A 144,179-nucleotide genomic window follows, 5' to 3' on the forward strand; every position below is an offset into this window, starting at 1 on the left:
GTCCCTAGGGTTCAACTAGACCACTAGGTACCTCCAGTAAGCTCCACAGAGCTGCGTTGCAGAGAGGTGTAAAAAGTGGCATGGCCTGGACCACCTCTTTGCAACGCAGCTCAGTGGCGCTTACTGGAAGCACCTGGTTGGCTAGTTAGCCCCCAGGGGCCCTCAGGATTGAAGGGGAATTATTTCCCCAACTTAAAACGCGCCATAGGGCGTGTTTGCACACGTTACCTCAGGTCCCGTCCCCTCCCTTCCCCACTGTGTAAACACGCCTGTGGAAAAGCAGCCAGTTACTGTCGAACGCCCAGGCTGTTGGCGCAAGGACGCCTCTAATTTCCCATAGCAAATAGTTACCAAATAAAGAGACAGGTGCTGGAAGCTGGAACGCAAGAACAGGGTTTATTTCTCATGAGGAGAGCCTGTCATTTCGGACACGCACACAGAATGTCTTCAGGAGGTGCTCTAACCACATCTCTGAGGCCTGGCCTCTTATACACAGGTTTATTGCTTTATTACACGTGACACATTCTTGTTGAGACTTTGATGTACGGAAAGACATCCTTGGAATCCCCACTTCAAGCTCGTTCCCACACATATCTACAGTAAGTGATGGCTATTCCACAGCAGGATACTCTGTCGATTCCCGGAACGGGGTATCTGATCAGATCGCATGGGGTGGGAGGCCTTTGATTAGTCGGAGATCCTTTGAATCGGGGCAACTGCTTACAGGAAGGGGGCCAATAAATGGCAGCTTCAGGACCAGGTGGTGGCTTGGGAGCGGGGCAGGGCAGAGGAAGGGGGTTCATCAAAGGACGGGGAGGTGCTGGCCCCGGGGGGGGTTTTTCGCTTCCGCGGTAGGGTCGCGCTGGGGAGGGGTGTATGGTCAATGCCCGAGAGAGCGGGGGGGGGGTGTTCGCAGCGCCAAGGGAACGCGCTGGTGATCGGCGAGGGGCAGAGGGGCCATGGCGCTTTCAAAATGGCTACTGCTTAAGTGAGCGTACGGGCCTGAGAGGGGACAAGGTGGCGCCGATTATGTTGACATCGCAAACCAGATTTTAACAGTCCTCCCTTTTCAACATATCTAGCCAGCTTGTCTAGCCGACATCCACCTTCGTTAAATTCTTAGCCACGACATCGTAAATGCTTTCATGCGTTCCTGTTTTCAAAGTACAGAGTCTTAGGACAGACAGGAATAATCTGACACAATTGTACATAATTACATGTAGTTGATGTGATAGGCGAGGAGGTAGCGCATACAAAATTACATCAGCTGCGTCATATGTCAGACCCGGAGATAGGAGGAGGGAAGCTCGTTTGAACACAAACATGATACCGTAAAAAATGTTCTGGCAAAACAAGGAATATTACGTACATTACTTAAGGCCTAGACTTCGTGTGGATCAAACTAGACAGCATAGTCATGTGCACGGCTGATGTTATACAATTGTCATTATACAAAGTTAATGTTTCTTAACTATCAGTGTACAGTTGGAAGTGACCGATGTAATATCTTGAAAACTCGATTGGAAGATAGTCAATACGAAAGTGGTTGGGAGAGGAATTCAACTCAACATGAGTTACAGTCAGAGGAGGGGGGGGGCAATGTCCAAAAGGGAGTTCTTCTTTCCAGTCTCCTATTACAGCGAGCCATCACTGGTAAGCTCTCATTGTTCTTCTTCTTTCGTTGGCACTGTTGAGCACCGGCGGTGGAGCTAAGGTCCAGCTCAAATCCAGGTTTTCACGTTGCAGGGTGTGACCATTCTTTGCTCTCGGATCACAGTCCTGTTTTGTCCTGTTCCCTAACTGATCTTATCATAGGTACCTTGAGACGGGGTACCCGCATTTCGTTCTTCTTTTGTCAAGTCAAGTTCAAAATCCCATATGAAAAAAGGGGGGGGGAATAGGGGCGTGCTTTGGGAGGCCGAGGGAAGAGGGGGTGGAGTGGGATCGGATCAAAAAGCGGACCAAGGAGAGCAGAATCTTTTAGCACTGAGCCCATCAATCGGGCTCGACGGGCTGGGACTTCAGGCACGAGCTGATCAGTGAGCAGGGGGGCTTCGGGATAGCCCTTCTTTCTATCGCTTTCCATGCTGAGAATGGTGCCTCGTCCCGTATCTTTTTGCTCCGTGGCTCCCCCTTGGTCGAGGCCATAGATGTTCCATGATCCGCAGCCAGGCTGTGCGTCACGTCCGACCCCTCTCCTCCGATGACCGCATGTTATCTTTGAATGAGTACAAGAAACAAACTCTTAGAGAACTGGTAGGGAAGACGTTTACACACTTCATTCTCTCTCCCAACCCCAAGTAGTCGGGGAAACGTTTATCGGTCACTCTATGGTGGATGTCTATTAACTCTTATGTCGGTGTATGCTACTAATTCATTAATCATTGCTGTGGTGCAGGTTTGCGAGTGTTCCTGCAAATTTCCATCATCAGGTCTGCTAGGTGTTGATTCCTGTACCTTATAAACGTGGCAAGAAGTCTGACCTCTATCAACTTCCTAGTCTATCAAAATTCGAACCGGCTTCTCCGGTAGAGACTCGTCTTTCTAACACAAGCCCTGTTGATTCATATTTTTCTCCAGGGACTGCTAAGTTTATGAAAAAGTGCGAGGTGCTACTGTCATGGGCTCACAAATATCTGTTTCGGGGAGGAACACAAGCTAAACATTTTTCTTGCTGGAGACAATAGTTAACCTTTATCAGTTTTAGGCGATGTATCTTTAAAAACAAGGTCATCAGCTGTATTGCTTAAAATATCCAGGGACGGCTAGTACAGAACTGGGACTATTCTGGAAGGACGGGGTGCTTAGACGCTCTATTTCTGTGCAATGGGCGGGGGGATTCTGAGCGATGGAGGTGGAGTCGTTAGAGCCCTAAAACAACAAAAACCACTGACATATAGTTCCTGTTATAAGGGCCAGATTGGGAGACATCAGTCGTCTTACCTGTCCTTTCTTTCTCAGCCAATTAAGTTCCATCATTTTACAGAAAGGAGAGGTAGTAGTGTGGCAAAATACGGTTGTTTTGCTTCTGTCAATTTGTTCGAACACTGTCGTGTTTAGGCCAATTATACATATACTGAGGAGGTACAGTGTCGTCATCTATTCAAAAAGAGGGCAAGGGAGCCTTCAGCGAGAGAGAGAGAGAGAGAGAGAGAGAGAGTGAGAGAGAGAGAGAGAGAGAGAGAGAGGGAGAGAGAGAGAGAGACGTGCGCATCAAGTAGGCTATTTGGTACAAGTACGACATAAAACGAGAGAGAGAGAGAGAGACAAACGTGTACGATAATAGGCTACTTGGTGTACACACAACATAGAGCAGCACGGGTCAGTTTTACGTACAAAAACACAAGCTGGGGGAAAACATAAATTCAACGTTCACTACACACAAATACCGGATAGGGTGTAACAGTACATACATCAAGCACAGAAACCTAAGACGAAGACACAGAGCTATTTTGGGTCAGGGGACCTTTCCTTTCCTGTCCTTTTTCTATGCGTGCTGCGTATTTTCAGTATTTTCCGTAATTCATTTTTGGGGGGGGGGGGGGGGGGTCGGACTTTTTACTCCCCTCCCTTTCTGGGCAATTTTGTTGGAGGCCTCATTTTTTGAAAAATACTTACTCCTCTTTTTCCGGTCGGACATTAGTCCAGTCGTGTTTATACTCACGGTGGAGCCTTCCAACCCCTGGGCAGGCGGTGATCCAAACTGAGGCAGAGGAGGGGTATCGGTCGGACGTTCAATGGCACAACTCTTATTTTCTAAGTGGATGGAAGAAGAAGTGGTGAATCTAAAACATGCCAGTATCCCTAACTTCTGGGCTGAGGGGGGGTTTTGGATGAACCCCGACCCGACCTGGGGTATTCTTAACTTCTCTTATTTAGTCAGCACACGAATCGACTCACTGGTGGTACATTTGGGTTATCAGTTGGAGTCGGGTTCGTCGTACTGAAATGACCCTTCAAGTTTCTGGTGTAAGTCACCCTCCAATTTACTAGCTTCTGGGAGAGGGAGAGTCGTTTCTTCAAACGAGGAGTTACCATATTCGGGCTTATTTTCCCATCCCCTTGATCGATAGACAAGCATTTCAGTCATACAAAGACGTTCTCTCCAGCGACCCAGGCATATGCAATACATACACATTCATACCGTACAATCAAGGCACGTACGCACAGTCATACCATACAGTTTTTCACGTTCCCAGTGATGGTCTGCACTCCACGCACCATCTCACAGCGCTTGTCTATGTCTTTCCCTACATGGAGCACGGTGCGGTCCATGTCCACTCCATTCTTCAGTCGGAACTCCGATGTAACCTACAGAGAAGAAAAGAAGGGGGGGGCAGCATTCAAAGCCCATCAGCGCGCATAAACACGAAAAAGTTCTACTTACCATGTACCAGACTAGCTGCAGGAACGTATAATACCACAGATCTTGACTATCCTTTTCGCATTTTTTTTTTTTTTGTACTATATCCTTCCTTTCTACTATACCAAAAATGCTTCATTTTATTTGTCCCTAAATTCGAGTTTCCTCTTCGTGCATTTGTTTCTCAATTAGTCGTATATTATGGGACAAAATACCATACCTTACATTCGGCAGATACCTTAAGCTACAGTCAACCATTTTCTAACAACTCTGGAAAAAGACAGGTGTGATGGATACAAATTTTCATCAATCCAAAATTCAGGCAAAAGGGTCTGCATTATCTGTCTTCTATTGTTTGGGAATGACAGCCATTATTCAAAACCTTACCAACCTAGGCGATTGTTATGACGCTGATTCCATAATTCCTTCGAAAACCCTTTATTGTGAAAATGTCAGTATACAAATACGGGCCTACAACCGTATAGGCCGGCCACGGTGCAAGAGGCGTCGAGTATCATGAGCAACACTACCTTAACGCGAAAATAGAAATAATCAATAATGAGAAGACCAGCATCAATAAGGTTGTTCGCATGCCCAGTCAGTACCCTCCCCGTCCCCCGCCCGCCATGTGCAAAAAGACCGTATACATATCCCTTAACATCAATGCCAAGTAACCGGAACGCCATAAGGAGTTGTAGGTCCCTCCTACATCGGCGCCATTTTGGGGCGAGGTCGGGTGGGTCCAGGGTACAGTCTAAATGTTTCTACTAACTAGCGGCCGGACTAGAATCCCTTTCGGCAGTTCAAAAAAAATTTCATTAACGCCAACAGAAAGAACAGACAGCATGAACCGTGACTCGAAGGTGGGGAAAGCAAAGTTTTTTTTTTCTACCGGGTCATGCTGAGGTTCCACCGGAACTGATTCCAGTTGGTAGTCTACAGTGTCTCCTGGTAATTCAAACAGAAGCTGGCGTCAGCATGAGGGCACCACCATCTCGCAGCAACGCCGTGGTCCTTTCGGAGAGCGGGACAGCAGGCGTGTCTCTCTGCCAACGCCCTGAATCAGTCTCTCTCACGGCACCAAATGGGGACAAGGTGGCTGCCGCCCGGGGCAAAGACAAGTTAATGTGGAATGATCGAGCAATAGTGGCGGTTGCCCCCACCGGAAGTCCGCGGGAGTCGAGGGCCAATGACTCCCGTAGAATCTGCAAAGCTGAGAGGACGTCGTCAAGGGTGGGGCCCATGCCCGAGCAGGCAAGCTTCTGAGTTCCAAGGTAGCCCAGAGCCATCTTAGTGGACCAGGCCCGAATCCGAAGAGCCGGCCGCCATTTTGAGAGTCCTGTGGCAGCAGCAGTTCTCCACCACAGCCACCGGAGTGGGTCCCCCGACCAACCAACTGCGGGGGCCCACTTCTTGGGTGGAACGCTAATGGAAACTTGGTGCAGAAAGGAACCTCCGCCTGGGTGGTCGTCCGGCAGGTGAAACGTTAATGGCTGTCCTGCTGCAGCTGGCCGGCGAGGGAAACGATAAGGGGGCGCTCTCTCAGCTGGTCGGCGAGTGAAACGCTAAGGGGTGCTCTCTCAGCTGGTCGCCGAGTGAAACGCTAAGGGGTGCTCTACTGCAACTGAGGAGCCTCCACCTGGGGAGGCGGGGGAGGCCTGTTCGAGTCGCCTCCCCCCAGGGCACCCCACGCCGTCTTTCGGCGCAGCATTGTAGGATGGCCAGACCAGCGCAACAACTTGCTGGACACCACCTCGGTGCGCCGTGTTGCCTCCGGCCTATTCGCACAACAGTCCGCCACTGATGCCGCCTCACAGGCCGATGGATTTTGTAGGCTTTTTTATAGCCCAAAGCCGACTAAAAGACAGACCAAAGCAGCCCAATGTTGCTACAATGTTGCTACTCCGAGGAAGGAGGGGCAGGGACTGTGTCAAGCGGACGGTGAATGCTTTGGGATGGATGTTGCAGCAGGCTGCCATGTAAATAGTTGTTTAAAAAGAGTGTTTTAACGTGTTTACCCTGTTGGAGTGTTGCATATACCTACAAGTTTTTAAAGCGTTTTAATCATACTACTTTGTTGGAGTGTTGTATATATTTGTAATCTGGCAACGAGCACAAAGATGTTACTGCATAACCAGAAAAAGACATAGCCCAATTGTGCGCGATCTAGCCCAGTTCGGCGACGCCGATGGTGGGTATCAGCAGACTTCCATTTGTGTAGGGTTTTGTCGTTTTATTGGGCGGGGTGGGTGGTAGGGCAGACATGCTTAGGCAGCGAGAGCGACGGAGCCGAGCTACCTCGTGGCCATCTCGACCGTGAGCTTGGCTCCTTCCCCTAGTTTCATATTTTTCGCGAAGGGCTATTTCCTAGTGTTTCATATTTTTGCAGGGTCAAAAGGATCCCATCAGTGGCCAACTGGTTTTGCTCGATTCCTTTTGTTTTTCTATAGCTATTTTTATGCCATAGTTTGCTAGAAAGGTACAGCGGCTAATCCATATTTTATATGTATGTCCTCTTTATTAGGGGTGCCCTCCGGTGGGGCCGGACGAGCTACCTCTAATAAATGGTCCGGGTAGAACCAAAGAACCAATTACCAATCAGTGGGGAGAAGATAGGCATGACGGGTTACAACGGGAACAAAAGTCTGCACTACCTATCTTTTCACTGCTTGCAAAGACTAGACAGAATATCTCTATTCCACGTTATTTGTAAGCAGAGAATACCTCCAAAGAACCAATATCGAACAACCAGTGTTCGGACAATCAAACAATCAAATGGTGAGAAAGAGATAGGCACGACGGGTTACAACGGGGGACAAAAGTCCGCGTTACCTACCCCTCACTACCTGCAAAGGAAGAGAGAATCTTCGTATTCTTCTCCGTTTGCAGACAGAGAATCTCCAAAGAGAACCAATGTATCAAGTAGCAACCAAAGCTAAATGGACCAATCAATGAAAAATACTAGTATTTCCAAACAATTCCAATACAAACAATCAATCAAATAGTCAAATCAGTTGGATAAAACCATTCTGCCAATCAGACGTATAAAACGTCCTACTTAACCTTACCCGGACCACGTGGACAGTTCTTCGCCTTCCCCTTCCAGCGCCCGATCGTCCTCTTACTCCAGTTTTACCACAGCACTCCTGTGGGGTCCCAGTCAGGACAGCGGGTCACTCGAGAGAGGTCCGTTCAGAATTGGTGAAGTTCACTCGATCGGCAGCCAGACGAGGGTCCTCTCCAGGCAGGTATACTCCAATCGTTTAGACGTTCACCCCATCGTCAGGACCTCTCTTACTGAACCCACATGTCGCTGATGGGCCCCGCTTTGGGCGCCAATTGTGGAAAAGCAGCCAGTTACTGTCGAACGCCCAGGCTGTTGGCGCAAGGACGCCTCTAATTTCCCATAGCAAATAGTTACCAAATAAAGAGACAGGCGCTGGAAGCTGGAACGCAAGAACAGGGTTCATTTCTCATGAGGAGAGCCTGTTATTTCGGACACGCACACAGAATGTCTTCGGGAGGTGCTCTAACCACATCTCTGAGGCCTGGCCTCTTATACACAGGTTTATTGCTTTATTACACGTGACACATTCTTGTTGAGACTTTGATGTACGGAAAGACATCCTTGGAATCCCCACTTCAAGCTCGTTCCCACACATATCTACAATAAGTGATGGCTATTCCACAGCAGGATACTCTGTCGATTCCCGGAACGGGGTATCTGATCGGATCGCACAGGGTGGGAGGCCTTTGATTAGTCGGAGATCCTTTGAATCGGGGCAACTGCTTACAGGAAGGGGGCCAATAAATGGCAGCTGCAGGACCAGGTGGTGGCTTGGGAGCGGGGCAGGGCAGAGGAAGGGGGTTCATCAAAGGACGGGGAGGTGCTGGCCCCGGGGGGGGGTTTTCGCTTCCGAGGTAGGGTCGTGCTGGGGAGGGGTGTATGGTCAATGCACGAGAGAGCGGGGGGGGTGTTCGCAGCGCCAAGGGAATGCGCTGGTGATCGGCGAGGGGCAGAGGGGCCATGGCGCTGTCAAAATGGCTACTGCTTAAGTGAGCGTACGGGCCTGAGAGGGGACAAGGTGGCGCCGATTATGTTGACATCGCAAACCAGATTTTAACACGCCCTGTGGCCGTTTTTTAAGTTGGGAGATTAAGTCCCCTTGAATCCTGAGGCTCCCTAGGGGCAAAATAGCCCACTAGGTACGTCAAGTAAGCGCCATTGCAGAGAGGTGTAAAAAGGGGCACGGCCTGTACCACCTCTCTGCAACGCAGAGCAGTGGCGCTTACTGGAAGCACCTGGTGGGCTAGTTGGCCCCCAGGGTCACTCAGGATTGAAAGGGAATTATTTCCCCAACTTACAACGCGCCACAGGGCGTGTTTGCACACGTCACCTCATGCCCCGTCCCCTCCCTTCACCACTGTGTAAACGCACCCTGTAGCCGTTCTAAGTTGAGAGATTAAGTCCCCTTGAATCCTAAGGGTCCCTAGGGTCAAACTAGCCCACTAGGTACCTCCAGTAAGCGCCACAGAGCTACGTTGCATAGAGGTGTAAAAAGGGGCGTGGCCTCATAACACCTGTCTGCAAAGCAGCTCCCTGGCGCATACTGGAGATACCTGTTGGGCTAGTTGGCCCTCAAGGACCCTCAGTATTGAAGGGGAATTAATTCCCCAACTTACAACTGGCCAGGGGGCGCGTTTGCAGAGTGCTGCACGGAGGGGGCATGGCCTCCGGCACGATGCCGGTCTTGTATTTATTTTATTTTTTTAAGAAGGAGGGTTGTGTGGCCCCCCTTCTTTTTCTAATTTACTGGCCCTGGGACCCCATCCCCAGGGCCTGCACCCTAATTTATTTTGTTGAAAAAAATAAATTTGGCCCTCCCAAGGCCTTAATCGGCCCCGGGGACCCCAACCCCCGGGTCATGGCCTTTTTTTTTTATTCTTTAGGAGGGGGCTGCGTTTCCCCCCTCCTCAGGCCACTTATGTCCCCGGGGATCCCATCCCCCGGGGCCGGCCTTTGTTTTTTATTATTTTTTTTATAAATATATTTATAGAAAAACCTAGGACATGCTGGACAAACCGTGTGTACCTATCACCATGACGATTTGCGTGATATTCATTAAAAGGCGACTATGCATAGAATGAATCCACATGGAATGTATTTACACCGCTAGTGAAGCTCTGACGTGTCTGACGCCCTACCGTGCCTAATCCTGGCACCCCCGCCGGTGGGTACTCTCCAAGTAGACACCCTTGTCGTTTATTTATACAAACATGGTTAGCTATTGACGGACACATTTAATATACACGCACACCAAGCCATTCAAAGCGGATTCGACAAAACTTCGACCAAACTATGCAAGAAACCCCCCTCACGGTTAATAAAACACACATCCACCGCCGGATGTGTAATACTTTTTATTTTACTCTCTGGAAAGGAGACGAACCTCACTTGAGAGTCACAGCGTGCTCCTGGCTGAGCCCAATGCTGTGTTACACCCACCAGTGCCCACCGAGTGCCTCACACCTCTGTGTTGTATTCCACCAGCTAGTGCATATGATATGACACTCTCTAGCCCATGTGCACTGTAACATCACCCCGTGAATATGTCATGCCACACTTGCCTTCGCACGGGTTATATTGCCCCATCTAACTTGCCTTCCTCGATGCCTATGTTATAACGCACAGCGCTATGCCATACATATTACAATCTGGGATCCATATCTTTGTCACAGTGCATATGCAACGTTACACTCCCCAGCACATATTTTATATTACAACTTTAGAGACTAGTTAGGTTACACAACACTACCCTGTGCATATTACACTCCAAGGCACATATCGCATAGCACGCGCAAGTGCCTGTGCTATCTCGCGCTCTCCAATGAATCTGTCATTGCGCACAATGTATTGCATATTATATTTCACGCCCGGTTCATCTTATATCACACTTTTTGGTGCATAGTTTATACCATATACTATATCTAGTTTTCATTTTCAATCGTGCTCTCAGGACTATGTTCTATATAACACTGCGTCCACCTACCCTTTTCACGGGCATTACATTTTGCGATGGGGGGTGGAGGGTCAGGGGGTGTTTCTGCCAAGTGAATCCGGAGTCACAGTCACAAACGTCCTCTTCTTCCTGAATAAAAGTGAGATTATGCTGCATACTTGTTTATATTTTAAGTAGTTCGCACAGACACACATTTTAAAAACAATAAAGTTCCTAATACCCACCTTCTCTGAACAGTTAGCCTGCTGCCCCATCCACCTCCTCCCTATCCTCTGTTGTCTGAATCCATGGACTAGCCTCCTCCCTCCTGCCATGCATGGTCTGATGTGCTGCCACTGCCCTCCATTTAGCATGATGTACCAGTCCACTCCTCCTGCCCTCCATTGCCCAATTCTATGGCCCATCATTGACCTCCTGCTTAGCCTCTGTGCTTAGCTTGCTGCCCCTATTCTCCTTCCCCCTGCCCTCCAATGTCTTTGTGCATGCCCCTGCTCCATCCTTTTTGCCCACCATGTTCCATGGACCTGCCACTCCTATCTACTCTGAGTGTTCTGTTGAGCTGCCACTCCCCTCCCACCTGCCTAGCATTGTCAGATGACTGTAACCTGTCCCTGCCACCTCCACACTGCCTGTCCACATGCCATGCCCCTATCCCCTTCCTCCTGTCCTCCATGGTCCATTTTACTGCCACACCCTTCTGCCCTCCCTGGTCTATGTGCTGCAACTGCTCCTCCTGCCTGCCCCGCGCGGTCTGTTGTGAGGCCCCTTCCCCTGAACTCTCTTGTCTGTGCCCAGGTCCTGACCCTCCCTTCTATCCTCCATGGTCCTTTGTGCATGCCCCTGCACCCTCCTTCTTGCCCATCATAGCCATTGTGCTGCCACTAACCCTCCCGCTTGCCATGCATGGTCTTCTGTGCTGCCATGGCCCCTCCCACCTTCCCTGTGTGGTCAGCTAGCTGCCCCTGACCCCCTCCCACCTTTCCTCCATGGTCTGTGTGTATGCCACCATAGTCTCATTGTTGCTCTCCATGGTGTGTCTTGTTTCTAGTGCCCATCCTGCCTGACCTCCATGGTCATCTTGCTGCTCCTGCCCTGCCCCCTTGCCCCCAGCCCTCTTCTTCCATGTGCAGACCCCTATTCCCTCCCTCCTGGCTTGTCTGTTCCATTGTAATGCCCCTGATCCGTCCCTCCTGCCCTTTATGGTCTGTTATGCTGCAGCTTTCACTCCTGTCTGTCCATTATGGTCAGCTAGCTACCATTGCCTCTTTCCCCTCTGTTCTCTGTTGTCCATGTGCATGGTCCTGTCCCCTCCCTTTTGCTTCCTATGGATTGTTGTGCTGCACTCCCGTCCTGCATGCGCTGTGTGGTGTATTGTGCTGCTGCAAACCCTGATGCCTGCCCTGTAGGGTCAGTTTGGTGCACCTCTCCATGTCCCTCCTGTCCTCTGTTATCCGAGTCCATGTCCCTACCCCAATTCCCTCTGCCTACCATGATCCAATGTACCATGTTTGCAAACATTTTGAACTTGGTAAGAGGGAGATTTTGAAAAAAAACTGGGGTATTGATTTTCCCCTTTGAGTTACATTGAAAAAGAGGAGATTGTAGATAGGAGACAGATCAAATAAAGCCCATTTGAGCTTAAAAACATCGGACGTTTCCTGGCTGAACCTCTATGGGTTTTCCGGGGGCTCCATCGTACGCTAACATCTTCATGGCGATGTTCGAACAGGAACACATTATGGACATTTCCCAGTGGTGGTCAAACATCTACACATACTGTCGGTACATTGACGACATCTTCTTGGTTTGGACCAACTCACAACAACTCCTCGAACAAATGATAACCACTCTTAACTCACACAATCCCAGGATCCAATTCACTTACAAAATTGACATACAGTCTATTCAATATCTCGACGTCACCATCAACAAAAATCCAGATGGACATGGGTTGACCACAACAGTCTACACTAAACCCACGGACCGCAACAATGCATTACAATACTACAGCTTCCACCCTAGCAACCTTATCAATAATCTACCTTACTCCCAGTTCATTAGGATCAAACGCATCTGCTCAGAAACACTGGACAGTACAGCAAAAATCAGTGAATACAAGGAAAAATATCAGGAGCGTGGGTACCCCCTCACAATCATTGATTCATGTGCACAAAGAGCGATGACAAAATCCAGTGGAGAACTTCTTACACCTGTCAAGAAACCAAACAAATCAAACACAGTGTTCATTTCCAAATACTCGACCAGTTCTATTGCTATCAAAAGAATCATCAATAAACGTTGGGAACTACTAGCCAATGAAACTGACTTCAACAACATTTTTCGGGAATTGCCTCTGCATGCCTACACCAGGGGTCTAAATCTCCGAGAACTAATATCTTCCACGAAGAAATCACACACCACAATCATAAAAAAAGGAACTCTGAAATGTCAAAACTGCTCGCATTGCAATAACATCATTCCAGGGAACATTTTAAAACACCCCACTACGGGCAAGGACGTTCTGCTCAGACATACCAGTGACTGCAACACCACGAATGTAATATACGGGATTAAATGCCCATGTGGCAAACTGTATATTGGTAAAACCGAACGGAAAATGAAAATACGCCTCACAGAGCACAAAAGTCGGATTAGAACTCAAAACAAAAATTCACCTCTGGCGACCCATTGGCATGAAGCAAGCCATTCAATATCACAACTCAGATTCCAAATAATCGAACACGTTGAGCAACATCATGGAGTCAATACCCACCTTAGACTCCTACAAAGGGAGGTCTATTGGATCAAATTTCTGGACACCATGACACCGATTGGTCTCAATGATAGGCTAGATATGTCATGTTTTATTTAATTATCAGCTGAGCTACTCCGTAGATGAGCCTCATGTGGCCACTCATGACACAGACAACTTACACGCACTTTAGCACCACTGGAGCAACACACTGTGTTACATATACACAACCCACCAGCACGCCATTGTTTAACCCAGAGATCTCCTCTACGATTCTTATTAGTGTACAGACTGTCCTTATGTCCTCATATGATCTATCTGATCTTCATATATTTTTCCGTTTTACACCTACATTCCCACATGTCCACTAGGACTTTAACCTTCCTAAGAAGAGGTTCATTTTTTCTCTTCGTACAGTCTGCTACTCAAGCCTTTCTCTTGGTCTATCTCCTCTTTCCTTAGCTGAGATCATATTATCTGTTTTAAGCCTCCTTGGCACGCATTACAGCCTTCGGGCATTTTGTTTATTTCGCTTACAGCGTTCTTTCCTCTCGATACGCTCGTCTTTTCGTTGATATTGTCTTTCTCTTTTTTTGTTTGGCTTTCCATTACTCTTACGATAGCATTGAGTGAACTTTGCGCATTCACAGATCTATCTGTAAGTCAATATGACTCCATTTCAAGATGGCGCTTTTGTGAGTTTGCTAGTTACGAGACACCTAGCTGGTTGCATTTGGTTTCCATTAGTCCGTTGTCTCTGTCGAGCACCTCCGGTTTGTTTCCGGGTTTCACTCTTGAAATAGCACCCTCGGCTCGTTTTCTCTTACCCGCTTATCTTGTGTGGAGCTTCGTCGGTTACTCTCTCCCCTAGTTACTTTCCAGGTAAGGGTCCTGTCACGAGTTTTCGCTGTTGGCCGATGCGTTTGTTTATTTCGGTCACGCCTCTCATTAATACCTCGTTCTGCTTACTTCTTTCCTCAGCTTCCAAAGCACCTCCTTTTAGAGGTAAGATCTCTATCCTTTTTGAAATGCATTATACTCTATTCTTGCAAGTTTCATCAGTCTCAGGTCTTGCTAGTCCCATTTACTCAACACAGCCCGGTATTTTATTTTTTCAGAGTCACGAGTTCCCATTCAAACAGGTAAGCGTGAGTCTGTTAGGCACCCACCGCTATCACTTACGTATACTTCTTTGCTCTAGTTGTTGCTGACACTGCCACATTATTGTCTCTTTCAGAGCATATCAAATTGAACACACTAACAGGTAACTCCTAGAGTGACGTTTGCTCATCATCAGATTACTAGAGATTGAGCCAAAAACACATTTTACTCACTAGCAAATGGTTTACCTTATATTTTTCAGATTGGCCCCTGACGAAGGAACCGGCTGGTTCCGAAATGCATTGGGCATTTACATTTCTGTTGTGATGTAATTCTGATGCATTATTATATGCTTGTAACATGTAATTGACATAATGTTACACATGATTTCTGTATGACACCGCGTTCTTCATGTAAACATTTAATGAACTGTTTTTTGAAACAAATCGCAAATACTTATTTGTTGTCTCGCACCTAAAAAACGCGAAATGCTCCAGATAATGTGATGTTTCTTTTTTGTAAATTAAAAGTACAATATGATTTCAAAGATTGTATAGTGTCAGACTAGACACTTTGTGAACAGTGCACAGTTACATACAGGCTCTCACCCTGTCAGTATTTGGTGAAACGATTCTGTTGGCATGTATGGTTGTACTACCACTGCCTCTTCCTTCTGCCCACACTGGTCTTTTATATTGCCACAGCCTCTCTTGCCAGTCCTGTATTGTTGGTTTGTTGCCCCTGCCCCCCTTTCCACTGCCCTCCATAGTCTGTTGTGCTGCCACTGCCCTTCCTGCCTGCCCAGTGTGGTCAAATTGTTGCATCTGCACTCTCCTACCTGCCTTCAATTTTCAGAGTCCGTGCCCCTGGCCTCTGCCTCTCAACAGTATCCCAATGAACAACTAGATTGCTAACATTCTATATTTATTACAAATGTGTGGAACGCCTGACATCATCTTGATGTAATCAAAACTGTAATACCTAGAGTATTTCCTTTAGAAATTACATACATGAGAGGGTCTTATTTGCATCAAAATTATGGATAGTGCTCTAAAAAACTAAAATGAGGACATATTTTCTGAGTTTTCAAATAGCGACAAAGAACTTTTAAATTATTTGTAATCTTTATGTTTTTTTATCCAGTTGACCACTTGATTAAATGTTGCATCTAGGGGAGAGGATGTGCTGTTACTTCCAGAGCTGCAGACTTTGCAACTGGGGAACCAGGTTGGAGTTTCTGCTTCAGCTCAACATTCTTTGATTCTGGTCAAATGACTTAATCTCCCCATGTCTACAACCAAAATGAATTTGATCTTGTGTGATGTAATCAATGCTCATGTAAAGCACTCCAATACCTGACAAGTCTCCACTATATAAAACTGCAAATACACAACAAATAAGTGTTTTGCACACTTCTGTCATTGGGCTATACTTGGGCTACATCTGGGTGATATTTGAGCTACATTTGGGCTCTTTTGTCTCTGGTGGCCATCTTGGGAGATTTATTGTTATGAAGTTTCCTAATTTCCTCATTTACTGCAGTCTCCTCAGTGGGAATACTTTCAGTTTTTTTATTTTGGTTCCATCAAGAAGGCATTCAGATGTGTCACACATTTGCCATAAATTCTTGAATGTTAGCACTCTAGTTGCTCATTAGATCACTGTAGTAAAACTACTGCTCACCAGGGAAGTCTGCTGCTGGTATTCAAAGTGCATGTTTCAGTCTGCATGTCAGAATTTTTTTATGAAATAGAAGAAGATTTGAGAAGTCAAAATGTGCCCTAATTTTTCTTTCTGCAGAATTAATCATAATTTCTATGGCAAAATGAACCCCCTCATTTTGTTCCTCTGTAAATTAAATGTTTTAAGTGTTACCACTTTATTCCAATCAAGATGGCTTCAGGTGTGCCATACTTTTGTCATAAGTAAGACTGTTAGCGCTCTAGTTGTTCGTTAGAACACTCTGGGACATTCTGTCATTGGGCTATACTTGGGCTACATCTGGGTGATATTTGGGCTACATTTGGGCTCTTTTGTCTCTGGTGGCCATTTTGGGAGACTTATTTGTTATGATGTTTCCTAATTTCCTCATTTACTACAGTCTCCTCAGTAGGAAATACTTTCAGTTTTTTACTTTGATTCCATCAAGAAGGCATTCAGATGTGTCACACATTTGCCATAAATTCGGAATGTTAGCACTCTAGTTGCTCATTAGATCACTGTAGTAAAGCTACTGCTCACCAGGGAAGTCTGCTGCTGGTATTCAAAGTGCATGTTTCAGTCTGCATGTCAGAATTTTTTTATGAAATAGAAGAGGATTTGAGAAGTCAAAATGTGCCCTAATTTTCTTTCTGCAGCACTAATCATAATTTATATGGCAAAATGAACTCCCTCATTTTGTTCCATTGTAAATTAAATGTTTTAAGTGTTACCACTTTATTCCAATCAAGATGGCTTCAGGTGTGCCATACTTTTGTCATAAGTAAGACTGTTAGCGCTCTAGTTGTTCGTTAGAACACTCTGGGACATTCTGTCATTGGGCTATACTTGGGCTACATCTGGGTGATATTTGGGCTACATTTGGGCTCTTTTGTCTCTGGTGGCCATTTTGGGAGACTTATTTGTTATGATGTTTCCTAATTTCCTCATTTACTACAGTCTCCTCAGTAGGAAATACTTTCAGTTTTTTACTTTGATTCCATCAAGAAGGCATTCAGATGTGTCACACATTTGCCATAAATTCAGAATGTTAGCACTCTAGTTGCTTATTAGATCACTGTAGTAAAGCTACTGCTCACAAGGGAAGTCTGCTGCTGGTATTGAAAGTGCATGTTTCAGTCTGCATGTCAGAATGTTTTAATGAAATAGAAGAGGATTTGAGAAGTCACTCAAAATGTTCCCTAAATTTTCTTTCTGCAGCACTAATCCTACTTTCTATGGCAAAATGAACCCCCTCATTTCGTTCCTTTTTAAATTAAATGTTTTAAGAGTTACCACTTTATTCCAACCAAGATGGCTTCAGGTGTGCCATACGTTTGTCATAAGTAGGACTGTTAAAGCTCTAGTTGTTCTTTAGAACACTCTGGGAAGCTGCAGTAGAACACAAAGGAATCAACTGACAGTCTCTGCCCTTGTTGGATGTACATGTTTTACTGAGAATGTCAGACTTCATTCTCACATGACTGAGAAAGATAATGTGAATTTACAGAAAATATGCTCTCAGTTTAGCTTATAGATCACCTTCCAAACCTCTGTGGGAAAAGCATGAGAAAATAGTTTTCTCGCAAACATGATTCATGATATCACAGCAGAAGGCTTTTTCACATGGTAAAATCACTTAGAACACACCACAATTCCTAAAATGGGTATGGTACCATCAACAAATGATTTATAATGTAACTAAAGTCTTAAAGCCTTCTATTAACCGCAATGCTTTTTAATGAGGTGCTATCATGTATATTGGTCCCAAGATGGCTGCCAACACTTTTTTCGCTGCCGGGAAAAAAAAACGAAGCGTGGGCTCCCGCACTTCGTTTTTATTTAGCCCCCGGGGGGGCCAAGTCCTGGGGGCAATATGTATATTATAATGGGTGGGCCCAGAGGGGCCCCCCAGCACCGGGGACCGCCACCCCCGGGGCTTATCTGAATTATGGGGGCTCTCAGCCCCCCCAGCCCCAGGGACCGCCACCCCTGGGGCTTTATTATACATGGGTGGGGGGGCTCAAAGGCTCAATGCCCCCCCAAGCCCCGGGGACCGCAACCCCCTGGGCTTGTTTCTTTTTTAAACTAAAAACCCTGTGTGGGGGGGCTCGACCCCACCCCACACTCCCCGGGGACCGCCACCTCCCCGGGGCACTTATTATTTAACATAGGGGGTCCGTTATGGACCCCCAAGCCCCGGGGACCACCACCCCCCGGGGCTTTAAATTAAGTGGGAGGGAAACCTGCTCTCGCTTCAATGAAGCAAAGCAGATTGCTTTTCCACATAGGGAGCTGCTCCCCATGTGGAAAAGCAATGCCGGCTCCCGCATGAGGCTGGGACCGTTGGGGGATTGGGGACCCCCCATGGTCCCCAACAAGGTGGCCAGGCCCCGGGGGATGGGCTCCCCGGGGCCAGTAGTGGCCCGGGAGGGGGGCCACGCGGCCTCCCTCCTAAAAGTTATTTTTTTTTTAAAACCGCCCCGGGGCCAAAAGGGGCCACAGGAGGGGGGCATGGCAGCCCCCCTCCAAAATAATTTTTTTTTTTTTAAAAAGGGCCATGCCCCGGGGGATGGGATCCCAGGGGCAAATTATGGCCTCGGGAGGGGGTCACACTTCCCCCTTCCCGATTTTTGTTTTTTTTAATAAAAAAAAAATTGAGGGCAGACCCTGGGGGATGGGGTCCCCAGGCCAATAAATTAGAAAAAGAAGGGGGGCTACACAGCCCCCTTCTAAAAAAAGAAAGAAAAAAAAAAGACGTGATCGGGCCAGAGGCCACGCCCCTCCTTGCGCCACTCTGCAAACACGCCCCCTGGCGCGTTTGCAGAGGGGGATCTAATTCCCCTTGAATACTGGGGTCCCTGGGGGCCAACAAGCCCACCAGGAACCTCCAGTATGCACCAGGGGGCTGCGTTGCAGAGAGGTGTAATGAGGCCACGCCCCTTTTTACACCTCTCTGCAACGCAGCTCCGTGGCACTTACTGCAGGTACCTGGTGGGCTAGTTGGCCACCAGGGGACCTCAGGATTCAAGGGGACTTAATCTCCCAACTTAAAACACGCCACGGGGCGTGTTTGCACAGTGGTGAAGGTAGGGGGCGGGGCCTGAGGTGATATGTGTGCAAACCCGCCCTGTGGCGCGTTTTAAGTTGGGGAATTCATTCCTCTTCAATCCAGAGGTCTCCTAGGGGCCAACTAGCCCACCAGGTACCTCCACTAAGTGCCACGGAGCTGCATTGCAGAGTGTTGTAAAAAGGGGCGTGGCCTCTGAACACCTCTCTGCAACGCAGCTCCCTGGCGCATACTGGAGGTACCTGGTGGGCTAGTTGGCCGCCAGGGGACCTCAGGATTCAAGGGGACCTAATCCCCCAACTTAAAACACCCCACGGGGCGCGTTTGCACAGTGGTGAAGGGAGGGGGCAGGGCCTGAGGTGAAAGGTGGGCAAACCCGTCCTGTGGCACGTTTATAGTTGGGGAGTTAATTCCTCTTCAATCCAGAGGTCCCCTAGGGGCCAACTAGCCGACCAGGTACTTCCAGTAAGTGCCACGGAGCTGCGTTGCAGAGAGGTGTAAAAAGGGGCGTGGCCTCTGAACACCTCTCTGCAACGCAGCTCCCTGGTGCATACTGGAGGTACCTGGTGGGCTAGTTGGCCCCCAGGGGACCGCAGGATTAAAGAGGAATTCATTCCCCAACTTAAAACGTGCCACAGGGCGTGTTTGCACACGTCACCTCAGGCCCCGCCCCCTTCCTTCACCATTGTACAAATATTCCTCTAAAATCAGCCTAACTACGAATTCCGATTTACTCACCTGTTATCAGGAGAGAACCCAGTGCTGCATCTTTTAGCCCAGCACTGACCCTGGAAAGCAGTTCTAAGCGTACTTACCAGTAACTTGTATTTCCTTCCACAGGAATCCATTGTGTGGTTTTCACCAGAAAAGTTTCTAAGTGTCAATTTTTGAAACGTACAAATATTCCTCTAAAATCAGACGAACTACGAATTCCAATTTACTCACCTGTGATCAGGAGAGAACCCAGTGCTTCATCTTTTAGCCCAGCACTGACCCTAGAAAGTAATTCTAAGGGTACTTACCAGTAACCTGTATTTCCTTCCATAGGAATCCATTGTGTGGTTTTCACCAGAAAAGTTTCTAAGTGTCCAATTTTTAAACGTACAAATATTCCTCTAAAATCAGACGAACTACGAATTCAGATTTACTCATCTGTTATCAGGAGAGAACCCAGTGCTGCATCTTTTAGCCCAGCACTGACCCTAGAAAATAATTCTAAGCGTACTTACCAGTAACTTGTATTTCCTCCCATAGGAATCCATTGTGTGGTTTTCACCAGAAAAGTTCCCATAGGAATCCATTGTGTGGTTTTCACCAGAAAAGTTTGTAAGTGTCCATTTTTGAAACTTACAAATATTCCTCTAAAATCAGCCAAACTACGAATTCCGATTTACTCACCTCTTATCAGGAGAGAAACCAGGGTTTATTTTCACAAACTAAAAATATTCCTAAAAAATCGTGTGTATGACTTAAACACATTCTTTCAACTGTTTACAGGAGATTCACCTGTGCTGGATCCAGGATCCACCAGTGAGTAAGAAAAAGTAATGATAACACTACTTACCTGCTAAGTGAATTTTCTGCCATAGGATAACATTAGTGATTCTATATGAAAAAATGTCTGTGTCAACTTTTAAAATACAATAATAATCCTTAAAAATCACTACTGTAACCAAAACGCTTTTACTCAACTGTTTACAGGAGGTGTCAAAGGACTGAATCTAGGATCCAGTCCTGTGGTTAAAAAAGTAATCCATAAAGTAACTCATTGCATTTGACTAGAAATTCACATTGAGCTCAATGTTGCTTTGTGTTTGAAATTGTGTTGCCCATTGCAACAACTGTAACTACTGTACTTAAAAGTCAATTGCCTATTTGCAAAGTATTTAAACTAAAGTAATTCATTCTGAGAAAGTATATTTTATATTGTTATGTATAATGTAATTAAAAAAAATAAACTATCTAAAAATAAACAGTTTAAAAAATGTAGTAAATCAGTATAAAAAAAATCAGTATAACAATTAATACATTAAAAATTGTCATTTACAAAACCTATGAAATTCACTGAAAAAACCATAGGTTTCAGGCCTGATATAGTTAGGAATTAGCATTTAAAAAAACCTTTGAAATTCACTGAAAAAAAACATAGGTTTCAGGCCTGCTATAGTTAGGAATTAGCATTTAAAAAACCTTAGAAATTCACTTAAAAAACCATAGGTTTCAGGCCTGAAATAGTTAGGAATTAGCATTTAAAAAACCTTAGAAATTTACGGAAAAAACAATAGGTTTTAGGGGTGTTATAGTTAGCTGGACATTTCACTCGAACAAAACCATTGAAATTCCTCCGATATAGTTAGCTGTACTAACTACATCTCACGCGCCCGCAATCCACTGCTGATGATGTCACATATTACATCATTCATGACATGGTCAGTGACATCACTGATGGCATCTCAAATGACATCACTGATGACATCACTGATAACATTATCCACGTTACAATCAGATACACCTCATCATACACTAGTATAACCTTTCATCACTCACTGTAAAATACAGAGTGCCAGATTTAAAACCATTGACACATCAGTACAAGTTTCTAAACACCCACTCAGTGATTCCTAGATCTATACACACATCTAATCACTTACCTATAGATTCACTCATACATGCTGTCAATGATCAATAGAACACTATCAAATATACTTATACACCTATATCGACATTACACACCAGCACACATCCTACTCACTTATGCAAACAATGGATCATACTTACTTTTACTTAGCTATACACTTATAAAAACACCACTTAATCTATTCATATAGATAAAAGCTCATACTTAGTGTGTTATAAAATCACTATTACAACTTTACAGTTATCCATACAGTCACTCATACAATCACTGAGTCTTATGTATACTTATTTATATACAACAACTAACACATACACTGGCTTTTATTTTTCTAGTTTGTTGGACATGTACCATTGAGACATATATTTGCTCATCGCCACACCCATAAAGATATTCACTCACCCAAACGACTGTTATAACATGTAGTTTTAACTTCATATATCTACTGAATCAACTATTCACACATCTTTGGGCAGTCACACACCCCCCACCGAACCACACACACATTCACTCTCCCATACAAATACTCAGTTAACTAATCAATAAATAATATAGACTTTCACGTAGCTAGTAACCAACTAGTGCAGCAGTTTACACAACAACTGACAAAGTGATACAGATATTCACACAGTTTAGTCACTATCCAATATATTTAGTGAGACACTATAAATTAGTCAAGTAAACAGTCAATCACACTGCTACTAAATCCTCCATCCAGATATGTATATTTATATAGCCACTCATTCTTCAATGTAAGAATGGGCAGATTTACAATTTTTTTCATGCAACGCAGGGAAGCAAGCAATGTTGCTGTGCTGTGTTGCGTGAAAGGGAGACAGCAAAAATGCACCATTTTTACTAAGATATGATGTATGATGTATTTCTCCTGTCTCCTAAGGCTGGAATGCTGAGTACAGCCTAACAAGGTGCAAGGGTGCCTGTGTTACAGCCAGTATTGTTTTTTTGCAGGAAGACACACCTTCCTACACAAAAACAGTCCTTAAAGGCATTTTCCTCTTTCTATTCATGCTAAAGAATGCAGCACACTTAGAAAGAAGAAGTTAAGAAGAGAGATATAGATATTTCTCCTCGTTACATCTGCTTTATAAACGTACAGGTTTTTGATGCATGGTCAGATTTACAAGTCTTTATAAATCTGGAAATTGGGACAAATACATGGGTGGATGCATGGGAACACCCATATTCCACCCATTTAACGCCTTCCTAATGCAAGGCAGCGACATGCGATGCCTTGCGTTACTTTATATTTACTAAACCATGCAAAGCCACGCATGGTGGCTTTGCGTGGCTTAGTAAATGCCAAAAGGTTTGGCGTCCGAGTTGAACCATAAAAGTGACGCAACCCCAACACAAATCTTTAGTAATTATGCAAAAGCTTAGATATTCTTTCATTAAGGTGCAGTTACGCAAGTTTTTACTAGGTGTCCTTCTCAAGTTAAATGCAAAATCATTGATATTCTTTTGTGCAAGTGCAGTTCCACAAGTCCTTACTAGGTGACCCTCATAAGTAAAATGCAAAAGTATTAAAATTCTTACATGTAGCTGCAGTTCCACTACTCATTACTAGGTGTAATCATTTTTTAATCAGATGCAAAAGCAATGACATTCTTACATGAGTCTGCAGTTCCACTGGTGGTTAATAGGTGTCCCCCACAAGTTGAATGCAAAAGCACTGAAATTTTTACATAAATCTGCAGATTCCACTAGTTCTTATTCAATCCAGCAAACAGTATTTATAATGTGCTGCTAATCACCCCAGGGATATTCAGGCGCGAGGTCTCAGAAGTCTCTAATCGAAGAGCCAGGTCTTGAGTCCCTTTCTGGAGTTCGCCAGCGAGGGTGATGTTTGTAAGTGGAGTGGGAGGTGGTTCCAGGACGTGGCAGAGAGATAGGAGAAGGAGCAATCTCTGCTGTGGCTTTGGCAGATGTGGGAAATGTGAGCGAGGGCAAGGGAGGCAGAGCGCAGTTCTCTGGTAGGCTGGTGGAAGTTCAGGCGGTGGTTGATGTAGGCTGGGCCCTGGTCATGGAGTGCTTTGTAGGCATGGATCAGCATCTTGAACTGTCATCTCTTCTGGACAGGGTGCCAGGGGAAGTTCCTGAGGGGAGGGGTGGGTTGATGTGAGTCCATTTGGGAAGCTGAGGATGAGTCTGGCAGCTGCATTCTGTATGGTCCGAAGTCTTTTGAGGAGTTGGGTGGTGGTACCGTCGTAGAGTGCATTTACGTAGTCCATCCTGCTGGTGACAAGGGATTGTGTGACTGTTTGTCGGGTGTTGATGGGGATCCATTGAACGATCTTTCAAAGCATGCAGAGGGTGAGGAAGCAGGCAGAGGAGATTGCATCAACCTGGTGTTCTATGGAACGTTTGCTGACCAGGATGATGCTGAGGTTGTGGGTGTGGTCCGTGGGTGTGGGTGCAAGTTTGGGGGGCCACCAGGTGTTGTTCCACAGTGAGGAGTTCTTCCCCAAAATCAGCACTTCCGTCTTGTCTGTGTTGAGCTTTAGGCAGTTGGTCGTTATCCAGTTGGCGACGCTTGTCATGGCATTTCTGAAGTTTGTTCAGGTGGTGGTGGGGTCTTTCATGAGTGAGAGGATGAGTTGGGTGTTGTCATCATAGGAAATGATGTTGAGCACATGTAATCGGACGATGTCAGCCAGTGGTGTCATGGAGTTGTTAAACAAGGTGGGGCTGAGAGATGATCCTTGGGGGACACAGCAGTTGATGCTCTTGGGTTTGGTGTTGAAGGGCGATCGGTGGATTCTCAGAGTGCATCCTGTGAGGAAGGATGCAATCTATTTGAGGGTGTCTCCCTGGATGACGATGGTGTGGATTCTTCTGATGAGGGTGTGGTGGGATTCTTTGTAAGCTGGTGGCTGATGGCTTACTCAAGGACTTTGACAAGAAATGGGAGAAGCGAGATGGGTTGGCAATTTTTTACTTTGCTGTGGTCGACTGAGGGTTTTTTCAGCAGGGGTCTGATCTCTGCGTGCTACCTTATGTCGGGGAAGGAGGCTGTGATGATGGATGCGTTGAGGAGGTGGCTGAAGGCATAAATGGGACAGGGGTCCAGTAGTGCTCTGGAGTGAATGGAGGTCATAATGGTTGTGATCTTCTGCGTTGTGAGTGGCATCCAAGTGATTAGTGGGTGGTTGTAGGTGACATCTGTTGGTGGCAGGAGGTTGCCAATGTCAGTGGGTTGTGGATCACAGTTGCAGTAGATGACAGATATCTTGTTTTGGGAGTAATGTGCCAGAGTGTCGCAGAATACTTGGAAAGGACGGCCTATGTTTTCAGTGGCTGATGGGCAGGAGAACTCTCTGAAGAGGCTGAAGAGGGCGTTGTGGCGCTTGCCTTGATGCGGTTTGTCAGGGTGTCTCTCTTAGCTTCTTTGAGGCATTGGTGGTATTTGCTGGGGGCTGATTGGAATGCAACAAGGTATTTGGTTTCCTGTTGGAGCGCCATCGTCTTTTTAGTTGCTTGCATTCATGTTTGATGGTCTGGAGTTCTGCTGTGTACCAGCTGGCATGTAGGTGGATCTGTTGGTATTGTCTGTCTTCTTGGGAGCGACTATGTCGGCGCAGTTGGAGATTCAGGCGGAGAACTTCTGGATATCCTCCTCCAGGTTGCTAGAGGTGTTGGGCCGGGTGGTGCTGAGGGTGGCCATCCACTGGGTCTCTGTAACTTTGTTCCAGCTGTGGTGGGGGAGCACAAGGGCTAGGTGGTGGTACCCAGTGAGTCTGCGATGGTGAAGTGCACAAAGTTATTAGGTGTCCCTCAAAAGTCAAATGCAAATCCATTGATATTCTTTCGTAAAAAGCATTGAAATTCTTTCATCATGTCCCAGCTCTACTAGTCGTTACTAGGTACCCCTATCAAGTCAGATGGAAAAGCATTGAAAGTCTTATATAAAGCTGCAGTTCCATTAGCTGTTTTCGTGGTGTCCCTGACAAATCAACTGCAAAAGCAGTGAAATAATTCCATGAAGCTGCAGGTAGTGGCACTTGTTGTTAATGGAGGTCCAGCTCAAGTCAAAGGCTCCTGCTTCAAATAACCTGTACCAAGCTGTAGGGGTGTGGACTTAGTATATACATTTTCTTACACACCCTTGCTATTTCAATCATTTGTACTTGTTTTCCGTAGGATTATTATTTGCCAAAGCTGGTTCATGCTGCAATCGCATTGTATTATTTATAGGAAGTTTAGTTCACTGGTAAGTATAAGTACAATTAGATAGCATATTTTGACTGTTTATGTTTTGATGGGTGTAAGCTTTGTATTTGACTTCAGAGGGGTGATTTCTACATACTGGCAGTGCTTGTACATCACTCCAACAGGGGAGATGCAGTTCCACAAGTAGTTACAAGAGGGCTCTCTCAAGTCAGATACACATGGGATAGCCGGGGGTTGTAGCTTTAACCTAAAAGTCTGCATATACATTTTAGCTACTCTAATGGCTTGTGCTCATTTTAAGTAGGATAAATACATATACCAAAGATGGTTTAGTGTGAGGAATGAACATTGTAATTTACAATAAATGTTTTGAGAGTTATGAAAATATTTGATGTAAATCTACGGTATGGAGGGACAATCAGTCATTGGGAAGAGCAGGGGTCCAGTTCACAAAGTACCTCCGCACTGGTGGCTGAGACCCCGCACTAGTGGAGGGAGGCACACCCATGGTGGGACCTCCGCAAAGAGAAACTGCAATGCATAGATCCTGCCACGAGTGCAGGATACCCACCATGACTGCAGGGCCTCCTCCACGAGTGCAGAGGCCTATTTTTAATTGGGCCCCAAGTGTGTCAAACAATTTTTATTTTTGTGAAGCTAATTTTTAGGTGTATGTGTACGGGCAAAATGCACTCTTTCAAAGTGAAGGAATCCAATGGATGGAGTGGGCTGGTTTGTTGAAGTATACCTTTTGCTATAGCGGGAGTTAATTAATTTGAGTGACGTGCCAACAGAGTAATGGTGAAAGAGTGTTGATTGGGAGCTCCTAGTTCTGTATGTATTTTTTGTGTGATAGTTTTTGGAAAATATGAGGCTGGTAAGACAGCTAAAGCGGTTTTAGGCTAGACCTCAAAAGGTGTGGATTTGGGAGTTTCCACCCAATAAAGGAAATAAAATAAATGTATAGTTATTTTTTTTTTAAACAGGTGGAGGTTAGGCGTTCTCCCCCCAAAAAAATACATATGTGTGTATTTGTAGGGGTTTAACTTACCTTAACTCTACTTATTTTGGCTGGTAAAGGCATACTTGGTAAAGTCATATGTGTGTTAAAGGCACAAGCATGGTAAACGCATGTGTGGTAAAGGATGCATGGTAAAGGAATGTGAGGCAAGTGCATGTGTTGTAAAGTCATACATTCAGTTGCACAAAATTGTGAGAGCAGGCAGCACCATATGTACAAAGATACGGTGCCCTTGCTCTCTTCCTGCTTGGTTCCAATCCAGGGAGGACCTGGCTTGGCAGTTCGGGCTGGACTGTTCCCATGAGGCACAGGGTCAAGACTGATTTGCATATGGCTGGGTTCAAACTGGAATGACATGGTGAGCAAAAAAACGATGGATTTAGGCCCAGATCTCTGTACTGGGGTGAATGTATGACATTGTTCTGCATTCGGTCCATCAACTGTTGCTTTTGCACTTGCTCTCTTCCTGGGCACTGGTGCACATACTGGCTGCCTAGCGCCATTAAAACAAATCTTTGCATCATAGTGCAAACTAGGATGTGTGCTATCTAATATAGGTTATTCTTTCAGTACAAAATGCTATGTTGGGACATACTTTAAAACTTTTCTCTGATTATATGGGTGCTGTCCAGTGCCGCTCACACATAATTTCAGTGCAGCACACATGCAATGTGGTTAAAGGTTGGAGAAAGAAAACTACTCCGCCTTTTTAATACCTGCCTCATAATGGTGATTGCATTGGAACTCCCCTATACCACCCAAGGGGCGCCACCTTCACGCGAAGCAGCACAAGAACTACTCTGCATAAATTATGACTACTGCTCAGTGTGTTACTTTACATCCCTCATGTACTTGCCAATGTAGCTGCTGCATGCCCCTGTACCTGAAAGTTTTTGGATCCCACAACAGTGAAGTATTTAACAGAAGATGCGCTCTATAACCATATATCTGGGAGTTTTCAGGGTGGGTATCACTGATTGGCATACATGCCCCTCTACCAGGGTATTTTTTTTAGGTTGGGTATGCCTTAATGATACACATGTTGTATGTACCTGTGTCTGGGTGTTTTTCAGGTTGTGTATCACGAGTAGTACACATACCGTGTTTTCACGTACCCTGTTTTTTTGTAAGTAACCCCTTGCACCATTTTCAGTGTATATACTGTATACCCTTATACCTTGACGATTTTGTAAATAGTACCCCTGCACTATTTACCGGTTGGAACACTGTATATCCTGTACAAGTGCATTTTTGTAATTAGTATCCCTCCATTATTTACCAGTGCACACGCTATGTATAACCTGTATATGAGTGTTCTGGAATTCACACTCCTGCTCCCTTTATCAGTGCATATACTGTATACCCTTGTACTGAGGTCATTTTTTTAATTGTTTTGTAATTATTTTTGTAATTGTTTTGTATTGTAATAATTATTAACCGGTACGAACATTATATATATATATATATATATATATATATATATATATTCACTGAAAAAACCATAGGTTTCACACACGTTATAGTTAGGAATTAGTATTTAAAAAACCTTGCAAATTCACTGAAAAAACCATAGGTTTCACACGTTATAGTTAGCTGGATATTTTACTGATAAAAAACCAATGAAATTCCCCCGTTATAGTTACTGTAGGCAACTATAACTCACGCGACCGTAATCCTCTGTTGATGCTAATACTGTATTTAGACACTTATTTGCCCATGTCTTCTTCCATTAAATTTTAGCTATACATATATTACAAATATTTTTTTTTCATAAAGACACATATGTCATCAGCAGAGGATTACGGTCGCGTGAGTTATAGTTGCCTACAGTAACTATAACGGGGGAATTTCATTGGTTTTTTATCAGTAAAATATCCAGCTAACTATAACGTGTGAAACCTATGGTTTTTTCAGTGAATTTGCAAGGTTTTTTAAATACTAATTCCTAACTATAACGTGTGTGAAACCTATGGTTTTTTCAGTGAATTTGTACGATTTTTTAAATGCTAAGTTACTTTACGCCATTTGTGGCGTGCGCGCCCACTTAACGCAGTTCGTTCCGTGCGCGCACGGTGAGCACGCGGTGCGCTTCGCGCACCGCTTGCCCACGTTACGCTAGATGGGCCATGAACGCACGATGCGCTTCGCGCACCGTGCGCACATGGAGGTCATATGATGAGCATCGTTGTGACAGCTAAAATATAGGTTTTGTTTATCTCGAATAAGCCATGCACAAAAGGTGCTCTTCGGGCACCTTTTGCACACGGGGTGGGGAGAATGTGGATATTTTTTTTTTTTTTATTATTTCTTACCGTACGCGTACGGTAAGCGTAGTCTGCGAAATTTTCGAAAACATTAAAATTGCCTTTTTTCACTTGGGGGATCGTTAGGGACCCCCTCGACATGGCTAGGTGCTTGGGAGCTGTGTAAACAGCCCCTTTACATGATTTGCACTTTGTTTTTCAACCCCCTGTCAGAGTGCGAGAGAGAAAATGGCGGCCGCCGCTTCCTGGTTTCGACCGATTCGAATGTTTACTAAGATCTAAGGGCCAATCAGAATCGCGCTCGCGCACGCCACCGTACGCGTACGGTAAGCGCACCGTAAGCGCACCGTACGCTGGCTCAGATATATATATTGATTTAAAGGCTATTTTCTCAGAATCTACTGAACAGATTTACACCAAACCTACAAAAGGCACTTCCTTGACCTGAGGACTACCTCTCTGCCAAATTTCAAGTAATTCTGTTCAGCCGTTCGGGCTGTAGCTGTGTCTAAAGGTCCTATGGAAAAATGCATGGGAAAAACGCGTTTTGGGACCCCCCTTTTATCTCAGCCCCCGCTTGACGAATCCCCCCGAGACTTTCAGGGTAGGAGCGGAGCGTAGCGCCCCACCTATTTTGAAAAATTCGCGGGGATTCGTCAACCGGCGCCAAAGTTATTCAAAATAGAATGTTGCGGATTTCCTATGGAAACGTGGTCCTAACTATAACTACCTACTGGCGACCGCCAGTAGGTAATATATATATATATATATATATATATATATCTCACACTTGTAGTCTCCAAAGAATCCGTATCCACGAAATAAGGAAACCACGCAGATCCAAGTAAGGCACAGTTGTTATTGCTTTATTTAAAGCCGAGTTTCACCAATCTGACGCGTTTCGGGCATCCGCCCTTGCTCACAGACAGTCAGTTTGATAAATTAAGTCCATTAAATACCTTAAGGTTTTCAATTGGTTACATTTTTTTCACCATTTTTTTTACACCATGTGACATTCAGAAAGTGAAGACACACTACCCAGAATTACATAGTCTGTTTTCCAAACATTTTCATTACAAACCGCAATGTATACCCTTGTACTTAGGTCATTTTTTAAATTGTTTTGTAATTATTTTTGTAATTGTTTTGTATTGTAATAATTATTAACCGGTACGAACATTATATATATATATATATATATATATATATATATATATATATATATATATATATATATATATATACACACACGCATACACACATACACACATACGACGAGGCTGGGGACTTCGGTGTTTTTGTATTCTACACCCGTGCACCCGTACTGTGTCCCCGTGCTTCTGATTTTCCTTTTTGAGAATTGCCGATATGTATGCAAAGCGTTACTTACCCTAAAAAGTTTGAGTGGGGGATTAACCCTTCAGGTTGGTCCCTGCTCTACCTTGACTGCAATGCCCAGCTAAAATGGCAGCCTAATTAATCAGTCTAAACATTTTCAGTTGACAGCGGACACCCGCTGTATATCAATGTATGTTAATGTTATTTTAATGCAGATTAATATAGCGCTGGCTTGGCCCCTGGGGTGTCTTCAGGGAGCTTGCGCTGTCAGCTTTCGCAAGGATCCATTGCTCCGCTCCATATCTGCTGTTTACCGTCTCTATATTTTGTTTAATGCGATTTGTCCGCGCTTTAATTCGTATTTATATTTATGGATTTCGTTTTTTAAACTGCAACACCTTTCCCCCTGCTCTGAGCTGTGAAGGCGGTCGATGGCTTCTCGCGCTGAGGTCCTAATGAGTTTTATGCAAAACGTCTGCGCGCGCTTTGTAGGACGCGATTGGTGTCGGTGGCTCGCGCCAAGAGGACCCGCTTCCCGGATTAGTAATTGGTGTGAAGACAATGTGATGTCTGTTTTCAAAGCACGCTGGCTTTTTGATGTGCGGCCGCTCAGCTGTCTATTTAAGGGAAGGAAGGAGTGGAAGAGTGACAGGCGCACTCACCGAGAGAGAGAGAGAGAGAGAGAGAGGAGAGGCAGAGGCGGCAGGTTCTCTCTCCAAGCAACCAGGAGGAAAAGGATGGGTGACGGGTGCTGTCCTCTATCTTTGTAAGGGGGGTGGGTGGGTTCAAGTTCACTCTGAAAAAGAGTGGGAAGAATGTGATAGGTGACGAGAACTCTCTGGAAAAAAAAGAGGGGGGAGGAGGATGGGGTCCATACGACCTTATATGGAAGAGGAAGCATGGTGGGTGACAGAGCCTCTCTGTCCAAAAGAGAGTGAGAGAAAGGTTTGGGCACAGGTCTCGTCTATGAAAAAGAAGCACGCGGAAGAGAATAATGATACATTGTATGTATGTGAGACGACAAAGGATGGTGGGTGACAGGTTACGTCTGTCCAGAAGCCAGAAGAGGGCGAGGAGAGGGGGACAGATATACTTTCCATTTAATAGCATGAGGAAATACTGGTGAGCAGTCCACTTTGTTGGCAAGAGGGAGGCGAAAAGGAATGTTGAAAGTTCACTCTCTGTGACAGGTCTGCTCTCTAAAAATGAGAGGGATGAAGAGATTGGGTGACAGGTCTGCGTTCTAAAAATGAGAGTGAGGAAGAGAATGGAGACAGGTCCGCTCTAAAAGTGAAAGAGAGAAAGAGATTGGATGATAGGTCTACTCTAAAATTAGAAGGAGGAAGAGAATGAAGACAGGTTCGTTCCAAAAGTGAGAGGGAGGAAGAGATTGGGTGATAGTTCTGCTCTCTAAAAGTGAGACGGAGGAAGATAATGGGGACAAGTCTGTTGTAAAAGTGAGAGGGAGGAAGAGAGTGGGTGATAGGTTTACTCTCCATGTAATAGGGGGTGAGAAGATGATGGGTGGAAGATCAACGTTTGATGCAAGAAAGGATGAGAAGAGATGAGTGACAGCTTCTATTTCTCTGAAAGAAAGACAGAGGATGGGTGACAGACCCTCCCTGGTAAGGCTGGGGAGGAAGAGGATGGATAGGTGAAATCTCCACCTAATGGGAACTAGCTAAGAGGTAGAAGGTCCATGTTTATGTCTTGGGGGAAAAAAAACATTTGTTTTTTAGGAAGACCCTCACCCACCAACCTAGTTGGTGGCATGCTTCATCATCGGGTCCCACCCAAGGCCCGAGTGTGCCTTGGGTGTGCTTCAACGCCTGATTACAGCGGAGCTGGTTGTGTGCAGTGAGTGTGCAGTGACAGTGGAAACGACTCGGTCGGTGAATCTCACGGAGCTGGCATCGTACTTGCTCGCTCGTACAGCTGTACGAGTCGGCCGGAAAACACGCGTACGGCTCTTAGTTTTTCGGAAGCTAACCATGGCGTGCAATGGATGTGATTTACAACCGAGCCAGTACGATGCACATGTCGAACAGCCTGTGCGAGCCGTAATGTCCGGCTCGCAAAAGCTCCCGGAGTCGGACTTCGGGGGTCTGCGCCGGACCCCCTAACACCTGCAGCCCTACGACTCGGACACAGGGGGAGACCTATGGGTCTCCCCAACACACGCATGTACGGTGTGGATGGCACCGACGCGTACCCACTGTAGGGGGCGCAATTGTTAGAGACGTACCCATTCAGTCAATGGGAGCGCATGTACGACTGGCTCCCATTGAGTTGTATGGGAGTCCGACCGGACCGAGTCCGACAGCATATGTGCGCATCGTACTCGCTCGGTCGGACTGTAGAGGTCCGGCTCGGTTGGAAAACACTCCGGATCCGACACGGTCGGAGTGCTTTCCGACCCGGATCGGAATCGGCCCCTAAGTGTCAAATAATGGCTTCCCACTTATTTTTACTAGTCCGAAATATATTACTTTCACCTCTCCCTTCACATTCAAGGTCCACAAAGCCTCTCACCAGTGTGGTACCAGAATATTGTGACCTTAACTACTCATAATGGAGCAATATTTTGTAAACAATATTTAGGACACAATATGTATGGGAGACAATATTTCTGTGAACAACCTTCTGACATACTACTACTTCAAGATTTGGTTCCAAGTATTGGATAAGATAATACCACAGGGACCCTTTGCTTATTGTCTACATTAAGTCAACCATGTATTAATCTGACCTATTTCCAGCCTGTTGTTTCACTGTACAGTTATTTTTCAACACAGAATAGATTTGGGGAAAATTTCATTTTTGACAGTATCAAGGACAAATGAATGAATATTAGATGCGAGAGCACAATTACATTGTATTACATTTACAAGGGGATACGTCATAATAATATTCCAAACCAGACAAATACATTTGTTCATGCTTGAACCAACATCACATTCATACCCATTCAGAAACAGCCCCATGATCAGAAAGTTTAACTCAGAGACATACGTATAAGTTATAGCGCCTGTGTTCCATTACAAGTCATACACACCCCATAGCGGCAAATGCTAGTCTATGGGGCATCTGACAGCTACTCTACTCAAAGGCTGGCAACTATTGGGTTTTCCTCATCCATAACATTCATATGGAAAATTCTTGTTCCGCAAACTTTCAGATCCAACTCAACATAGCTTCTCTCTACAATACCTTATTGTATAAACTGTGCACCCTCAAATGTGACATTTGCGTAGGTGTTTTGTGAATGCCAAATCAGAAAATGACAATTCATAACACATATATAACATTATATCAGGACAATAATTCTGGGAAAAGCTAGAAAATTCTAACCTTAGAGAAAGGCAAGTCTCCTGTTACGGGTACTTGCCACGCCACACATCGAAATGAGGATAGTTATAGATAGTCTGGAAAGGATCTGAACTGTAAAAACTTGTACGCAGCAGTCGCCTCAGTATGGGCAATTCACCAGCCTGCACACATTCCCTTTAATGCCTGTTGTCTAATTGCTTTCATAGACAATACCTCTGAATAGCAACATTTCTCTAGGGTTTTCTGAACATAAATAAATCCTGTTATCCTAAAATTATGAAGATCCTGATGTTTGGAGGTGAAGTCTGTACTCCCAGACTTGTGCCCCACCTTCTCCTGCCCATGTGCACCAGGCAGCTGTTTAGCAGTGTCAGACCCTGTTCGAGGGGCAGCAGGACAGATGGGCTCCTGGGCCCCAAACATGTTACCAAGGCTACAAACTCAGCAAAGTAGCTATTTCTATGCTTGACTCTCAGGGTAGCAAAGGCGAGTAGTCAAAGGATGCCCAGGGAGTTAGAGGCAAGAGCTCAGAACTCAACAAAAAACAACAGACACAATAAATGTTTTGCCCTGCCCAGTGCTTTGTAAAAAGAAGTACTCTCTTAGTAAAAAGAAAGTACTCTTTTGTCACAGCAAAATGCAATACAACACAATTTAATGGGGCTCAGTTGCCAGGTCATAAATACTACTAAAAGACTTAGGGGGCTGATCAGGATGTCGGGCGTGTGAGAAGTTTGCCTGGCATATGCTGGTCACTAGTTATAATGGCCACCTTGCACCAGTCCAATTCAACTCTTATGGTAGATAGGTTTAAGACAACCTTTTAAAGAAAGCTATCCTAGTGGTAGCTGTGGAGAGCAGCCTTCAGGCTAAGTCTCTGAGGAATGTAAAGCAGCTTGTTTTACCTCTTGAATTACTAAATGAAAGGACACTACACAGGTATATATCTAAAATATATGTATTTATTTCTAGACACACTCTACTAATCTCTTTATGAGATTAGAAGTCAGGAACACATTCAAATATCAACGTTTCACAATAAGTTAAGCACAAACATGGCTGGGGCCCTAGGGGCGTACCAGACCATATACTAAAAAAGAGGTTTAGGAAAGTTGACTTGCAGAATGACAAGGCCTAGAACCTGTAGAATCGCTGGAGCTTCCCTAATGCAGTAAAAGCAGGTAAGTAAAAGACCCACGGGAGACGCATGCAGTGTGAGAACACAGCCGCGGGTTCCCTATTGATTACAATGGAGCAAGTCGCGGTTTGATTTTTAAAGTTTTAGGGTACTTCGAGGAAGTCTACAAGCAAGCCACTTACAAGGTAAGTAATTCGAGGGCCAATACACAATAGGGCACCGGAGTGCACGAGTTACCTCACCCAGGGAAGCCGGGTGCATAGGTGTCTTTTGGTGTCGGGTCGCTTCGTTGTTTTCTATGGAGACCAAAGAAGATTTGCTGCTTGCGAAGACTGAAGAAGTGTCCGGTGGAATCCAAGGCTGGATTCAAGATGTAGATGACCTGAAAATTGAAGGGATAGTGTTCACAGTCACTTGCCAGTGACCCGGGGCCTGGAAGATGGATGCCGATGGAAGTCGGGTGATTTCAGATGATCAAGGGTGTTTTGACTCTTTGCTCACGAGGACCAGGAGGCATCGACGATGACCAGCAGCTGGATTCGAAAACCAGATTGGAGCCAACAAGCCGTGGCAACAGCAAGTCTTGTGGAAAGTGAATAAAGTCAGTGGTGCAGACCAGCAAGGTCTGAGGCACTCACCCAGCAAGGGTGAGTGAAGGCAGGCCTGGAGCAACCAGGGGAGCCCTTTGGTTTAAAGAAAACGTCTTCGGGGACCCACAAGCCAACGGGCAATGGATCGCAAAGACACCTCATGAGGAAATGCTTCACAGGAGCCCATGGTCACTCGGGATGGGGTAGGCCTCTGATTTTTGCTGCAAAACTTGCTGGAGACTTGGGCCACAAATGGTCTAAAGCACAAGTTCATAGAACGTGGTGAAGGGGTTGCACTTGACAATAGTGCACGGTACCCAGGTATTGCAGTTCCTCGTCACTCGTGGGGTTCACTCACCTCAGCTCTGCTGGGGACTCACAATGGCCGTCAAGAAGTCAGGAAATCTACTTCCAGGGCTGCAGGGACTTTGGACTCTGGCGGGAGCGGGAAAGTTTGCGACCATTGATTAGAGTTTTTGGTGCCTGCCAAGCAGGGGAGTCACTCCTTGACTCCAAGGGAGAGTCTTCTGTCTTCCAAAGGTAGTGGAACGTCGAAGGGCCAGGATTCTTCTTGTAAAGCGTCACCCAGGGTTATCTAACTTGACAAGGTATCCCTATCTTATACTCTTATACTGAAGGTAGGGGAGGGACTAGCTCTATGACCACTCCTCTGGGAGGGTCAGGGTAGGGGGTGGTTACACGCCTACTGCTCCCCCAGTGCAGGACTTCAAAGGAGTCCACCCACCCAGCCCCAATACACTAAATCCTGTCTGGAAGGTGGTGACACCTCCCTGTGACAGGATGCTTATTGTTGGGCCTCCTCCACTGCGAGTTTCAGTCAGCAACAGGAGGGCAGCCTAGTGTCTGTGCTGGTGGCATCCATTTTGTGATGCCAGGGCTCTTTCAGATTTGTACCGTGTTACTAAAGTAGGTACATGTCGTCCCCTCTAGAAGGGTGGGATCACACTCCCACATCATGGACGGATATGGGGGTATGATTCCAAGTTGTTTGACACCAAACACAAAATGTTTTGATGCAGTCATTCCAAAGTTAGCATTTTAATGCACTTAAGAGTATATGGTTTAACCACATCCACAAAGAATAGACTCTGCCAGCTGCAGAGGGGCCCTGCTCATGCAGAGGTACCCCCTCACATTATAAACCAAGCACCCTGCCCTCAGGATTGATAGGGCCTGCTATAGGGGTGGCTGATAGGTTTATGTGTGTGTGTATGGTGAGATATATAATAATATAATCCACATTTGTAAAGCGCGAACAATCACCCGTAAGGGTCTCTAGGCGCTGGGGGCCGTCGGGAAGATTAAGCAAGCTATTGCCCAGAGTCACATGGTGCTGGGCTAATCTGCCACCGGTGCCGGGGATCGGACCGTGATCCCCAGATTCCAGAGGCAGTCGCCCTGGCCGCGGCGCCACACCTCTTCCATGGTCCATTTTATGGTGAGATATAGGAACCTATACCTCAGTGAGGAGTGCTAACACTACCTCACCCAGGCTGCAGTAGCAGGCCTGTGGTGTCAGATTGAGTCTGCTTCCCAGGGGTGGCATAATACATGCTTCAGCCCCTGGTAGGCCTGTGACGTGCCTATGCCCTAGGTACCTAAGGTACCATATACTAGGGGCTCATAAGGTACTACATTATCCATTCACTAGTGCATCTAATATGCACACCAAGTCGTTTAGAGAGAACAGAGAGACTGGGGCCCTGATTAGCAGGGACCCAGCCAGACTATAGCCAGAAACCAGTGTATTCATCAGAAAAAAAGTGGGGGCAACATAAGTGCAGATCCTACTCTCCTACAGGGCAGATCGCCACCGCCCACATGGCGGTGTTGATCCGCCTGATATTTCCTTCCGCCCGCCACCCATTTCCACCCCGCCATATTAGTATGGCGTGGGAGGACCCCGGCGGATGGAAAGACCGTCCGCTGGTTTTCCGCCGGTCGACCAGTCGACCGGGCGGAATTGGGGCTGGATATGGTGGCAGGTGTCTGCTAGACACCGCCATCCATATTAGCATGGGCAGCGGTGCAGGGCTTTCCATGGGGGAGACCCCTTCATGGAAAACCAGGCGGATTTTGCTTTCAGTGGCCCGTTGCGGGCCCCCAGGGTATTGGGGGGGTTGGGGGTGCACATGGGGTGTTTTTGTCATGGACAAGGTGGCAGGCACCGCATGGTGCCTGTCACCTTGTGCATGACAATGCACAACGTGCATTCCCTGCATTGTGGCGAGCAGTGCTGTGAGCACCGCCTGCCACAATGCTGGGAATAGAGATTACCACCGCCACGGTGGGGGTGGCATCCTAATTGCCGGTGCAGGACCGCCGCACCACTGGTGGCCGGTCCCAGCCCCGCTAGGGTGGCGGGCGCACGAAAGTCCGCCCGCCATCCTAATCGGCCCCTTAGTTAAGCAACCCATCAGCTGCAGTGCCCTTACGCTTCATTGTGGCCATAAGCTTAGAACAGGCACATGTGCAGTCCAGTAGGACTTTACTCACTTGGAGTACTTTGCAGTGCACGTCAATAGTTACAACCCAAATTAAAGGGATCACCTAGGCAGCAGTTCCTGCAGAAGAACTCAATTAGTGAATATATGTCAGTGTTCTGTGCGCGGCCTTATTCCCTGCTGATGCTGTTGCTCTTGACTGGCAGGCGTTCCTCTAGCTGGCGCTCTCAGCTGTGTCTCTGCTGATATTTGACCCCAGCAATGGTTTTACTTGGGACCAGGGGCTTAGTGGGGTAACAGCTTGGCAGGCCTGCCAGGTGAGCACCGATTGTGGCAGATGCAGCCTCCAAGCTGAGCTTCAACGGGTGTCTACTGCAAGCAGTTGCAGCCTTCAGGCTAGATTTGCATGTGGTGTCTGGTGGACGTAGCGGTACATCTTTGAACAGTTGTGGTCACTGGGTTCTGATCAGCTCTTACTTTGGTGGCAACTGCAGCTCCTCCTCTGGATTCTCTGGGTGGTTGGCAGCAGAAGCAACAATCATTTGGGCATTGTAGGGGTGCCAGACAGCACATGATGGTTTTTTGGCTTGGTGTCTGGCTTGATCCGCTGCAGGGCCATGATGGGAGACCCTTCACAACATGGATTGTGTCTGTCTTTCCTCTCAAGGGAAGGCAGCACAGTCTGGGTGCTCCTCACAGCAAGAAGGCTGCTGGCCTCTCCTCCTGGACAGTTTTCCTGCTGTAGAGCCAGGAACTCTCCTTCCCTCTCTTAGCAGGCAGGTTTTCTGGTTCAGGCAGACCTTCATCTTCTCCAATGAGCTGTGTGGACTTTTGGCAATGTTCACTTACCTGTGGGAGGCTGCTTTCTTGTAGACATCGGCCCTGGTTACTCAGCAGCTCTTTGAGTACTTTGTGGGTTGCTCCATTCCTTGGTCAAGAAGAAGTTCGAACTTAGACAAAGGGTGGTTTGAATCTCACTTTTGCACTCATTTTCCAGACAGGAGTTGTGGATCCAGTGTTTAAGTTATCAGGACTGGTTTCAGTTGATTCATTTTCAAATGTAATTTTCTGGCAGCTCCTAAAACAAAGCATTTGAGTGAGTGAGGTGATGGCTCTCACAGCAGGTAGCAATTGTGCTACAAACTAAAGGCACAATGAAGTGTGACATATCTGCACTTGGCTGTCAACAACATTCCTGAAGTAGTAACCAGAGAAAGACAAAAGGGTAGACCCTTCCTAGAACTCCCTATGAACAATAGAAACTGGAGTCCCACCTTTTACCCCTATAATCTACCAAATTACAGTGCTCAGGAAGAACTAATCAGCAGACATTTGCTATCAAGGTCCTCATTGAATTTCTCATGGCAACTCTGTTGTCTATTCCATTACTTCAGTGTCTGGAACTTCACCCTCTAGCCACTGGAATGTAAACAATACAGCTCTGCTGTCTGGGGACGGGGTCCCCATCCTCCATCTTGTGCCATGCTAACCCAGGGATATCCAAAGTGCATCCCACTGGGCATAGTACTCATACTTATACCACACACACGGTGCAGAGACAAAATATCGAGGTAAAAATATTGTAGGTCAAAAATAACGACTGAAAAAAATTCGTGGTCTAGAAAGTCGATTTTAGGTAAGTAATAACGATTTAAAAAATATCGAAGTGTTAAATATAATTTGCAAAAACTATAGGGGTCGATTCCGATCCGTTAAAAAAATTCCCCGTACGAATCGTATCCGGATTTTTTTACGTACGAATCGTACAAGTCCCGTACAAACTGGCAAGGACGATTCGTATGTGAAAAAATCCATACGAATCGCATTGGGAAAATTCCCCGACACATCCTCGGGTCAGAAAAAGTGTCTGACACGTCCCCGGACATTTTTACGTACGAATCGGGAAACTGAAGTCCGAGCACGCAAGTACGATCCGTCCCGTCCGTCCGAATGCACAACCGTATGGAAAAAACACCATCCGGAGCGAACTCCCATGGCAAGCATGGAGACGTCCAAACATGTGCCCGCATACGTGCCGAACACCCCCGAGCCCACCCCCCCCAAGTACGCGCCATACCCCCAGCCCCCCCAAGTACGCGCCGTACCACCAGTCCCCCCCATGTACGCGCCGTACCCCCACCCCCCGTAGGGTAGGTACGGGGCGTACCACCACACCCCATATGTACGAGGCATACCCCCCATATGTACGGGGCATACCACCACCTCCCGTATGTACGGGGCGTACCACCACCCCCCCGTATGTACGGGGCGTACCCCCAGCACCGTACATACGGGGGTGGTGGTACGCCCGTACATACGGGGGTGGTGGTACGCCCCGTACAGATGGGGGTACGCCCCGTACATACGGTGGGTACGCCCGGTACATACGGGGGGTGGTGGTACGCCCCGTACATACGGGGGGTTGGAGGTACGCCCCGTTCATACGGGGGGTATGCCCCGTACATACGGGGGGTGGTGGTACGCCCCGTACATACGGGTGGTGGTGGTACGCCCCGTACATACGGGGGTACGCTCCATACCTACACTACGGGGGCTGGGGGTACGACGCGTACATGGGAGGGGGCTGGGGGACGGTGCGGACATGGGGGGATGCTGGGGTACGATGCAGACGTGTAGGGATGGGGGTACGGTGCGTACCGGGCCCCCTTTTCGTCGTGCATCGCGGCGTACTTAGCTTTTCCGGCACTTTTTGGGTCCCGTAAAAATGTTGCCATCCGAAGTGCTGTGGGTACGAATCGTACTTGCTGATCCGTAAAACGCTGCCTAACTCCGTCCGGACGTCACGTCCGCGGTGTCCCGGATCCGATTTGTATGTGTTTTTTTGCCGGTCGGTGTTTTTTACGATTCGTACGGAAATGGTGTTTCTGTACGAATCGTACCTGCGGGTTTGTAATGTGTTTTTCTCGGGTACGAGTCGGACGGAGAAAACGCGACTTCAGACGGTTCGTACCCGGTTTTTCCAGGATCGGAATCGGTACCATAGTTGTTAAAAATATCTATTTTCTATTAATGTTATGTATTTTAGAATATATTTTATATGTGTGTCATGCTTGTTTTTTTGTAAAAGAATTGTTTGTATTTTTATTATATGTGTTAAAATTTTAGTAGTTACTAAATTTTTTTAAATTGAATTTTGCATTTTTAGTTCCGTCGCGGGTTGTAGGTTTATTGGGGAATAGGGTGGGAAGTAATTTAATTATATACATTTTATTGATTAGTTATGGTAGTTATTTACTTTTTTTAAATTGAATTTTGCGTTTTTAGTTCTGTAGTGGGTTGAGGGTTTATAGGGAAATAGGGTGGGAAGTAATTCGATTATATAAAATGTATTGAATAATTTGTATTTATTAATATTTGTATGATTGTGATGTTATAGTGTTAAATGTGTATATTAATTTATTAATATTTGTTTGATAATTAGTTAATTAATTTAAATTAATTATTAGTAATTAATTATAGTAATTGTGTAATTATTTTTAGGCATGTGTTGTGGTGTTTATAGGTGTAAATGGTGGGAAGGGTGGGATGTAATATCATTTTTATTGATGACTTATTAAATAGTTGTTAATTAATTGAAATTAATTAATTAGTAATTCATTATGATAATTGTGTAATACATTTTGCGTGTGTGTTGTGGTGTTTATAGGTGTATATGGTGGGAAGAAATTTTATTGCTGAATTATTAATTAGTTAAATAATTTAAATGAGTTATTTAGTAATTAATTATGGTAATTGTGTAATTATTTTAGGTGTGTGTTGTGGTGTGTGTAGCTATAAACGGTGGGAAGTAATTTATTTTTTATTGATGAATTATTAATTATGTGTTAATTAATTTAAATGAATTAATTAGTAATAAATAATTGTAATTGCGTAATTAATTTTAGGTGTGTGTTGTGGATATTATAGTGTTAGAAAATGTGTAATCAATGAATGTTTATTATATTTTATTACTAATAATATATTTTACATTTATTAATAATTATGTCACTTATGGAGATTTTGTTTTAACCCCTTGTGTGCTTCGGACAGCCCCCGGCTGTCCGCCCACTCATTAAAATTCCCGCACAGTGCGAAAATTCGCGCTGTGCGGAAGGGGTTAATAAAAATGTATTTTTTTTATTGGTGTGGTGTAATAGGGTAGGAAAAAAATATCTTTATGTTGTAAATAATTTGCTTGTTTGTGAATATTTGTTTGTTTTAAATAAATATTGTTTATAAATGTATTTATTATTTTTTAATATTATATTTGTAGGTTTGTATTATATGTAGATAACATTATAATATGTGATATTTTTATATGTTTACATATGTTTACTAAGTTGAATTGTATATTTTTAAAATATTGTTTATTTATTTTTAAGAATATATATATATATATGTTTGCTGAAATGTTATCAGTTTTTAAAATCTTTTTCTGCTATCCAATACTTTCCCTACTCCTTCACTCACTGGAGTGGGAATAGTAATTTATACCCCTCCGCTATCCAGCACTTTCCCTACTGTTGCACTCACTGGCGTTGGAATAGTAATTTTTACCCCTCGCTATCCAGCATTTTCCCTACTGTTTCCCTCACTGGAGTGGGAATAGTAATTTTTACCCCTCCGCTATCCAATACTTTTCCTACTGTTGCACTCACTGGAGTGGGAATAGTAATTTTTACCCCTCTGCTATCCAATACTTTCCCCAGTGTTGCACTCACTGGAGTGGGAATAGTAATTTTTACCCCTCCGCTATCCAATACATTTCCTACTGTTGTACTCACTGGAGTGGGAATAGTATGTTTTACCCCTCCGCTATCCAATACTTTCCCTACTGTTGCACTCTTTGAAGTGGGAATAGTCATTTTTACCTTTCTGCTATCCAGTACTTTTCCTACTGTTGCACTCACTGGAGTGGAAACGGTAATTTGTATCCTTCCGCTATCCACCACTTTCCCTACTGTTGCACTCACTGGAGTGGGAATAGTAATTTTTGCCCATCCGCTATCCAATACTTACCCTACTGTTGCACTAACTGGAGTGGGAATAGTAATTTCTATCCCTCCGCTATTCAATAGTTTTCCTACTGTTGCACTCACTGGAGTGGGAATAGCAATGTGTACCCCTTCGCTATCCACCACTTTCCCTACTGTTGTACTCACTGGAGTAGGAATAGTAATTTTTCCCCCTTCACTATCCAACACTTTCCCTACTGTTGCGCTCACTGGAGTGGGAATAGTAATTTTTATCCCTCCACTATCCAACATTGTCCCTACCTTTGTAATTATTGTGTTGCGAAATGTACGTTTTATTTTTGTTTTAATAGTTTAATGATTTAAATGATCATAATTAATTTAAAATTATTGATATATGTATAGATTTTATTTTTTTATAATTTAAAAGTTTAAAAATCAAAAAAGATCATAGTTAATACATTATTTTAAAGTAAATATATGTGTATGTATAAATTATTATGTTTGTGTGTTTATATTTTTTTAATTAAGTTTGTTTTTTATATTTAGTTGAAATGTTTACATTATTTAATTAATTTGATTAAAGATAATATTAATATTTTATATTGTTATATATATTATTTTTATCTTATTTATATTTTTAAATCAATGTTTTTTACATCTATATTTTTAACTTCGATATTTGTGAATCAATATTGTTGTACTTACCTGTTTAAGTATAGGGAGTTGATATTTATACTATCTATATTTTTACTTCGATATTTTTACTATCAATATTTTTCCTATCGATTTTCTATCAGTGAACTCACACAGACTTCTACTACCATACATGTGCTACACACTCACTGCAAATACTTGCAATTAATGCACATACGAATGCCAGCTGAAGATTCTGTGTTTTACACCACAGCGGAACTTTATACAAGATTGAAGAGTAAACCACACTCTCTGGCTACACTAAAGTTTCACACAACATGGTATGCTGCCACCACTGCTTTATGTGATGCACCCAGGGCAGGGACAGTAGTCCAATGCCCACTATGCGGGCCGTCTTGGTGCTCCCGTTCATGTCACAGACGGGTTCTGGAGCTCACAAAACCAGGTCAGGCTGAGGTCTCTGTGCACACATCAGATTAGCGAGAAGCAGGAATCAAAGTAAAAATGCAAGATACCAGCTTCATAAGCAGTCAGGCACTCTATGCCTTTTTACCATGCAGGGGACATTTCCATCCCAACAGTCAGAACATCATATACAACATTTAGGTGCCGATTCGGATCCTGGAAAAAATTTCCCCATACGAATCGTATCCGGGATTTTTACCGTACGAATCATACAAGTAGCGTACAAACTGCCAAGTACGATTCGTATGGGAAAAAGTCCATACGAATCGCATTGGGAAAATATCCCCACACGTCCTCGGGTCGGAAAATGTGTCCGACACATCCTCGGACGATTTACCCTACGAATCGGAAAAATGAAGTCCGACCGCGCAAGTACGATCCGTCCCGTCCTTCCAATTTCACAACCGTATGGAAAATACACCGTACGGACCGAACTGCAATAGCAACCATGGAGACATGTGCCCGCATACGCGCCGAACCCCCCCCAGACCCCACGGATGTACGTGCCGGACCCCCACCCATGTATGTACACCCGTGTATGTACGAGTCGAACCCCCACCCGTGTATGTACGAGTCGAACCCCCACCTGTGTATGTACACCCGTGTATGTACGAGTCGTACCCGCACCCGTGTATGTACGGTGCGTACCCCCAGCGCTACGCGCTGGGGGTACGCACCGTACATACACGGGTGGGGGTACGACTCGTACATACACGGGTGTACATACACAGGTGGGGGTTTGACTTGTACCTACACGGGTGTACATACACGGGTGGGGGTTAGACTCGTACATACACGGGTGGGGGTTCGACTCGTACATACACGGGTGTACATACACGGGTGGGGGTACGGCACGTACATCCGCGGGGTCTGGGGGGGGTTCGGCGCGTACCGGGCCCCCAATTCCGCTCGCATCGCGCCGTACTTCGCTTTTCCGGCACTTTTTGGGTGCCGTAAAAATATTGCCGTCCGGACTGGTGTCGGTTCGAATCGTACTTCCTTGTTCGTGAAACGGAGCCTGACTGCGTCCCGACGTCACGTCGGCGCTTTCCCGGATCACATTTGTATGTATATTTTTGTCGGTCGGTGTTTTTTACGATTCGTACGGAAATGGTGTTTCCGTGCGAATTGTACTTCCATGTTTGTAATGTTTTTTTACCGGGTACGAGTCGGATGGAGAAAACCCTCCGACCGACGGTTCGTTCCCGGTTTTTCCAGGATCGGAATCGGCACCTTAATCTAATATAAGTCTCATGTCCTAAATATCATTTACAAAAATATTGTCCCATTAGCTGTAGATTTTTTATTATTACCTTCAATGGAGTTACATTTTTAAAAATTATATTTATGACACAATATTTATATTAGATGATGTTCTGATGAGGATTTTATCACATCCCACTGGACCCCTGGCATCTATCCCTGCTGTGCACATAATTCTTTTTTTTACCATAATTTACACACCACTCAACAATCCGATCCCAGAGATGCTATATACGCTCCAGTCTTTCCTTTGTTCTACGTAGAGTTATTCTGTCTTCTACTCGTGTTAAGCACTCTGACGCCCTACTGTCATATTCTTCTCTGGATGAAACTTTATTAATTAGTTACTGGGATGGACCAGTCAGAGGCCACACTGCTGCCCATTTTCATTCCCGGCTCCTGATGGCATAAGATTTGGTCAATCTGGTGACCTCCATAGCTATTCAGAGATCACTCTTTCTCTCTTCCAAAGTCTGGCAATAAATTTGTGTCTGCAGTGATTGCAAGGTGACGTAGCGTTCAACAAAATCCCTAAATAATATTTCCTCCACCTTGCTGCTCAGAAGGGGAAGGTGACATTACAATCTTCTCTATTACATAGGAAAGAAGTCATCATACCAGAAGCTGCAGGGTCCTCACAAGCCCCCATTGTACGAGAGGGGTAGTGTCATATGACTATCCTTCAATGAACCAGCTGACACAGCAGTACAAGAATGCCTTCTGCCATGCAAGGGAGAATAATAATAAGGTTGCATCCTCCAAAATGCTAGACAACTCGGTGACATCACACCTGCGTTCACTGCATCAGAGGAGTGTGATAATATTATCCTCCATTTTCCAGAAGGTTTTCCACAATATCTGTGATTTTAAAAAGAAACAGTGTACAATCAGACTGTTCTTCGGTCAGTGTGCAAGAGAGCACAGTGGCCTCACTATGGGGCCGATTAGGATGGCAAGCGGACGTAACCCTAGCATTGCTGGGACCAGCCGCCAGTGGTGCGGCGGTCCCGCACCAGAAATTAGGATGCCACCGCCATGGTGGCGGTGGCATCCCACATACATTGCATTTTGCCGGGCGGTGCTGGAAGCAGCACCCGCCACAATGCAATATATGCATGTCGCGCATTTGCATGCACTACGTGGCAGGCACCATGCGGTGCCTGCTACCTTGTGCATGAAAATGCAGTGGGGTACCATGGGTACCCCCTATGTGCACCCCCCAACACCCTGGGAGCCCGCAACGGGCCCCCCCCAAAAAACGCATGCCTTTCCATGGCGGAGTCTCCGCCATGGAAAGGCACTTCTCCGCCATCATATTGCTGTGCTTTTCTGCCCGGTAGGCAATCGGGTGGATTGCCTACCGGCGGACGGTCTTCCTGTCCACCGGGGTCCACCCCGCCATCGTAATGTGGCAGGGGGGAAAAGTGATGCGGGCGGTGACTTTTGGCAGGCGCATTGCCACCGCCATACGGGCGGTGGCGATCCGCCCGCTATACTAATGACCCCAATATCTCCAACTGAATCAAAGCGCAGACACATCACAATGTCCAGTATTGTACCGGCAAATGCAGCAACAATACAACATCCACCACATCTTTAATGTGTTGGTGGTAGTGTAACATCATATTGTTCTCAATTGTCCAACTGCCCTGGAGTGCATAGTGACATCACAAAACCTGTAGGGGTTTGTATCTTCACAATGACCCCCTTATGATGTTGTTTCATCCAATGCCATTGGATGAAACAATATCATAATAGTCTCCATTATGCTGATTTAGTGATATAAGAATATCCTCCATCATAGTACACTCTATGTTCTCTTCATAATATAGTCTGTTGTACTTCATGATATTGTGACATCTCTATATCCTGTATTGTACAGCAAGGTGTGGTTACATCACACAACTCCCTACTGTGCCAGAGGGTGTGGTGACATCACAATGCAGCCATTGTTCCATAGGCCATAGTGACATCACAATATCCATTATCCTCTGGTGTACAAGAGCATGAGTTGACCTCACAGTACCTTCTACTGTACCAGAGGGTGTGTTGATACATGCCTTAAGGTACAGCAACATCACCATATCCTCTAGTACACAAGAGAATGAGGTAACATCACAGTACCTTCTACTGTGCCAGAGTGTATGGAGGCATCAAACTACCTACTATTAAACTAGAGTATGCAGTGATCTGACAATATACCCCCATCTAGCAGGAGGGCACAGTGAGCTTCCAGTATTCATAACTATACAAAAGAAGGTTATGAATTCACACTACCTTTGCATGTACCAGAGGGTATGATGACCTTATAGTGGCCTTCAATGTGCTAGAGGATAATGCAGCCTTATAATATACCGGCACGTGAGTGATTTTTGATATAAATCTCTCACACTTCAGGAAATCCTGAAGGCAGGCTTCATCATAGAGTTTTCACGATGGAGTCTAATACTGCCACTGCACGCTTCATCCTGATCTCTTTCAGGGTGCACTTACAGATATTTCAAGGGAACTCAGCAGTAAATGGTTAAAAGGCTGTCTGAGGCATACCTGCATCAAACTTTATTATCAGAATACTGCCTTGGCAGTGTTAAAAACAATGCGGATGCTATGTGGGGTCTAATTACCCGAAGCATTCTTCCTCGTGGTCTACATGTTTCAGCCTTCCCAGAAAATACTGAGGATTTCATCAGGACCAGTACTTCAAGGATCCCTATGGATTGCCTAATCCTTTCTAGGTCAAACAAGCGGGGAATCACCCCTACCTGCACACCATACCACCATTCATGCCATGCATAGACTTCATGCTTACGTCCTGACCAGATAAATCATCTATGGCTATCTGTGGAGAGACTAGAAAACTCTCCAATCCATTTTGTGATGTTTTACTTAGTATGCATCTAATTTCTCTTACTTAACCCTTTCACCAAACACGTGTGAATTGGGTCACACTACACACACTATAGTTGAAAATAACTATGGGCTCCTAATGAGTCCTGAAACTGCCCCACTGTGCCTCGCTGTATCCATATAATTAGTAAGGTGGTTCTACACCCTATGCACAGTCTCCGGACAGACTCCTTACTGATATATTTATCTCTTCACTCCTTTTCTATCGACGAGGGAGGGTCAACATTCTTATAGTCTCACTCAAATTTTGTGTCCGAAGAAATGTTCTCTGTGATACACAACTATGCCTTCTTGGAGATAGAGTTGTTGCCTCCATCACGTGTCTGTAATCTCTGCCCAAGCTGTAATCTCTGCCCAAGCTTCCTACTACCTACAAATCTGCATTCTTATTACTACACACTTCAGCCAAGGGAAGGCCATATTCCACTCCCCACTTACGTCTCCAAAGAAACATTGGGCTCAGTCATCTAACGGTCCTCACTCCTCGCCAGGCGGTTCATAACTGTTCGAACTAGCCCCGGGGAAATGTTTCATCCTACTTCCTGGTTGCATGTGATTCGCCCTTCAGTTAAATCTCTCAACAATGTTGTATTATCATTTAGGATGTTTGTAAAAAAAAATGTTTTTACTCGAGGATTACAGTTTGCATGGGACGGGTTTCACGGGCTGGTGACACCAATGGTATCAAATTACATGCAACCCTGATTGACAAGATAGCCTCATCTGCATTCTACTTCCTTCGGTGATAAGAGACAATATGTATTCTTTCTGTTTCATTCTCCACCTGCAAGGTTACACTCCAGTACTACCCACTTTGGCTGAAACACAGGATTTCATCATTCAGTCCTGCATTACTGGTTGAAAGGCGGAAACACGCCTTTGTTCTTTTTCAAACAGTTTTTCTCTGCATTTTTTACCCCTGGGTCCAACTTTCTATATGACTATCCACTTCAAATTCATAGTTGTATGACCTGATGTGATATATTAGTGGGTCATTTTAGCTGTATTTGTAGCACACCATACATTACTTCAGTGCCCTACCATCTGGACCTTACGCATTGTCATTCCTATGTACCACAGGCGCAAGTAATCATGTACCTGACTTTGCTAGAGTCACAGTTGGTATGTTTTCTCTGTTGCCATCTCTTTGGTAAACCTAGATCAAGCTCCCTTGTGCCTTTTGTGAGATTACATATTCTGCATTTTCCGCAGGGATAATGTCCCTAGTCTGGTGGTAGTCCACACAAGGTATTCGCCTGTGTGGATGGATGCTGACCCTCCCTTGTATGCACCAATACATCCCTGATGTTGGGGCTGCAGTGATGAGAGACTAGAAGTCTGTTCAAATCATTATCTCCCATATTCCGTATATGGCAATTGATAGACTTGGGGGTCTCTAGTTGGCACAGGTATGCACTTGTGACAAATAGGGACCCTCGCCTCTAGTCAGGGTAAGGGGGTGCACTCCTAAAATAACCCCTGCTAACCCCTTGGTAGCTTGGCACGAGCAGACAGGTTTATCTCAGAGGCAGTGTGTAAAGCATTTGTGAACACATACAGTAACCAAGTGACAACACTACAAATGGACACCACACAGGTTTTATATAAAAAATAAGTATTCTTTATATAGATTTACCACAAGACCATTAAACGACAAAAACACACAATACTGTTACTTTAGATGGTAGGATTTTGCTTATTTCTCTTAAGTTCTTAAATGCGAAACTTTAAGTCAATGTACCTTTTAGATGCGACACGCAGGGCAACGAAAGTGTTGCAACGATATTGATGCGATGAAGTTTTGGGTGCAAAGAAATAAACACGTGAAGATCTTCCAGATGTGGTACGCTTCTCCGATGTTGCAAGAAGACTCAACTCGATGCTTCAGCTTCAGCGGTGACACCCTTTATGCGATGCGACAACAGCGGCCTTGGCAGTGGCACTCTTCTCCGACGTTTGCGAGACGCTTCCGCTCGATGCGATGCTGCAGCGGCAACACCCCTTTATGCGATGCGACAACAACAGCTCCGACGGTGGCACGCTTCTCCGTGGATGCGATGCGCTTTTCTTGATGCGGTGCAATGCGACAACTACAATGGCTGCGATGGCAACACGCTTCTTCCTCGATGCGAGACTCTTCTCTTGATGCGGTGCAATGCGTCAGCTACGATGGCTGCGTTGGCGACATGCTTCTTCGGCGTTGCGAGACACTCGATGCGATGCTGCAGCGGCGACACACTTTATGAGATGCGACGACAACACCTTCGACGGCGGCACGCTTCTCCTTCTTGAGTCGCGCTTCCAGCTCCTTGCGACACGCAGTCCCTCAGAAGGCCCAACAACAGCAGCAGGCACTTCCAAAGAACTCTGGGGAGCTGGGGAGTGAAGTCTGTTGTTTCTGAGACTTCAGCAGGAGGCAAGCTCTTTTCCAAGCCCTTGGAGATCCTTGACAAGTTGAGCAAAAGTATACACAAAGTTCCTTTCTCCTCTCTTTGGCAGTAAGGCAACCACTACAGGTCAATCCCCCAGGTTCAGGGATAGTTTCCTCCTCAGCTTCTTCTGGTTCCTCCCTCAGCAGAGGTTCTTCTTGTTTTCCCAAAGTGATCTAATTTCTTGGGATCAGGGTCCCAATATTTATACCCAGAAATCCTTTGTCCGCTGAAGGCAGAGGGGCCTTTGCCCAATGCAAACCAGTTCCTGAGCACTCTGTTTACCAGACTTCTCCTTTCCTTTCACAGTGTAGGGCAGAAACATTAGACGCCCCACAGGAGGTGGAGCCAGCATTGTGGAGGGCAAGTACAGCTCTGGAGCACTTTGTTGACAGGATTCCTTCTCTTCATTCACTGTGCAGGGCAGAGACATCAGCCGCTCCCCAGGAGGTGGAGCCAGCATTGTGGAAGGCAGGCACAGCCGTATTCAGGTCCCAGGTGCAACTCCTCCCCCCCCATCTGGATGCAGATCTCTCTGTTCACCACTGGGACACCTCACCCTGTCTCCTGGAATTCCCCAGCCCTGTCACTCAAACTCCAGGCAAAGGAATACACAGCCTAGCAGAGGCAGGTTTGAATAGTTAGACAAGAAAATGCCTACTTTTTAAAAGTGGCATTTTCAAACCCAGAATGTTAAAACCAACTTCACTAAAAGATGTATTTTATCATCCTGAGTTCAGGCATACTAAGTTCGAATTTCTACCATGTTCTCTGAGTCAGTTAGGATTATAAAATGTAATAACCAAACTGCCCATTCTGGCCTATGGAGAACAGGTAGCCTTGCAATGCACCCTGCCCTTGGGCCTATCATAGGGGTGTCTGATATGATGAAAAGGGAAGGTTTAGGGACTGGCAAATGGGTGCACTTGCCCAGTCAGCATGACAGTACCAGACTGCACGCAGGCTCAGCAATGGCAGACCTTAGACACATTTTTACAGGCTGCTTCTGTGGGTGGCACAACCAGTGCTGCAAGCTCACCAGCAGTATTTGGATTTACAAGCCCTGGGCACTCCTGGTACACTGTACTAGGGTCTGTCAAGTAAACCAAACCAACCAATCATGGAATCACAAATCATACATCAATTTACAATAGGGAGCACTTGCACTGTGGCACTGGACAGCAGTGGCACAGTGCCCTGAGCAACTAACACCAGCAAAAACATATGAGGCAACAGCGAAAAAATGGAAGGGAGACCCACGCCAATATGCCAGGTCTAACACCAATGTTTTGTGATCACTTTTTCCACCTGGATAGACATAGGGTTATAAGTAGTTACACACAAGATCGCTGGGTCCCGTGTTTCCCATTTATCTTCCTACAAGGCATCCCTGTTTTGGTTCCTCTCTCTTTTTTTACACTTCTCAATGTTTTTACTTGGATAGTGCCTGCCTCTTATTTTCATGACTGGGTTTTCAACCTGAACCCTGTAATCTTTGAATTCACTGCAGTTTCGCGTTAGGTGCAAGACCTGACCGTAATGTAGATTCTTCCATAGGGTTCTTGAGTGGAAACTATCAAACCTCAATAAATAGTTTTCGTCTGTTGGTTTTGCATGGTAAATATCGTTCACAACAAATTTTTTATAACGAGGACTTTGACCCCGCATACCATTACTCCACATAGTGAACCTACCCTGCATACCATTACTCCGCATTTTTTTACAACGTATGTGCATTTACCATGCATGCTTTTACAACGAAATTCATTGTAAAGGCATGTATGGTAAGTGCACATGCCTTGTAAAAAAAATCTGGTCGATCCAGGTCGTTGTGAGGAAACAGAGGCTCTTCCGTTTCCTCACAACGACGTGCACAGCCCCTTAGAGCCAGACGACGTGGAGAAGGAACCAGGAGGAGAGAGGAACCACGAGGAGAGAGAGGTAAGGGGGATTGGGCCTGGGGTGGGGGTTAATTATTTAGGGTTTAGGGTAGTGATTGTGTAGTGTAGGTTAGTGCTTGTGTAGTGTAGGTAAGTGTTTTAGGGTTTAGGGTAGTGTCGGGGGGTCGTTCAGGGTAGTGTTTGAGTGTTATGACCGGACTGGGGGTCGGGGGAGGGTCATGCTGTGGGTAGTGTTTTAGGGTTTAGGGTAGTGTTGTGGTGTTTTTGTAGTCTAGGGTAGTGTTTTAGGGTTTAGGGTAGTGTCGGGGGGTTGTGCAAGGTAGTGTTTGAGTGTAGGGACCAGACTGGGGGTCGGGGAGGGCCGTGCTGGGGGTAGTGTTTTAGGGTTTAGGGTAATGTTGTGGTGTGTGTGTATAGTGCAGAGTAGTGGTTTAGGGCAGTGTCTGGGGGTTGTGCTGGGTAGTGTAAATGTAGGGAGAGGACTGGGTTTTGGGGAGGGTTGTGCAGCGGTACTGCATTAGGGTGTAGGGTAGGGGAGGGTACTCTCACTTACTTTTAAAACTTTTACTATGAGTATACCTTTACCACGCATGCCTTTGTGTTGTAATGGCATGCGTGGTATAGGTATAGTCTTGGTAAAAGTTTGCGTTGTTATAGCTTGTGGGGTCATTGAATTTGCGTTGTAAAAATTTTGTGGTGATGGTATGCGAAGTGTTTGTTAGCGGGGTGATATCATATATATTCGTTTTGTATGGGTCACCGTTTTCACCTTCCCCCCTTCTGTTATGATTTTCACATCAAGAAAAACCATTACTGTGATGCTCATTGTGAAAATGAATCTGAGGTTATGAATGCATGCATTGAGTCAGTCAATTTAGGATGTGGCCGTGTGTGGGCCCCACTCCCACAGCACTGGCACATTGTCAATAAACCTTTTCCATGTCACTATCCTTGCTCTAAAAGATTAGTCTCTTTCAGTACAAACTTTGATTCAAAGTTGAATACATTCACACCGACCAAAGGCACTGTCCTTAGACGTTTTGAGGATCTGTAGGCACATCTGATCATCAAACTGAAAGAAGTTTATGCAGAAGGCCAGTTGGGTACATTCCAAGACAAAGTGTCTAGGTGTGGCATATCTCCACTGTTCCGAGAACAACGCTCTTCCAAAACCTGTATGGTGTCCATTTGTGGGAGGCTTGTATGAAGGCTTTCATTGTCTAATCCAATCAGGAGATGCCAATTTGCCTCAAAGTCTGAGCCCTCGATCAATGTTAGGAGAACTTTTTTGTCTTTAAAATAAGTCAGCATCTTATGGACAATGGCTTTCACAAAAGCGCGATAAGGGTTCTAACATTGACCCTATTCCTGAGACTATGGGTCTCCCTGGTGAGGGGATCTTGCTCTTATGGATTTTGGGAAGGGTATAGAAGTAGGGGATGAATGGGTGGTGCTTCACCAAGAATTCTGCCTCGTTCCTAGAGACCCAACCTCTGCTTCTGCCCCCTCAACCAAAAATCTAATCTCATTGCAGAGGGCTTCTGTGGGGTCCTTTACAAAGCGTTGGTAGTTCTTACGGTCACCGAACAGTCTTAAGGCCTTATTATTATAACTTTCAATTAATCAATCAATCAGGTATTTGTGAAGCATGCTACTCACCCTTGAGTGTCTCAAGACGCTGGGAGGGGGGAAAGGAAGTCGTGCAGCTCCGTCTCACCCAAAGAGCCAGGTCTTGAGGCTCTTCCTGAAGGCTTGCAGAGTGGGTGAATGTCTGATGCTGAGCTGGAGTTCGTTCCAGGTCTTTGCTGCGATGTAGGAGTTGGCTCTACCACCTGTTCTGGCTCTGCAGATGGAGGGGGTTTCGGCAAGGGCGAGGTCGGCGGAGTGGAGGTTTCTCTTGGGTGCATAGAAGGAGACTCTTTCATTGAGATATTGGTGTCCGGTGTTGTGGAGGGATTTGTAGGCGTGAGTGAGTAGCTGAGTGAGTAGCATGAAGGTAACTCTCTTCTCGATTGGGAGCCAGTGGAGGTCTCATAGGTGCTGGGTGATGTGGTCTTTTCATGGAATGCCGAGGACGAGTTTGGCAGCAATGTTCTGGATGATCTGGAGTTTTTGGAGCAGGGATTTGTTGATTGATGAAGAGCGTGGGGCTGAGCGATGATCCTTGGGGTACTCCACAGGTGATCTCTGTGGGTTAGGAGAGGAAGTGCGGGAGTCTGATTCTTTGGGTTTGGCCAGTGAGGAAAGAACGGACCTAATCGAGGGCGGTTACCTATCTGCCGGCGCTGTGGAGTCTGGCAGTGAGTGTGTGGTGGGAGACAGTGTTGAAGGGCGCAGTAGGGGTCTAGTAGGATGAGAGCCGCCGCGTGGCCCTGGTCGAGGAGAGTGCAGATGTCTTCTGTGGCAGCTAGGAGGGCGGTCTCGGGGCTGTGGGTGCTGCGGAATCCGGATTGGGAGGAGTCGAGGATGGAATTAGCTTCAATGAAGTTTGTGAGCTGGATGTCGACGATCTTCTCAGTGACTTTGGCTGCAAAGGGGAGGAGAGAGATGGGTCTGTAGTTTTTAAGGTCCGTCGGGTCTGCAGAGGCCTTCTTGAGGAGGGGCTTGACTTCTGCGCATTTCGAGTTATAGGGAAATGTGCCTGTTTTGAAGGTGGAGTTGATGGTGCATCGCAGTTCGGGTGCTATGGTGGCAGCGCCTCAGTGGAAGATGTGCAGTGGGCAGGGGTCCATGGGGGCTCCTGGGTGAATTTTCTTCATGGTCGTGGCAGTGTCTTCTGTAGTGACCGGGGTCCAGGTGGAGATGGTAGGCTGGCTGGCATTGCTGGAGGTAGGTGTGGCTTAGGTGTCCAGTATCTGTTCGTTGAAGTTGTCGTAGAGGAAATTGATCTTGAGATGGAAGTAGGAGCTGAGTTTGGTGGTATGGGAGCGGGCGGAAATGCCAGCACCCCACTCCCACACTGCCAAAAGCATATTGAGACCACCTGCTGGATTCCGACTGGAATCTGGATCGGGCAGTCCTGCGGTGGTTGGCCAGTACCGTGTAGTGCTAAGGCTCATACTTGAGCCTCAGCAATGCACCACAATGGGAATGCCATTGCATGTTCCTGCATAGAATGGACTGTCAAGAAGAATCAACAGAACTCTTCTACACAGACTCCAAACCATCCAGAACGCCGCAGCCAGACTCGCCCTCGGAACTCCGCAGCGCGAGCACATGACCCAACACCTACGCGATCTCCACTGGCTCCCCGTAGAGAAGAGAGGCACATTCAAACTCCTCACCCACACCTACAAAGCCCTCAACAGCATCGGACCCAAATACCTCAACGAGAGGGTCTCCTTCCACGCACCCAAGAGAAACCTCCGCTCCGCCGACCTCGCACTCGAAGAGGTCCCCTGCATCGGCAGAAACAAAACTGGAGGAAGAGCCTTCTCCTACATCGCAGCCAAGACCTGGAACAAACTCCCGGTGAACATCAGACGCTCCCCGACCCTTCACACTTTCAGGAAGGACCTCAAAACCTGACTTTTCGACTGATCCGGAGCTGCCTCCCCCCTCAAGAGCCTTGAGACCCTCATGGGTGAGTAGCACGCCTTCTAAACCCCTGATTGATTGATTGATTGATTGAAGTCCATGCCCTGCAGGAACTGGACTGCATGCAGAGCCCCCTGAATGCATCCCCTGGCGCAGAGGCAACAGACCCCTTTGTTTCTTCACCGCCACACTTTTCATGGCAATCGCACCGCCATGAAAACTGTGGTGGCGAGGAAACTAGTAATAAGCTTGGCAGTGCCACAGCAGCACCACCAGCACATCACCAGACCCACACCGCTGTAAGTCCACCAGGGATCGCGGATCCCTGGCGGTAGCAGTGGATCTGTGGTGGTCCGACCGCCATAGTCGAAATATTTCAGGTGGACCGCCGGTCTGGTGGTCCAAGGGACCGCCACCATGGCTACGGAGGTCCAATGGACCGCCGTAGTCATAATAAGACCCTAAGACATTGAGTCCTATAATTTTCTTTTTATCAAAATGACCACTGCCCCACCCTTGTCTGCGTGTTTGATTACGATATCTCTATTGTTCTTGAGCTCCGTTAAGGCATCCCTTAAAGAGATCAGGTTCAAGCCCACAGTGGCAGTATTACACTCCATCGTGAAAGCTCTATAATGAAGCATGTCTTCAGGATTTCCTGAAGGGTGAGAGTTTTATAGTAAAAATCACTCATGTGCCGGTACCGCCCAGATAGACTGGACTCGTAGGGAACCCCTTATTTTGATTTATAAATGCCCATTTCAGGGAAGTTGGGGGATCCTAACTGGTCTTCTCTCCCTCCCTCCCTCCCTTTGATTATTTATGCCTTAAAGTATACTTCCATGTATCAGAGGACAAAGTAATGTCACAATATTCTCTATTATACAAGAGAGCGCATAATATCACCATCTTAACATTGGGCATCTTTCCATCATTGTATACTCTACTAAACCATAGGGCAAGGAAATGGTCTTATACAACTACCCTCTACTGTAGCAGGGGGTGTGGTGACATCACACGATCTCCTACCAGAGCGTGCAGAGTCATCACAATATCCCCCATTGCACAGTAGGGCCGAGCGGCACTACAATATCATCTGGATAGTGGTGACATCACACAGCCTTCTACCCGGGTGGTGTTGACATTACAATGTCTCCCATAGTGCCAGAGGGTGGTGTAAAATTAGAATAACCTCCTTTGCTTTATGTGGTGATGTGACATCACTCTGTTCTTTACAACTACTCCCCCATTTCTGGACCCGGTGACCTCACAATGTCCCCCGGTATGTCTGAGGGCTCAATGGTATCAAAATATCTTCCATTGTTCCCGGATGTAGTATGATATAACAATAGCCTCCATTGTTCCAGAGTGCAAAGTGACCTCACAATTTCCTCCTTTGTATGTATCCTCCAATATTCCAGGATGTGCAGTGACATCAGACTTTTCTCATTTGTGGCAGAGGTAGCATGACCTCATTACATATACCCCATTATTCCAGAGTGTACAGAGACATTACAAAGAGGATGCAGCAATAGCACAGTATCCCGCCTTGTTCCAGAGGGTGCTGCGATAGCACAGTATCCTCCATTGTTCCAGAGGGAGCAGCGATAGCTCAGTATCCTCCATTGTTCCAGAGAGTGCAGCGATAGCACACTATCCTCCATTGTTCCAGAGGGTGCTGCGATAGCACAGTATCCTCCATTATTCCAAAGGGAGCAGCAATAGCACAGTATCCTGCATTGTTCCAGAGAGTGCCAGTGATAGCACAGTATCCTCCATTGTTCCAGAGGGTGCAGCGATAGCACAGTATCCTCCATTGTTCCAGAGGGTGCAGCGGCATGGCAATCTGCACCACTGTACCGTGGGGCAATGTGACGTCACACTATCCTCTGATATACCAGCGAGTACAGTAGCACCACAATAGTCTCTATTGTCACAAAGGATGCACCGGGGATCAGACTATCATCCCTTGTAACAGGACCAAATTTCTAGCATTACATACTTCACAGTATCATAGACCAGCATGACTTTGCAATATCCTCTGTAGTCGAGAGTCTGTGGTGCTATGCAACTACCGTGGAGCAATGTGGCAGCACAATCTCCTCCACTGTACCAGAGGACAGTGTGAAACACACTATCCTGTACTAGAACACAGGGTACCGCACAATATCCATGGTACCAGAGGGTAGAGTGATATCCTCCAGTAAATCACAAGGTGGAGTAACACCACAATAACAACCATTGTACCATAGAGAAGGGTTGCATTTCAATCCCCCCCATGACACCACAGGGCAGATTGACATCACACTATCGCCCACTGTATCAGAGGGTGTAATGACTTCATAATACCCTCCATTGTTTCAGAAGGTGTTGTGACTTTACAATACCCTCCATTGTATGAGAGGGTGTAGTGACTTCAAAATACCCTCCATTGTATCAGGTGTTGTGACTTTACAATACCCTCCATTGTTTCAGAAGGTGTAGTGATTCCACAATACCATCCATTGTATCAGAGGGTGTAGTGACTTCACGATACCCTCCATTGTTTCAGAAGGTGTAGTGACTTCACATTACCCTCCATTGTATCAGAGGGTGCAGTAACTTTACACTACCCTTCATTGTACCACATGCATTGTGTATCAGAGAATACAGTGATATTACACTCTCCTCCATTATTCGATAAGGCGCAGTGACATTAAATTCCCTCATTATTGCCAGAGGACAATTTAACAACAACATTCTGCTGCCCACAGTTTATATTAGCTGTTGACATTTTGAATTTCAATTTGTATTTAATATATACCACGCCCTAGCGAGTAGTTACATTGTCAGTTTTTTTTATCAAAAGTTGTAACATGTTTTACCTTACGAAAAAGCCACATGAGTGAAAAAATGAGTTATTTTAGAAAACTGATAAAATCCGGTGGGCAGTGAGGTTCTAAATTCATTACCGACGAGCACTCCTGGATAGGTAGAGTGTACATTTATCTATTACAAGGCCCAGTGGGTAGTCAGGTTTAAGTTGATTAATTAACAGCCCCACTGAACCAAGTTTTACATGAATTGCGCTGATGAATTGGTAGATTTAATGGTTGTTCTTGGAAAACCCTAGCAAATAAGAATGCGCTGTGATTGCTACTGAAATGCACTACTGAACCAACAGGCTTTACATTTATTACTTCAAAAAATCAATTTCACAGGTATGTTTTACACTTGTTGATGAAAAGTCTTGAGGGATGTAAAGGCTTTAAGGGAATTTATGTAAAGCCTAGTAAATACATCTGTTGCGAGTTGATGAAAAAATTCTGAGGCGCTGGATGTATTTATCATTGATTGATGCACACAATCTGCATAGCTGGCGTGTTCAACCTTCATGGAAGACGAACCCTTGTGAACAGAGAAGCCTGTTCATTTTTTAAAGGTTTCGATGAGTGACAGGTAGTTACTTTATTTAGCAGTGTTGGGTCTCACCTTGGAATGATAGCCCGGCGTCAGCTCCTCGGCTCAGGTCCTTCAAGCGGCTCGGTGGGCTCGTGGAACGCGCGGTGGTGCTAACGTTGAGGGGTAGAATGGAGGCCACAGTTCTTCCAAGCTGGGGACTTTGTGGTGTTGCACGGAGAATGCCATGTTGCACATCTTGGCTAGGAAGGCACATTAAGAGTAAGGCGGAGACAATAAACACTGTACACCCCAATTCAAGAAGGCACCTGGTCATAGACAGTGAACCAGGAAGCAATTTGGAATTGTGTTTCCGGCTTCAGTTGGAAAGCAGGTTTAAGTAAAAGATATTGCTTGGCTGCTGTGGCTGTCGGTGGGTTATCTTGATAATGAGCAGTTCGCACATAACCTTTTTCTGATTGCACCTTTCTCGGTTTGTTGTTCCCATTCGCTTCAGGTACTTGACATTGTTCGCTTTCTCTGGTTCCCCTACATTATTTTCTTCTACTTTTACAGACTCACCTTTCCTCTGTAGCTAGACCCTAGGTGTTGGCATTCTGGTATAGCTCTTGCCGACCAGCAGCTAGCGAGTTGAGGTCTATCAAACATAACCAGACACTCACACAAAAGTGCACACATGCATGCACACACAAAGATTCATGCACAGTGAGGCCCAAAGAATGGTGATGGATCAAACCCAGATCTGTTGACTGGGTGTGAGTGTTTGATTGGTTCTGATGCTCCGTCCATCACCACCCCCTTTTGTACCGCTTTGTTCGCCATAAGTTGGCAGGGTATGCTCAGACGTGAGTCCCTTGCTCACTTTGCCACTGGATTCAAGCAAGCCTGGCTGAAGACGGCTGAAATGCCAGAAACCGGTCCTAGGAAGCTTGTTTCCGGTCCAGGGAAGGCATGGCTTGGCAGTTCGGGCTGGACTGTTCCCATGAGGCACAGGGTCAGACTGATTTGCATATGGCCATATCTGAACTGGGGTGGCAGAGTGGGCTAAAGAATGGTGATGGATCAAACCCAGATCTGTTGACTGGGTGTGAGTGTTTGATTGGTTCTGATGCTCCGTCCATCACCACCCCCTTTTGTACCGCTTTGTTCGCCATAAGTTGGCAGGGTATGCTCAGACGTGAGTCCCTTGCTCACTTTGCCACTGGATTCAAGCAAGCCTGGCTGAAGACGGCTGAAATGCCAGAAACCGGTCCTAGGAAGCTTGTTTCCGGTCCAGGGAAGGCATGGCTTGGCAGTTCGGGCTGGACTGTTCCCATGAGGCACAGGGTCAGACTGATTTGCATATGGCCATATCTGAACTGGGGTGGCAGAGTGGGCTAAAGAATGGTGATGGATCAAACCCAGATCTGTTGACTGGGTGTGAGTGTTTGATTGGTTCTGATGCTCCGTCCATCACCACCCCCTTTTGTACCGCTTTGTTCGCCATAAGTTGGCAGGGTATGCTCAGACGTGAGTCCCTTGCTCACTTTGCCACTGGATTCAAGCAAGCCTGGCTGAAGACGGCTGAAATGCCAGAAACCGGTCCTAGGAAGCTTGTTTCCGGTCCAGGGAAGGCATGGCTTGGCAGTTCGGGCTGGACTGTTCCCATGAGGCACAGGGTCAGACTGATTTGCATATGGCCATATCTGAACTGGGGTGGCAGAGTGGGCTAAAGAATGGTGATGGATCAAACCCAGATCTGTTGACTGGGTGTGAGTGTTTGATTGGTTCTGATGCTCCGTCCATCACCACCCCCTTTTGTACCGCTTTGTTCGCCATAAGTTGGCAGGGTATGCTCAGACGTGAGTCCCTTGCTCACTTTGCCACTGGATTCAAGCAAGCCTGGCTGAAGACGGCTGAAATGCCAGAAACCGGTCCTAGGAAGCTTGTTTCCGGTCCAGGGAAGGCATGGCTTGGCAGTTCGGGCTGGACTGTTCCCATGAGGCACAGGGTCAGACTGATTTGCATATGGCCATATCTGAACTGGGGTGGCAGAGTGGGCTAAAGAATGGTGATGGATCAAACCCAGATCTGTTGACTGGGTGTGAGTGTTTGATTGGTTCTGATGCTCCGTCCATCACCACCCCCTTTTGTACCGCAGAAGTGGATCTTAGCTCTGGATCCAGCCACTACTCTCCTCCGCTGCTGGGCTGATCATTCAGCCAACTCTTAGGTTCCTCTGTACTGGCTCTAGCTCTGGCAATGGCTGGCAGCCTTCTTTCCTAGCCCATGCGAGTGACATAGTAGAGCCCATGACATCTTCATTTTCCTTGTAACTTTACTATATTGAGAGTGCATACATATGGTCATGTTGCAGGCTCTGTAGGCCAACACAGTGTGTGTTTGTGTCTTCGCATAAGGCCCTTCAAATCGGTTGACTGGTTGCCATTCTAAGTGTTTTGAGATTAGTGCTGACTTCTTCAGTGTGCAAAAACCTTGTGAATGATGTACTGGGCATATCTTCACCTTGGAGAAATACTTTCATAAGGTGATGGTAACTACATCAAATGCAGCTAACAAACCAGAAACTCACTATACCGCTCAAGGACAATCACTAATAACGCCCTCTGGGCCTAGACAGTCAAGTATGTTGCATTCTGTGATGCCGAAGTTTCACGGTGGAATACTACTGTTCTGAGTTTCCAATTTGATTTTGTATGTTTAGTGGCCAATTGTGCAGCTTTCTCGACAGATTTTTGCAGATATTTTTGCTGTAGCTCAACCCACTCATGCATTACCCACTTAACCAAGAAATAACAAAAACCTTTCACCGCTAGCCTACTTTGCACCAGTCTTCTATCTCTAGTGCCCTTGCAGATGAGGGGGCAGGAGTAACCTGTGAAAAGGAATACAGGGATGCACACTTACCCCTCACACCCCCCCAACCCACAAGGCTGCCCCTCCATCCATGATGGCTCCTGCTAACTCACTGTCCACAAATAACTTGACCACATTTGCCCATCTTCACAGACTTGCAGTGCTCCCAACCATCTCAATATCAAAACAGAAGAAATGCCAATACTGATGCTCAGTCGAAGTTCATTCTATAAGATCACACGTGAAACTCGTTGTGATCTGATCATCAATTTATTTTTTATTTTTTCATAACAACAGAAAAACGGACAGTCAGTTTTTAGAGGACCCAAATAGACTTTTCCGTCTTTGCAGCCAAACTGGGATCATCAGCCTCACGCCCCAATCCACCCTCAGTTTATGAGGACGTACATCATTTCTGGGCTGCCCGCTCTTGGCATTTACCCTTCCCAGAATGCCGTGTAGAGATCAATCCATGATCACTAATTACTAAATATCTGAATTACAAATCCTTTTCCCATGGAAATATACTGTAACCATCACGGCTCTCAAGGAAAGTGATACACCTGGTAACGGAAATGTAAGAGCCGTTACCATGTCCAAAGCACAAGGCCTCTGTCGCCATAACATACCCCATCAGAATGTTTCCCCTGCTATGCTCAGCAGCATGCTGCCTCTGAGGTCTGTTTCACTGATTGAAATGTGAACACATAATTGCATCTGTCACATCTAGGGGAAAGGTAAACTCGTAGGAGACATTTGATTGCCATCATTTGATTGATTGTGTGGTGTACTGATGTTGTTTATATTTGGGGTCAAGTAAGGTTATGCATATTTATAAAGACACAGAGAGTAGGGGCTGTTCTTCTATACTGGCGTGCAATGATGCTTAAAATCCTAAGAGACAGTGAGTATCCGGTTCCATGCTGCAAGGGAGAGGCTGTGCCGAATGGACTGTTTACCTTCCTGACCGGATACAGGTCACATTTCCGATGTAGTTGACCATTCCAATGTTGAGCCTTCATAACTAATGCTCTGCAAGTAAACATACATAAAGTAAAGTAAAGTAACCCGAGCCTTTAGGGTCACATGCCGTAAATCTCCCATCAACTAACTCATGCACATCATTTCACCCTTCTTCTGGAGGCGGCAGTGGGAAGCAGGGCCTTGCTGTTCCTGGCGCCAGTGTTGTTCACATATTACTTTAAGGCACTGGGCATTTTTATGATGCAGTGTTTGCCAATTACTTGTTCTCTCTCCACTTTGAACAGATGATCGGTCTGCAGTTGTGATTCATCCTGCTAAAGTTTTCCACTGGGGGATTGGTGTAGGCGAGTGGTTTGGAGGGTGTGGCTTATCCCCAAAGAGGTGATCTGAAGAAGGAGGTGTGTACTGAGACCTAATGCATGTGATTGATGAGTGTGTGGTGGGTTGGCTCTGTAGGGTGGTTTGCAGTGGGGAGCTCATGTCTTCCGGCTCTGCTTCGCCTGTGTTAACTAGGGCAGTGTTGACATGTAGGGGCAATGGGTCTCGTGCCCTTCCAAATGACGTAGGTGGCTGCGTGCTTGAGTCTTTGTAGTGTAATGTGTCCAGACCTTCTGTTTGTCCTCTAGGTGTGTTGCTTCTGATCTGGGCTGTGATGCCTTCATGCAGCCCTTGTGTTTCATTTCCTGGTCTGCTGTATTTGGAACCGGCTGTTCCTTTCTAACTGTGTCGATGCTTCCTGGCCCAGGGTCACTCAGTTGTGAGAGTTCCTCTCTACCTGTGTTCTCTGAGTCAATGTCTCTCAGTCCCCTTGTTTTCCTTCTAATCATGCATTACCTACGTATCCATCTTCCTAAATACAATCCTTACTCTGTCAGGGTATATCTCACCCTATAGGCATGCAGCTATTTTGCTACATCTGAGCAGTGCTGAAAATAGAAAAAAATATACTCGGGGGTCAAGGTGTGGCAGCAGAAAAGGAGTTCAGTCAGAAGGGCCGGTGTCAGAAAAAGCAGAGTCCGACATTCGCTTTATACATTTAATTAGGACAAAAAACTGCCACAAAGAAATTGCAAACCAGGACAAATCCAATAGTACATCTGTTCTGGCTTACTTGATTCATCGCAAACAAGATGCATTCTAAAATATCTTATGCGGTTTAGGCACCTGTTGCTGAGATCTTTGTGTGCCCAGATTGGGGGAACAACCTTTACAACGCAACTTTTACAACGCACTACCATTACAACAAAACTGTTACAACGCAAATGCATTGACAACGCATGCCATTACAACGCAAGTCTTTACATCGACTTGCACTAGATGGCGTGCTAACATTAAAAATAGTGTCGTTTACTATCCAAACACCTTCCCTACTGTTACCTGGACTGGAGTTAGAATAGTAAATTACACTTTTTTAATGTTAGCACGCCATCTAGTGCAAGTCGATGTAAAGACTTGCGTTGTAAAGACTTGCGTTGTCACTGCATTTGTGTTGTAAAAATTTCGTTGTAACAGCATGCGTTGTAAAAGCATGCGTTGTAACATCATACATCCGCCCAGATTGTTTTCAGGGGATAATAATAACAGTATGTTAACTCTGATAGTTAATGGACTTGCTGGAGAAATCAGTGATTTGTCTCATCATAAATCAGCCTAGAGGGTTAATGTGCTTGCTGCTAAGCACAATGTGTAGCATGCAGATGGATGTGTATTTTATGTGGATAGTTCGGTGGGTTACTGCTTTTGTGATAGAGATTTCTTTGTTACTTGCAGTTCATAACTCACAATCCTTCTAATATCGCCCAGTGAGCGGTGAACCGACATCAGGGAGCTGCATGTAAACTGCAAGAAATAAATGTATATCCTTGTTGTTTTTATCCCAATCTTAAATTATTCTAATGTTACTAAGAAGGGTTCTTCTGAGTGGCAATAAGTTTGTGTTAGTACAGACAACCCCAACCACCGCGTCACGCTTTCATCCTGACATGCCGCTTTTCCAGAACAAGCACTCTAAGAGCAAGCACTCTTAACATATAACGACTAGCAGTATGGAAGACACATGACTCCTACACTTTGTAGCCCTTATTGTCTTAGGTAACCTTTCCTGTATGTTGATTTAAAGACTTGTATGATTCATTGCCTCTGTCTAATATTTGTGTGATGTGAACTGCTCTGACACTCTACATTGGGATGAGTAGTGCTATCAACGTAATAATAAAAAATGAATAAGTGTTATGTAAATGTGTTTCAGTGTAATTACTCAAAAAGACAGATCCATTTGATATTCTTACTCTGCTCACCTAGAGGGGTTGAGCAAAGTCACAAACCTGCCTCTAGGTCATAGTTTCTCTTAAGCACATGTGAAGTGATAATAAGTTGAGTGTCTTTGTTTCCATCCATTGCATTGGCTCTGGAGAGTTCAAATCCAGGATGGCACTCCAAAAAAAGGAGTGCTGATGGCCTTTTAAGTGAGGCCTCTTAAAGGCCCAACAGCAAATGGAGTGCTGATGGCCCTCTGAGTGAGGCTTTTGTGTTCAGTCCAGTCAGAAGTGAAAATAAGAAACCCTCCTCACACCCTGCACGTTGCTGCTGTGAATGGAAAGCAGGCATTGTGGGGGAGGGGGGGGGGGGCTGATGAATGTGTCCTGATGTCCAGTGTTGTTTTAAGGACTTTTGGAGCTCCGGGCAAGACAAATTTGGGGCCCCCTTTTCGGATAAGGTTGACATTTGTTTTGCATTTTCTGCTAATTCAAGCTCACATGATGCCAGACAGTATTGATTTGTAATTGGGGCACACAAAAACAGCTGAAATATGTCTTGCTTGGTGTCCCAAAATTCCTTAGAATGACACTGTGTAGGAAGAGAAACTGTTTAGAGATAAGCACTTAGCTGAGAGTGGTTGAAGTAAAGAACTAGAGGTGACAGAAAGATCACTTTCCCAGGGCCCCCTTGAAAAGTGGGGGCCCTGAGCAATTGCCCTCTTTGAACATGCCTTAAAACGTCTCTGCTGATGTCTGCAAACTCCTACAAATAATAAGCGGCCCCCCAGGAGCTACACCAGAGCACCACACCCCTCCCATTCCTGCAGAATAGGAGTCTGGGTAACACATGGAAGGAGGGCAGTTATGAAGATTGGGTGGGTGGAGTGCACCTCATTACGGGTAAGAATTGGAGCTGAAGTTGCACATTTACTAAGAAGCATTTGGGACAATATTCTTCATGGAGAGGTGCGGTTTATGTTTAAAAAAATAGTGAAATGCAGAGTCAATCACTGAGTTTGATAAATATTGAAATAGTGTAGAAATAGTAGAAGAATAGAAATGTTACACATTATTTGTTGTATGACTTTGTTGTCAAATTTTACTTGTAAACTCCTTTCCCTCTCACCCCTCACTAGCATGATCTATCTGACCCTGCTTTTCACAGACTACATTGAGTTTAAGATGAGCATGTTTTGAAGCAAATCCTCTGCTCCAGTCCTGTGAACAGACCCCATTCTACAAGCCTTGCTTGCTTTGAGCATGGTCCTCTCGTCTCACTCTCCTTTCGTTCACCCCAACGCGCCATCTCTTTAGCAAATTGCTGCTATGCAGAAGCACAAATCCCCGTAGGCAAAACCTGACCTGTGACTCCTGGCCTCAACATTTCTCAAAGCACCTCATTTAAGTAACAACCTCTGTGGAGACCAATGCTTCAAGTTAATTCATGCAAATGAAGTGGTAAACGTCTTGGCATCTGAAGAACAGCACCTTAAACCGAGCACTGACTCTGCCTTTAGTCTAGGACAAGTTTTTATCTGTTCCATTAACAAAGCTGTCGATAGGCTACGTGGCATGAGGGCGACGTTTATCCAGTCTCCTTTCGGCAAACATCACTAACTTTAGTTGGACTTGTATGGCCATACGTATCATGAAAAAAATGAAACCACATGACATTACTGCATCTCAAGTATAAAGGCTTCCCAATTCACAGTTTAAAGCTTTACCTTCACTTGCCACGTCACTTCCCCAAACCAACCTGGAAATTCCTTTACTTTTCATTTGACAGAAGTAGTTTGCACTCAATGCCAGAGGGAGGAAGAATCTCTGAACTGTCTACGAATGCCGATAGACGTCTAAGTTTGTGGGGGATCACTCCATTTTGCAGTGCACCTCCTACAATCCTGGTATTCCCAGCCCTAAGACTAACCATTTAAATGCAGCTATTCCAACATATTGTTAGAATTTACACATTTGTATGTACCACTTGGGGATACACATGTACAGCTTTTCTGATTTTTCTAATTTTACATATGCAAATCACTGTTTTTGTGCACCTCGCTTAACCTTGGACACACAAGTGAGGGTGCCACTAGTGCAATCACCACACTAGACTTTTGTAGGCGGTGAATTATTTTAGTGTTGTTGAATAAATAGGTGCATCACTTGGGCAATAGCAGTATTGTGAGTACATGTGTGCATCTCTGCTTGGCTGTGTATGTGAGGGGTGAAGGCAGTTTTCGATTCTTATTCATTGTGACAGCACAGTATGGGTCTCTAAGTGCTCCATATGAATCTGCTTCGCATTAAATCCACAGCTACAAAGGTAATCAGGCAAGGTACATTGAGTTTGTAACTGAGCTACAGACAGTAAGGGTGTGGTGGTTAGATTCAGACAACAAAAGAGGCAGACCATTGCTTTTAGGCATGAAACAACACATGAGCACGCTGGTAGTAAGGTTGGCACTAGGCCTTTCTGCGTCCTGATAGCACACCAGCAGCGTAATTCAATGCTATTCCAGTTAATGCCAGAGACTACAGAGGGGGGTAGCTAAGGATCTGTACAAGGGGTCGGCAATAGCAATATTGTTGATTCCATTGTAGTATTGTTGTAGAGGCTAAAGTGTTAATGTGTTTAGAAAACAAGAACGTATCTTAACTGTAATTCAGTTGTGCCAAGGACATGGTCAACTTAATCTGGCGACCCACTCAACAAGGCTGAAAAGACATGCCAACAGACTATGAGACATGCGACCAGGAGGTCCAGCCTTGTGTGCTGGGTCCCATAACAAGAGCAAAGTTTCGTAATTCATAAACCATTGTCACCAGTGCTTATTTTGTTATGAAAACTATATTCTGAATACTTATGTCCTGCAGTTTTTGTAAATAGTAGACATTTGTATATCAGGCAGACATGTGTATGCATACAATCAGAGTGCATATTAAGTCACTCAGTAAAGTGGAAAAGAATATTGTGCAGAAAAGTAATGTCTGCATTTACCATAGCAGCATATCAACAAAATACATTGACAATCTCCAAAATGTATTTTTCGTATAATACATGTTGGTCTGGTCACCTTGACATACAACATTTACTTTTTGATTTTGGTGGAAGCTAAAGCACAAGTCTTAATCATAAGCTTAATTTCAAATTAACAAATACAGTATGCTCATAGTTCCTACTTTTAACATTAAATATATTCAATATTTTTCAACATAGATCTAGCTTATGGCGGATTGACTAAAGGCTAATGATTTTCTCAAATAAGAGAGTAGGTGTAGATGACCCATGATAAATGCAGAGAGTGCTGCTGGGGCAATATGAGGAGAGGTGACTCTTATGATAAAGGAAGCAGGATCGCCTGGAAAAAAGGAGGATCTTGAGAACATGTTCTGAAGTTCAAATATGTAGCTATAGGTGTCTGCAAAGTGATTGAAGAAACAAACGCAAAGGTTAGCAAGTCCACCTTTATTAAGGATATAATTACAACAGATTTGCTGAAAGCGGAAGGGTTCTTGGATATGGGGCAGATTCTATCAGTTGCCTGATCTCATTATTTGTACTTCCACATTGCAAACCAGTGAGGAAGAAGCTATTAGGTCTGCTGGGAAATTAAATTGTGTAGACAAAGTATTTTGAAAAGTTCATATAATAGGAAGACTGTGTAAATATAGCAACATGGTGTTTAGCCGAAATAGGAATTATTTCTATTATATTAATTTAATACTTTATTGGTAATGCTATGTAGTAATAAAATAGCGAGGAAGAGTTACTCTCCACCCTTGTAACCTTCATGTTCTTTTCTCATTTATGATTAATGACTGGTGCACTCACATATACAGAGGGTGGGAACCACTGATTCTTTTGGGGAGGGAGATGAGAAACAATTGCATGGTGGCAGAGGAAATCATAACAAAAGTCCTATGGAAGTATGCAATGTGTGCCCTATGCACATTTTGTGTCAGTAGGAATGATTTTCTGTGATAGGTTTGTCTTATTAACAATCAATGAGATGAACAACGTTTTGAAGGTTAATAATCTCATCGATCATCAAGAGAGCTAAAAGGCAAGTGCCTGTATAGAGAAAGTCCTCTGTGTGCATTGGCATGTATACATTTCGATATTTCTAGAGCATAAACCTAACTTGAATGCAACAGAGAGATGGCCAAGAGGCATAGCGCCAGGGTAGATACAAATCTTTGTGGTAGGTGAAGGGTAGACTCTCAGGTCTGGGTGAGGCTCCTTGAAGTGGCATGTCTTCAGCTTTTTAAAAATAATTTGTAGAAAGGTCTGTGTTGATCGGATGTCAATAGGGATGCTGCTTCAGACCCTAGGAGCATAAACAGAAAAGGCTTACCTTCTGTTTTTTCCTTCTTGCAAAGTTTTCTCCCCAGTCTGGTGACATTAAGGCAGCTAGTCTGGGAATGTCCCCCAGACTTGGCTAGCTTGTTTGCTAGGTAAGCTAGGGTCTTGTTGCTGAGACCTTTAAACGTGATGCAACTCATCTTGAAGATGATCCAGGCTAGAAGGGGGAGCAAGTGTAGGTATTATAATGAGGTGGGTGATGTGGTCAAATAAATTTTTGCCCTTAAAGAGCTACGCTGCTGCATGTTGTATACATTTCAATGGTTGCAACGATGGTATCAGGGAGACTGCTGAGCAGGGTGTTGTCTGTGTCCAGACGGACGATGACTGCGGCTTGTACCATTGCTCAGAAGTCATCTTCCAGGAGAAATAGCTTCACTTCTTCAAGCTCAAGAGTTGGAACCAAGCTGTTTTGATGTTCCTGGTGATATGTTGCTTGAATGAGAGGTCTGTGTTGAGGGTGAATCCAAGAGTTTTTGCATGATCTGTCAGCTGAAGAGTGAACCCTGATAGGTTTAATTCGGAGAGCTAAGCTTGATCTCGGACCTGTTTGGTGCGATTTACAAACAGGAAGAATTCAATCGTTGTGGTGTTTAGCTTCAGGAAGATACTTAGCATCCAAAACTGGACAATTTTAAGGCAGAATTCGAGTTTATGTATGTTGTTGGTTGAGGAAATCTTTGGGTAGAGTTGTATATCATCTGCATATTGATGGATCTTGATGGTGTTGGCTGCATGAATGGATGCAAGGCATTCCATATAGAGGATACAGATGGGGTACACCGCAGGGGACTGGGAGTGTCTGTTATCTTGTGCTACATATTTGTACAAGCTGACACCATTTGGTGAGGTAGGAAGTGAAAAATTTCAAGATAGTGGCTGAAAATCCCCTGTGTATTTGCAGAATGCCGGTAAGATCTGGGTCGTTGGCTGTGCTGAAGGCTGTAGAGAGGAAAATGTTCTTGCTGGTTTGCTCCAATAGCTATGTGGCTAATGCTTTCTTGATGATTTTGTCTATCAATGGAAGTTGGATAATAGGGTGGAAGTTGGGGAGGTCAGCTGGATCAGGGAATGACTTATTTAGCAGGGGAAGAATCTGACACATTCTAAATGCATCTGGGAATGTTCCTTGACTTAGGGAGGAATTAACAATGTGGAGAAGGGATGCAATGGCTTCTCCTTGGAGCGATTGGATGATGAAAGAAGGAAGGACTTTGTCTTGTACGAGGTTGCCTTGAGAGAGCTCATGATTTATGAGGGATTCATGTGTGAGACAGGTTTGAAAGAAGTCCATTTGAAAGTAAGGCAATGAAAATGAGGGGTACATGGAAGTAGTGACATTATTGGATCTGATTTTGTAGTTCTTCTCAATAAAGAAGCAGGGATTGTGGGTTTTGGAAGAGGATGGAAGCAATATTTATGAGCCTTCAGGAATGCCTAAACATTCCACTCCTGGTAATGTCTTTGTCATCAGCCAACACTTCTCTGTATTAGTTGGCATTGCAAAGTAAGTGGAAGAAAACACTCCTATAATTCTCAGCCATAAAGTATTTGAGGAAAGCACATATAATACACTGAAATACTTTGAGTTTAGAAATATACATATGTATCACTTCTAACAATCTAAATTGAACTAGGAAGGAGTGGGTATGGATTTCCTGGTTGTCTGAAAGAATGAGAGAACTTATGAGTTTGCAGATCAGTGAGAAAGTAGCTTGAAATGCTATTGCATCTGTTCCAGAGGGTACATTTTATAGGAATGTAGTATGGGTTGGGATATTAATAGTAAATACCCTTTGAGACACAATGGACCACAACATATATGTCAGATTTGTTATTCCATTGCTGCTAATCAGAAAAGCTGAGTCTTACATGGAGGGAAGTAAGCTTACATGGAGAGAAGTAAGCTCTTTTACCAAAAATGAATTGAAGATGCTCTTCCATGTGGCTCTAATGACCCAAATGTAGGAGTGGTGAATATTGGTCCAAGAAGGCTAATCCCCTGCCATAGTTTGAGGCTGTCCACGTACTGTTAGTCTACATCGGAAGTATTTACTTATTCAGTGAAAATCTGCCATGGGTCTGACTTTCATGGCCATCACCGACCACACCATCCCTTCTACCTTTAACCTCCAACAACAAATGCTAATAAAGCATTCGGTCATCGGTCAATCCCGGATAGTCTGAAATTTGATCATAGATGATCAAATTGACTTTATTCTTCACCAACAAATATCAGCAAATAGACCCTATTGAATTGAGTAGATGGCCTTTGCTTCTGTGAACACGAGTCACTGGCCATTATATGGCACAATGCAGGAAAAACAGTTAACCTTGTGAACCGAGAATTATTGTTGGTGGCATTGGAAAATCTGGATTTTATTTCCCATTTCAGTAGAGTTGTTAATCACTAAATACCTTAATGTGTGCAAGTGATCAATATTGAGTGGAGGGCTTGGGGTGAGGGAGCATTTCTCCACTCATTGCTTATTTTGAACAGCTTTTTCAAGTCAGCCATACTAATTGAAATCTGCAAAGATGACACGACGGTAATAGGTGTGCGATGTTTAGACTACATTGAAAATGTATCCTGTGCACTGATGCCATTTTGTTAAATCTTGTGGCAGACCATGAGAATGTGAATTGGGATCTCAACAGCACACAAGAGCTTAAAAGGGTTTATAAGCAAAAGAAAATCAATTATCTGTGAATGACACATTATGTTGACCAGAAGGTTCCACACAATTAGGATTTACAAGCGCTCAATTATAATATTTTGTTGACAAACACATCCAACAATTAATTGAGGGCGAATGCCACCAACTTTTATTGTCAGAATTTTGATGCTGTTTTAAATCAATTTATAACAGTTTTTTGAGGCAATCCAAAATGTTCATTGGACTTGGGGAACACATAACAATATTTAAAGGCCAAAGGATTCCCATGGATATTAGTGGGATAATCTAAAATGGAGATCGTCACCTCAAAATATCCACATGCCAGGTTTTTGACAGTTTGCCTGTGCTTGCTTACCAACAGCATACAAGTGTAAACTCAAAATAGCAATGTCTATTAAAACGCTCTAGCAGATACATGTGCATAAACACTCAAAGCTTTACCACACTCTATGGGCATTTATGCCAGCTCTGCTGAGCCATTAGCTTCCAGGATACCGGTAATAATTTGACTGCCAATAGACTAACTCAGCAGTGATGATCTCCAGATGAATGGATTCCTGCTGTATGCACACAACGACTTGCTCGGTTCCACCTCCCAGCCCTGCTACTGCCTTCCTGAACCCAGAATATAGGACAACAAATTTCCAATCAGCTCCAAAGAGTGGTGGGTGTCCAAAATAACAACTTAACCACGCTAACTTGAGGCAGGTAACATAGTTACCACATCCATCACTAACTTATGCATCGCTGGCCATGGTGCTCCCCTATGCTAGATAGAGACCATTTTACCTCCAAATTCGAGGCAGAAATAAATAAATCCTTTACCAAGCCTACTTGATCTCCTATTGTTTATTTATAATTATGTTTAATTTATCATTTTCTATTATATTTTTTAAAATTGTGTATTTTTGAAATGTACTGTTATTTACGATTTCTGTGAACCTTTGATTGTATTCTTATCATCTTCTATATTATCCTTTTACTATTTTAATGGATATTATATATCATTATTATTCTTTATTACACCTTCATGTATTTATGTATTAACAAATAACTGCACATACGAAGTATTATTTTTATGATCATATTGATCTTTTCAATAAACCTTTTCTTGAACTTAAAAAAATTAATAAATGAATCCATTGCTTTACAGGAGACATTCCCACCCCCAAATAACTCGGAAGATAAAGTTGCTGGTCCCTTGTCCTAGATCAGTTCTCTCTTGTAAGGGAACTGTGCTGCATTTTTTGCAGGCTGTACTTACCTCCCTCGGTGATTGACTCACCTGCCGCTCAAACGTTGGAAGTGCTTAGAAAAATCCTGGAACCTGCCTCCTCCTTGCTTAAAAGTGTTTCTGCAGAATGTCTGTCGGTGCGGCCGCCTGAGTCCCTCAGGCGCTCTGCATTTGTAACCTTCACTTAGGGAAAACGTTATAGCTTTTTCCTGTACCGTGCCTCTTTATCAAGCTGTCAGGAGACAGTCAGTACCTGACACCTTTCTTTGTGGAGGAGCCCATTAGGCAAGTGTTTCCCGCATTAAAGCAGCTGTTAAATGGCTGAGGCTCTGGAGTAATTCATGCAAAGACGCATTTAGTGAAATTAGCCTTGCTTGTAAGAAGCGCAGCCTAAAATGGCTACAACTTTATACATGTTTGATGAGAAAATCTGATTGAAACCGAGCATTATGAATGGAACACTGTCTTGAAAGCGTGCCGCGATAGCATTTGAAATCTTATTGTGCATGCCCTACGCTTCTAGTTAGAACACAAATCACTTTGCTAAGGCACCGCGAAGCAACTATCAAAAGGATGCTTCAGTGCTGACGAGCGGCGTGTTCTGCAGACACAACCCACTCCCTGCAGTGTAGAAACTTCAGATTCAAGGAGCAGATTGACAAAATTGGCCACTGGCCAACAAAAATGTGTGTGCGTACTTCAGCTACTTGTAGGTCCCCCCCCCCTCCCCCACAGATGGGACCTGCGTGCAGGCGAAGGCCCGCGCAAGTGCCGCACAGCCTTTTGCAACCCTGCCTCCCATAAATTCTCAATAATGGTCAGATATACTTACTTATAATCTTAATTTATCCTAGTCTCCCTTCCTGGTACCAGCACTTACCCCAAGAAGAGGTTCCACCTCCTCTAGACAGGTATCCTCTACAAAGCATCTTGCTGTTTGTATTTTTTCACAGCCTCTTGCCCATGGCTCACCTCCTTTGAGGTCTATAAAAAGCAGGCTCACTTACAACACTTCCTGTCAGCATGAGTGTAATGAGACCCCAGCAGGCCCTGCAGCGTGGGGGCCCACAACCCTTAAGGGGCCCTCCAAACCCTCAGGGAGCTCCATTAAGCCTAAGACCACTGATTATCTACGTGATATGGGAGAAGAAGGGCCTCCTCTCCACATTTGCTGGGGAGTGGCCCTATCACTTTGAGCTACACCACTGTCCATACCTAATCCCAGACCCAGAATCGCAGACAAATCCTCTGCAGGCGGGAAAGAGGGGACGTAAGCACTGGACGAGGAAGGGAGGATCGGAGTAATATAGATTACATTCTCCTTCCCCTCCTTACCCTGCGACGACATGCCCAAACAGTGAGACTTCTTTGAGATCCAATTGCTCTGCACACAGACACACCAACAAGCGTAAGATTGCTATATTGCACCAGGCAACCCAGAAATAGTGCACAAAACAGGAATCAGGGCAGTGCACTGCGGGCCAGGATCATGGAATGATCCCCCTACTGCACATCAATGTAAAGAAAGCATCCCCAGCTAGGTATAGAGCAGGCAACAGAGAGAACAGACTCCAGAAGCTAAACAGACCCTCTGCCACAAGGAAAAACAGAACTGACAGAATCAGACACATCACAGACACTTGGAAGAAGGCACGAGCAGCCTAACCACGGCTCCAGAGCTGCACACAGCCACACACCATCACTTTGGCCCATCTGTAACCAGTGAGTTTGTGCTCTTGTGGAGAATTTGTATTGTTCCATTTCAAATCTGCAAAAACATCAGCTGGAGACACTTGCTACGGTTGTGTTCTTAGGGCAGGCATATATCCACGACTGTCTTCCCTCAGTTCAGTGAGCGGACTGCAGAGTAATATGCAGCTACAGTCACTTCTGTACTCCCTATATATTTATTCACGTCTTCCTACTTTCATTTTCTCACCACACGAAATCCCCTTAATTTACCCTCTCCCCTTCACACATATCCTTCTTCTGTATTTTAAATGTGCTGTAAATTTGCTTTTGCCCTTACGCAGTCACAATCCTATTCTCCAAAACCCCGTTCCGTCAGTCACATAGAGGAAAGTGTCCCAGACCCACTCTAGAGCCCTGGAGCCAAAGTCCTGGCATGTGAACAGAACCCCCATCTGCCAAGACCACAGTGTCAAGAGTGGGAGCCGAGAGGAAGGGATCAGTCTCAGGCATTCAGGGAGATGGTACACGCCTATTACACCACCCACTGAGAAGCACTTTCAAGTCAAAACAGCAAATTACAATATCGCAGATCCCGGTGACAAAAGTGCAACCCCTCTACATAAAATCCTTGTTTTCAGAAACGGAAATTTCATAATTTGCTTTGTTTCCAAATTGCAATTTTAGCAGCTATTGCTTATTTTCTGATTACAGTCCTGCTGTGACCTTTTTCTTTATAATTGTATGTTTTATACTTATCTAGCCAGCAGGTACCTAGAAGCAAGCTGTGTCGGCATTAATGTTCTAGACAGAGACATGAAATGTGTGTATTTCATTCCCACTAGCACAGTCAGCGAGGGACCCACTGAATGGCGACAGAACAGTGTCAAATGTAAAATTCGCCGGTTAAAAATAGCAACATAGCGACCAGAAATGAAGGCGAGCGCTGTGCCCAACAAGAAGTGGAGACCCAAGCCTAAATACAAGGCAGGTTGTGAAATACACAGACTCAATCCATGAGTGCCAATTCACTAAAGTCCCCGAAAGTGACATCATGTCCCCTTTTACGACTCATGATGATATGATAGGTTTGACCCTCTTGGCTCACCATTAACCCATTTACTCCCTTCTGGTTTTTTGCGGATGGCCAGGAGAAGAGCGAGGAGTTGAAATAACAGAAAGTAAAACTTTCTGTTCCTGTATCTACTTTCAAGACCTCTGAGACCAGGGAAAGCAAGAGCAGTGGCACAAAGGGGCAAGTCGTGGACAGCAGCTGCTACTTCTGGCCATCTACAATTGGCGTCCATGTCAAAATCAATGGCAGAGCAAGAGAATTGCTTGCAACCTTGTGTGCATTTTGAGGTTGCTGATGGCACAGGACATCATTGTGAGTACTCTCACTTTTTTAAACCTAGGATGATAGGACTGGCTGCAGCTCTGGCCAGGTCTTCTGAGGAATCACATTTTGTAGAGTTCTGAAATATGTTTCAGTGGCCAAGAGTTCTGCCTTAGGAGCTTTGTTGACCAAAGCTAGCCCAGAATGTTCACATTCCACACATCCAAAGAGAAGTCCATGTCCCTGCCCTTCTGCTTACTATTCAAGGATGGCTGAATGTGTTACACATGAGGGCATATCAGAAGAGACAAGACTTGGCTCTCAATAGGGCCATGACAATGTCTCACTAGTCTTGAGACCTTAGTGGGTGCACGCCAGATGAGGATTTAGATCTCAAACCACTTGTTGACAAAGGCGGTATAAACTATCTTGATCCCCAACTATCCTTGAAACCACAAGTTTGTCTAAGCCTTTTCTATAGTGACAATGTAGATCTCTTTAGGACAACATTTGCACAAACATGTGATTTCCAAAGCTCATCACATGACAAGAGGATATAAAGTGTGTCCATCACACACCAATGTTGGCTTCCTTTCATCAAATATTGTGTCTGGTTGTGTGTTGTGTGGTAATTGAAAATCTTCTGATTTATAGAAGACGTGTTGCAGCTAGAGGATGGTCCGCCTGCTAAATGTCTTCAATCATCCTAACCCTGTGGCTGAGGAAATTCTGTCAGATGTTTCTCCTTCTGATTTAGCACTTCCGCCTCAAACCTGAGGCTGAACATTATCATCCAATTCTGAGTAACTCCCTCAGTCTCTTTACATTGTTAACTCCAGTCTATCACATTTCTATACCTGCGGCGTACTCTAGAGTCTTCCTCCAAATACATCTAGCTCTAAGCTACTCCTGGTGCCCAGATTTCATTAAGTATTTGCTGCGGGCAAATCATTCCTTCATTAACTCCTGTTGCCTGGTTCTTATTGACAACTGAGTTCTCGATCAATGGACGCTTACAAAGTTAAGAATGTATGGAAATATCTCAAGAAGGATTCGGCTGCCGTCTTAAGCCATTGGGACCAGCACAGGTTATACTGCTGTTCAACGAACCCAGCACCAAAAGCGGTGTGTCTAGGCACAAGCACACCTTCTGCCACGCACGCAACACTGCCCAACTGCTGTCTAGTAAATAGACATGATTGGTAATTATAGTCCATTGTGACAATCAACTAATGTGGCTTGAGTGGTCCAATGTGCCAGAGAGGGCCCCTATAATGCCCACAGGTGTCTGGTCACTCAATACACCTTACTCAGATGCTGCTACCAGCCCCGTCTAGCTGCAACTGTGCAGCTCCTGGTTCAGGATCATTCAGGATCGAGAATATTGTATGAGAGTGGCTCTTGCAGTGCAGGGGAGCTACTCTCACCAGAAAAAAAAATGCACAGAAATAATAACCAGGTGGCGTTGATTGGTCGATGGATTTTTCACAGTATTTAGAGTCTGATGGGCAGGATAGTCCATCACAAACGTGGTGCCTGTGCTGTCCACTGTATTACAAGTGCATTAAATCTGGTGCTACTTGTAATTAGGCGGACAAGGTATCTACCGGGTTTTGAAGGAGTGTACTGTTCGCCAAACTCCAAATACGGCTGTTAACTGGATTTCCTCTATCGTCTCCTTATCTCTAAGTGCAGCTCTCAATGGATCGCCTGTATAGCCAATGATTTGATACTTACTAAATGCTTCCAAACAAATTTGCCTTCATGGACATACATTGAACCTGAATTAGTGAGGGATACCTGTATCAACATAACACGTTCAACTTCTATCCATTCACTAATACATAATTACTACACCCTTCAATGTAGTCACATTACATACAACTTTGAGTTGCATTTATTGAAGCTGCTTCTGAAAACAAAACAAGGGTAAGTAGGTTTACTAAGGTTTAGCCCAGTAGACCTAATTCAATCTATGGGGTTCATGCCTCAAGGACAATTTACATGGCTCTCATGCAGCCCTGCCTTTGCTCATCCCAATGACGTCACCATCATAGAGCCAGGCAGACCATGCCTGCTGTTTATATCCCTGATGGTGAAGCGAATGGCTCGGCTGGGTCCTAAGAATAGAGCCCTCATCCAATAATTAAAAACTACTCTTGCACTTACAAATCACTGCCACAGAATGTACACTGATCGAGCTGTAGCAGCAAAGAGAGGTACAGCCGACCCCTACAGTGTGCCAACCTACAATGGGACATTACTGTTTTACTAACAGCATCAACTAATCACATGTTCTTTATTGAATGAATGAATGAACTCAGCACTGAAACATAAAAAGATGTCCGAATGTTGTGATAATACAATTATATAAACTGTTATTATTGACCTTGACCTTAAAAAAATGAAATGGGGTCATCACCAGTCGAGAAATGAGAAAGGAAAGACCTAGAAACAAGAAAGGAATGACCTCTGTTAAAATAAAACAACAACATATCTAGAAGAAGAAAAGTCAAACCTGCATTTGAAGCACAATTACCAAGCAGCCCAGCAATTATTCGAAAGGCAATTGTCATTTCATCTGACCAGAGCTCTTGCCTAAAATGGCTGGCTGAAGTTGGCAAAATGTACACAAATTTGAACCTGTTATATACATTGTCACCCAATAAAAGTCAGTGGAGTGCAAGCATGTGACAGAAACTTGTTACTTTCAGCAAAACTTCTTTAATAATCGGGTTGCAGAATTTCCTCATGGAGAAAATAATGAGACAACCTTGAAACCAGTGGTGGCTGGTTATTTTTTAAAGTGGTGAGGCATAAAGGCTCTTTCTAACTTTCACAGCATGAGACAGACTACCATATGGTCCCAAGGTCTGAACTGTGCAATTTGAAAGCATAAATTCTGGGATGAATCCCGGCTTCCCTGCACGACCAAAATGTGTCATCCTATGCAAATTATTAATTTCACAAAGCTTCCTTTTTCTTCATTATATTATATCCATGAACCTTAAAATACATAAGTTCAGGATATTCTTTTTACAAGAACATCTTATATTTAATGGAAAATAATGCTACTTCATGTATCATAAGAAACTAGGGGGCATATGTATCAAACTCCCGTTTAGCGAATCCCAATTTGCGATATTTTGCGATTAGCAAATTGAGATTTGCAAAGCGGGATGTAAAAAATAAATCGCAAACATTTTGCGATTTCTTAAAAATCGCAAAATATTCTCAGAAACCTCATTTGCGATTTCTTAATAGCGAAATTCGCAAATTAAGAAATTGCAAAAACGGGAATCTGCAATCCAGGTGCAGCCTGATGACATCACAAACAGGAAACTGGAGTGATTTCCTGCACCTGCTCACCTGAGCCACACCCAGAGGCTGCTTGGAGAGTGTGAGGAGGCATCACAGGAGAGAGCAACCAGCAATGGCTTCCAACAAACAACAGGAGGGCAAGGATGCAGAGAAGAGGAAGAGGAAGCACAAGTTTTCAGAAAAGGAGCAGGAGGTCCTCATTGAGGAGATGGTGTGCAGCCATGAGCTCCTTTTTGGCAAGAAGGCACTGCGTGTCCCAGAGGCGAGGAAAAGGAAAATTTGGCTGGACATCCAAAGTAAGGTGAATGCAGTGGGAGTGACCAATCGTACCATTGAAGAATTGCGCAAGCGATGGTATGACATGCGCCAGAGGTCGAAGGAGAGGGTGGCAGCCAGACTGAAGGACGCAAATCAGACTGGAGGAGGACCATCCACAGCAGAACAGCCAACACCCCACGAGGAGCTTGTGGAGTCCACTCTCCTGCTTGAGAGCGTCGGTGGTGTGGCTGACATAGACAGCTCCGACCCTGCATCCAGCAGCCAAGGTAAGATGCATGCAAAATCAATCTGCACTCATCCCCATCCCATGCACACTTCCCCAAATGCGCATAGTAACCTCACAAAATGTCATTCCAGTCCAAGTCTTACAGCACACCCAGCAATGCATCATGGGACTTGTAGTACTATGTCTGACAGTGTGTCCATGAGACAAAGGAAATCTAATGCAACATGTGGGTTGGGGATAAGTGAATGATACAGTGTCAGAGGTTGGCCAAAACAAACTGTAGGAACGTTATTGATTGCCAATTGCAGACAAAGACACAAACTCATGTAGTCCCCTTTACATCCACAGCACAATCCAGGGCACGTGAAGACAGCGCAGAGGGAGAGGAGCCTGCATAGCCTGAGGACTCCAGTGACGAGACTGAGCAGATTCCAATCCAGCGCAGGAAGCGCGCTCATGTGCCCCCACTGCCTCAATTTGAGGACGAATTACCGGCCACAGGGGATGACAGTGACAGGAGAGAGGGGAGTCAGGGTGTGTCACACATGCCCATTCAGGACACACCAAGGCCAAGGATTCGACCACAGGACACACGCAGGTCAAGGCCCAGGAGCAGCACTGCGACTGAAGCCAAAGAATCCGTCTTCTCAGGCCTGGAACATAGCATGCTGCAGGAACAGCGCCTGCAAAGCAAATCACTTAGGTCAATCAATAGGCAGCTATGCCGTATCCACAAGGACCAGAAAAACATGGGGGAGGGCATCATGGCCATGGCAGGTGCCATCCGTGACCTATGTGACACTTTGAGGCACAACCAGGCCGCCAGTGATAGGGCTGGCCGACGTGCCAATGCACGCCTTCACAACTATACAAAGGCCGTGAACCGCCTCTGCACCACCACCAGCACCCTCACACGCAGAAGCGTGACTATGAAGGTCGAAATGGCACACTGCTGCCAGGATATAGCCCGAGGACTTGCACAGGTCACCACTGCTGTGGAGCAGCTGCAGACGGCCAACGCACGTGGCAGCGCACTCATTGCCTCTGCCGAGAGTGAAGACACCTCCAGTAGGAGCAGCATCACTCCTACATTGCCAGGGGACAGACGACGCAGTGCCAGACAGGGTGCAGGACAAGGGAACACCATGGGGGGCACTCAGCCTGGACGCCAAACACCACCAATGTGCCACCGAAGGAGGGGAACTGTGCGGTGACACTTAATATAAACAGGGTGAAGTAACCCTACTATGCTGTGGGCACAGTTACTTGTGCCTTACCTGCACTGTGTGCATGACATGTGCTGGGGACAGCTACAATTTTCATAATTGTGAAGTGTGAATAAACATTGCACACATTATCAAGCTTTTTTGTCTCATGTCATCATTGCTCACCTAGAAGTAGTTTTGTGTGATCTCAGTCCGTCTCTGGCGTCCAGCAGCTGCCCCGACTCCTGATGCAGGTCTGGCAGGGGGAGCAGGGCGCTCGTCATCCGATGTGTCTGTATCGGTCACATCAATTGTGGTGCCTTTCCTCATTGCCATGTTATGTAGCATTGCACAGCTTGCCACGATTTTACAGCAGGTCTCAGGGCTGTATTGCAGTGTGCCTCCACTTTTATGCAGGCACCGGAAGCGGCTCTTTAGGATTCCAAAGGTACGCTCAATGACGCTGCGTGTAGATCTGTGTGCCCTGTTGTAGCTCCTCTCACTTGCATTTGCAGGATCCAGATATGGGGTCAGGATGAAGTCCCGCACTGCATAGGCACTGTCACCTGCAGGGATAGACACAATAGGTAAGTCAATGTCCCCCCCCCCTCAAGTGATGTAGTGGATGTATTGATGTGTGCCATGTATTTACCTAGCAGGTATCCCTCCCCAAACTCTCCAGCACTCAGACGTCTGTGTATTCCACTGTGTCTAAAGATGAAAGAGTCATGTGTACTGCCGGGGTATTTGGGGACAATGTCAGTGATGATATACTTTGCGTTGCACACCATCTGTATATGTAGACATATTCAGTTGATGATGGGGGTGTGATGGCCACATGGGTCCCATCGATGCAGCCAATGACGTGGGGGAAACGTGCAATCTGGTAGAAGTCCAGTTTTGTTTGCTGTAATGCCTGTAATGCCTGTTGGGTGGTGGGGAAGTTTATGTGCTGTGAGAGCCTCTGTAGCATTGCATCTAGAAAGGCATGTAAGAAGCGCGAAAGTGCACTCTGTGACACCCCACCAACCTCCGCTATTATCCGTTGAAAACAGAACCTGCACATGTGAGGGAATTGTTTGTGTCCTGCGTGTAGGGTGTTCCAAGTAGGGTTTCAGCTCCTCAATCAGGTCCATTATGGTCTGTGGGTGCAGTCTGTACTTGTCATAGATGTCCTCTTCAGTGTGCTGGAACAGAGTGATGCGCAGCCTGAATATACGTTCCTGTCTCATTCTCCTCTGTGCAAGAGCCCGAATACGCAGCCTCCTGGCTATCACGAACATTGCTGCCATTGTGGTTGGGTCTGTTGCATTGTGGGGTGGTTTAAGTACCTTGCACCAGTTTACCACCTGCATGCAATTGGTGTTAATTGCGATTTCTTATTTTGCGAATTTCGTGAAATCGCAATTAGCGACTTTTTCATACATTTGCTAGCGAATTCTTATATTGCGATATCCTTATTGCGAATTTCGCTAAGTCAAAAAAATCGCTATTTAAGAAGTCGCAAATGTATTCGCAATTTTTTAGTTTCGCAGCCTAAGAAATCGCTAATTTAGCGATTTCTTAATTTTTCCTAGGAATGTGTGTCATACATATGAAATTGAGAAAGTTTTGTCGCAAACGCTGTTTTTTGCGATTCGCAGTGTTTGTGACTAAATTTTGGTTTCATACATATGCCCCTTTGCCACATGGATGTGGACATGGCAGACATGCCTCTTAGTTTAGTAATAGCATTGTCGTTAGGGCAGGGACGCAGGAATGTTTCCAAGTTCATGTTTAAAAACTCATTTTTAAAGAGGATTACAAGTGAATGTGTGTGGACGAGCAGACACGTTTTTGTGCACAGAATTCCACAAAACTCACGCTACATGTGTTCAGTGTAACTCGCTGTTGTCTGACACCAGTGTGAAATGTAACCAGGACATGCAGATCTGAACCTCTCTTACACTAATGGCATTGTAGTGAGGCTCTGGAAAAAATATATGTTTTAAGGATTTATGCACCTGTGTTCGTTGAAATGTGCACGCTTACTGAATTGAGTGTTTCTCAGACTGTTTCTATTGAACAGTACCACAACTCGAAGAAAAGCTTTTTTGAGTTAACACACTCAGGGCTCCGCTAGTGCTCGCCTCTCCATTAATTTACTAGATTGACCACTATTAGTTGAATGCCTTTAGGGCATCTTCTTCTTCCTTCAAACAAAACTGTGTGCACATCACTGCCAGTTAGTCACTCATTCTGTTGTAAGACAGGCTCTCTTACTTCTAACTGAACATTGAATGGAGCACGAGACCTCGGGTGAAACTGCTGCATTACCGTAATGCAGACTGCTAGCTTGCGGCACACACAGCTTGATGCAAATGTTAATGCTGCCCGTGGCCCTCACGCCAAGGGTTTCAAAAACAAAAGAGCAGGCGCACACGCGGAGCAGAAACACTCACCCACTGCGCATTGGCCAGCCCAGTGACTTAAGCGTGCCATAACAGCCCAAAGAAGCAGTGAATCCTCCCGAGCCCCTGCACATCCAATAAGTGGGAAAATCATAATGAAGGGAGGTTGCAATACCCATATGCAGCCTACAAATGTCATCCACTCCCACCTTGACACTGCTAGTCCCCGGCCCTCTATGCTCTCGCATGTGCTTTTGTGAATATGTCACTATGCCCTGTGAGACACAGTGTCAGCGCCCACTGACAGCCAAAATCAAAATAACTTAAAAATAGGCCTCACCAACTTAATTGCCCTGGTTTATCCCTCAACACTCTCCTGTGCATGCTCAGCTACACTCCAGCACACACAATCTTGTGTATCTTTTACTATGGAACAGAGCAGCCATCATTTAGTTGAGCTGCTCATGTGCTCCACCCTCCTTCTGCCTCAATGGTGAGGCCCACCCATCACTCCCCGACATACCAGCCGCCACCGTTGGAAACTGAAACACCATACATGCACTTCTGAATTCATTTCTTAAAATCAGGCTTTTGGGTGCCAATATCAAAACAGAGGCTACACTTTTCTATGAAATACAGGAAATGTGCAAATGGACTATGCTGAATAAAATTGCTTGTAGTCCTACTAGAGTCATGAACCTTTACGAGTATTTTGAAACTAAATGGCACTTCAGATTTATAAGAAAACAACATCCATGCTTGATTAAAACATGTATCAGTGGACGTTGTGATATACAGGTCCAAGCCAACATTAATGGTAAAGCAAAAGGAATATAAGATTATGTTTTCACGCCTGCATGCAAATGATAAACTTCACCCACCATGCAGCAAGTGCAGGCATATTGGGCAAGCATGAAACAGACAGCTACATATTCACCTGACCTGTCTTGGAAATATGACCATATATAATGGTAAATGTGGTAAAAGATTGATTTACACGTTTTAGAAATAATCCAGTTGGCGATTGTCCACTGAAATGAATGAAAAAGAAGCACTGTACGCTCTAAGACATCTATAAGCCTCCATATGTTTAAATCAGGGATTGGGGGAGTAAGAAGCAATTTTGATCCATTCAGCTTCCTGTTATACAGTCAAAAATCAAATGGGGGAATAGATCACTTGTACCTGCCACCAGGGTCCATTATGTTCTATCCGTCAGTACTTCAGAAAAGTACTTAAAAAACCCTCATTCACGCAGGTAGCTCGTACGGCGGAATATCTTGATTCTCAGCCTCTGTTAGGTGCGTGATAGCATCATCATAGGGTCTCTTTTCATGCTTCCTCCACCTGGAGGGTACCACTGGTTTTACAGTTGTGAACAGGAGTCAGTAGTGAGTGAGAAGTGGGGTGTGGTGCTCATTTAAAAAGTGATCCTCATACTACCAAAAAATAACATTTTTATTCTGTCTGGTGTATGGGAAGACTGTATAAAAATTTTGATAATCGTGCAGCGATGGGCTAATTATGAGTCCACCGCACTGTGGTCGACATGTTTCAGCCCGTTATTTGCCCACAAGGGGTCGTTGGGCTTTCTTCAGGACCTAAGAACTGGGCATGATTTGGATGTTTTCCAATTAAAGTATTCAGAGTAAATACCCTAAAATTTAGGTCAATAGTACCTATAAAAAGAGACAGAAAGTGGATTTTCGTAAGTGTGATAAATTGTGTGAAAAAGAATATTGGTGATGCTCATCATAGTTCAATTTGAACATATAGTAGAAACCAAGAAACCTTCATCTCGTGGTAGGAACAGTAAAAATGGTAATGTTTGTCATAGATCAAACAAAGAACATTTAAAACAGAAAAAAATAGAGAAAAATGGCAATCCTTTATCTTGTTAAGCATACGTTAAAAAATGGCAATTCTTTAAATGCTGTTTGTCATGCTATAGCGAGCTATTTGTACTATTACCAACTATTACAGTTAGACAATCGCGTGTAATGTTCTTTCTTTTAGCACACATAAAATTGCAACTCTTTAAATGCTGTTGTACCTATGGTTATAACAGAATCTCTGGACAATACATATTGGTATGCTCTGGTTAGTACTTGTGGAACTTAAGGTTTAAAATGATCTTATGTGTCACAATCTGCATTGGGCTAGTTAGGTGGTGCGCAATGTATGTAACCTTGGATATTATAATCCCATCACGAGGGCAGTATTACATGCGTCTATCAATAGCCCCTGTGGGTTGGGCTCTTAGCGTAGATGTATGATTATTACGCACTGCGTCTTCATTGCGTTATTTGGTTGTGCAATGGGTTAGTAGCCCTATTAAGTGGCATTGCACGTTAGGCTTTGAGGTTCAAAAAAGATTGTGTATGTCGCAATCTGTATGGAGCAAGCGTGGTAGCGTGCCATGTATATAGCCATGAATATTATATTCCCATCACAACTGCGTCAATCAAAAGCCACAGTGTTTTTCAAAAAGCTCTTGACGTAGCCCTATTGGGCGGCATTACACATTTAGCTAACACAGAATAACGTTTTTTGCTCGTTAAATCGGATGCATACCTTTAGGAAGACCCAAATCGGGCTTCAAACGGGGCCGCTGGCAGCGCAGTACCTGCTGTTAGATTTAAAATCAGGTTACATTCGGTTCTGTTCTAGGTACATTACGTGTCTTGCTGCATGAGGTCCAACGATGATCGTATCTCTTCCACGGTGCTGCATGACTTGTGCTGACGCTGCTTGCAGGGTCCCGGATTACGCGGGATCTCAAGCGCAGGCATTAAATCGTCAGAAAAAAGAGAGTGACGAAAGACTACCACAAAACAGTATTACCATAGAAAAATATGTTTCTTAAATTCTTCTGTGGTTTTTGAGAGGGGAGAGTTTATTAGCATCTGGAAAATATGGAAAATCTGTTGCGTGAAATCTGCGAAAAAGAGGGGTGCAGCAAGATTTTTTAGGGGCAGAGTTGTAATACACGTGTGGCCATTAGTTTTTAATATCAATCATACTCCTGATTCATTTATTAAAAACGATTGTGTTATGACGCTGAAGCCTATTTAGTCTTTATGGGGGGCAAAGCGAGTTGCTTGACCAAAGGTCTTTGGAATTTCACGTGTGTCCACTGGTTTATTATGTCATTTTGACGGGAATTGTATTTCTGATTCCATTGTTGGTTACATTGATGAATATGGTGGAAGTGGTATTGACTCATAAAGGACATCTCTGAAGTGGTTTGGTAAAAGACGTTGTCTTCCCAATATTAAAGCTTATCTTTTATTAATCAGGAGAGGGTTCACTTTATACTGAGCCACAGGATGTTATCATTTAGACCAAGGATGTTCGTCTTAAGGCGATACACCCATCTCTGCTCTTTTTCTAAAAGAATTTTCTCCGCATGCAGGGTCGTCCTGGTTAGTGTCTCAATAACTACCCAATTGAGTTTGTCAATGGAGTGACCATGTTCGATGTAGTGGGTGCTCATCTTTGTCGTTTCACGTTTGCAGTTGACATTGCTTCTATGCTCACAAATTCTCTGCTTGATTTTTCGACAGGTCATTCCAATGTATCTGAGGTTGCAAGGACAGGTGATCATGTAGATCACATGTGTTGTATTACAATTGGTGTGTTGCCTGATCGTCCATTTCAGTTCTGGGGTCAGTTGTAAGCTTTTCATGATGGTTGTAAGTTTGCAAACTGAGCATTATCCGCAAGGATAGTGGCCCGTAACTGGTGGTATGTTCCACAGTGTGTTGGTAATTCTATTTGTTTGGGGAGTTTGAGGTCGTGTATGTACTAAGATGTCTTTGATGTTCCTTGTTCTTCTATTAGCAAACCTTGGTTTCGGCCAGTCAAGTGTGCCCGATGTTATTATTCACCAGTTTTTGTTAATTATCTTTTTGACTGCATTACTGGCGGTACTGTAAGTGGTGACGCATGTTAGGGTGTCAGGTGTTGGGGTCTTTTGTGTAGATTCGAGCAGGCTCTCTCATGCTTGATTTCTTGCCCTATTCTGGCATTTCGCCACTGTTTTGTTTCGGTAATCCCTCTTAGATAGTTTCACACACAGATCTTTCGCTTGTGTTTTGTATTCCGTCAGTTCACTGCAGTTCCTCTTTAAGCGCAAGAATTGACTGTAAGGTAAATTGTCTGTGAGTGTGCACGGATGAAAGCTGTTATATGAGAGGAGACTTTTTTTTGCAGTTGGTTTAAAGAAGGTCTTTGTTTTGATAACATTATTTTCTATGTAGATTGTTAGATCTAAGAAATCTAGTTATTTTTGATCCGCAGTGTAGGTGAATTTCCAAGCAATCGTCCTGCATATTCATCCATTCATGGAATTGACTAAGGCTAGTTTTGTCGCCTTCCCAAATCACCATGACGTCGTCTATGTATCGCTTCCAGAATCGAATCTTAGGTAGATATAGGTTATTTGTTTTGTGTATAAACATTTTTTCAAAATTGCTAACATAGAGTCCTGCCACGCTTGGAGAAAATGTGCTTCCCATATGTTCATACTCTTGTTCAGTGCATAATGCATTCCCCTGCCCTTCACACAAAACAGTACTCACTTCCTCATGGACTCACTCATTTACTCTTACCTGAGCCCCCCATGCCTAATTCCGATCTCCTCTCAGATTATCAGACAACACTTAAGGAGGTATATTTGCAAGCCCCTAGCGCCACTTTTTATGATGTTTCTGTGGCGATAAACCCTTCGCCTTAATTACAAGGCGGTGTTAAGCCACTTAATGTGCCTTAACACCGCCTTGTAAATAAGGCCCCCTTTCTTGCTACACTTAGCATGAAAGGGTCGTGCAATGGGTGTTGCGGTGGGCATTTCGCTGCAACACCCATTGATTTTGATGCTGCCCCCTATTTACAAGGGTGGCATAAATAGAAGGTAGCGCCAAAATTATGACAAGGGAAAACCTGGTCTTAACATGGCGAAAAGAGGAGAAATGCTTAATTTCTTCTTTTTTTTGCTGTTTCTTTGTGTGTTGCATTGTGCAGCACACATAGAAACAGAAAATCACTATGAATGATTGTTCATGTGCAGGAAGGTGTCTCTTCCTGCACATCAACAATCATTTAAAAAATGATGATTTGCTCTCTTCTATATGTGCTGCACAACGCAGCACACATAGAAGTTACAATTCGCCATTCTGGATTGTTTATGTGCAGAAAAGGACACCTTCCTGCACATAAACAAACATTACCCCTAACATTACCACTATGGTGCAAGGGTTCCTGCATTGGCGCTAGGCAGTTAGATTTAGCGGCAGTGCCAGGGGAAACGCAGGGGTGAGCCGCATTCTTGTGAAAACGGTGCATCACTGCGTTTTCAGAATGGCGGAGGGTGGCATTAGCAATGTTTTCTTAATGCCACACTTCGCCATCCCCTTGTAAATATGCCCCAATGTGTCACTGGTCCGATATAGCATACCGCCATATAGAACTTAGCCTTTATCTTGCATACCTAAAGAGTTTTGGTGAAGCAACACTAAATTGACATGTTAGTGAGATATGAAGCACCAAGATGTATTCCTCAAAAAAAGAGCATCTACATTATGCTCTGTTTCACACCCTACTGTCAGCAGTATGTCTGCAGTTTTCAGATGTTATATTAGCATTTGCCAGTGGTGATGTAAACACATCTGTTTGTTTACAAGTCTTTTAAACCTTGCTAAAATATTTATTACACAATAAAACTTTCCAAGAAAGTTAAAATCTCTGTGCATCAAATTTCTTTAAACAAATGTAAAAACAGAATTAAGTATCATCAGTAGTTCCACAAAGCACGCTTACAGCTGAATGATTGGCATGGTGCAGTGTTGTATTTACTTTGTCCTTACAAATCACAAGCTATATGGAAATAATATTTATACTGTCACAAACTACTTTTATCCCTCTATTCTTCACCAGTCAATTGTCTTCACTTTGCAATATGCTTGTTTCTCAGGAGAAGGGCAGGGCTTAGGAGACCTGGTGAGTTTATCAGCTGTAGCAGTAGCATGTAGCATTTTCTGATAGGGTATTTAATGTTTTCCTTCATTCTCAAAGGAGAGTCCAGAACACACCTTGATGGAGGAAGCCTCCTTAAAACACTCATACTTAGCAATTTACTTTGAAATGGGAAGATATGCTGCATACTAGTCCTGTCATAACTACGCGTTTATCAAGTAATACTGCAGCTGTGCAAAATGTGTCTGATTGCTCTTCGTTGCCAGATATCATGGGCAAAGAGGTCTCGATGTTGTTTGCAGTGCGTTAAAGGAATTCATATTGCGTTGGGAATCCACCGTGGCAGCGAGAAGACACTTCTGGATTCAAACCTGGAAGACAGCACGCTCTCGGTACTCCCTCTCTTAACACTTATGATTTTCGCAATGTATTTTTCTGTCCTCATTTGGTCAAATGGTGAAAAAAGTCTTAGACAGCCAAGAGGTTGTGCCTCTGCTGTGTCAATGCACACTGCCTCCTTCCTTTTCATGGGGTTGCCTTCAGCAGACCCTTGAGTAAGACAGACTTCTTTCCCAGGGTCCTCAATCCATCAAACAGAGGCTGCCCCTAGAGCTGTAGAATCCTTCCTTTTGCCAAACACCAGTTTGCGGAGAAATCTTGACTACACCGAGACTGGCGGTGCATTCCCCGTCAGCCACCAGATCCACCACCAGTCTGGATATTGGGCAATGCTTATTTCAGACTGACGGGTGTGGGATTCAAAAGGTTGTCATTTCGTGGTGCAATTCTCATGCGTCCTCTAGAGTTCAGGAACTTTGTTGAGCCTATTGACAAATTACAGTATAATTCCCTTCATTGGGAATGGCTGAACAAATCTGTTTTGAAGGGATTTCTTCCAGAAGCTTTGTCCTTGTGTTACTCCTTGGCTTTGTCACAGGTGTAGGACGGCTTTCAAGTAGACTGGGGAGTCTGCCACTTTCTTTGGTCAATGACAAGGTGCATATTGTTGCTCTCTTCAATAGATTGTGTTGATCGTAGGCAATTGATATTGTCTCTCGCTTGTCAGATGTTCCTGTTTTTTTGTTAGGACTGCGACAAGGATATTGAGACCTGCTTTTTCTCGTCACTGACCTGGGTCTCCTCCCCTCACTTTACATTATTGTCCCTATACGTTCTAGGATGCTCAGCAGCTTTGACCACCAAAGCTATAGACTGCGTATACAACTCAGGGAAATCTCGGCAGAGCCGTGGAGCGATTTATGCCTCCACTACGAGGAAGGGACCAAATTTAGAAATAAAAAGAAGCAATATCCTGGTGCACTATAAACCGTGAAGAGTTTATGAATGTTAGGAAGAAGAGTAGAACTCAGTGAAGTGCAATTGGCTTTATTTAATGAGATCAATGCCATTCAACAAAGTAAAACCAGGGCCCATGAAAGGACATGGCTGCTATCTAAATGTTTCTGAGGGTGATATCCCACAAAATTCCTATTTTGTCTTTAATGTGACTTTTTTACAAGCATGAAAGGATCAAGAGGCTGAAGGGCTCTGGAAAGGATCCTTTAGCAGGGCCATTCCCCCTCCAGATGATGACAATCACGGTAGTAGGAAAAGAGTTCATGGGGAGTCCTGTAATAGTGGTACAGAATGTTCCTCTGTACATTGTTTCTTAGTTATCATGAACATTTCAAGAAACTCGATGAAGGACAGAAGCTCGAGGGAATGGTTGTTGAAGAATACTACCCCCCCAGCCTGACTTGAAATGAAGATTTTGTGCACCTACGGGGGAAGAGAATCTGATGAATGAGTCTGGATCCAGATGAACAGGCAGTGGGGCCATCCTTTCTAAGCAAACATATGCACCTCCCACCATGACTTTAAGACTTCCCTGATTCTGCTCATCTGGTTCCACCTCACTTGCTGTACACGGCATAGGTACTGAAGGCCTGACGCTTCCTGCTTCATCATGGCCTCTTCCTCCCCTCTGGTTCCTTCAATGTCTTCCTCTGTCCCTGTCTTCGTGCACTGAACTAAAGTACTCGCATCTAGGAGCAGTAATTGAGGATTATTGAATTAGGAAGCTCCTTTCACCAGTTCGACTCTATCTCCCCCCCCCCCCACCCCCCCATTTTCAATGTCTCACTTGGGGCTTTAAAGTAACTAAAAGAAGACAAGAAACCATAAACAAAAACTTAAAAATTATCTTTCTTCATCCTTGCTTCTTCCCAATCTGTGCGCCCTACCCCTTTGCACTCATTATATCCCACACCTGTGTAACCACATGCCTAACCCTCTCTGCACACTAGCGTGTCTTCCAAGCCGCTCTCTTCCGGAAGCAGTGATGCATCCTTTCAGACATTTGAAGGGTATGACAGACAGGTTCAGTACATTCATTATCGACAGTCGAATGTGGAAATTATGCTAATTATTGTTCCTTAGCCTCTCTATCCGCCCTTACCTTCAGCTCCGACCCCATGAGTCGATGACGGACAAACATCAGCATTCTTGACTGGCTCTGCTATCCGAACCTTACTGACAAGTACATCACGTGACAGAGGTGGAGCTGTTGCGACCATGTACACATCAAAGTCGTCACCAGGTTACACATGGTATCTGAAATTAGACAGATCCCAGCAAATCTATCAAGTCGTTTTAAAAGGAAGACATATTGTAATTAGAGCACTTTGTGTATCTGTCATTGCTCATTAGATCAGGCTTGTCAGTGAAGTATAAGAAACCGAGCAGGGAGAGAGAAACTGAACGCGAGGTAGTGCTGGTGGGGGCAGTGAGATGGTGTGTGAAAAAAAGATTCAGAGAAAGACAGGCGAAACTTAAACGGAAAGTGATTGGAAGAGAGAAAAAGCTGAGATAGAAGAAGACTGACACATGTGTTAAAAGCGAGGAAAGAAACATGAGTGAGATGAAGTAAATTGTGAAGGAGAAGAGAAAAAAGGGGAAAATAGGACAAGCAATAAACGAATGGAATTGTCGAGGCAAATGAAAGAAATGGCAGATGTAATTCGAATTAGGATTGATCTATTAGGGCGACAAGTGATATTTTTTGTATACGTATATGTTGAATATTTCATATATGTGTTAAAGGAATATTTTTGTGAATTTGCAATTTTATTAATGAAAGATTTGATATGGTCGGAAGTCTAAGGGCCTTATTACGAGTTTGGCAGGCAGTGCTGTCTGTGGCAGCCCACAGCAGTGCCTTTCTAAGGCTCATATCTGAACCTTAGAAAAGGCAGCGCTGTGGGATTGCCAAAGCACGTTTCAGTACAGAAAGAAATGCACCATATTGGGCATTTCTTTCCATACTGGAACTATGGGTGCAGACATACAGGGTGGCACACCAGGTACCCCCTGCATGCAACCCCGTGCACAGAAGCAACAGGGCCCTGGTGGATTTTGGATAAATAGATGTTCAGAAAACCTCCAATAATTCTTAGACCTTCATCATTTCTAAACAAGGTTCAAAGGTATATGCAGGGAAAAAAAGACTATACACTTTCTTTTCCTGCTGATGGTTTGCACACTAAACTGTTGCTCAGATGGTAAGAACCATATAATGATAGACTGTGCCAACTCGTAGTCTACAACCACACACAGTTAAGCAAAAAACACCTTAAACACACTATCTGGCAGAACAAATGCAAAAGTTGTTTATCCATGCTAATGCAAATGAGACTGCATGATTTATGATCATGTGAAAGTTTTGTGAGCAATGGCACGTCATCCATGCATCACCACAGCAAAAACATACCATTGAGTCCAACTTCCTCATAGTACCTGCACAGGGAGCTATTTGATGATCCCTCTACCAGTCACTCTGAGCTGTGATAACTCCATAATAGGTTTCTTCTCATGGGGTATTTGCCTGATCTTTTATTAAACGTTTCTATAAGGGCATTTGGCACAAAATAGAGACCGCGCACCTAATTTCCAGTACAAGATTGCTTTATTGGCACAGACCTGGCTTTACATTTTTACAGTATGGGATGCAAGACGAAGAAACATTCTTAATGTTCTGATGTGGGTGTTGGAAGGCTTCTGAGTGCTCAGGGTATGAGGTTAACATCTGTGGCCCTGCACCCTTTCTGCTGACTTTAGTTGTTCCTATAGTAATGACCTGAGTTGCTGCATCCTTTTCTATCAATTCACCTCTGGTAACGGTCTGTCCCGTATGACTGTATGTACACTTGTGGCACTGGCAACACGAGGAAGAAAAATAAAATAAAAACAAGCATTGGCATAGCCAATAGGTATCGCCTTTGGGACCTTATAAGTGTTTAGCCATGCAACAGTTGATGTTGTTGCACCAAGGATATTGTGTTGCATAACTAAATACTTATAAGGTCCCAAAAGCGAGACCTATTGGCTATGCCAATGCTTGTTTTCTGTTGCCATGGGGATGAGGTTTATAGATCCCTCATTTAGCTCCTTTATGGCCAACTTTTTTCGCCACCTTTATTCCTACATTGGTGTGCAAGTGTATGCGTGAAGTCTATTTGTAACACTCATTACACCCCAGAAAGGCCTTTCCTTTTTCTGTGCCATTGATCCACATATAGCCGTGGGAAGAGTCTGCTATGTGTGACTCAGGTCTTGAATCAGCATCTTTCAAGTGGTCCTGGTGTACCAGCCCGTGTCACCTGTGTAAAGCCCTAAAATCCATCTCTGCCTCTGACGGCAGATGGCGGAGTTTTTAATTCAATGACAGCCCCTGAAGAAGCTGGATCCAAGTTCCAGTACCTGAGAGCGTAGTATAAACTGTATCCTTGTGACGAAACAACAAAAAGCATGTGGCCTTTAATTGTGCTGTCTCATTTGTGTTCCTGTGCCTCCCCACTGAATATGGAACATCTCTTTTAGCTTGGATAGTGTGTTTTTTCCAAGGATTACATAACAGCTACCAGGAAAGATAAAAGTGCCCTCGTCAGTCAAGGGGAGTTCAGGGCCTCTGCTAGCTCTGTCGAAGACTGTGGAGGTGCCTCATCCTGCCAGGTGTATTTACCCACCCTTGTTCCAAAGCAACAATTTGTTTACCCCCTCGTGAGCGCCCACTTTGATTGGCACCACCCCACCCGGCACTCTTTCACATGACATAAGGCCCAGGAGTCAAGCTTCCCTGGTCGGATGGATGGCTGTCACGTGGGGCATCTTTAAGCATCAACGTAACAATACCACTGGTCCCCAATGGACTCTGAGCAGAGACCACTTGGGTTCCTCCACTAGAGAAGTGTGCTTTGATTGCTGACAGTGGTGCCTTAAAAGTCAGGCTTTGAAGTTTTTTTTTAGAGATCCTATCTGTCAAAATGAGGGAACCATTAGCTCCCTAAGGCATGAAAATATTTTCAAAGTGACCAGCCCATTTCCATTTCAGGGCCCATGAAAAGATCCAATAACCAAGGTGCAAAAAAATAATGTAACCATGACCAGAAAATTAATTTGACACTGGTTGCTAATGCCCACCCGGTAGCAACCGCGATTAAGTAAGAAAGACTCTGAGCCACCAGAGAACCGTTGCTAAACGTTACCCAGAAAATGTTGTGAAAGAGTCCCTCCCATTCTGACTCACCCAGTTGGAGTCCTAACTGCTCCTTTTCTCAGTGACTGAATTCCAATCCTGCTGAGTTTCCTTAAACCGAGGTACATCCAGGAGAGAGACCTTACACTGCGGGCATGGAGCCCTGGTAGTTTGGCACCATGTCACAAGGGGCACAAGATCCCCAATAAAATGTTTCTGCTTTTTGCAGGCAGTTCATCGCACTACGTTACTGGCACTGGCTAGGGATGTTCAGTACAGCAAAGAACATTGAAACAAATTAATAGCCCTTTCGCCCACTCATTGTTTGCAGCCTAAAAACCATAGATGTCGATTCATCAAAATGCCTGTGGTAGCGGAAGTGACATCACATACCATGTGGCACTGCGTGATGTCAAAGGAAGTGACATCACACAAACTTTGACCTGATGACATCACAAGTGACATCACAAGGCATTTATTCTAATTGCATCACAGGAAGTTGACATCACGTGATTTATGGATCCCATGAAATCAAAGGAAAAGACATTGCATGACCTTTGGCTTGGTTCTATCACAGGAAGTGACACATCTAATTTTTGGTTACTTAGATCTCAAACATATGCTGGAAATCTCTACAGATACAAAAGGAGTATCATATAAACAGACATACTTCAAATCCTATTGAAAATGCATTGTTTCAGGTAGTATCTTCAGATATACAATTAAGATAATGTAGCATTGATTAAGAACCTTTCAAATAGTGTACAACAATGGAAAATACATTAGTCAAGTTGAAATCAGCCATTTTCGAAATCAAATAACATCAAATGGGAAGGTTGATGCGCCTATAATGTTCTAAACAAGTTTACTTTATCTTTATTTTAGTAACTAAGAGTACCATGTAGTTAAACCTCAGTCTTAGAACATAGATAACAGTGCTATTTAATGCAGGTCTTGTTCTTCCAGCAACCTTCCTTTATGTGACATAATATACATACTTCTAAACCTGTGGAGCCATTGAACCTTTCCAGGTTTACTATGATTAATTTTTGCTACAGAATACATGCGCGTCACTAGTACAGTACTTGGGTTAATCAATAATATGCTTATTCTGCATTAGTATACCTTACCAGCAACAAACATCTTATCTAACAGCCAAAATGTCTAAAGGCATAAACGCTTGCTTTACAGATACAGATATTACAGTCCACATCACTGCTCCAAAGGCATAACTTATTGAATTTTTAAAATCCATCACTCACACATGCAGAGAAAATTAAGGGGTAGGATTCACATGCCATCCATGAAGGTAGGCACTTTTTAAGAGTGCTTGGTCTGGAGAAGCACAAAATCAGCATTCAGATCATAACACAATAGTTAAGATTGACTTTAATAATAAGAATGTATTTCTATCTCTTAGAAATGGGCATCTCTATTTGGCAGAGGTAGTCTGCTTCTAGGCTTCTAGTTTGGGTAAGGGGGATACACTTCTAAAATAAACCCTGCTCACCGCCTTGGTAGCTTGGCACGAGCAGATAGGCTTATCTCAGAGGCAGTGTATAAAGCATTTGTGAACACATACAGTAATACAGTGAAAACAATGGAAATGGACCCCACGCCAGTTTAGAAAAATAAGTAATCTTTATCTAAACCTAAACAAGACCAAACAACAAAAATCCACAATAGAGTAATCAAAAGTATATCTTTCAAAAGGTAGAAAAAGTTCTGTTCCAAGAAAATGTGAGATGCAACATTTTTACACAAAGTACCTTGGATGCATCGAAAAATGCAAGCAAAAAGGGTCACAGAGAAGATGATGCTTTGGTTCCTCACACTCAGGGAAGGTGATGCGACGGTTCCTTACTCCGGGGGAGGTGATGCGTCAGTTCCTTACTGCTGCACAGGGGAGGTGATGCATTGGTTCCTTACCGAAGATGCGGTGATGCGTCGGTTTATTACTGCGTGGGGAGGTGATGCATCGGTTTCTTACTGCATCCCCCAACGATGCAACAGACTTGGCGCTTTGATGTGAAGTGGGACGATCAGGTGCGATGCGCCGAATCTTCTCCCACCGGGCCTGCATCAGAATCGGTGCAGTGATCTTGGAAGTTGGAGATTGGTGCACAGGATCCGTCGCATGGTAGACACTATAGCCGCGAGCAGGCACGGCATCATATTTTCGTCACTGCCGATGCATCGGAAAGTTTCTCTTGCACCACTGCTTTGCGTCGGAAACAGGCAATGCGTCAATTTTCATAGTTGATGCAGTTTTCAGTCTCAAAACAACCTCCAGAGGTCCAGTACACTGGCAGGCACCTCTCAGCAGGTCAGAACTCCCAGCAGAGGAGTTCAGGTGGGGGCGGGGGGGTGAAGTCTTTGTGTCTCTGAGAGTTCAGAACAGGAGGGAAGCTTAAGTCAAGCCCTTGGAGATCTTCCTCAAGTAGGGGACACAGGAAACCGAAAAGTCGTTTCCCCTTACTTGGCAGCAAGTAGCTACTGGAGGCCAACCCCAGACAGCAAACAGCACAGGAGCAGTATTCATCCTCAGCTTCTCCGGCTCTGCTCCTTGGCAAAGGTTCCTCTTCACTCCCAGAAGTCATCTAATAGTATGGGGTCTGGGCCCTAATATTTATACTACATCATCCTTTGTTCTCTGGTGGCAGAGAAGCCTTGTGCTCAGTCAAAACCAGTTCTGTCATCTCTGGTGCAGCTTCCTGGCAGGAGGTGGAGACCGCATTGTGGAAGGCAGACCAGGCCCATTCATGTGAAAGGAAATCTCCGCCCCCTACTCTAAATGTAGCCCAGGTCTATTCAGCCCAGGCATGACTCATCCAGACTCTCTGGAGCCACAGCATATCCCCAGCCCCTGTCACTCCAAAGCCAGACAGTCAATGCACATCCTAGCAGGGGCACACTGGGCGACTAAGCAAGAAAATACCTACTTTCTAAAAGTGGTATTTGCAAATTCAGAATGTAACATTTTAACATTCTGGGTTCAGGCATACTAAACTTTATTTTCCTACCTTGTTCCCAGGGGTAGTTATGCTTCCAAGATGTTATAAGCAAACTCCCCATTATATCCTATGGGAACAGGTATCCTTGCAATAGTGAAAAACTAAATTGGCAGTAGTTCACTATCAGGACATGCCACACACACACAAAGGCATGTCCTACCTTTCACATACACTGCACCCTGCCCACAGGAATACCTTGGGCCTACCTTAGGGGTGACAAACATGTAAGAAAAGGGAAGGGTAAGGCATGGCAAGTGGGTGCACTTGCCAAGTCGACATGACAGTACTAGACTGCACACAGGCACTGCAATGGCAGGCAAGAGTTACATTTAGGGGATGCTTTTGTGGGTGGGACAACCAGTACTGCAGGCCCACTAGCAGCATTTGTTTTACAGGCCCTGGGCGCACACAATGCACTGTACTATGGACTAAGTAAGTAATCAAATAAGCCAATTATGGAAACACCAATCCATAACAACAATTTACAAAGGGAGCACTTTCACTTTGGGGCTGAACAAAGTCCAACACACAGCAAAAACATGGGAGACAAAGGCAAACATTGCAGGGGAAACCCATGCCAATGGTGCCAGGACTAACACGTGTCCCCTCCAGCTGAAATGTGGGGAGAACTACCCACCATCTTGGGAGTTCTCTTCATTAAGGCGGGATAACTCTGGACAGACCATCAGGATTGGCGTGTTCTGTACCAGGACGGTGTTCCACTGTGAAGTCCATCCCCTGTTGGGAAATGGATCACCTCAACAACTTTGGGTTCTCACCCCTCCTCTGCTTCAACCATCTGACGGGCCTGTGGTCAGTCTGAACCCGGAAGTGTGTCGCAAACAAGTAGGACCTCAGCTTCCTCAGCACACAGACTACAGCAAAAGCCTCATGCTCAATCACACTCCACCTCTGTTCCCATTGAAGTAACCTCCTACTAATGAAGGTTACAGGTTGGTCGAGGCCCTCCTCATTTAGTTGTGACAGCACAGCCCCCACATCATGCTCTGAAGCATCTGTCTGCACCACAAATTCCTCTGAGAAGTTAGGTGCCTTATGCACAGGCGCCGTGCACATGGCAGATTTCAGGGCATCAAAAGCTTTTTGGCAGGTATCAGTCCAGTTCACTTTTCTGGGTTGCTTCCTGGAATTCAGCTCTGTCAAGGGGGCAACAATGGTGCCATATCCCTTGATGAATATCCTGTAATCCCCGGTGAGTCCTAAGAAGGCTCTCACCTCTATCTGGGTCTTGGGGAGTTCCCAAGCCAGAATGGTATCAATCTTGGGCTGAAGGGGCGCCACCTGGCCGCTCCCTACTTAGTGTCCCCAGTACACCCCTCAACCCTGCCCGATTTGGCACTTGCTTGCCTTGATCGTGAGGCCTTCCCTCTACAGAGCCTTCAAAACTTCCCAGAGGTGGTGCAGATGTTGCTCCCAAGTGACACTGAACACTGCTATGTCATCCAGGTAGGCAGCACTGAAATCCTTCAGTCCAGCCAACACCTGGTTGACCAACCTCTGATAGGTGGCAGGGGCATTCTTCAACCCAAAGAGCATCCCCCGGAATTGGTAGTGCCCCCCTGGTGTTGGAAATGCTGACCTCTCCTTTGCCCCATCAGTTAAGGCAATCTGCCAGTACCCATATGTCAAGTGCAACATACTAGGGTACTTGGCAGCTCCCAACCGATCGATGAGCAGATCAGCTCTGGGGATGGGGTGTGAATCAGTCCTGGTGACTGAATTGAGCCCTTGGTAGTCCACACAGAAGTGGAGTTCTGGTGTGGCACATGGGTGTGGCAGCCTTTGGGACCAAGACCACTGGGCTGGCCTAAGGGCTGTCCGGGGTGTAATCCCCCCTAGCGCTAACATCTTGGAGACCTCCTCCTTCATGCAAGCCTTGACCCTGTCAGTCACTCTGTAAATTTTGTGCTTGACAGGAGGACTGTCCCCAGTGTCAACATCATGGACACACCACTGAGTGACACCAGGGATCAGGGAGAACAGAGCAGCAAACTGTCCCAACAGTTGGCGGCAGTCACTCTGCTGTTCAGGAGTCAGGGGGGGTGAGAGTGTTACCCCGTCCACTGACCCTTCATGCTCCTTAGCAGACAGGAGGTCAGGTAGATGCTCAGTCTCCTCTTCTATTACAGCATCTGTTGCAAGGAGCATGCCCACTTTGGACCTCTCCAAGTGGGGCTTAAAGCTGTGCACATGCAGGACCCGCAAAGGGTTCCTTGGAGACTGCAAGTCCACCAGGGAGGTGACTTTACTCTTGCACTCCACCACCTTAGATGGCCCAGTCCAATTACCAATTATCTGGGAGCCCGCAAGGCTCCACTGGGGCCATGACCCACACTTTCTGGCCAGGCTGAAACTCGATCAGAGTGGCATTCTGATCATTCCACTGTTTCATCTCTTCATGGCTGGCTTCCAGATTCGCCTGAACAAGTTGCCTGAAGCGCTTAGTCTGGTTCCTGAAGGGCAGCATGTAGCTATATACATCCTGGGGAGGTTTACTGGGAGCTTTCTCCCAGCCTTCTTTAATCAGACTTAGAGGTCCTCTTACAGAATGCCCATGAAGGAGCTCAAAGGGACTGAACCCTAAGGACTACCGCAGTACCTCCCTGTAAGCAAACAACAGGCATGGTAACAGGACGTCCCACTTATGCCTCATGGGCTCACAAAGACCCATAATCATGCCTTTCAGGGTCCAGTTGAATATCTCAACAAGCTCATTACCTTGGGGGTGGTAAGGAGTAGTAAACTTTTAGGTAACACCGCACTCCTGCCACAGGGACTTCATATACTTAGATATGAAGTTGGTATCCCGGTCGGATACCACCTCTCTGGGGAACCCCACACAGGAGAAAATCCCCATTAATACACGACCCACCACGGGGGCTGTCACAGTCTGGAGAGGGATGGCTTCAGGGTACCGGGTGGCATGGTCCACCAAGACTAGGATGAATCTGTTGCCCATGGCAGTCTTGGGATCTAGAGGCCCCACAATGTCAATACCCACCCTCTCAAAGGGGGTGCTGACCACAGGGAAAGGTTGGAGAGGAGCCTTGTACTTCCTCCCACTCTTACCACTTGCCTGGCAAGTTTGGAAGACCTACAATGTGTCAGAGTTCTTCTGTATTTGGGACCAGTAAAAGTGGGTGACAAGCCTTTCAAAGTTCTTGTCTTGCCCCAAATGCCCTACCAATGGCACATCATGAGTAGGAAGGCTCTGAAGCACTGGGGTAACACCAGCACACGGGCTGACACAGGCTCAGCAACCTTAGGCTCACTATATAGGAGACCATTCTCCCAGTAAATCCACTGTGATACAGTCTGATGACCTGCTGCCTGGTTTGCAGCCTGTTGACGCAAACCAACAAGAGAAGGGCATTTTTGCTGCTCCTGGCAGAATTCCTCCCTGGAGGGGCCTCCTTCCTGCTGCCTGTGGGTCAGCTCAGGCAGGTCCCCCAGTTTAGCCACTTGTTCCCCTGTAGGATCCAGGGCATCCCTCTCAAGGTTTGCCTCCTCCTGGACCGTGCAAACTTCAGGGGCTGGTTCCTGCGCCCCCTGCCTCTTCTCTTTCTGGCAGGCCATTGGGCAACTCTTTCAGGCTCTAGGTCCTCTTGATCACCCTTACCAGCTGCCATAGATCGAGTGGTCACACATGCCCACTCAGGCAGACCCAACATCTCCAAATGAGACTAATGCTCCACCTTTTTCCAAGGGGAGGTCTCCAAATCATTACCTAGCAGACAGTCAATAGGCACGGTTGGCCTCACAGCTACTCTCACAGCTCTAAATCCACTGTGATACAGACTGATGACCTGCTGCCTGGTTTGCAGCCTGTTGACGCAAACCAACAAGAGAAGGGCATTTTTGCTGCTCCTGGCAGAATCCCTCCCTGGAGGGGCCTCCTTCCTGCTGCCTGCGGGTCAGCTCAGGAAGGTCCCCCAGTTTAGCCACTTGTTCCCCTGTAGGATCCAGGGCATCCCTCTCAAGGTTTGCCTCCTCCTGGACCGTGCAAACTTCAGGGGCTGGTTCCTGCGCCCCCTGCCTCTTCTCTTTCTGGCAGGCCATTGGGCAACTCTTTCAGGCTCTAGGTCCTCTTGATCACCCTTACCAGCTGCCATAGATCGAGTGGTCACACATGCCCACTCAGGCAGACCCAACATCTCCAAATGAGACTAATGCTCCACCTTTTTCCAAGGGGAGGTCTCCAAATCATTACCTAGCAGACAGTCAATAGGCACGGTTGGCCTCACAGCTACTCTCAAGGTACCAGAGACCCCCCACTCAAAGGGAACCTGTGCCACTTTACAGAGGCACTCACAGTTGTCAACTGCAACTACTGGGTAGAATATGTTGGGGACCACCTGCTCCTCAGACACTAGCCAACAACTGACAACTGTCACACTGGCTCCAGTGTCTCCCAGAGCTACCACACTATGGCCATTGATGGTCAACCACTGCCTGTATTTTTTAGTGTTATGAGGCAGATGAGGTCTTGGGGCCATCTCACTGTCTCCTAAAGAGATCAGGGTCATTTCTGCGGGACCCTACCCCTCTTGGGCACCCAACTCCTCCCCCAAGGCGACACTAGCCATCTCCCGGGGCGGTGCATCAGTGGGTGCGGTGGTAACCTTTTTGGGACTATGTAACCACAAAAAAGGCCTGAGGAGGTTTAACGACCATCAGGGGGTAGCTCCCCAAAAATGAACTAATAAAACACAAAGGCCATTCTGGGTCAAGACAAAAAAAGGGGGAAACAAGTGGAAGGAGTGTAGGGGGATTCCTTTTTATAGAACGAATTCCCTCACTCACCCGTGGGTGGCATGCTTCATCGTAGGGAACCTCCTTGCACTGCGAACCTAGTCACAGTGTTGGCTACAACCCCCTCACTGAGAGGGAGGAGCTCAGGGATGTTTTGATTGTATGTAACACAAGGTATACTAAAATCTGTAATGAACTGGGTGTTGCGGGAGAGTGTAAGAAAGTGTTGGTGAGGATAAAACTAACTCCCTGGTGTGTTGGTAAGCAATTTTGTGGTACACCCAGGAGTCAGGGTTAAAACCAATTACACAACCATGCCCAGAGAATTCAATCTAGTATGGTTGCTTGTGATCATAGGGTCGACATGTTTCAGCCATAGTGCCCTCCATTGAGATGCTGTGGCTTTCTTCAGGACCTAATGAATAAAGTGCGGAAAAGTGACACCAGGCCAGACTCAGGTTGGTGTTCAGAGGATGCAATGACTGGCGGGATGGACGTCAGTCGTGATGAGCTGGTGTTCAGTGGTGTTCCTATAAATAAAAAAATTGTGTTTATTGACAAGTACAACATGAAACACAATTACACTCCTTACTAAACGTGCCAAAGCAATAAACTCTATAGTTTAAACCCAATGGCTATGTGCAAACAATAATGAGACAACATGGCAAAAGGTCAAGGCTTACCCGTCATTTGCGGGGAGCTAGTAGCAACTCGTCCTTGGCGCACTCGAGGAGGGTTCTAAACCTAAAGTGATTTTAAAGGAGGGGGCGAGTGTGGCTGTAAATCACAGTCATAAATCATATACAAAATACAACAGTTGATAAAAATGAAGTGATTTTGTTCATGAGTATACATATTTCAAAGTATTTAACAATAGTAGCGTCACAAACTGGAGAAAAGAGACAACCCAGTGCGCCATAGCGACAGGCAGAGCAACAAGCCGGCAACAACCTGTGTCAAGGTGCCAGAAAGGCTGCACAGGCTGTATGTAACAGGAAGTGCTCCTCGTGGAGGAGAGGGGGGCTGAGATGCATGGCAACCCATGGCTATCAAGGTACGTGGAAGATAACTTGACTGCAAACTGCAGGGAAATAGTTAGCATCAGGAAGCAGGATGCAAGGAATGAGTGCGGCACCGGGAGGAGTGTCCTGATCAGCCGCTCGGTGAGCGTGACAGATAGTGTGACTGAAAACTGCAGGGAATTGATTATAAATCGAATCCAATCAAAAAGACTTTATTCGGATAACATGGTATCCATAAAAGTGGAGCACATACAAAATTAAAATCACAATAAAACAATTACAATAGCGTGATCAAAAATTCATAGTGTAAGGAACAAGAAACAGATGGACTTCACAGTAAAAACATTTGCGATAGCGTAATCAAAAATTCATAGTATTGAAAACAAAGTGCAGAAGGGCTTCATGGGTTACACATCGATTTGCGAGCCTCTGCAGCTATTCGTAAAAAACGCACCAAACACTCAAAATCAATTCATCATTTTCCAGTTTAAGTATGCTACGAAGTGCATCAGCTAATTGGATAGGTAACAATATAAAAAAAATGCTATTAACAGCCGTTGTGCATATTTTGTGTAGTACTTACAAAAAACATAAGAAATGTAAGAGTGTCTGTCCAGTCTGGCCATCACATGGGCATGGCAGTGAATCAAGTTTTGCATTATACCCAAGGGGAAAACAGAGCAAATATTTTACAGTCCCAGTCCATAAACGAAAAAGGAGTCCTCTCTCCCAGTGCAACATCAGTAATGTGATATAGCAAGGCAAGCAGTGTTCAGTTCGCTCAATGGGTATAAAATTAACAACAGTTTGTTTCTTTAATTCCCTCTCTAGTCTTTCCACGCTATAAAATGCATACAGTGCTGACCTAAGAACTTTTTTGTCTACAGTCTCAGCTGTGTTTGAGTTTAAAAACAACCCTTCAAAATTAACACTTTTCAGACTCTTATTTACCGTAGCTAGCCATGGGATATCCATCCCTTTTTCACAGCTAATGCAATCATCTATTGATTAATCCCTAGTGAGAGATGCTGCAGGGTTTTTCATTATGGCTAGCCAAAACAATGTGGGGCGTGCCCTTATAAAATCTTCATTGTAACTCAGTTCTAGTTCGCTCTGGCATATATACTCAGGAGTGGAGATTGGTGCGCCCTGGAGCTTTTTCCAAATTCTATTATCCTCTTGTTGAACACTGGGGCTTTTAACAATACCCCAAACCTCTGTGCCATATGTTGCTATAGGTATGCACTGGGATTTAAAAATCTTTAAAATCGCTAAAATTGCCCCAGATCTTTTTGGGCGGGGAAGGCTGATGATAGAATTGGTGGCCTTTGAGAACATATTCTTACAAAACACCACATGCTTAGACCAGGTGTCGTTCGCAGCAGAGACCAGCCCCAGGTATGGGAAAGTGCTAGTGCAAGGTAATTTTTGTTCATCCATGGAAATAGAGCTTATTGTGTATTTCACTGTTTCGCAGGACATTATAAATGAATTCCTAAAATTGGTGCATGAATCTAAACCAGTCATAAAGTCCTTAAATCCCCGTACTAAAGTGTGTAGTGTATTGGGTATGCGTCCAATTAAAACCGCATCTTCTGCATATAAAAGCACAGGGAGGGTTTTACCTTTGACTCTGGGTACATCGTAGGTGAGTTTGGTCAATGATTTGTGCAAATTGTTAATATAAAAGATAAAAAAGAAGGGGGGCTAAAGTGTACCCTTGCCTGACCCCTCTACTTACATTAATATCATTAGACACCTCACCCCCGCCACGAATCCTGACCCATGCCTTCATATCCGTGTGTAGGTAGGCTAAAAAATACACAAGGCCATATGCTAAAAGAATGAATCATAAACAGGACCTGTTAACAAAACAGAAGGCAGAGGTCAGGTCCATAAAAGCTAGATAAAGTGGCGAGTGCTGTGTTTTGGTGAATTTCCCAATGATCAAGCTAAGGTTTAAGCACTGCTCATTTGTGCCTACTTTGCTCCTAAATCCTAATTGACATTGCCCTAAAATGTGATTATCCTCAGCCCAAGTAAAAAATGTATTGTATAAAACTCTACCTAAACTTTTACGAGTGTTATCAATTAAAAAAAATCGGTCGGTAGCTGCTCGGTTGCAAGCGGTCGCCTTTTTAAAAATTGGGACAATGATACTAGTGGACCATGACTTTGGCAATGGAGCCTTAGTTAAATTATTAAAAAAATTTAACAACAGTGGGGCCCAGAAATCAGGTATGTGTTTGATGAGGTCGATGGGTAACCCATCCGGGCCTGGGGCTTTGTTGCCCACGCTCTGACGGATGGCCTCCTCATCCTCTGTTATCGATATTGGGACCCTAGATGGAGTCCTATGCTTGAAGAGGTCGAGTTCCAGTACAGGCGCTAAATAGATTGTAGAAAAGTGACTGTCCCAGGTTGCACTTGTTATGTTGCAGCTTATGGGAGTTAACGGCTGTCCCATTGTTCTTAGATCTTTAACCGCAGTCCAAAATGTATGCCCATTTTTTACGCTAGCAGCATTAACAAGCACGTCCCAGTGCTCATTTAATAGTTCTTCCTTCCTTTTAGTGATGGCCGACTTATACTTATGCCTCAACAACTTAACCAATGATTTGCTCCTCGAACTATGTGACAGGGCCTTACGTAACTGCCTATTAGCCTCTGAACATTCATGATTAAACCACATGGGTTCGCATTGCACTGTAGTGGTGAGTTTTGACAGCAAGGATTTAATGGCTCCACAATGTTTGGTAAAAGTATTAATTGCCTCGGGGTGTGGGTCCTGAGCCGACAGACAAGAATTAATAAGGCTCAAGTTATCCCTGACCATTGTACAGAATTAGTCAGTGTTATTGACGCCCCGCCCCACCAATCTTAGATTATCTGTGGAAGGTGATAAGTTCCTAGCACCACATTCTATGTTGGGCGTTGAGCCAGGGGATAATCTTAGCACTCTTTGGATTGGGTTATGATCCCCAAAGATTGTGGCATAATTTCTGCTTTCAACAGGCAGACCTCTAAGACAGGGGAGATGAAAACATAATCAATTGTGGATGCACAGCCCCTCCCTCTAAATGTTGGCTCCTGGGGAACGTTATCCTTTGTTGTGGCCGCGATCTCCATAACATTAATTAGGTTATGATTATTCAAATGGTCCACCAATTCCTTAACCCTATGGCAATTTTGTCCACTGCTACATGGCTGATTACTTGGCCAGAGTTGGGGTAATTTGGCATTAAAATCGCCTCCTAGGCAAATTCCAATTGACTTAAAACAGTCTTTTGATTTTTGGATAGATGCAATAAAAATGAATAGGTTTATGAAATTCCCATTTGGTATGGAATGAAAGTCATTATTATAGAAATTAATTAAGAAAAAAGAAACCCCCCTGTTATACAATATGGCTTGTAAGTTATTATTATTAGTGCATACAGTTTTAATGCTACCACCTGCAGCGACGTTTACCCAAATCGATCGTCCCCCGAAGGGTCGACCGTGCTTAGGGATTGTTGCTAAGATGTTGTGGCATTCACACCCATCAATAAATAGATCTTGAGTGGCTCAAATTTCTTGAAAGAAGAGGATATCCTGCTCTCTTATGAGTTTTAACCAGTCAGGTTGGTACAGCTTGGAATGCAGCCCTGCAACATTCCAGCTTAGAATGCGAAGGTCTGGACTGGCTAAGACCTTTATTGGTGTGTGTGGGCTAGTAGGCTCAATTGCTGGAGGGAGAGGTGATGGTCCAGAATTGAGGTCAGAAGGTTCCGATGATGGCAATAGTCAATCCTGGGTGTCCAACCCAGACAGAGCCGAAAACCTGTTAAATGTGATGGGTGGGGGGATCTCATTAGGGTGGGGACCGTGATTTGTTTTGTAAAAATAGCCTAATGGTAGTAGACATATATTGGTGCTATTAATTGTTGTGTACTCACATGCTCTTAATAGATGTCTCACCATGGATGGTCTGCGAAAATCAATTACAAGGCAATCCCCTTCAATGTTCTTTGTAGATGCACACACCCACCCAACTCTACGTGCCATAATGATGTTAATCATGTCTAGTGGGTGGAACCTCCTATAGCCAGTCCACACATTTGTTGCGTAATTGGTCCCATGACTCATTCTGATCCCTCTTTAGGGTCGGTACACCTGCTAACACCAGCACATAAGGGCAGGCAGATGGTGGCAAGCTCAGGACATCCGGATTTGCTTTTGGGGGACTCCTGCTGGAAGTGGCTAATGCATTGCTACTCAATTTGCCGGACAATGGGTTCTGGTCTGCACCATTAGGTTGATTGGATCTGTTAACACTGCCCACAATGGAATTGGGCTGTGAGGTAGTAACCGGTTCAACAGTATATGTGGTACCATGCCTGTTAGAGAGGGGTTGAGAACGTCCCCTGACTTGTCCGCATGTAGTGCACAAGCTACTTGCAGGAGCGGGGCTCTGACAATAGGCGGTTGGGTATCATTAGTTTAAGCGTTTGTTATGATAGTAGTAGTAGACTCTCCCCCTTCATCTACTACAATTTGAACATTCCCTCCTGATTAGCCAGATCCCCCTATAAGTAAGGCCAGATTGTCTAAATGATCCTGTAATGAGGCAGATTTCACATCTAAAAGTTTGTTAATTTGTTTGGTCACCATCGCAGCAGCAATATTAGCAATAGCATCCCCAAGGTTCTCAAGATCCAGCAATGCCTCAGTCTGTGTGCCAATTGAGCAGCTCAAGTTCATATTAAATTCTGTCGTGGGGGGTCAGGGATTCCAGAAATGCCAGTGCTTGACGATGACTGTATCCAAGCGGAAAGACAGGTTCAAGAGGGACCAGTGTGGGTGGGCTGTTTCCTTTTAGTGCAAATAGGATTCCCGCTCTTCCTCTTCCTTTTTACAGCTGGGATTCCGGCGGGTGTAGCAATGTCTATATCTGGCTGAGACTCAACTATCTCGAGCCCACTTATACTTCCGCTTGTAATTGGAGATTTGCAAGTGCCATTTCCATGGAGCGGTGACGCAGGCAGTCTTGTGCATGATTAGTTAATATACCTCTAAATTCGGCAATATCTGCTCGCCCCTCGGTGCCTACTGACAAACGGCGCTCTGTGAGTTCAATTTCACCCAAAACAATGTTAACCACCCTCTCTAGCATGCTGTTAATGCTATCAGTTATCGGGCGTGCAGGTGGTAACATGGTGCGCTTTCCCATTATGGCGAGTCAAAGTTTACTTTTAAACAATATAAATTGCTAAACTTGCCTGTGGACTTTTCAGGGAGTAGGTAAATCAACACTCACTGAGTTCCAGGTACCACTTGGAACTTGAAAGGGGGTGGCCCAGCCCAGCCTCCTCCGGGCTCTTACGGGCCCAGATGAACCACCGTCCTTGGCCCATGCACGCCTGCACGCGTCCTGCACTGCGGGAGCCCTGGCAGGTTGATAAGTGCATCCCGGGGCAAGCTAAATGCAGCGGCAGCGTCCTCACCGCTAGGGAGGCTGGGGCTTGTAGTTCATGCCCCCCCATGGTCTTACAGGCAGTGGCAGTAAGAGAGTATGAGGTGGGCTCCCGTGTGGCCCCCCGCAGGCTCAACAGCAGTGGTGGCGGTCTGGAACGGGCTCCCGTGGAACCCTGGCCAGTTGTTAAGTGCCTCCTGGTGCAAGCTGAATGCAGCGGTGTCCTCACTGCTAGGGAGGCTGGGGCTTGTAGTTTGTGCCCCCCGCGGTCCTCACAGGCAGTGTCGGTAAGAGAGTATGAGGTAGGCTCCCCTGCGGCCGCCCCCCAGGCTCAACAGCAGTGGTGGTGGTCTGTAACAGGCTTGATTATAATCTGCATCGGGAAGCAGGATACAAGGAAAGAGTGAGCGTGGCACCGGGAGGGGTGCCCTGGTCAGCCGCGAGAGAGTAGGCACAGCTAAAGGTACTTAAGGTGCAAGGAATGCTGCTCCAGGACAACTTGTAGAAACCTGCAAGGAAGCTGGGACAGCGGGGTAGGAGCGGCATCCTAGCAATGCCTGTCAGCACCAAAGAACAGCTGACACGGACATGTGCTAGCAAAAACATGGCACGGAGTAGTGCGCGGTGTGGTAGGGCAAGCCAGACTATACAAATAACGGCCGGGAAAGGAAGGAACAGGCAACGCTGCTGGGCGGGGGTTGGACATGCCGCTGTGGCAAGGTCCAAAAGTCTGGCGTCGTGAACGATCAGCTGGACTCTGGGGAGATCTAGCTTACCTCTGCTCGGATGGCGGCCATGCTCAGGTGTGCGTCCGGGGAGAGCTGGTAGGTAGAGTGGGGTCTGTACATAAACAGAAGTAGTCAAGGTGGGCGGCGACTCCGCCCCCAAGAGAGCAGATAGCGAGGACGGACAGGAGGAGGGGCTGAAGTGAACGGCTGCCATCTTGGAAGGGTGAGAAAAATCACGGTGGTTTGTTGAAGAATACTAACAACCGGTGTGGGTTGGTCCAAAGAAAACAAAAAAGGACTTGGGGGGGGGGGGGGGAACTGAAGGGAATGGCGGCCATCTTGAAATGGTGGAAATGTGCCTGGTGAATAGTGAAAAATGGTACCAACTAGTGTAGGTTGGTCCAAATAAAGCAGTGTATAGAAAAATGCCATCTAGGTGGGGGTAGAGAGAGGCCAGATAGAAGACGGGAAAGGACTCGATGAGGAGCTGGAGGGAATGGCGGCCATCTTTGAAAGGTGGACAATGTGTCAGATGGTTGGTAAATTAATGGTACCAACCAGTGTGGGTTGCTCCAAAGGAGGCCGTGTATGGAAAACTGCCACCTAAGTGGGGATAAGGAGAGGCCAGGTAGCAGGCGGTGGAACTTGACCAACTAAGTGAGGGTAGCAAATGCCTACCTTAAAGGAGATGGAACAAAGAAGATGTCCCATGGGATGTGTACCTGACTTCTGAACCACCCAGGGGGTGGGTGACGAGAACTGGTCAGTGGTAGTCGGCGGGGACTCAAGGTCAGGCACAAGGGTCCTGATAAGCAAAAAGACTCCAAAGGGTGGATGAGCAAGCTGGAACGAGTATTCAGCTTGAACACAAGGGAGGGTCTAGAGGGGTAGGCTGAACCAGGGAATCTCATCATTCAGACCCTGGGTATCCGTGTGCAGCCTAAATACCCACTGTTAAACTCTTAAAAAGGAGTTGTGTCATGTTGGTAGTGGATCGGGTTGGAGTGGGTTTATCAAGAACCACCCACTTGAAATCATTAGCATCATGAACGGTTTCCCAAAAATGTGTGGTCAGCTTGTTGATCTGTCTCCCGCATCTAATGGTGCTTCTGTGCTCCAGCATACGTGTCCTTACCCTCCTCGTAGTCATGCCAACATACCTGAGGCCGCAAGGGCAGGTAATCAGGTCTATCAAGCCCTCAGAGTTACAGTTGGTATGAAGTCTCAACTCCCATGCTTGGTCTGTGTCTGTGTCTATGGTAGTTGTTGGTGGTGTCTGACTGCACATACTGCAATTACCACAGGGAAAATGTCCCTTGACTGGGAGAAGGTTCCAGAGTGTGTTAGGTGTGGGTGGCTGTTTAGTGCGCGGTCTTGTGTGTACCAACTGGTCCCTAAGGTTGGCTCTGCGTTGAAATGCAAACATAGGTTTAGTCAGGTTGCCACTACCCTTATTCAGAATGTGCCAATTCTTGTTGACAAATTTTTGTGACAAGCCAATATCTGTGCAGACACATATCAGTCTATCTGTGTTTTCTTCCGCGGGTTGTTGCTCAAGGAGAGCTTGCCGGTGGTTATTGCGTGCTCTTTTTTTTTAAAGAAACCTTTATTATACAATAAAATACATACGAGGGCCTACAACCACCAAGGCCGGCCGCTACAGAGCCCGAGGGCCCGCAATGCAACGCCACACATTCAAATGAACCAGAGGCGAAGCTCCCGGCAGTTCGTGAGCACATGCAACAGGCCGTGGCCATAGGCCGAGAGCAATCGGAAAAAACAGTTTCATTTTCTATTAAATACAAAACACACTCAAGGCAATGAGAGTCCGAAATAGCAGCGTGCGCTTCCCAGGACGGGGGACAACGTACAGTGTCCGAAGCAGTTCTTGACAGGAAGCGGTAGTGGGGGGCAACGGGAAGACAAAGCATGGAACACACCTCACACAATCCCGCAGAATGTGTGGCTAGGGGGACAAAGCAATATCGACCTCTAACGGCAGAGGCGGGGTGCAGATATGTCCACGATATAAATTCCATGGACCCCATACCTTAGTCCATTTCCCAGGCTTGCCTCTCGCCACATACACCGTCTTTTCCCTAAACATACACCAGTCCATATTCTCCTTCCATACTGCGATCGTGGGCGGCCTCGGGGAGCCCCACAGCTGTGCAATGTTACGCTTAGCCACCATGTACCCCAAAGTCACCCACTGCGTCTGTGCCACATTATAGTCATTCGGTTCCCAGACATTCAACAAACACCTCCTAGCCTCTGGCAACAGAGCAACGTGCGTGACCTCCTCCATTACGGCGTGGATACCGTTCCAAAATCGCACAACCTCCAAACATTCCCATAGGATATGAAGAAAGGTACCCGACAGGCCACATCCACGCTTACACATTCCATCCCTCGAGTAACCCATACGTAGCAAACCGGGCCCCGTGACATACACTCTGTGGAGGATCTTCAGCTGTATGAATCGTAAGCGGGCCGGGATCGCCACCTCTTTCGGGGAGGCCACCGCCGTTACCCAGTCCTCATCGTCCAGTTCCAAGCCGTCGCCCGTCCATGCCTCCCGCAGACGGATCAGCAAGTCCGCGCGATCATTAATAAGTTTTTTGTAGATCAGAGAAATAGTGCTGTCGGGCACATAGCCATCCAACACTCTATCCTCCAGCGGGGAATATTCGGGGATAACAGCAACGTCCGGAAAGACCGAACACAGCGCATGGTAGACTTGTGCGTACCGGAAGTACTCTCTATCATTTAATTTGTATTCAGTTTTAAGCATTTCAAACGTTTTAAAAGACCCCTTCGCCCAAAGATCACCCACCTTACATATACCAATCATATCCCATTTCTCAAAGCCTTTCGTTTTCCACAAACAACCCAGCCGCTCGGAGGCATACAACGGCGTCGCCCGAGTCAAGCGACCCCTCCACCCCATCGCAGCACTCGCCGCATGCCACACACGTACCGCAACCTGCGTGGGTCCTGTCAACCGTGCATCCGGGGTCACCGAATACAGCGCCCTATTATAATCCCCACCCGGGAGCAGTAATTTATCCATCTCGAAGGCCGGATTCGAAGCAGGACCGTATATCCCGTGGTTCACCGCCGCCAATTGAGACGCCCAATAGTATCTTTGAATATCGGGGAGGGCGACCCCCCCATCATACCAAGGGAGCGTCAACTTGGCGAGAGCGATCCGCGGCCGCCCGTCCCAAAACAGTTGGCGCTGAAGACCCTCCACCTCACGGAAATAACGGGCTGGCACGACATCTAGAGTATTTTGCAAAGCGTACAAGAAGCGAGGTAGCGACATCATTTTAAACAATGCCGCCCGTCCGAGCGGCGAGAGCGGAAGTCGTCGCCACCTCCCGACGTCGGCCTTCAATTGCTGGAGGGGAGGGAGAAGGTTTCGCTCATAGCGGACCGCGGGATCCAGAGAGATAAAGATTCCCAAATATTTGAACCCCAGTGTAGCAATCTGGATAGGGCAATCCCGCGGCAGAAGGGGGGCCTCGCCCGAGAGGACGTAAACACATGACTTGGCCCAGTTGATGACCAGGCCAGAGTTGCGACCAAAGGAATTCAATACGTCCACCAATACAATTAGCGACTGTCGGGGAGAGGTAAGATACAGAAGGATGTCATCCGCGTAAAGGGAGACACGGTCCTCAAACTCCGGCGTCCATCTAATGCCCCTGACCTGCCACGTACCTCTCCCCAGTGCGAGGGGAGCCGACACCCTACCATTCACCACAACCTGAGCCAGTGGGTCAGCATATAGTAATTTTACCCAACCAATAAACTCAGGGCCGAACCCGAATTTCGCCAACACGGCCCAAATATACGGCCACTCCAAAGTGTCGAACGCCATAGTAGCATCTGAAGATGCCAAGATGGCCGGCTCACGTATAAACTCCGCTCTAGCAAGCACGCCGTGCAACCGCCTCAAATTCAGGGCGGTATTCCGATGGGGTATAAAACCGGACTGATCCTGATGAATCAAGTCGCCCACGACCCGGACCAGCCGATTAGCCAATACCTTAGCCAGAATTTTGGGTTCTGCGTTCAACAGCGAAATGGGCCTATAGGAGGCGCAGCGATCTCGCGGCTTCCCCTCTTTGTGTATCACAACTATGGTGGCGAGACGTTGGTCAGGGGGGAGGAAGCCCGCCGCACGTGCCGCGAAAAACATGTCCCGAAGATACGGCGCTATCTTATCGGGACGCAACTTATATAGTTCAATGGGAAGACCATTAGGACCCACAGCCTTACCAGACGCGATCGAGTGAGTGGCCAAAGCGATCTCATCTGACGACAACTTCGCCTCCATCAATATTGCATCAGCCTCCGATAAGGTTGGCAATGCAATGTCTCTAAGCAACAGATGAGAATCCTCCTCCGAACGCACAGAAACCGGAGAGTATACCCCGCGGAAATAATCCGCGAAGCAGTCAACAATCTCCACAGGGTCAGTCACACGCACTCCATCCATTCTCTCCACAACGGGCACCACCCTGCTCGCTCTCTCCTTCTTATCCAACCAAGCAATCAACTTTCCGGCCTTATCCCCCACATCATACAGTCGTCCTTGCTGCTCTCTACTCATCTCTTTAGCGGCATCCGTGACTAGCGCTCTATAATCTGATTGTTTGAGGCTGAGAACATGCAATTTCTCATCAGTAACACCCCGCTCCAAGTCCTCCTCCATTTCAGCTAGTTCAGTTTCCAGGCGAACCACCTCTGCTCTCCCGCACCTCTTAGCATGGGAGATAAGTGACAAGGCCTGCCCCCTGATCACCACTTTATAACCCTCCCATAGGGAGACAGCCGACAACACTGACCCCACATTATCATTGAAGTAGTGATCGGTGGACTTGACCAGTTCCGCGCGGATCTTAGGGTTACGTAAATACCAGGGGTTAATGGGCGCTACTCTCCCCTCTGCCCCAGGGACAACCTTCAGTTGCAACCATATAGGGGAATGGTCAGAAATACCTCGGGCCAAATGACGCACCTCCCCAATCATCCCAGCTTGGATCGCCGGCATAAGCATGTAATCAAGTCTCGAGAGACTCCCATGGGCCCCCGAGTGAAAGGTGTATTGCGCCTGTCCCGGGTGCATCAATCTCCAGCAATCTACAAGTCCCAAAGTGTCCAAAAAGCCACCCAACCAGGCCTGAGCCCTAGGGAGATCCCTGGGGGGGCGACGGTCCTCCAACCCGGATACAACAGCGTTAAAGTCACCCCCCAACACCAGAACCCCCCCAGGGAGTCCCAGGACCAGACGCCCCAAATCAGCAAATGTAGCCATCTGTAACCCCGGAGGCACATAAACAGCAACGAGCGAAACAGTCCTACCCTCCCATCTCCCCATCAGTGCCACATAGCGCCCCCTATCATCGTGAAGCACCTCGTCCACCTCCAATGGGAGAGAGGCCCTAACCCACTCCCCTTGAGCCAGAAGTGAAACCAGAGTGAGCGGCAAGGCGATAGCCCCTCCTATTTAGGGCATGGAAGGAGTTCCCAATCAAATGTGTCTCCTGCAGGAAAACAATGTCGGGCGAAATCCGTTTCAAAAACTGCAACACCACCCCACGCTTGATCCTGTCCCCCAATCCATTCACATTCCACGAAAGGATTCTCAATCCCCTACCCCCCACCCCACTCCCGTGCATGATACCCACATCCCGGAAAGCACAACCCGGACAAGTCAGCAGAGAACTTCACATTGCCTTGCGAAACAAACAAACAGTCCCCAACACCCCCCCTCCCCCACAATCCCCCAACCACAACTCCCCCCTCCCTGCACCCCTGCTTGAGCCCAAACAGCCCCCCCAACTCGCAGTGTGCCTGTCGCCCTAACATATATCACAAAAAGAACCCCAGAAGGAGGAAAGGGCCCCAATAAGCTCCCCACCACCTCCAAGCATTTGAAGGGCATAGTGTCCCAAACTAGAGTCCAGTTGAGCCAAGGTACAAGACGTCACCAGTCTAGTCCATCACCAGGAACCAAGTTCTAGTCCTGCTGCACCAAACCCTCTCTGCTCTCCGCCATCCGACCGTCCCGATCCTGTCCCCGAGGCAGGGCATCCAACCAGTCTCCAACCGCCTCCGGCCGGTCGAAGAAGTGTGAGCGACCCCGGAACTCAACCCGCAGCCTAGCCGGGAATAACATCGCATATTTCAGCTCCATGTCCCTCAAGCACCGTTTGACGCCCAAAAATCACAGCCGTTGTTTTTGGACCGCTTGCGTGAAGTCCGGGTAAAAACTGACATTAGAGTTCTCAAACTTCAGCGGCCCGGCCACCCTCGACGCCTGAAGGATAGCATCCCTATCCCGAAAGTTAAAGAGTCGGGCGATTATAGGCCGCGGGGGAGCACCCACTTTGGGCGCACCACCCGGAATCCTGTGGGTCCGCTCCACCGCAAAGAACTTGCTCAGTCCCTTGGGCGCGAGACGATTGATCACCAGATCCTCCACAAAAAGGTCAGCAGCAGAGTCCTCCGATCTTTCCGGCACTCCAATGATACGAACATTGTTCCGTCTAGCCCTGCTTTCGGAGTCCTCAAGTCGACGGTCCATCAGGTCACTGGCTAGCCGCAACCTACGGACCTCCGTCTGCAGGGCAGCCACGTCCACAGTTAGGCTCGACGCAGCTTGAGCCAAGGAGTCGACCCGCTCGTTAGTTTTGGACAGGTCTGCCCTGACCAAATTCACATCGATCAGGACCGCGTCCAATTTATGTGCCAGGGTATCAAACTGCTGACCCACAGCAGCCTTCATCTCCTCAATGGCGCCCATAACGTCCAGCAAGGTCAATTCTGACGATGGGCCCGAGACCTCTTTGGACCTCTCAGGCGATTTATGCGAGCCACTAGGGGATCCCTTTGTCTGCGCATAACGATCCATGTTATTGACCTGAGTATAGGCTCCCCTCCGGGTTGACTTGGGTTTCGACTTGTCTCCGTCTAATCTCGCCGCCATCGTCCGGAGGCCACCAAGGTTGGCACCCGCCAGCACCAGGAACAAGGACCTGGTAGCTACTTCAATTGAACACAGCCGTCGCAGACAGGAAGCCCGAGTATAGTCCGAGAGTCAGGCCAGACACTCCGCCATCCGCGCCCCTCTGAAACACCAAAGTCCCTCAGCCGATATCAGAAAACAAGCTTGAAAACGAAAGTGAAAGTGCGGGGTACGTGGCAGGTCGAGCCTGGCATGCCGCTGTTGTTCACTTCATACCCGGGCACCTCACCAACTCGAGATCGGGACCAAGGCAAGAGCAGGCCGCAAACTTCGGAGCGCAACCATTCCGGTTCCCGGCGTCCGATCTGAATTTGGAAAACGGGTGGCACCTCAGCGCAAGTTCATCAGCAAAAGCCCGTCAAATAAATCAGGATTAAGTCAGGATAGACGTGGGAGGTTGCGGAGGCCCTCGAGAGCCGTACGCCTACGCGGCCATCTTGGTTGCGCGCTAGGCTCCTCCCATTGCGTGCTCTCTTGAGTGATTTCTGAACCAACGAACGTGGATACGGACGGTCCATGAGATTTCCTGCCAGAGTGGATGTATGTTTCTTGTACTTGGCCACATCTGAGCAGTTGCGTGGAATCCTTAAAAACTGGGCGAAGGGCAAGTTTTCCTGGAGAGATTTTGGATGGTAACCTGCATAGGAAAACAGCGAGTTCTTTGCCATAGGTTTGGTACATACTTCCATCCCTAGACCATCCTCAGTGCTGTAGATCAGTAAATACAGGAAGGGGTGTTAGACTTTATTATATTCACAGGTGAATTTCAAAAACTTGTTGCAGGAGTTGAGCCAGAGATGAAAGTTTTAAATCTCCTCACTGGTTCCACGCCATACCACAAGCACATCATCCATGTAACGTTTTCAGAGCCAAATTTGTTTTTGGAATGAATTTTTGGTTGTCAGAATGGTGTTTTGTTCAATCGAGTGGACAAATAGATCCGCCAGACTAGGGCCGAAAGTACTGCCCATTGAAGTGCCCGAGACCTGTAGAAAAAGAGTATCTTCAAATTGGAAAACGTTTTCTTGCATAGCCATTGTGGCACAGGTCATGATGAAAAGCACAGGGGTGATGGTGTCCAAGTCAGCAGTGTTAAGTAATGATTCAATTGTTAGAATAGTCTGGTATTGTGGTATACAGGTGTACAATGACTCTACGTTAAAGGAGACTAAGTAATCAGTGCTTCTGTCACATTCAAAACCTTCCAGGGTGCGCAGGACATCATTGGTGTCTTGAAGGAACGTAGGCATACCTTTTACAATGGGCCTGAGAAAAAAGTCCACAAATTGGGAGAGTGTCTCAAGCAGTGAGCCTATCCCTGAGATGATGGGTCTCCTAGGGGGAGGCCTGGTGGGCTTATGTATCATAGGGAGGACGTAGAAATACTCTCTTGCGTCTGACCAGGACACCTCTCCTGGTGCTGCAGCCACTCTCTCCTTGTATACTGCTTCCCGATGCTAATTATAATCAATTCTCCACAGTTTTAAGTCACACTATATCAGTATCTGCCACCTTCACCAAGCGTCTGATCAGGACACTCCTCCCGGTGCCGCGCTCATTACTTGCATCCTGCTTCCTGATGCTAACTATTTCCCCGCAGTTTGCAGTGAAGTCATCTTCCACGTAGCTTGATAGCCGGGGTTGCCATGCATCTCAGCCCCCCCCCTCCTCCATGAAGAGCACTTCCTGTCACACACAGCCTGTGCAGCCTTTCTGCCACCTTGACACAGGTTGTTGCCAGCTTGTTGCTCTGCCTGTCGCTATGGCGCACTGGGTTGTCTCTTTTCTCCAGTTTGTGACGCTACTATTGTTAAATACTTTGAAATATGTATACTCATGAACAAAATCACTTCATTTTTATCAACTGTTGTATTTTGTGTATGATTTATGACTGTGATTTACAGCCACACTCGCCTCCTCCTTTAAAATCCCTTGAGGTTTAATGGAACCCTCCTTGAGTGCGCCGAGGACGAGTTGCCACTAGCTCCCTGCAAATGACGGGTAAGCCCTGACCTTTTGTCATGTTGTCTCATTATTGTTTGCACGTAGCAATTGGGTTTAAACTATAGAGTGTATTGTTTTGGCACGTTTAGTAAGAAGTGTAATTGTGTTTCATGTTGTACATGTCAATAAACTATGAATTTTTTATCACGCTATTGTAATTGTTTTATTGTGATTTTACTGTTGTATGTGCTCTACTTTAATGGATACCGTGTTAACCGAATAAAGTCTTATGGATTGGATTGGATTTATAATCAATTCCCCGCAGTCTTCAGTTACACTATCTGCCACGTTCACCGAGCGGCTGATCAGGACACTCCTTCCTGTGCTGCACTCATTCTTTGCATCTTGATCCCGATGCTAACTATTTCCACGCAGTTTGCAGTCAAGTAATCTTCCATGTAGCTTGATAGCCATGGGTTGCTATGCATCTGAGCCCCCCCTCTCCTCCATGAGGAGCACTTCCTGTCACATACAGCCTGTGCAGCCTTTCTGGCACCTTGACACAGGTTGTTGCCAAGTTGTTGCTCTGCCTGTCGCTATGGCGCACTGGGTTGTCTCTTCTCTCCAGTTTGAATTCATGAACAAAATCATTTCATTTTTATCAACTGTTGAATTTTGTGTATGATTTTTGACTGTGATTTACAGCCACACTCACCCCCTCCTTTAAAAATCACTTTAGGTTTAATGTTACCCTCCTCGAGTGCGCTGAGGACGAGTTGCCACTAGCTCCCCGCAAATGACGGGTAAGCCCTGACCTTTTGTCATGTTGTCTCATTATTGCTTGCACGTAGCCATTGGGATTAAACTATAGAGTGTTTTGTTTTGACACGTTTAGAAAGGAGTTTAATTGTGTTTCATGTTGTACATGTCAATAAACACAAATTTTGATTTATAGGAACACCGCTGAACACCAGCTAATCACAACTGACGTCCATCCTGCCAGTCGTTGCATCCCCTGATCACCAACCTGAGTCTGGTCTGGTGTCACTTTTCCCCACTTTATTCATTAGGCCCTGAAGAAAGCCACAGCAACTCTATGGGTGGCACTATGGCTGAAACATGTTGACCCTATGATAACAAGCAACCATGCTAGGTTGAATTCTCTGGGCATGGTGGTGTAATTGGTTTTAACCCTGACCCCTGGGTGTACCAATAAAATTGTTTAACAACCCACCAGGGAGTTCGTTTTATTCTCACAAACACTTTCTTACACTCTCCCTCCACACCCGTCTCATCACAGGTTTTTGTATACCTTGTGTTACATACAATCAAAACATCCCTGAGCACCTCCCTCTCAGTGAGGGGGTTGTAGCCCGCACTGTGACCAGGATCGCAGTGCGAGGAGGTTCCCTATGATGAAGTATGTCATGCATGGGTAAGTGAGGGAATTCGTCCTATAAAAAGGAATCCCCCGACACTCCTTCCACTTGTTACCCCCTTTTTTTAAAAACCTTTTTGGGACACCTAGGGTCCCCCTGGAAGTGACCCACCTGACCACAACCATAACATGCCTTGGGGCCCTTCTGACCAGGCTTACCTGTAGGGACTTATGGCTTCTTTTCAGTGGGAGGCTAGGAACCTTTCCCTTGTTTCCCTTGGGAATTGCTTTGGGGCCCTATATGGAACTCCCACTCTTCTGCTGGGGACCCTGCCCACCTTTGGTGGAGTCTCCCACACGACCTTTTTGGACCCTGGTACTGACCCTGTGGTCCACTTCCACAGCAAGCTTCCTGAGGTCAGTCAGCTACTGTCAAAAAGGTGCTGGCGTAGCTCTGAAAAACAATTATCTGACAAGTGCTCCCATGCAACCAAATCATAAAGCCCCAGAAAAATCCTTTACCTGGCTACCCTTTACCCATCCATCCAGTGCTCTGAAAAAATAAGAGACATACTCCACCCAAGTGCTTGACTCCAGCTTCTTACAAGCCTTCAACATCTGCCTATAAAGCTCTGGGGTCAAACCATACCTTTGTATTAAGACTTCCTTCATTAGGGCATAAGACATTTGATCCTCAGTGGGTAATACTAGCAACATGTCCCTTCCTTCACTGACAAAGCGGCTCCACAACCCCACTCCGCAGTCTCTCTCAGGGATTCTGTGGGACCTCATCACTATCTCATATGCTTTAAACCACTGACCAATGTCCTCATGGTTCATAAAATCTTTATTAACCTCCTTGGGGGTATACACTCTCCCTTCTCCAGGCACTGATGGTGTGCGGCCACCTTTGGGATTGTACTATATACTTTTTGCCTTCAGATCCAGCTCCCTCAAACCTCTTTCATGCTCTAAGAGCATGTTTTTCTCCTCCAGGGCTAATTTCTCCCTCTGAAATGCCAACTCCTTATCCTCCTTCCCAGCCTGAACTTCGTGAGATCCAACTAATGCATCCTGTTTTTCTCCCTGTCCTCCAGCTCTTTTGCTGGAGATAGCCCCTTTGAAGAGACACTGCTTGCCCCCTGGGAAGGTAACCTCCCACCAGGCAGACCCAATAGCCTATTCTGCTGTTCTAAATCCTCCACCTCCTCCACAGGCTGGTCGTCATGGCATCCCTTGACTCCAACCAGGACCTCAGCGCCTTTTGGAATTACTCCTTTCTGGAGAGGCCTCTTACAGAGATTCAACATTTTTTGCATATAGCTTTTAGCTGTGGCACAGTGTAAGTTTCCACCCTATCCTCTTCAAACTCAGTATCCACAAATGTGGTTGCATGATTGTCTGCACTCTACTGGTAGTGTACACCAATCTCTGTATGTAAGACACAAATGCAAGTACAGATCCTCACCGCTAACCACCAATGTTAGAAATGGGCATTTCTAGTTGGCAGAGGTAGGTATCTTTGTCCAAATAGGGACCCTTGCTTCTAGTCAGGGTGAGGGGGATACACTTCTAAACTAACCCCTGTTCACCCCCTTGGTAGCTTGGCACAAGCAGACAAGCTTATCTCAGAGGCAGTGCATAATGCATTTGTGAACAAATATAGTAATACAGTAAAAACACTTCAAATGGACACCACACTAGTTTAGAAAAATAAGTAAAAATATGACTTTCAAAAGGTAGAAACAGTTCAGTTCCAAGAAAATGTGAGATGCAACACTTTTACACAAAGTACCTTGGATGCGTCAAAAAATGCAAGCAAAAAGGGTTGCAGGGAAGGTGATGCATTGGTTTCTTACACTAAGGGGAGGTGGTGCGTCGGTTCCTTGCTCCGGGGGAGGTGAAGCGTCGTTTTTTTACTGCAGCGCAGGGGAGATGATGCGTCGGTTTCTTACTGGAGAGGAGGTGATGCGTCGGTTTCTTACTGTGTGGGGAGGTGATGCATTGGTTTCTTACTGCATCCCCAAACGATGCCACAGACTTAGTGCTTCGATGTGATGCGTGACGATCCAGTGCGATGCATCGGTTCTTCTCCCACCGGACCTGCATCAGAATCGGTGCGGTGATCTCAGACATTGGAGATCGGTGCGCAGGATTCATCACACGGCAGACACTTCAGCTGCGAGGAGATGCTGCGCCGATTTTCCGGCAGCGACGATGTGTCGGAAATGTTCTCTCACACTGCTGCAATGCGTTTCCAGTTCCAAAATAACCTCCAGTGGTCCAGAACACTGTTGGGCACCTCTCAGCAGGTCAGAACTCCAAGCAGAGGAGTTCAGGGGGGACTGGTGGTGAAGTCTTTGTGTCCCTGATACTTCAGAACAGGAGGCAAGCTCAATTCAAGCCCTTGGAGATCTTTCTCAAGCAGGGGACTCAGCAAACAACAAAGTCCTTTCTCCTTTCCTTGGCAGCAAGTAGCCACTGCAGGCCAACCCCAGACAGCAAACAGCACAGGGGCGGTATTCCTACTCTGCTTCTCCGGCTCTTCTCCTTGGCAAAGGTTCCTCTTGATTCCCAAAAGTGATCTAAAAGTCTGGGGTCTGGGCCCCAATATTTATACTGCTAAATCCTTTGTTCTCTGGTGGCGGAGAAGCCCTGTGCTCAGTCAAAACCAGTTCTGTCATCTCTGGTTCAGCTTCCTGGCAGGAGGTGGAGAAGAGCATTGTGTAAGGCAGGCCAGGCCCATTAAGGTAAAAGGAAATCTCTTTCCCCTGCTCTAAATGCAGCACATGTCTATTCAGCACAGCCCGACTCATCCAGACTCTCTAGAGCCACTGCACAGCCCCAGCCCCTGTCACTCCAAAGCCAGACAGTCAATACACATCCTAGCAGGGGCACACCGGATGGCTAAGCAAGAAAATACCTACTTTCTAAAAGTGGTATTTTCAAACTCAGAATGTAAAAATCACCCTCAATAAAAGATGCATGTTATCATTCTGAGTATAGGCATACTAAACTTTAGTTTCCTACCTTGTTCCCAGGGGTAGTTATGTTTATGAGATTAGCTTAGGTTATAAGCATACTCCCCATACCCTCCTCTGGGAACAGGTAGCCTTGCAATAGTGAAAAACTAAATTGGCAGTAGTTGACTATCAGGACATGCTACACACACAAAGGCATGTCCTACCTTTCACATACACTGCACCCTGCCCACAGGGGTACCTTGGGCCTACCTTAGGGGTGACAAACATGTAAGAAAATCGAAGGGTAAGGCCTGGCAAGTGGGTGCACTTGCTAAATCGACATGGCAGTACTAGACTGCACACAGGCACTTCAATGGCGGGCCTGAGTTACATTTACATGCTGCTTTTGTGGGTGGCACAACCAGTGCTGCAGGTCCACAAGCAGCATTTGATTTACAGGCCCTGGGCACACACAGTGCACTGTACTAGGGGCTGACTAGTTAATCAAATAAGCCTATTATGGAAACACCAAACCATAACAACAATTTACAAAGGGAGCATTGCACTTTGGCACTGTACAGCAGTGACAGAGTGCCCAAAGCATCAAGACCAGCAAAACGAAGTCCAACACACAGCAAAAACATAGGAGGCAAAGGCAATAAATGCAGGGGAAACCCACACCAATGGTGCCAGGTCTAACACTACCTAAACAAACCTTTCTAAGTAACATCAGGATAGAAAGACCGAGAACAAACATAACGTTCTAGCTTGCATGCAGCTCTTCGATGGCAAGTCATAGCTCACTGTGCTAGATGATGAATGTAGCTTATGACCTGCACAGTAACAACAGAATCTCTTTGACAAAAGCAGTAACCCACTGAGTTATCCCCATTAAATGCAGTTTTTTTTATATGGATGGTACACATTCTTTCCAGCAGCCATACTAACCCTCTGCGCTACCTAAGATAAGTTAAAATTGTCACTAGACAGAACTCCCATCACTCTCCAACAGGTACATTAATAAATCACAAGAGTTAACTTAACTGCTGAATATACACTGATACAAAACTGTCTCCCAATTAAAAAGTCAGCCCCCACACCTCCAGCCTTCCAGGGAAACGCCCACCAGTCAACCAAAGCCTGGAACAGTAATTCCGGGCTCGGTGATGTTCGAAACAGACAATATCTTGTTGGCCAGTCCACCAGCACTGACCAGCGTGTGCATGCTGTGGCTACAAGAATGCAGTGTTTAACAAAAACAATGGCAATTAATGTGTTATTCACATTACCTAAATGATGGGTAGACCGCTGGAAGGGTTATTCCTTAAATGGGTGCTCTTTAACAATCATTTCTGTAGTTTTGCAGCAGGGCATTTGCAAACTTGCCTCAATTCCAAAAAACGATAATCTTGCCTTACTTTACTTGCTGTTTCTATTAGAGGCTTGCTCAGGGTCCGCAGATCACAGGTGTCACTACTACCGGAACCCCCATAAGGGAAGACGGAGAGTCGAGATTCTAGTCAAGTCGATGTGATGACTCAGTCAATCTCACTCTCACGCTACCTGACCTACAGCCCGCTCAAGGTCCGATCGTCCAACTCAGTCAGAGAGTGACAATTAAGTGTAGCAAGTCCCTCACAGCCCGGTCGCGACTGGGGATCTGTTCCTGAACTTGCGTTGAAGTCAATCACTCACTCTAGAAACTAGAGACACCCAGCACCCATGCCACGCAGCATGCACGAGTCCCAACTCTGAGGCCGCGCATCACTTTTTCTTTGCACCAGGCATATAAATCCTCTGCGCTGCTTCAGTAATGTGAAATCTGCCACCAGAAAACTCTCCAGAAGGTACATCAATAAATCACCAGTATTAACTTGACACTTTTATTGTTGCCCAAAAGCTACTAAATATACATGGAACTTTGCAGTGCTTTTAAAACTTTTGCACTGCTACAAAACCTGCCACCACCCTTCCAGCCTCCCGGGAAACACCTGCCTGTTGCCTGTTGCCTGTTGCCCGATGCCCGGTATGGCCATTCCAGCCTTGGTGGTGTTCAAAACAGGCAATGTCTTGTTGGCTAGCCCACCAGCACTCACTCACCAATGTGCACACAGCTGTGGCAACATGGATGCAGTTTTCGACATAAAACAATGGCAATTAATGTGTTATTCACATTACCTGAAAAAGGGCTAGACCGCTAGAAGGTTTGAACCTCAAAATGTGTGTTTTTTAGCAATAATATCTGAACTTTTGCAGGGCATTTGAAAATCTTGTGTCAACTCTAAAAACAGATAATCTTATCTTTGTTTACTTGGTGCTTCTGTTAGAGGTGTTCCCAGGGCCCACAGCTCACAGAAGTCACAATAACCAGCTTAGAGTGTGGCAATTAAATGAAGCAAGTTACTCACGCCTGGTCCTGAACTTGCACTGATTATAGTCAGTCACTCTAGAGTCTTGACACCCAGCACCCACGCAGCAGGCACAAGTCCAACTCGACTCCGAGGGTGCGTTACGTAAACGTGGCTTTTACTGCTGTGCGGGGGCTGTCCAATAATTTTTGCGAGGGACGTCATCATTGGTAGCGCTTTCGCGTTACCAGATTGACAGCCCTGGGACCCGGTCGGCAGTCCCATACACAGTGGTACACATACCGCACCAGACACTGCTTCCTCAGCTATGGTAGGGTGCAGCAGGTGCGGGCTTGGACTTACACACATGTGCTGCTTGCTGCAGCACATGCAGTTAGTCACTGCCCAGTCATGCCCAGCCTTGCTGCATGTGCTTTGCGCTCATTCACTAAGCTTTCTGGCCCAGGCGGCAGCAGATACATCCAATGTATCAAATCAAGGACTGCGCGGGCTGGCCCAGCCCTGCCTGGCCTGGGGTCACCATAGCAATGAGTGAGAGGAGTTCTTTCTCCCACCCAGGCCCATATTGCACACCATGATGATGTCTCTGCAAGCAGAGCTTCAGCACAGCAGTGCAATCAAGTGCTGCTCACACTTTGGCTGTTTTTATGCCATCAGAGCGCTTGCCAAGGCCAGAGGTTGCAAGCAAGGTGGCAGGGGTCGCAACGGGTGGTTTAGAGGTGCAGTTGTGACACCTGGCAACCGCTAATTGATGTCCATGCTAAAAACCCAAGCCCATGGTAGGTTTCAGTAGTCAGAAACAGCTGGACGCTCTCCCAGGGGCCAGACTCAGCATTTCATTGGAGGAAGCGAAGATGCTCTCCACTTTGTCCCTCAGCATATTCCACAGAAGATCGCCATGATCTGAAAGAGTTTTACACTGGTGGGTCCAAAAAACAATTTAAAGAAAAGCGGCCAAAATATGATAATAGAAGAGCTGGGGATATAGCACATTTTTTCATCCTGACCTTCTTATGGCGTGTAACGAAGCACTACCTTTGAATAATATATAATACATTTTTCAGAGATATGCATGGTGTAAATTATTATCTGCATAGCATTCAAAACAAATGTCAGACCTTGCCAAGCACTGCATGCAGAAGTTTGAAGCAGGTGCATAACTCTTCGACCTCTTTCTCGGGATGCGAACGTGTGTCCTGCAGGTTACTCAAGTATCACTGCAGCAAACACATAAATCCACTGAGCTATCCCAAAGGGATTTGAAATAGTGACCTTTAGGTTATGCAAAGTGCTGTGCATAAGACAACATTAAAATAAATTGCTGTTGTAACAAGTTGTATGAAAAAAGAAAACAAGCACAAATGTGTGTTGTTTATGCGTGTACTGTATGTGATAAAGGTTGTTGCAAAAAGGCAACACAGATTCCGTGTAACACCTAAAGTACAGATTTCGCTGGAAGGACAGGTAGTACCCTAGGAGCTAGAGGCAAATGCAGGACCTGACTGCACAGTGAGGGAGGTGTCTGGGGCAGTGATTGAAGTGGGGGAAAGAAAGTAGGGGAACTGTGGGTGGGGAATCAGAGGGTGAGAATATCCTGTGGATTGGGTCAGCAGGCGGAGTCAGAGGTGTGGCAGAAAGAGCAAAATACCCCAATTTTTAGTATTTGTTTCCCATTTCACTAACCGGTTACAGCTTATTACGTTATTTATTTTAACCAGTGGATACACCTGCTTATTTAATGTTTAATATGAGTTATTGACATTAAAATACATTCACAAAGTGGGATACGTTTCCAGTCACAGAATGTCCCAAAAATCCTTAAAAGTGGAATCGCAAGCCATTTGTCTCCCAGCCAGTTTCTGTCATCAGCACTTCTCCTCCCTTTTTCCACAAGAGCAGTTCAAACATGAATGACAAAATACACTAGTTTGCAAATGTTTTCCACATAATTATGGCTCTGCCATATTGCCACATAATACATCATCTGCTGCATAATCTGACTATTTTAACTAATAAAATGTTTGTAGCTCAAATGGATCAAAAGTTCCTAAAAATGTGACTTGTGCTGCTGTGAAGTGGAGGGCCCTTTGCAAAGGTTGACTGGTCACCTTTCTCACTGCTGCAGTTGTATGTTCCACTGGTACTAATAAGGAAAAATCTTTGCCGAGACTGTTAGCATGTGTGAAAAGGTCAAAATAATAAAGAGTCAGAACATTACAGCACCACTAATATCAGCGTAGGGTGCCAGAGTACTTTCCATCACACATATTACACAGAGGCAATCAATCATACGTGTGTAAATCACTGTATAGGCAGAGGCGTAGCTAGAGCTTGTGGCGCCCTGGGCTATCCCTCAGATTGCCACCCCTGGGGGGAGGGAGGGGAAGTTTGCTGGGGAAAAAGGACGGCAAGCACTTGAAAGAGGACCGAGAGACACGGAGTATCGCCGTTAATAGTTACCTCGATCATGCAAGTTACATGCACATACATGACACGGTCCAAGGCTAGACAGTTGAATACACCGGTGACTGGCAGTACACGACAATCCCGCTGATACTATTACCTTTCCTTCTCTGACCAGAGGAACTTTGTACTCTTTTTGTATTATTAGTACAAAAGAGAACACACAGACTGCATGATCTATCTGGGGAACCGCATGTGACATCCATCAGAGAGCTGCATGAACAATTACATGGTAATCCCCTCAGCACAATGCAAACATGCACATACATGACACTGTTCAGGGATCCATCATCTGCAGCTGACATTAAATGACCATTCATCATGGTCCCCCCATTAAAGCAGTGCACTTTGTGATCTGCATGCTACATGCTCTTTGCAGCAGGCACATTAACCCTCTGTGCTACCCTTCCAGGAGTCAACCCTTCCACTAGACAAAACTCGGATCTATCTCTAGGAAGAACATTAATCACCGAAGTTATCATGACATTTTTATTGTCTCTGAAAATTGCTGGAGGCCAGGAAGGAGGCAGCAAGTTTTTTTTAAACCATAATATACTTGAAAACACTACGCACCCACCCGAAATAGGTACCCAGCGCGGTCACACCGTTCGCACCACCCTAACCTGCTCAAGGTTCATGTGACCTCAGTGACAGTCACAGTGACTGGATCACTGTTGCTCTAGGGTGTGCTGCTTCGTAGGCATGCCCGCAAGACTGGAGATGAATTTCAGTATGGATTGTGGTGGACAGGCGTTCAAGGTTAACTCACAATTGACACCACTAGGGTACACCTGCTTGTGCTAAGACATCAAGCCTTCTAAGGTCTAGTGGGGCCTTGTAAGGTCTAGCATGGGAATATGCTCCCTCAGTAGAGTGGTCTGGTGGACTGGTCATGAAGGCTGAACCAAGTTCCCCAGTTCCAAATTCGACAGCTCTGGCCATACTGCCACATCCTCTCCCCCACTGAACACCATACTGCCTTACTGAGAGAAACTCTCACTGCCTTCAGCTACAACCTAATTGTGCCCGCTATAAACACTTGGATGTGGCTCAATTCAAATTATGCACTTGATAAGAGTAATATGCTGCCTAAAAAAAAAAGTAAAAGCAAACACTCATAAGGAATGCAGGATTAAGTAAAGCATGTGAAATGTAAGCAGGAACAACATGGTTACCTGAACGATCTCTCACTCACTATTCAGAAATCAGCGAGTGGTTTTACCTGAAAACTTAAGGACATGACTACAGGGCCCTGAAGAGAACCGTTTCAATGTCCTTAATAAACGTATGCAGTATGGTTTAAAAAGACCACATCCATAAACAGAGCCATGGTACGCATTTTGTTTTCCAATCAACCCATCAACCAGGTATTGCAGTACCTCCAGGAATGGTGCACTTCCCCGCCTGGGGACAACAATGCTGTTCAAAGAAAGACGAGAAAACAAAAGTAGCGCTTCACTGCAAAGTCTGTAAAGTGAGGCAGGTGTGGTTGGATGTGAATAAAACCAATCTGGCCACTTTGCAACCACTCTGTCTTGCTTTATTTAGTTATGTATTTATTTTTCATATTTAAAACCTTCTATTTCTCTCCATCCCGCTGCACTTTGGAATAGAAAAATGTCAGAAAAGGGGCATTTCCCGCAAGAGTGTTTTTCTTTTTTGGATCCATTTCACAGGGAAGCAACTAAATGAAAGAAGGAAAGAGGTTGTGAACCGTTTCTTCAAGTTACAGTTTTCAGAAAGTGAGGAGAAAGACAGAAAGAGAGGGAATAATAGGAAGAGGGGGGGGACAGCTGCCAGCAGAAAAAAGAAGAGGACATAGCCCGAGTCCTATTCCTTCTCTGCCCGTACCCAAACGTCCACGAAAGCAAGCCAAGCCTTATCTGAATGCCTTTGTCTGCCCCCAAAATAGTGCCGCCTGGGGCGGACTGCCCCCACCCGCCCCCCTAGCTACACCACTGTGTATAGGAAATGTTACATAAGACAAAGAACTACAAGGTGTAGAAGTCACATGACAGCCATACTAGTAGGCAGCATAGTTTAAGAGTGATTGGTCTGGAGAAACACAAACTCAGAATTTAAAACATAATACCATGGTTGGGGGGTTTCTTTAATAATCAGAATTGATTTCTACCCAAATGAACACTTTTTTGCAACATTAGGATAATCAAATACTGCGGAAAAAAACATAAAGCTCTAATTTATACCTTGCAGTTTGAATGCAGCTCTTACATGACAGTTAATAGCTCACTGTTCTATGTAAGGATTTAACTTATTAACTGCAAGTAACAATAGGATCTTTCTGGCAAAATCAGTAACCCACTGACCTAATTACATTATGTGCACTTTGTGATCTGCATGGTACATGTTCTTAGCAGCAGGCACATTAACCCTCTGCGCTTCCTTTCCATGAGTCAAAACGTCCACTAGACAAAACACCATCTCTCTCTACTCAGAACATTAATCACTGGAGTTATCATGGCATTTTTATTGTTGCTGAAAATTGTTGGAGGCCAGGAAGGAGGCAGCAAGTGCTTTTAAAACGATATTATACTTGCAAACACGACGTCCCCACCTGAAGTCAGCGCCAGCCGCAGTCCGTGGATTTAACAGCGGTGGGGCGGGGTAAGGGGGGATTTCGAGGGACGATGAAGAGGGAAAATTAATTATTTAATTAAATTTCCCCCTGCATGGTCCCTTGAAATCCCCCTTACCCGGACCCTTTGCCCCACTGCTGTTACCTGCACGGATCACGGCTGGTCAGCACCTGGTGCCGTTGCACTGCCCTATGGCCACCCTGCTCAAGGGTCCTGTAACCTCAGTTACAGAGTCACTGTCACTCTATAGTGTGCTGCTTCATAGGCCTGCCTGCAAGACTGGAGGTGAACTTCAGAATGAATTGTGGCGGACAGGCCTTTAAGGTTAACCCACACTTGCCACTGCTAGGGTCCACCTGCTGGTGCTAAGACACCAGGGATTTTAAGATCTTGCGGGCCTTCTAAGGGATTCATGGGAATGTGCTTCCTCAGGGAGTGGTCTGGGGTACTGGTCATGAAGGCTGAACCTGGTTCCCTCGTTTCCGAATTCAGCAGCTCTGACCATAGTGCCACATCCTTTCGCCCACTGAACACCATACTGCCCCACTGAGAGAAACTTGCACTGCACTGACCCATTATAAACACCTGGATGTGACTCAATTCAATTTAAGCACTAGACAAGAGCAATATGCTGCCTAAAAAAATGTAACAATATCCTAGAAAAAGCAAATACTCATAGGGAATGCAAGATTAAGAAAAGCATGTGAATTGTAAGCAGGAACAACATGGTTACCTTTTTCTTTTTACACTCATTATTCAGAAATTGGTGAGTGCTTTTGCCTGAAACGTTAAGGCCATGACTACAGGGCCCAGAAGGGACCGGTTTCAATGCCCATTGCTTATATCCTTACAAAACGTAAGCAGTATGGTTTAAAAAAGACCACATTCGTGAACACACAGCCGCTGTACACATTTTGTTTTCCAATTCACCCATCAAGCATGTATTTCAGTACCTCCAGGAATAGTGCACTTTGCCACCCAGGGAAAACAATATTGTTCAGAGAGAGACTTGAAAACAAAAGTAGCGCTTCACTGGCAAACACTGTAAAGTGGCGCTAATTTGTTTAGGTGTGAATAAATCAATCTGGCCACCTTGCAACCATTCTGTCTTACTTTAGTTAGTTAGTTATTTTTCATATTTTGAATGTTTTATTTCTCTCCGCCCCGAGGCTGCAAAAGAGGACGTTTCCAGCAAAAGTGTTTTTCTTTTTTGGATCCATTTAACAGGTTAACAGGGGAGCAAATAAACGAAAGGAGGAAAGAGAAGGTAATACCGGTTTCTTGAAGTCTCAGTTTTCACTAATTGACGAGGAGCGAGGCAGAAAGAGAGGGAAGAGTGGGAACAAAGAGAGGGGGGCAGCTGCCAGCAGCAGGAAAACTGGACACTGTCCTTGTCTTCTCTGGGTACGAAGGAAAACACAGAGGCCTTTTCCTTTTCTGCCTGTTCCTCCCGTCCCCAAAAGCTGAGCCTTATCGGCCTTGGCGATTTCTGCCGTCAAGGAGGCATGTTTAAAATAAGAAAGTAGGAGAACGGACTCTATGAAATTAAAGAAGTAGGGGCAAGCCGTGCCCTGCCGATCCCGCCCACTTCGACCACTGGTCTGGAGACTATATAACCTGAGCAGGGGGAATGAAAACTGGCAGGGAGTCACATGGGCTGTGATGGCCAGAAATGGGGCTCTTGTGATATCTACAGGGCTCTGTGGTCAACAGATTAGTGGCTGAAGATCTCTTAAGGCTAATAGTGGATGGCTGTTAGGGCTAAGTATTTAACCCCTTCAGTGCCCATGACGAGCTGGACTCGTCATGGGCCGCGGTGGCGCTGTGCCCATGACGAGTCCAGCTCGTCATAGACCCCGCCCGCTAATGCAACGGCCGGCACTGGGCGGGGAAAGGGGCGGGCACTGAAGGGGTTAAAAGATGGCAGACGAGGCATCAGAGGCTCTAATGTGGCTACGTAGGATGAAAACTGTTTTTGAAAATGGAAGAGCCACCTAAGGGCGCTAATGAGTTGGGCAATGGTGCCATGGAGCTGGCAAGGAAACCTTGGACTTTGGGGGCCAACATTATCTGACATATTGTCAATAAAGGGCAGGTCAAGGTATATATGAAAAGGTGTCTCCCTACTTTATAAGGGTTACCAGGCTCTGAGCACAGGCAGAAGATGGGCACTGACAGGTTGGGTACTAGCAGATTTGATCTAAAAGTCCTTTTTGGGTGCCCAAGACCCAGTGAAGAACCTGAATGGCAAATGAGGATTTCTGATGTCGATTGTTGTTCCCTGAGCAGACTGGATGCTGGTGTCTCATGCACAGCATCTCTGAGGATGGGAGAGGGCCTGTTTTATGGTTGGATCGAATGTAGATTCGAATCTTTTAGTATTGCTGAGGGTCTTTAAGTGCTGTCTGAAGGTCTATGAAGACCAGATAGGAGTATTAAAGGACTTGCTGGAGTAATGTGGTGACCAGTCAAGAGTAACAGCAAATAATCTGAGATAGCAAGTTGAAGGTCCTCTTAGAAGTTGCCTGAAGGTGGCCGAGTAGAGGCTGAGAGACAACTTAGGCCAGTAGAAAAAGACAAAGGGGTTGGACACTTTTGAGATCCACAGGCCATTACAGGTGTGCCGGCTCATTTTCTTAGCTTTCTTCAACCCATGCTTCACTTGTTCTGTGCCTGAGGTAATTTTGTGTTGCTACTTCCTATGCTACACCTTCCCTGTGAGTGTTAAACAATTTTGCACTGATTTTGTCTGTTCTGTGCCAGTCCAGTGTGTGTTATGGGTGCTTGCACTGCTGCTGATACCTGTGCTCTATACAATGACACAATTAATAATTTGGGATTTTGAGGTAGTATAGACTACAGAATCTCATGCGTTCTACCTATCTTTTTGTGCCAAATAAATACCACAACCGCTAATGCACTTTGCCATCAACATTCAACGTTCAGTAGTAGTCACGGAGACTCATCAGTTTGAGAGGTGGTCCGACATGCATCTCAATAAACATACAATGATTAGGATTTTGACTCCATAGGGAAAGTTTAAGGAGCATTTGGAGTCGTATCGTCTTATCCAAGAGCCAGGTACTTGGATTTCTACCTTTATCATCTTTTTTTAACCGTTCTGCGTCTATACTAGAGATATAATATTTTTTCATGTTTCTTTCTTAAAATTCATATTTATAAACGGGAATAACTAGTATAGTATATTCTATCAAACATCAAGTCACCCATTTATTGGTAAGCCATGTCTGCTTAACCACATCTACCACATATACCATGGAAGAGTCAAGGAATATAAGGGAGTCTTGAGCAGCAATTACAAGCCACAGTTTCCAGAGCCACTAGGCAGTGAGAACAAACAGCAGCAGTGACGCTGTCATTTACTCCTCACCTGACGCCATTTAAAAGATGCTTCCTGCAAAACCATAGCAGTCTGCAATTTGCACTTCTTGTATGATCACACGTTCAATCAGAGAGCGTGCTGATTCGTAGAACACTTCCTGTGTCTACCAAAAGGCATACGCCATAAGGGACAGGATTTGTAAAGAACCAGGTTTTCAGATGTTAACAAAAGGTCAACAGACGTATGGCAAAAAAGTGGACCGCTTTTACCCACAAACACCAACGTTTAGAGGACCCACAAGGTGATATATTTGCAATTCTTAATTGGTGAAAATAAAATAAGTGTTGGGGTCCAGAGAATCCCATGGCCGGTGACATCGAAAGTTGGGGTGCCGAATACCAAGGCTGCATAATCTTGATTCCACCTCATGCCTCTTTAATCTACCACCAGACACTCGCCGATTCTTTATCTGACTATAGCAGGTTCGCTTATTCCCTCTTTTTTGCTTTATTAGTGTTTTTCGTTCCCTCCTTTTTTTCCCCTTTTGTATTTTCTGTAGAAAAATAAGTGCTGGTTCCCAAAAATTTGTGCTAGTGGACCACCTGCTGCCACCGACTCAAATAAAGCATTGTTTATGTGTAATAGCCAAATTAGTGCACATTTGCTGCATTCTATGTATTATCATCACATCTGTGTGGAGCTATCACTGCAGTACAACTGCAGTAACATCACCCAACAGCAGGGGCATAATGTGCCTGTTTCCCAATAGGAAAAAGCTGTAAGTAACGCTTAAAAATTAAATATGCAGAATCGATAGAAAAGAGTATTTCTGCAAGTGCATTTCCACTTCTATGTTTAAAACTCTAAAATAGAGGTAAGATCACAGATTCTAACTAAATAGAGGCAAGATCACAGATTCTAACTAAATTACTGTCTTATCACAAACCATTCAGAACGAACCATTTAATAATGGCAGCAGTGGGTGCTTGAAAGTCCCTTCCACCCTACCGCTGTTTAATAAAAGGAGGAAAATCTTGAACATTGTAAATTCAACTCAAAGCCTGGGTAGAGAAGCAGATTACTTTTCAAAAATACAGGTCTCAGACCTATCGATGAACACAGCTGCGAGTATTTTATGCTACTTTTGGCAAAGCCCGTGTTAATGCGAGGGAGTTGATCTTGAATTGGTAAAGAGAACACCGGATAACTCAGTCACTCTTTTAAAATGTCTTCTTAAATCTTTCCAGTTTCTTCTTATTTCAAGGACCTTTCAAGGGTCACTGCAGCAGAAGCTGTCTGCTGGATAACTGAATTTTCATTCTTGCTCCCTTTCTTCAATATTCCTCTTTTCAACTTGTTCTTCCTTTTCCTTTCACTCCTTTCTTCCTGTGTCTTCCTCCCCAGCCCATCTCAGTGAAACAAGTTCACCTCTTTTTAACTCTTTTCCTTCTCAACCTTTCGCTTTTTAACCACCCATTCTTTCCATCTTGCTCAACCTTTTATCCTGATTATGAGTGCCTATGTAATCCAATGACTATTAAATATCATGGGGTTGACCTGCGTCCCTCAGAACCTGGTTATAAAGTTATAAGATACAACGTGTGCTGTCGGGTAGCACAATTCTTTAACAAAAGAATTGTGTATGATGTTGAACTTACAACATCTGTATCAAAGGGTCGAATTACGATCCCTTTATCCATCGAAAGAAGGGGTGCTACTCTTATTCATCCCCTTTCATCCAATGAAAACAACACGTACTGCACCTTATTGTAAAGAACACATCAGCATGAAAAAAACTCGTTTTGATTTGGTATATTCAACGTCATATATCAAATACGGTATCAAGCAAAACGTATTTGACTTTTTTCATATGTTTTTCTTATAAGCCGCCCAAAGAACGTGTAAAAAATGAATATTTACAAAATAGACAATACTTAACAACATAGCACATAGGAAAACATAAAAATAACACTAGAAAAACACAAATGTCTGTTCCCCATAGATTAAAGGTTCACACTATCCTTTCACTTCGTTTCTAAACCTTTTTAGGATAGTTGATGGAGGACATGTATCATTAAGCAATGCGGTCGACGTTTCGACCCTATGCGGATGTGGCTGGGGCTCGCCTAACTAGTTAGCATGGAGGAGTCTCGTTCTTTATTATAGGAATTACCCAGACACATCGCTCCACCAACTAAGAATGCACATGCACCGCCACCCACATCCAATGGGCCCGGTAATGAGAGACACTGGCCGCAGCCCAATTAGGAGAGGGGCAGTGACAGTGAAGCTCGCTTCCATTACCAAGAGATGTCTCTTGTTTAAAGCAGGTCGTGTCTGCGGGTGAAATACCTGAGGAATCGGAACAAGAATTGCAGATTTCCCCTGGTAATTCCTCATTTGTCAGAGTGCCCTAAGGGTTGTACTTGTAATCCCCATTAACAACAAACTTTTAGAGTTCTTGGTACCCCTGTTATTGCTGGGGGCAAAGTTACCGGGCTGCTGTCTCTTCCTCGTCTCCAGCATCTCCTCTGCTCTTGTGGTACATGTCCTGCTTTTTCCCCCTCATTCTCTCTCTCTTGCCTTTAGGGGTCTTTGGGAATTTCAGCTACTGCCAGCACCTTAAGATAATTCATGTTTTTTAGTGGGCGCTGTACATAACCTCAAACACACAAAAACAACACAAGTTTTGTCTTCCTCTGCCTTACCCCTCCCAATACATCAATTTTACCTATGTATGATTTATTCCTGGCTCGCGCTCTCTAAACCTTAATTAATCAGTCGGAGGGATCTCCTGCTCAAAGGAAGTGAGATGAAAACCCAGTATTTTACAGGTGCAAAGCTAGGCAGTCTGGCTGTTCCTTTAATCTCTGGGAGATTCATTAAATCAGGATTATATAATAATAACAAAACGCAATATTGAACGGCCACAGCGCGTTTTGTTTGTAGTGTGTGCCACTCAGTCAATGTAAATGTTTTATTTATTCTCACCGCCCACCTCTTCTCTCTCTCCCCTGGGCTTTTCTGACGTCGCTTTCTATGAATTTATGAATCCAGGCTTCCTCCCTCTCTATCTTTCTGCTTTCTCTTAATTCAATTGTTTTCCCAATCCCCTTGGATTTTAGTTGAATCTAAGCCAAGTTAGCATTTTCTGAGTAACATAATACAATGATGGCAGGTTGTGCATTTTATTTTTCCAACCTGCTCTAATAGGTCTTATTTTAGATGTGTTGACACATTTCACAACTGAAGCCCTGATGTGCTCAGGATGCAAGTTGTGTATCTCAGCACAAATGTCTCCTCCTTTAGACAATGAAACATGAAGTAATATAAAATATAAATGATAGGTATTTGAATTTATTTACTATGGCGCTTTTTCCTAAAGCGCTGTGCAAAGCAAAGAGAAACCCATGACAGGACACAACATAGAAGTGTTTGTTGGTTAGAAACTTGAAATAGATCAGCTTTCAGCAATGTTTAAACATGGATGGGGGTGAAGTGCTCCTGATGAGAACAGGCAGGCCATTCCACAGTTTAGGTGTTACTAGAACAAACCAATGAAAGGAAGTCAAAATGGAGATGTTGGAACACATAAAAGAAATAAAGTGGCATAGCGAAGAGTTCGAAAGTGAGATTAGTGAACCAGAGAACATAAATAAAGTGGAGCCGGTGAGTGAACACATTTAAATGCAAGATACAGGAAGTGAAACTTAAATTGAAGAAGCACAGGAAGCCAGCAAAGTTGTGCAGGGGAGATGCCCATATGATAGGGAAACCAGATTAACAGAAGAACACAGTAGTTTTGAATAATCGAGTGGAACAGTTATACCTGGGGAGACTAAGGGAAAGAGAACAAAAAAAAAATAAGAGGAGACAGAGCAAGGTTCAAAGCAGGAGTTTCAAAAAACAAACCTAAAGAAGAAGCAATCATATTTGACAAATATTGGACCCTACTCACGAAGGTAAAAAAAAAACACGTGTGAATACAAGTTTATGATCACATTTTTCAAGAAATCTCTGCACATGTAAACCCATCTCAATTTGAGCTAAAATGGGTATTTCACAGTATGATTTGCCTTGGAAGTTTGTGAATGCTCACAGACTTATATCTGTGTGTGTACTAAACGTCTCTCATTCCCATTGCCCCAAGAAACTGTAGGATTTTTGGTCCAGCTCAGGGGTGACATAAATGCCTTGCCAAGCTGGGAAGGGAAATGATCACCTCCAGACTTGGTGATGGTGTAGAAGTAGGTCTTTCTCCATGGGGAAAAATCAGAAAAATGGTGTGCATTGGCACAGGCGATCCGTTTCCCTATCCGCATGGAACTATCCGAACAGTGGGAATGGCATCCTGATGGGAATCTCACATGACCTTCTTTGAATTACCTCTAGAAGCCTGTGCCTGGCACACGTTTCTAAGTGTACTTCTGTGATCCTTTGTGAATTCCAGAAAGAAGGAATGTATGTTCAGGCGGAGGAGGGCCCAATATATACAGGAAAGAGGCGGCTTTCGACCCAAAGTCAATTTGGGGAATAAAGTGGAGCAAAGAGTCATCCTCAAAATCAATGTTGAGAGCTCATATAGTAAAAGACAGTTAAGCTGAAGGAAGGAACATTGCAGGAGAGAACGAAATGCATGATAAAGCAGGTAAATCATTTAGTTTTTTTAGGGGCTGGGGGTTTAAATTGAACAAAGTGAGTTGATGTTCTTGCCTCATCAGCAGTTTCATAGAAAACGACCCCTGATAAAGCAGCAAAATAGAAAGAAATGACAAAGCTGCAATTTCTAAAGGTGTGAGTTAAATATGGCCATGATGATTCAAAGCGACCTTGCTGTGAAGTGGTAGATTTAAAGTAAAAACATGTTTGGGAGGTGGTTGGCGGTGCAGTGAATTTGGTTGGTGTACAGTTCTGTCAGGTGGTAGGTCTGTAAAGGGGATCGTTGGTGGACTGGTTAGTGGTAGTGCGGTGGTCAGAACTAGCATTGTAGTACTAGCAAGTGCTAGCATGTTAGAGGTAGTGCAGTGATAAGAATACAAGAGGATGGATGTTGCTAATATTACGGCGGTAAGAGGTAATGCAGTGCTTTGAAGTGGTAGAGTAGTGATGATGGTGTGGCTCTATCATAAATGTGGTTGTTAATTGGGGAGCGGGGCACCATGCCAACTCAATAAACTCAATCTAGGTATGTCAAGACACAGGTGTTATTATCTCTGCTCAATCCCTGGTAGGTAAGGCAGAACCATTAGGCATTCTCTAGAAACATGCTTGTAATTTCAACCAGTATTAACAATTCTAAAGTAAAGAACACAACAAGGTTACATTCTCAAATTAAGTTAGAAAAATAGAAACCCAATTTAATGAGCAAAAAGACACAAAGAGCATCAAAATAGGTTGACGGGACCAGAGATAATATTTTTTAATATTTTAAGGCCTAGAAACAGTAAAGCACTATGAAAAAAACACAGCAGTTCACAGTGGGCCAGAACCTAAGCGCAATTTCAGGCTGACCCCAATGGATCACAGGTCAAGTATACTAAGCCGGTTGTTCTGGCCAAAGTTGTACCTTTAGACTTAGTCTCCAACTGCTGGGAAGCCTTATTCTGGTCTGGCAGTGTCTAGCTCCTCAAAGTGGGTTACTGGGCACCAGGTCTCTTTCCAGTAAGGTCTCATGCAGGGTCCAGTCCTCTTCAATCAGCTGGGCCCTCTTGGAGTCAGGAGTCCATCTGATTTTTGTGTTCCTGAAGGAGGTAAACAGGAGACCAACCACTTGACCCTTGGAGAGCAGTTCTAGTTCCTGGGTGCCAGCAGGATTCAGGAGTCCTTATGAAAGCCATCGTCTTCCAGCAGAAGCCAGGAGTCAGTATTCTACATTGATCAGGGGCTTTTTCTTCATATGGAGTCTTCCTAGCTCCAGGTTGCTCTGAGGAGATAGCGGTGGAGGTACAAGTTTTGCCCTGTGTACTAGCCACTGATTGGCAAAAATTCTACTAACCAGTCCTTCCAACTTTTTCGACGTCACCCTACCTCCTTTTCCAGGACTTTCTCTTTGTTTTAATGTAAAATTAACCAGTTGCCACCACTGGGCAGGATCTATACTGGTTTTACTTTCTACTGTAGCTGGAGGGTTAATGTCTTGGAAGGTCCTAGGATTAAAAAGAAGAAGCCCTCCTAGGCATTTCCAAGTCAAAAGCTTTATTGGTAAAGCTGCTCTTTGGTCTGCAGACTGTTCCTGTCTACTCCCAGATAGCTAATACCTGCTTAGCGGTCAGCAGTTGATACCCATTGGACTTTTCTAGGCCCAAAGGCAAGCCGTTGCCCGCTACCCAGGGATGTTGCCTCTTCCAGTCGAAGATAGGTATTCCAGCTCTGGAGAACTGATTTTTAGCCATTTGTGGCTCAGGCTAAAGTACATTATTATTATTATAAGGTTACTTTTGTGCTTCAATTATCAAGATCATGACTTCATAATTAAGCCTGAATTTAAAAACTAAGCAGGAAATAATTATGAAGCCTTTTTCTGTCCCTTTCCCAAGCGGAGGTGAAAAATAAAGATTTTAATTCCAGGTAAAATGCACAGTGTCCTAAAGCCTGCAAAAATAGGTCCCAGAAAAAGAAAAATAATCTGGAATGACAATGGAGAAAAAGGCGAATTTGCTACAGGACCTGAGGGAGGGAGATCAGCACTGATGCCTGATAGTAGAGTTCTGAGTGGGGTAATATGGAGCCTACTGCTTTAGTATGAGGTGGCAGTGCAGTGCTGAAAACAGATAGTGAGATGTAGGGTTGGTACCACACTATAAGGGGGTGTTAGTCTGCCACTGTGTAGATGGATATCCAGTGTTGAGAAGTGCTACTGCAGTTGTAGGGTGTTATTTTATGGTCCTGGGAGTGTGTGAAGTGTGGTTCAAGACAGAGTTAGCCCAGTCTTGCGGTTGGTAGAACATAGCTGGGGTGGCACTGTGGCTCTCGGTGGTGGCCCTGAAATAGAGAACATTGCTTAACTGTGAGGAAGTAGTGTAGTTGTGGAGGTTAGAGTATGATTGTAGTGGTTGGTGGTAGTATGCTGCTGAGGCATTATTGTAGTAGTGTGGAGTTTCCATTGAGTAGATTATATGATACTGCTGTGTGGTGGTACTGCTGTACTGGTGGTGGTGGCACGGCAGCTTTCAGGTTGGAGATTGGTGCTAGATTGAAGCTAGTGGAATAGTAGTTAGGTGGTGATGGGTTAAAGTGCCATTATAAGTGTTATTGGGGGTTTGGGATAATATAGCAGTTCCATGATCTAGAAAAACTGTAAGAGTGAGCTGTGTACTTGGGGTATGTGTTAGTGAAGTAGTGAAGGATGGCAGTGTGGTGCAGTGAGGTAATAGTATTGCGGTGGTTGTACATTGATAGTAGACTGTAGTGAGGTGGTGGAGATGATAATGTGGTGGTAGGGAGTGTTAGTGTGGCGGTGGTGTGTAGAACTGTGCTGCTCTGAGGTGATGGTGCAGTATTGGTGAATATAATGCAGTGGTGGGCAGTCATGGTACGATGGTCCTATGTCTTTCAGCCATGATGATATGATGTCTGTCAGCCATGTTGAGATCAGGCACATGGAAGAACCATAAAATATACTCCACATTGTTATCTCTTGCTGAAGCTGACCTTAACATGACCAATACCTTTGATAGGGGTCTCTTCTGTGGGTTTACACACTGCGTAACATTAAATGCCATTTACCAGAAAGCCATGATGCTATATACCAATAAAAGGCCTGATATGCTTCACAGTTCAGCGGTCCTTCTCATATTCTTGTCATTGCATTAGTTGTGCAAGACTTTTAAATCATTCACTGGTTAACATAAAAAGGGTTAAGTGGAGAAAACATGCTTTCAACCAGCATGGTCGTCAGGGATTGAAACAAGATTCTCACGCTACATAAGCTCACCCAGAAGAAATAAAACACATTCTTTCCCATTATCCAGGCATTACTTTGCTGACACGTTTCTCATGTGTGGCCCGGAAACTGTAAAAAAAGATCCACCTTCGTAGGGTGAACAGACATCCCAGATTTGCTGGGGCAGTCCCTGTTAGAAATGGGGTTTTCTGGTTGGATAAGGTATACACCCAAGCCAGACAGAACCCACCACCCTAGTCAGATTAAGCTGAGATAACCTGTGTTCACCCTCTGGTAGCTTGGCGCAGAGCAGGCAGGCTTAGCTAAAGAGGCACTATGTAAAGTATTTATGCAACACACCCACACGGTAACACAATGAATACACCACAAAAAGACTACACACATGTTTATTAAAATAGCTGTTTGTATTAGGATCAACATAACATGAAAACAATAAAAATAAGTTGTATGCATTTCAAGATGTAGAGTTTTCAAGTAGGCATGTGAAATCACAGTGCTGACAGACATACGGGCGATCGGTTTAGGGTAATTACTGTAGTATTTCACTGAGAGGGTTGGCAGAGCACTTGTGATCAATTCTCATTGTGGTCAAGCTGGACTGGGGGAAAGAACAGGGATCCCAGCAAGGGATCAACAGGTATTCGTCTTGTGCTGGGCAGGTTTCCATATACCCCCAAACAGGATTTAGCCACAGGTCCCTCTGGACCGGGTGCACAAGTTATTGGGCCCCAGTGCAGCACTGGGCGGACATAGTACCTCTCAGTGCAGGAGAGTCCTCACAACACTGAGGAACCTCCTGTGGGAAAAGTGGTGCAGTGTCGGGCTGGGCAGGGCAGCTCTCGGGCAGTCATGGCAGGATTGGCAAAGTCATACTGGTCTCCTCTGTGGCGTGTTGTGTGGCCTAAACAAAAGCGTTGCTTCCAGGGAAACTTGGATGTTATGGCAACGCGGGGACTGTGCTGGAAAGGCTTCCTGCGACTCTGCGGTGTCGGCTCCGGTCCAAGGAGGTGCTTTTACTTAGTGTGTGGCACTGAACTGGATACATGCAGCAGAAAGAGAGCACTGTGTGCCGGTGAAGAATGGCGATCGTTTCTTTGTGGCAAAGTCCTTCCTGATTCAGAGCGGGGTGCTGGGTATGCGCTAAGGCTTGGCGGGTGGCTTTTGCAGTAGAATAATAAAAGGCCAGGTTCCCTGAAGTGTTTGATGGCCCAGAAACTTCAGGGAACAGGGGGTAAGCCAACAAGCCCTTGAATAACTTTCAAAGTCACAACGCAGAGGTAGCAGGTAGCAGGCTAGCACAGCAAGGTAGGTAGCACAGTGGCAGTCCCCGCTGCAGCTCAACAAGCAGTAGGC

This window comes from Triturus cristatus, chromosome 4_1 (assembly GCF_964204655.1).
Source record: "Triturus cristatus chromosome 4_1, aTriCri1.1, whole genome shotgun sequence".
Classification (NCBI taxonomy): Eukaryota; Metazoa; Chordata; class Amphibia; order Caudata; family Salamandridae; genus Triturus; species Triturus cristatus.